The sequence below is a fragment of the Mauremys reevesii genome, linkage group 4 (assembly GCF_016161935.1).
Source record: "Mauremys reevesii isolate NIE-2019 linkage group 4, ASM1616193v1, whole genome shotgun sequence".
Classification (NCBI taxonomy): Eukaryota; Metazoa; Chordata; order Testudines; family Geoemydidae; genus Mauremys; species Mauremys reevesii.
Window position 1 is genome coordinate 131,768,106 of NC_052626.1, and position 103,695 is coordinate 131,871,800.

Genomic DNA, 103,695 nt, shown 5'->3' on the forward strand with positions numbered 1-103,695 from the left:
TCACAATTGTTCCTTGTTTATTTCATTGTATGTTAATTCAAAACCCCTCTTCTCATTTTTTAAACCAAGAGCTGTACACAGCAAGAGGGTGGTGTCTGTGTCACACAGTACTGGATTGGGTATCTGGGGTTCTGAGATTTATTTTTGGCTCTACCAGCTCACTTGCTGATGACATTGGGCAAGTTGAGGCCCCGCGTTGTGCCTCAGTTTCCCCCTCTCTAAAATAAAGTCCATAGTACTTACCTTCCTTAAGGGGTGGAGTGAGGTATAATTGTAAAGTGCTTTGAGCTCTTGTAGAAATGAATTGGAGAATATCTATCTGTAATTGAGATTGAGCTCTCGAAGGTAAAACCTGCAGGTTGAGATGTGGCCATAGTCTTGGACTACAGAGGGCGCTGCTGCCCCTAGCAACACCCTCCACCACAATTGCAAAGTGTCATAAGCCTCTGCTGGAACATAGAGTTCTCCAGCATTCATACGCCTTTATTGGCTCCAAAACAACCTGGAAGAAAGATAAAGCCGGGCTGTAGAGTGGGGGGCTGCTCTCATCTAGTACAATAGCCAACAAGCGAACAGGCCTGCTTATTTCTCATCCCCACACCTTCTACAATGCCTGTGGTCCCTGAGAAATGACATGTCCCTGCCTCGGAGAGGGATGAAGAATGGAAGGGTCTGTTTTTGACTGAGCGAGTGGCAGGCAAAAGGAATAAGGTAGAGAGAACTCTTACAATCGGGCTCTGTGTTTAGGAGGCTCCTGTTGCTTGGCTTTCCGCTCTCTTGAAGTCTGTTGTGTTTGCTTTGCAAGCTGTGTTTTTCCGTAACGTGCAAATTCCTTTCCACCGAGCAGAGGTGGGTAAAGACGCCTTCCAAGGAGGATGCATTGAGTGGTGGTAAGGTTTGTGAAATGGGCAGTTAACTCTGAGTGCTGTGGGGTTGACAGATTATTGCAGTTGAATGCCCCACTGCAGGGAGCAATTGCGATGCTACAGAGCACACAAATCTCTAGGTAGAAAAGTGCTGGTAATGGAATTTGTCAGAGAAACTTTTCTTGCCCCAACCAGAGCTCACATGCTACAAAAAAATCCAAGAGCCAACCTCAAATAACCTTCTTCCTTTGTAGAAATAGCGTTTCCAACCTTTATTTGTTGGAAGCAAACAATTCAGTGCTACGAATGTAGATGGCATAATACAGGCTAATTGAGAGGTGGTCTCTGCCCCGCCGATTTTAACATCTGAGACTACAGCATTGACTTTACAGAACAAATTACAGCCTGCTCCCTGCAAGCTGGGGTCACGTTCCCTAGCAAACAGTCGTGCTGTGTGTTTTTATTAACGATGAAGGTGGCATGGGGTTCAGTTTAAATGGGAGTGCCCTTGTTTTGACCATGGCTACAGTCCTGTGTACTGAAGTAATGAAATCAAAAGCATTCCAACCCTTCCAGTTCATGGTCTAAACTCGATTACCCTAACACAGACCCTTCCTTTAACGGGATCTTGTTTGCAAGATCTCTGCTCCCTTCTGTGATTACAGGGGCTTTGGCGCACAGACGGCATCTTCATTTAACAGACCTTCTTGTTCCCAATTTCTATTGCATTTAACCCCTTGACTCGGGAAGTTCGTTCCTTTTAGGAACGTGGTTTCTGTGGAAAGCTCTGTGGTTTTGTCTAGTAGCACTATACTTACGGTTCTTCTATTTTTAATGCTGCTTTTTTCCAAGAGACTCCACTGGGATGAATGTTTTCCTGCCCAATATAAGTCAGAATTAAATCTGTCTGCCGTGGGGGGCCGTTGTCATTTGTGTGACGGATAAGCTTTATTTTCACACAGACTCTCAGTGGGTCATTCTTTGCCTAGATGTTATTTAAAGTGAGTTTCACTGTGGCTCTTTGATATGATCCCTGGATTTGCACAGAGGCTTTCGTATGTGGCTGAAAACAAACCCACAGGCTGTTTGGATGCTAAAAATCTCATTAGTGTCAGCGGAAAGACTCAGGGTTGTTTTCTAGAGTAATTGCTTGTTGTCCATATGCTCATATTTGAAGCCAGGAAATGAATGCCGGAGCATCGTGCCAATGGGCTCTCTGGGTAAAAGTGCATGTGCTGGTGCCCTGTGCTGCTGCTTGCAGTGGGATCAACCCCAAGGTACAAGGGCAGAGGCTTTGTGTGGCGGGCTGGCTGCTTGCTGATCTTGGATTAGCTCCACCATTTACACCTACAGCCTCCTCGGGAAGAAGACTCCATTGGTTTAGAAACTGGGGCGGTGTCGGAAGGTCAGAAAGGATCCTGAAGAGTGGGGGCCAGTGCTTTGTGCAGCAGTCTGGCCTGTCCCAGCCAGTTACCTACTCACAGGAGCCACGACACAGTGAGCAACCGTAAAACGTGTTGCAGTGATGATTCCTGAAAGCCTCATGCATAAGGTCCTAGGGCCTGACTCATCCTGCTTTGCCTTGCTGCAAACCCAGAGGCCTGATTTCTGCTCCTCAGATGGGCTCGTCCCAAAGAAATGGGCAGTGGCAGTCATTTGTGTCCCCACTCTGTGGCTGAATAGACAGGGGGACCTGGAGAGGTGGGTTAAAAGAGAGAATAGGTCACTTTTTTCATCAAAATTATGGTAGATATCATGCCTGGGGAAAGTTTATTGGGGCCTTTATGACGGCCTTGGCCGCTGTTTCCACCTTTCCTTCTGTCAAGCCCCCGGCCCAAGCGCTCTGACTGCAGGATGCTAAAAGGCCAGATTCAGCAAAGTTTATTAGCATAGGCAGCCTGTCCCGAAAGATGGGCAGGATGGAAGGTGGACAGTGCAATCTCCTCCCTGTGTCATGTACTTACACATTCTTACCCACCAGACCATCATTATCCTGGCTGCGGCATTTCTTGGGAAACAAGTCAAGAGCATGTTGCTTCCTCTCCGCCACACCAGCAAGAGGAACCGCCATGCTCTGCTCCAACGCGTCATGTTCACATAAGCCCTTTGGCGCATGGATCAAATGTTAATTCACTGAGCTTCACAAGACCTGGGGGGGAGGTGGACATTAACCCTGGCTTCCAAGTGAGCCATGGAGCTACTGCGGGACTTGCCCCAAGGAGTGGTAGCAAGTCAGTGGCTGAGCCTGACTCCCAGGCCCTTTCAAGGGTGGGACTCAAACTTGGGAGACCTCAGTCGCCTGCTCTAGCCAAGAAACCTCATTCCCTCCTGCAGCTTGGGCTTGAAGTCTGGAGTCCTGCACTGATCACTCTCCCACACTACTGTGGGTGCTAACACCAGCTGATTCTTACAGCAGGGAGGCCATCTGGGCGGCAACAAAAATGGACTTCTGTGCCCACTGCAATGACCTTTCCACTCAACGTTAATGACTCCCATCTACCGGGATGCTGCGGGACAGAGATGTGGTGGACCAAAGCTAGCACAAGAGACTGCAGTGCACTCTCTTAGGCCAATCTAGCCTTTTGTACCTGTCCTTCACCGTGGTCATGGAGGAGCGCTGCCCGCTGATGCGAGCAGAGGACTCGATGCCAGACTCTTGGGTTCTAGTCCCGGTTGCACGACTGCTCGCTGTACAATGGGGCCAGAGTCTCAAAAGTACCTAGCAACAAGCAGCTGCCATGGGGACAGGTCCAGGTTTTCCAAACGCTTTGGAAAATTCTGCCCTTAACGTCTGTTCTTCAGTTCCCCAAGCGGTAAATATTTCTCTCAGCCCAGGGGCTTTCGTAACGGTTGATAAAGAACTCGGAGATCCTAGGCTGGCTAAAAGGTACCGTGAGGAGCAGTGTATTACTGTTACTTCAGCTTTGCTGCCAGCAGGTACCACATTTGCTCTGTAAATAAATCAAAGCTGTCTAGGGCGGTTCACACTGCCCCCTCTGTGCTGCACAGACCTCTCAGTTATACCTGTGCCAGGCCCCCGAGCTGCACCAGTGTCAGTGAGAAGGGAACTTTGGCTTCTCTGTAGTGTTTGCTAACTGAGATCAGTGGCTATTTAACAGTACCAAGCTGGTGCTTTGGAACAGAGCTGAGCTGTGTCCTGTTCAGATGTCTCACGGGTAGTGGTGTCGACAGAACCACTCCCGCGCTCTCCTTTCCTTCCACATGTTGGGGCTTGTCCCCTGCAGCTGCTGTACCTTGTAGCAGAGTTCTAGGCTACCCCTGCTTGCCCAGGTGCAGATGTCTGAGCGGGATTCATAAGGCATCATCGGCGGGTACCAGGCTCCTGGTGAAGATGGCCTTTTATGTCAAGGTCGCAGCAGGCACCAGCATCCGCTCGTCTTTCAAAGGCTTTGTTCTTGATTGGGGCACATCACCGCGTGTCTCAAAACACCTCCCCCCCGAACAGTGTCTCGGAGGCTTATCCCTTTATCATAAATCAGCAGCAGAGCTAATATTCATGTCTAGGAAGTGAGATCGTATCAGAGCCCCGTGCTGGGCTTCGAACTGGGTACGTGGTGAGGCATGCATGGTTTGGGGTGTGAGGGAAACGGGGGGACTGCGGCAGGAACTCTTTATCAGAGAGGAAACTGTACTGTATTTAAGCAGGAGAGAGAGTTCTGTGTGCATGCAGCACCTTTGTCACTACCATTAAAGAACAGCTGCTGCAGGACACACTCTGCCATCTCTTGTTAGTACCTAGGCAGATCTGTGTGTTGCATACATGCAAGAGTGTCAATCACATACCGGCTAGCGAACAATTAACTAATGGCTCAGATTATACTCAACTTTCAGAGGACAGGGTAATTCAAATACACCGCACCCAAAATACCAGAAGTTCTGAAGCATAAAGCTACCTGGCTGTGAACTGAAATTTCCCTTAAAAATAATTTTTTCAGCTGATACAATGATTGACTCCTATCACGCTCTTCATTCATAGATCGCAACATGCCATTAGCTCCATTTTACAGAGGGGAAAACGGAGGCACAGAACGAAAGGAAGGGATTTACCCAAGGTCACCCAATGAGTCAGTGTCAGGGTTAGAATTCAGATGTCCTCACTCTGAATTAGGGGTTTACTGATTTTCTTAGCTGAGAATGTGTTCCTTTCCTTTTAACAAACAAAACAATGTCTATTGGTGTTTGTGCACAACAAGACCTGATCCTGATGGGCACTACTATCATATAAATGCTTAATAATAATATATTAGTAGAAGTTCTGCCCAGATGTGATGGGCTGACCACGCAGAAGGTAGGGGCTTATGCTTGCTACCTGCTTTCCCAGGGAGAGAGGCCCTAATGCATATGGCTGTATGTGAACAGTGTGCATAACACAGTGGACACCACTATAAACGGGCCATTTGTCTCCAGCAGTCACTCCTAAATTGGCTTCACTCTTTGCAGAGTACCATGCTAAGTACCGAGAACAGCACGGCAAACAGAAATACTATGGCTGGAATTTTCAGAAAGATTCAGCCCCCTGGGAACACACTGAAACAAGGGGCCAGGTTTTTCAGAAGAGCTCATTCAGCACATTGGCAAATTCAGACCCAGCTGTGGGGGCTGAGCTTTTTGGAAAATCTGGCCCCAGGAAATGGTGAACAGTCACATTTTAAGGACACCCACCGGAGCTGTTTTCTTTGTTTGCAGAGTTGGATCCGGTTAGTACAGCCAGCCAGACCTGATCCCCCCCAAACTTTTTGCAACACTGAGAATGTAAGGAAACCCTACGGACACCATTTGGTTTCCAAGACCTGTATTTACTGAATCTAGACAAAGCTACAAGGCCTAGCTAGGTAAGTACACTGCTGCCCTGTTAGCTTCTGGTGGGTTTCGCAATAGAAGACAGAGGCCCACAAGAGAATCCCAAATTACCTAATGGAGGGATACTGCCCAGTTCCTCTACACTACACTAGCCCCTAGGAGAAGCCGTTCACATCCCTAAGGTTATTTTTGGGAACAAAGGTGGCAGGATTGGTCCCATGGTTCATAAACACGTCAGTTACCGCCTCCACCCTGCCAGCTCAATCAGCAGGGCCTGGAAAGTCCAACTTCCCTCCAACACCAGGGTGACCCCAGGGGCTTATTGTGTAGGGCCTTTATTGTTGTTTCCTTCACAGTGTCCTTCTGTTGGTGTCGCTAGGGGGCTTCGCTCTGCCCATGGAGCCAGCCCCAGACACCTTCTCTCCAGCAATAGGCAGGCCCAGGTGTGTGGTGGGTGGAGCAATGACGCTAGCCCCGCCTCAGGTAACTATATCGATGGGATTGCAGGCTGCGCCTCCTCCCTAAGTGGGGGCTACCTAGGCACTCCCAAACACATGCCTTCCTGTATCCAGGCTTCGTGGGAGCAGCAGCATCCGCCCCCCACCCAAGGTAAGCGCAGGGGAGAGGTCTCCCTGTGTTATCTATATCGTGATCCCAGTGCGAAGGGGCTGGTGCTGCAAGATGCAGGGTGCTGTCTGCACTCATGGAAGTTAGTGGGGATGGAAGGTGGATTACCAGGTACCTAGGCAAGCTCCAAGGAAGGAGTCCAGGACTGAGCATCTAAACGTGCAGTTCCACATCTCAGCTCGGTAGTGGGCAGCGAGCCACCGAAGAGCTGCTGTTTTGGCAGTGAGCGCATTCGGGGGGGCGGTTGGCTTTTGTTTATGGCTGTGTTACCCAGCTCCTCTAAAAGGGCCCCTTGGCTGCAGTGAGGGATGGAGCACCCTGGGGGGGGGTCTGTGTGTGCGTTACCTGGAATGCCACGTATGTTCCAAACCGAGGGGGCCTATTGTTGCCCGGAGTCTGGCTCTGAAGTGCGTGGGTGGCTGAGGGTGTAGGTTACAAGGCAAGGCAATGAGGCCATCCCAGGCTGATCAGGTTTCACGAGACCTCACGTTCCCCCTTCCCCCTCGAGTTTATAGGATCACTGCTCTGTCCCCTCATCTTGCTTCTCATCCACTGCTGAGCATCTCCCCTTCCTCTGCCGTGGTGACCAGGCTGATGGCAAAAGGGTGCCTGCAGGGAGGGCAGTTTCCTGTCACTGATTCCTAGGCCAGGAGGGACCCTGGTGATGATCAGTCCTGGGCCATCATGCTGAGGGGCTGCTGTACAGGACGAGAGGCAGTCCTCGCTCTGTCATCGGCCCCAGTCGGTTCTGTTCTGTTCAGGTTTTTGTCCTACACTCCTCACTGGAGTCCCTGAGTCCCTGGAGGGACTTCTGAGCCTTTCGGGGTGGAGACAGAAAATTGCTGCTGTGTTTATTTTCACCCCTTTGCATAGGGCTCAGGTTTTTACATAGGAGAGAACAATGCAAATAGGCCCTAAGCTGGGGGTGCTGTGCAAACAGAGGTAAGCTACCAGGACTGTTTCCTCCTTTCCCCTCCTGGGTGAGACTGGGGCTATAGATAGCCGGGCGAGGAGCCCTTTCTGGGCGGTGCTCTGGGTGGATTGGTCTTCAGCAGCTTTTGTACCGGATTAGAAGAGGCGACAGGAAAACACACAAGCAGGGCCTCTGCTCCGCTAGTGTAAGAGGACATAGATCCACTAGAGTCAATGGAGCTAGGCTGCTTTACACCTGCTGAGAATAGCCTGATGCTACCAGCAAACTCCTTCCCTGGCAGGCAGGACATAACTCCCTGTTTTCAGCCCTTCCCGGACACCGGCTCCGTGGGATAGCCCCAAGAGAGAGGCATCTGGTTTTCATGAGGGTCGCTGGGAGACCACAGTCAGACAGACCTAGTCCAGCTCCCTTCAGTGCAGCCAGTCCAGTGCTGGGCACTTCCCTGAGACAGCTGATAGTGCCACCGAGTCGCAGGTAATTGGGGGGAAGGATAGCCTTGTGGTGAAGGCACTGGGCTGGGACTCAGGAGATCTAGATGCAGCTTGCGGCTCTGCCGCAGCCTGCCAGTGTCAGCTTTAGGGTGACCAGATGTCCCGATTTTATAGGGACAGTCCCGATTTTGGGGTTTTTTTCTTATATAGGCTCCTATTACTCCCCACCCCCTGTCCCGATTTTTCACACTTGCTGTCTGGTCAACCTAGTTGGCTTGGGCAAGTCACTCTATCTCTCTGGGCCTCAGTTCCCCATCTGTAAAATGGGGATAATGATCCATTCAGCCCTTCTTTGTCTTATCTGTGTAGAGTGTAAGCCCGCCAGAGCAGGGGCTGTCTCGCACTTTGTATAGCAGGTGCTACAGCAGGGCAAAAATACTGTTATCATTTAGAGGAGGAGGGACGGAGAAGCCCACCCTACAGGGCCAGATTCTGATCCCCTTAGTTCCATGGCACGGTGCCTTAGTTCTCAATGGCACTGCTCAAGGCTAATGTGCTAAATGCCCTACATGGTAGGAGATCAAGACCTGGCCCGGGGGGGTATATTAGGGCAATCTATGTTTCTCAAACTCTCTTCCTTTAGATAATAATCAGCCTTTGTTCACTCTTGCGCCGTTCATCCTAGGGGCCCGGTGTGCTCCCCAAATGTGCTTAGTCAGCCAAGCTTCCCGTTTTACAGTGATTTGACAAAATCTCACCCCAGCCGGGAGTCCTGTCTCCCAGCCCCATTGCTTTAGTCACTAGGCTCCACTGCCTCGCAGTAAGCGTGAGAATAGCTGCTCTCTCTCTCCTCTTTCCTCCCACCTTTCCACCTGCTGTTTCTGCTGGCTCCCTCTTTGCATCCATTTGTTCTCTCCCCAGCTGGGAGCATGAAGATGCTATGGGTAAGTGCTAGGAATGACCTCCTGCTGGGATACAGCTCAGCTCAAGTGCGAGCCAGAGCCAGAGCCAGCCGGGGTTCCCCTGGATGTTCGCTCGCTCTGAGTTACTCCTTACTTCCTGGTGTGGATGGGCCTGGGCACTTCCTTCCAAGCTGTTACCCTGCTTCCTGGGGAGCAGAGGCCTGGCAGGAATCTATTCAGGGCAGGAAATGAGTCTTTTTCACAGGTCTGTTCCTTTACAGCTCATGGCCGGGGGCTCCGTGCTCTTTAGGGACTAGGTTTGGGTTGTATGCAGAGGACCAGATTCTGCTCCCGGTCACGAGGGTGTCTCCACCCCACACTGAGATCAAAGGCGTAATGGAGTGCAGAGTGCAGGCTGGACCCTCTGTTCCTTGGTGTTTCAGGAAGGTGCCCAAATCCCTTTCAGTTCCCGGAGGTCCCTTGGATACTGCCAGCCCTGCTCCTGGAAGGTTGTGGGGGAACTGAAAGTGTCTCTGTCACAGGGGAAAAAACCGAGGAGTCCTTGGGGTACTTTAGAGACTAACAAATTTATTTGGGCATTTGCTTATGCCCAAATAAATTTGTTAGTCTCTAAGATGCCCCAAGGACTCCAGTTTTTTTGCTGATACAGACTAAAACGGCTACCACTGAAATCTGTCACAGGGGTCTCCAGTCCCCTCCTTTAACAGGCCTTCAATGCAAAGGGCACCATTTGCATGTCTGTGGGTGTTTGCTTTGGTGCCTGGCCAAACTCACTGTGGTGAAGGAGGCGGGGAGCAGACCCCTGCCAGTCACCATGGGTAAGGAATAAGCAGGGGCCATTTCAAAGGGGTTTCTGCCTTCTCTTTGGTCCCCAAACTCATTGGCTGGAGTCTCCCCCGGTGGTAAAGCCATTCCCTTGCTGGGGGTTAATTTGTGAGCAGCTTTTAGGGTGTCTCACCCTTGCTAGGAAGGATTTTGCAATGCGGGGGAGGGGACATAAAAATCTTGCTCATTCAGATTGCCATGGGTTACCTGCCTTGGCACGCTTGCCCCTGCACTCTGGTGCTCTGGCACACATATGCACATGCATCCACATGTGCACACACAGTCAGATCACATTCTGGAAAACGTGCCTGCCTCCTTATTCCGCATCCCCCACACAGAGCCTGCCTGGCCCTCGGGAAAACTCCTTCCACCACGGGCTGGGCTCTGCAGCGAAAGCAAACAATGGGATCCCCAGAGACGACAATGCTCCATTGTCCTTTAAGCCACAACAATGAAACAATAGCCCACGGTCTGCTTCATTCATTCCCGGGCCCGCCCCCTGCAGCAACACCCTGTATCCCTGCTGCTGTTGTATTCAGGGGCTCATGCTGTCCCGACAGAACCTCCCAGGCTCTGATTTGTCCTGTATGCCCTGGCTGACACACATGCACCCCCGTTATAGCAGGATGTCCCTCAGAGGAGAAGGAAGCAGCCTCTAGCTGGTCTTTTATTGTAATGATTTCCCAGACACTAGAGATGGAAAAGTCCTATTAAGTCATCCCGTCCCTCCCCACCCCGGAGGACAATGGGGCGTTGTTGTCTCTGGGGTTGGCCATTGTTTGCTTTCACTGTAGCTGTGGTCCCTTGAGGTTTGCTGATGCCTCATGTTCTTGATGATGAGGCAGAGGCTGTTATAACACAGACTCTTCTCCCTCATGCCAGCCGCCCTCTGTGGTGGGGGAAGACAAGCTGGTGCTGGTGACAGAGCCACGAAGGGGCAGAGGGAACTTGGTACACAAGGGAGAGCGGGGATGGGGCGTTAGGGGGCACTGCTACAGTGCCGTGCGTGCCAAGGGAGTTTCATCATGTCAGGCAGCTGGAGCAAAAAGGGCCCGAGGACTTTAGAGCAGAAATTGTAGGGGAAAGATGCTTGCGGACTGCAAAACCCCTGGAGTCCCCCAACCCAGCACCACAGCCCCCTTACCCTGCACTGCCAGGCCATTCGTCTGGGTTGAACCTGGACAGCCCTCTTTTTCCGTGGTTTTGTCCCCTGTCCACTACTGAGACAAAAAACCAGATATGGTTTTGTCTGGGACGGCGGCCGGGGGATGCCGTTTTGAAGAGCACACAGTGCCACCCCTGCCGGTCTGACCTTGCATGCACTGGGTGTGTGGGGTCACACTGGTGGGGTGGGAGGAGAGAGACAGTTCCTGGAAGTGCCAGAGCGTCCAGTATTCCAAGGATATGGCAGTGGCCACCCTACCGTCCCCAGGAGCCAGAGCTGCAGGGAATGCCACGCTGTGATTTTTGCTTCTTTCATCGCACAGGCATGAATTCCCTTGAAACACGGGTTGCAGCTGCCTAAGGGGGTGCTAGCACTTCCCAGTGCACTGGCACAGTTGCCCCGTTGGCCCTGTCTGCGGCACCTGGGTCCGTAGCACAGCAGCAGAAATTTGAATGTGCAAATCACCTGGTATTGTTTCAGGCCCTATGGAAATGCAGAAAGAAGACGGGGATGGATGGCAAACAAACAAAATGAAAATCTGCTGCAATTTAACTAGGGCCCTGATTTTTGCTGCTGTTAAAATCCCTTCCCCACTGGGTTCTGGCGTGCACACAGAAAACTGGGGTGATTCAGACCAAGAATCCATTTATCCACAGATAAGCATGGCCTGACATCTGAGGCATCCCTGGTATCCAAGGGTCCAGGCGTCTCTGGCTGGCAACAGGGCTCAGTGGCACCATTCAGATCCAATCTCAATAAAGGGTCAAATCAAAGTCCTGGATCCAGCATGGCCCCGTGGACAGAGCACTGGGCTGGGAGTTGGACCTGGGTTCTGCTTCTGCCATTGAGCGTGGGCAAGTCTCAGTGCTCAGTTCTGCTCTCTGTAAAATGTGGGAATTGCTAGCTGTCCCCCTCTGGGGTGCTGTGCCATCAGTGGAGGGAAATGACCATCTGAGAATGTCTGTGCAGCTAAGTGACCCCTGACTGGCTAAGAACAGTGCAGACTCCTGCTGTTTTTGTCTCCTGCTTGTTCTATCCCATTGATCAGTGCTTCCCAAACAGTTGGTCCCGACCCGCCAGAGGACTGCGGGAAGGGGCTAGATGGGGCACTACTTCCAGGCGGATTAACCCATCACTCACTGGGCCCTGGCTTAGTGTAAGGGGGTTGGAGAGTGAGCCAGCCCTGCTCTCCCCCAGCAGCAGCCACTCCCGTCCTGCAGGGCTGGGCCCGGCTCCCTGCTCTGGGCCTTGTGCCCTGACGCACGGTGTCGCAGCGCTACTCAGATTTGGCCTGGCCACCCCTCCGTGTCAGTACAGCCCCTAGCACAATATGCCACCCCGTTGAATGGACAATAGCCACTACCACGTGGTAAGTGTTTAAAACTTCTCTGACTATTTATTCAGTAACTTTGACCTTTGGGATGATTTGAATCCAGCTCCGTACATACAGGATTGCTGGATCTGGGATTCTGCTGATGGTGGGGTGGGGGTAGTCAGCTCCCCTCCCCCCCATAGCTGACATCCAGGTGCCATGTTCCCCCAAAGTTTGGGAGGGTTCATATCTGCAGGAGGTGGGGCCAGGCCCCTCTCTGCTTAGTACCTATCAGCAGCCAAACCCACCTGAATAGGTAATGAATGGAGGAGAGAAAAGAGCCCTGAGTACATTGTGTTTCCAATGGGCCGAGAACAATTGCTAAATACAAATCACACAGAGAATGGAGAGAGAGAGACAAAAGAGAGAACCCCAGCACAAAGGAGAGGAATGAAATGGCAAGTAAAGTCAAACAAAAAGGAGCCAGGCTGAGACAAAGGAAGGGAACAATATCCCCGAGGCAATCGGCTCCCGAACAATAGGGGCAGTGACAGCAGCACAAAGGCACCAGTGTTTGCAAGTAGACGTTATCTCACACAGCCACTGGCAGGCCCGGCCACGGCGCTTCTATTTTCAGGGATGCTTTTGTGCGGCGCTGAACAATATTCCTTGCATGGTTGCAGATATAAAGATGAGGGGGGTTTGGGTCGCTCTTCCCTTCCTGGTGCCAGCTCGGTTATAAAAACAGGCTCAGCCCTTCTGAGGACGGGGATGGGGGGAAAACGTTCGGCTCGGCGTAGCTGGTTCCGTTTCTGTTCCAATGCTGCGGGGGGCCCAGTTTTGTCGGGTCGGGGTTTAGCATCTTTCAGTTCCTGGCCTGTTCTTTTCCTTTTGCCTGTCTGGACAGTGCTAGCGAGGCGGCTGTAGGAACACAGCTACCCACAGTCTTGAGTTCCCTGGCGGGGATGGGGAATGGGCGAGTAGGCCTTGCTTGCATGGGAGATTTCAGCCAGGGGTAGACAGCCACTGTCATAACTCTGCTGGTGGCGCTCTGTTCTGGGTCAGTTCCAAACTGATGCCTCAGCCACTATCAAACCAATGCCTAGGGGTAATGCCCTATGCCCTCAGGGGTAGGAGGCACTCATCTGAGTCATTACTGAACCAAGGCTATGGCTAATACCAACCCAATGTCTCAGTAGGGTGTTAGAGGTTGTGGTGCCGTTGAGTTTACCATCTGGAGGATACTTAAAACTGAGGCCCTGACTATTTGTGGTCATTAAAGAGTCCATGGTACTTTTTGCAAGTTTATGGGTGTTAACCACAGTGTCCTGCCCAGATGCCAAGGAAGGGGATACTTTCTGCCTTCTGAAATTCCCTTCTCCTCACCTTGCAGTTTCAGTTGGACACAGTATTATTTTTGACTTCCTGAGCTAAACCACGGTGTTCCTGTGCATTACTACTCAGCTGCTGCATCCTTTCCCAGAGGTGGCTGTCAGGCAGTGATTGGTTTAAGCAATTCAGTAGTTTCTGCTTTCTCTGTCAGTTGGTTTGGAGACTCCTTTGGAATGAAAGGTGCTGCTCTTCTTGGCTCCGCTCCCCAAGCAGCAAATTCAGCCGAGCGCAGCTGGTGGCCTGGAAAGCACACCTGGGCAAACCAGAATGATGGCTTTCAAATGTTTACATCCTCACTTGGTTGGTGCTGAAGGTTGACGCCTCCCAAGTCCTGCTGGAGTCAGCCTTGCTATCAGCAGGCTTGGAAAAACTCCCTGCCTTTGTCCCTTAACGTGCCCCCTCACCCCTCAGCTTCCTGGTCCATTACCCCTGCCCTGCACCAGTGACATTGCGGGCCCGCGCTTTGCAGCATTTCAGGCTAGGCAGGCGGTGAGATGTCCTCATGGTGCAAACGTCACTCTCTTTGCTGCTAGCGCCTCCTTCTCCTCCCTTCTCAAGGGGTTTGTTTCATCCGCCTCTTGCGATTCATCATAGGCACTAGACTGGGACTCAGGACACGTGGATTCAGTTCCCTGCTTTCCCACAAAATTGTTCTTCCATGGATTCCATAAAGCCTCCCAATTTCTGGTTCGTGGCTGTGACCCACTCTAACATGGTTACCCCCTGATACTCTACCACTGTTTGGCAACAGCCAGCTTATTTTGCTGCATGTTAGATTGCAGTAGTAAAGTTTTCTCTTCTTTTATTCAACAAACAAGTAGCCAAGTCTCCAGGGCTGAATCTGTGACTGGGTCCAGCCATCCGGGCATGAAATAACATTCCTACATACACTGCAAATCATCCACTCCCCTTCTCAGACCTCACATGGGACCTTCTTGTGTCACTTTCTGTCCCCCGTTCCACCCCCGCCCCCAGCCCCTTTTCACGATCATCCCACACTTTGAAAACCACAAGCCTTACATTGCGTGAAAATAGGCTGCCACAAACTGGGGAGGTTTCATCAAGCTACTGTACGTCATGCAGAAAAAAAGTTGCCTTGTGGAAAGAGAAGTCAGGGTGTTGAGAAGAGTGCTATAGAAGCCCCATATCAGCACCGATCTCCTAAGACACCCAGCTTTAGCAGATGGGTTTAGCTTTCACTTGAAAGGCCTTATTTCTGATATTGATCGTGTTATCTGAAGGATACATCCTGTTGCTAAATTTGGCTGTTTCCTTAGTTTAACAGCTGCTGTTGCAGTAAGCTAAATGGAGTTTCAGTGGAGGTGAGTTTTGCATACTATGAACTAAAGATGAATCCCTGATTTCACATTGCACTGGAGAACAGAGAACCAAGACTTTCTAGAGATGCTGAAGTAAGCGGTGTTGCACCATGCCACTTCCGGCCCCATTTGTTATCACAGCACGACCAGACTTAAGGACAAAATGCTTTCATGGGAAAATATTTGGGACTTTAAATCAAAACAAACTAGCAGCTGTTCTTAAAGTGGAAAGAGGCTCTCTGAAAATGACAGTGAGACATGAACATATAACGGCACAGTGCTGTCCATGCAAGGGCCTGATTATGATCTGAGCTAAACCAGTGTAAATCCAGAGTCATTCTACAGAAGTCATTAGAATCACCCCAGTGTGAAACTAGGGCATGGGGGAGGAGACCCAGGCCTATAAAACAGTAGCACTTTAATATTTTTTTCCACCTGTCAGCACTGCAAATTCCCCACTGAGAAGCAAGCTGGGTTCTTTCTGTCCTGTGCACCTGACAAGCTCTCTCACCTTCACTGTTAAATCTTTAACAAAGACATCCGTTATCTCAAAGGTTATTTGGTCAAGGAGTTGGATGGATATTAACAAAGTAAACAACCAACAAGAAGTTTTAACAAGTCTCCCCACAAATCCCTTCCCATCTCAGTTGCTCAACTTTCACTCCTGTAATGTCACTAGTTCTCTAGACCTCCACAGTGTCTTTTGGGTAAGTAAGACCTGAACGTCTAATGTAAAAAAACAAGCAGAAAGAAAGTGGTTTTCACTATCCATCACAGAGGAGGAATAAATAAATAAGAACCCATCTCTCCCCCCACCCTACACCCCCTTTTCAGTGGTTGTTTGGGACAAGGGAATATGCTTGTTGGAGATGGTTGCTTAGTTCATGTTTCAGTGGCTGTGTCAGTGTTCTGAATGGGTTTAATAAAAGATATTACCTCACCTACCTTGTCTCTCTAATATCCTGGGACCAACACGGCTACAATAACACTGCATGTATCTACATTTGCAAGTTAATTTGATCTTGTTCTACAAGCCATGGTGGTGAGAGAGAATCTGGCTGTTTCTGGTATTATTTTGCTAAGCAAGCACTCTTTGCTACAATTAGCTGGTATTTAAATCCTTCCTCAGCCTTAATATAATAATAACAATAATAATAATTAGCAATAATACTCTGCACTTCTCTAATGCCTGGCATCTAAAGAGTATGCACGCTAATTAATTAAAGCCAGGCAATCCTCATCTACCTTCCACAGTGAGGGAAAATCATTGCTAAAGAAATGCTTCAGAAAGACCACAAAGGCAGGGAAATCCAGGCACTGAAACAAGACAAATGCGGATTTAAAGACAATCGGGACCAAGACCATGTGACACGAGAAGTGGACAAGGCGGGAGAAAAGATAAAAACCCAGGCAAATGGCGGAGGCAGAAAACAATCAAAAGCTTAAAAAAAAAAAAGTGGAAAAAAAGGAACCAAGATGAAGGGAGCGACAAAGCATCAAAGAGAGGAGTACCCAGAGGCTGAACAAAGAGGTCGGAACAAAGAGCGAGCTGGCACAAAGGAGCAAAGAAGGGAGAACAAAGAATGGAGAACAAAGCGACTAAATAGAAAACAAAGACACAGGACAAGAAAAGCCCCTCAGTTAGGGCTGAGCTTTTGAAGCGGTCCCAGGACACGTGGGGCTGGGTGGGTGGGTTAGATGTGGGGGGATACACTGATTTATGTTGCGTTACTGGGTGAAAGGTTCCATGCTGTCCAGTGCAGGTTGGGGGAAGGGTTTGTTATGGGATGCATTGGGGCTAGGAGCAGAGAACCCAGGAGCATTTGATTTGCTTTTGAATCAATAGGCCCAAACCAGAGCCCTTGTGAATTTAGGGGGAAAGACAGATCTCTGTCTAGTCTCTATGGCTCTGCTTTTCTCTGGGCTCCTTTAGCTGCCTTCTAGACTGCTCCTGATGCCAGGGTGGATGACTCTGTGATCACATCCTTTGTCTGGCCCAAGCTGCTCACCAGATGTTTCCAACTATCCAAAGAGTAGGTTGGCTTGGATCTGAGTTCAGAATTTCCCCATTCTCTAGAGTAACTGTTTCCGACCAGTTCTTTCTCCCCATCTCTTCCAAGAAGATCATACCACTCTCAGATCCCAAATTGTGGTGTTTCAGCAAAGTTAATACAGCCAGCCCATCCACCCCAGTATGTTGGGATTTGTTCTTGAAAGGGGATCCCCAAGCCAGCTGTGGGTGAGAGTCCTGCCTGCACAGCCCAACTAAGCCATGGCCGGAGAATGTATGTGTTGGGGCGTTGCTGCCTGGGACACAGGAATGGCTCAGGTCTCTCTCTGGTCTAGTTAGAATCTAGAGGGATCCACAGGATTTATGGACTTACTGCAGGGGCTTACCTTGGAATGCAACAGAACAACTGGGGGCAAAATTCTGCAAGGATTTCTTTCATTTCACCCCTCCCACGGATTTTCTTTGGGGAATGCACTATCAGTCCTTGCTGTTCAGGCCATCTAGTTCAGATTGGGCTAACCTGTATTATTACCAGGTGAAAACCCATTCTTTTGCCTGGAGCTAAAGCACATTGTTATCTTTAACCTGGTGATAAAAGGGTTTAGCCTCACCCAGTGGGTCAGACCAAAACATTTATATCTTGTTTCAGCCAAAGCAGATTTTTGACAATACTTAACTCATTTCTTTGAGCTGTCCAGAGAGGGGCAAAATGCAGTCAAAATAAGAAGCATAAAGGAGCAGGGAAAGACCTGTTAGATCATCAAATCTACCTCTTTGTCATGGGAGGATCTAGTCCCCTGATGGGGGATATATCAGATATTCAAGATCTCAGGGGATCTTCTTCTAACCTGGGTTAATAATTTCATCTCTGGTTATTAAGACTAAGTCTACACTAGGAGCATCCGCAGGTATAATAACGTTGGTTAAGAGTGTGATAAAAATGACATTTTGTAATACTGGCAAAAGCCCTAGCACAGATGCAGTTGTACCAACAAAAATTGCTTTTGCCAGCATAGGTTATTTTGCTTGGAGAATCGGTATGAACTATACCATCAAAAGCCCATTTTTGTCAGTAGAAGCTGCATCTACACTAGGAGGGTTTGTCAGGGTAGCTGTACCAGCAAAACTCTTCTAGTGTAGACCTGTCATAAGGTCTGGACATACGCATAAACTCGCTAAAATCCGTGTGGCCACAGTGTCTGATCCATCCAGAGCAGCTTGCAGGATCAGGTTCCAACAGACAGAATTTCTAAAACTCCCCTTCATTTCTCCCCATTGATGCTGTTGGTCTGCTTTACCTTGGTTTGCATTCTCGGGAGAGTGAAGCCACTTTCTGAGGGCCTTTGGGGGCTAGCATGAATCTAAGGATATGGCCATTGTCTGGTTCTCCTGCACTTGCCTAGTGCTGATGTCTGGGTTCCTAACACTGTGGGAACATTTAAATTTTTAAAAAAATCTGTTGTAATTGGAAATTACAAACTAACCATGGAAACACTTCGGTTTGTAGTGGCCTGAATTTGTTCCCTATCAAGTCTAAATTTGGAACCAAATCTTGATGGCATTAGTGTAACCCAGTGGTCAGTGTGTTATGTGTCCCACTCTGTGCCTCTTCGTAGCGGATGTGAGTCTGTTTTAGCTCCTAGCCTAAAGAGCTTGGCCCTTTAGCATAAGCTCTAGAGACTCATGCCTTTAGTTCTGGAGATCGTTCATTCAGCCCCCCTCCTCTCCCGTGCCAGACAAGACGATTGCTGTCTCTTTGCCTTTAAGGAAAACTAATAGCAATGAGCTCTTCTGATGCCAATGGCACCAGGGCACATCTGAACCACTCCGCTCCATGGAAATAGGTGGAGTTACACTGGTGGCTGTGACCACAGAATCTGGCCCAGACACATTTTGGTTGCTAAGGGCCAAGATTTTCCAAAGCAACTAGTGATTTTTAGATGCTTCCCTTTCTGGGGGGTGCCCAAGCTGAGATGCTGCAAAGGGTATTTTCACAGGTCAGGTGCTTGGCACTTTCTGCAAACTGGGCTCCTTTAAAGTATCTCTAGTGGGGCCCCCAAAATGGGAGGCACCCCTAATTCCTAGTCACTTTTGAAAATCCTGCCTACAAAGCATAGGGGAGCCTCTGAGATGCATGACTTTGTCAAGAATTTGATTTTCTATGGCAATCATTTGTATGTAATGCTAAGGAAGCCTCCCTACCTCCAGGTGATGTATGGCTAAACAGTGTGGTGCTTGGTTGAAAAAGGATTATTACTTGATTGGTTCCTGCTGGTCTGACTCTGTCTGCTTACCACATGCTGTCCTGACAGCTACAGGTTACCACCACTGGCAGCAAGGAGCTCACGGGGTGACTGGAAATTACTCTTAAGTGGCATGTGCAAAATGTGTCAATGAGAGAGGAAATGATTTGCAGTGGTGTCTTGTTCACAGTGGCTTCACGTACTTCACCCATTTCACCACCGCCTGAGAGTCATATGGTGAGACCGAAACCTACTGACATGCTGTGTGGGGAACAAGATGCTCCCATTTAGACTGAATTTGTGAATTCACTTGATGCAGGGCCTTCGTAAATGGCCCTGTGCTGCCCCCATCACATACTCAAACACAGGGGACGGGCTGAGGGCATGAGAGGGTTGGTCCCATGGCATGTGGCACTAAGGAATCCTTAGCTACCCCATGGTAACTGTAAATTAGACAACCCTGGGGCTGCTTAAATTTACACCCAGGGCCATTTCTCAGCCCCCAGGGCAGCCTGGAACTGAGACAGCCCAGAGGTGGAAGAAAGCCACTTTTCCGTCTCTACCTCGAGCTGCACTTTCTAAACTGAAAGTCTCGTAAAGGTGCAGCACAGAATCGGACTTGTTACACCTGAGGAAGATGCTTCCGGGGAGATGACGCTTGTGATCTCAGGTTGGCTCCGATTGCGTTCTTTTCACGTAAAGGAACCTTTTACTCCCCCGCCCGGCAGCAGATGTGTGTTACCATTAACACATACCCAGAAAGTGCCTATAAATCACTGTTCAAATGATGGCAAAGATTAGATACAAACTCACACAAGTAAGGGAATTCTTCTTTATAACAGTTACCCTGCTTTTAATTTAATAGTCATCTTAGGACTCTGAACATGATGGGCCAAATGCATTCCTGGTGTAACTCTATTGCCTTCAGTCGGCTTGTACCAGGAATGAATGCGGACTTGTGTGGTCCTTCATACCATATGTGCTGAAAGATTTAGATACAGTCGGGTGACACTGAATTTCCAGACACTACAGTAGTGTTGTTTTACCATATTTAACATGTTACATATACGTGTTTGTGTGTGTGTGTATATACATTATTATAATCTATGATATGAATGTGTAAGTTTCCAAATGCATCACTAGAAATGTATTCACGTGGCTTTGATACGGCTCCTATCTGAGAATCTCTAAGCTCTTTACAAAGAGCCATTAACTGAACATCATAATCTCTTCCCCCCAATGAGGTAGCAAAAGAAGTATCCCATTTTACACAGGGGAAACTGAGGCAGGGCTACGTTAACAGTCATGCACTACTTTGGGGTATTTCAGTATTTGGCCTGATAGCATAGCTGAAGTCAAACGTATCTTATTTCGACTTACCTCCCGTCCTCACGGCACGGGATCAACGGCTGCGGCTCCCCCATTGACTCCACTTCCGCCTCTCGCCCTGCTGGATTTCCAGAGTCGACGGGAGAAAGTTCAGGTATCGATATATCGCGTCTAGATGAGACGCAATATATCAATCCCTGATAGATCGATCGCTACCCGCCAATTCGGTGGGTAGTCTGCACGTACCCCAAGAGGACTCAGTCTGAGACAACCAGGGTCTGATTTTCAGAGATGCTGAGTACCAGCAAACCCGGTCGAAGTCAATGGGAGCAGAGATTGCTCAGCATCTCTGCAAATCAGGCCCACGGTGTTTCCATTTGGACACCTAATAATTGAGACACCCTAAATCAGGGGCCACTTTTGAACATGTTGTCTGTAGAGACCTGTCTAAGGTCACATATACAGTCAGTGGCCAAGCTGGGAAAAGAACCCAGGAGTCCTGAATCCCAGTCCCCAATCCTACCCATGGAGCACACCTAATGCAAACCTAGATTTGGCACTGATTATTAATACTAGGCTAACTCCTGAAGACATTGCTAGCTTTTTTTATCCACTGATTTGGGTAAAGCTGCTGCTGAAGTCAGTGGGAGTTCTATAGTAATAATAGCCAGCTCTTTTCAAAGGAGGTCAGTATCATTATCCCCATTTTACAGGTGGGGAAACTGAGGCAGAGAGCAGTGAAGTGAGTTGCCCAGAAGGCAAGTCGCAGAGCTTCAAATTGAAGCCAGGTCTCCAGATTCCTAGTCCACTGTCCTATCCATGCCACACTGACTGCAGAATCTGGTCTATGCAGATTAGAAACCCATTAGATTATCAAGTCCCCAGGGGTCAGGGCAGAAGAAGCAAAGGAAGCGCTATTGGTTGCTCACGCCATCTCTTTGCACTCCCGTTTTGTTTCCAGGATTATGCGTTGAAAAAAAGGGGTCGCTAACGCAATAAACAAAATCTGTGTCAGCTGCTCCTGGTCAGGGGATTCTGCTTCTCATTCTGCAGCTTCCCTACAGTGGGTGAGGAACTAAGCACATGCCCACGTCCAAACAATGGTTCACTTCCTCACAGGAAGCGAGGTTTGAGTTCTTCTCGCCCTCTCTGACCACTGACAAAAGGGCCAGGCCATTGTCTGAACCATTCCCATGACTCAGTCAACTGTATCCTGAGAGCTGGAGGCTGGAATATTGCAGCCGGCGCAAAGGGGAGACGCACTCGTCAAGGTAGAAGGACGGTGCTAGGCTCCCTTGTGGGGGCTTGGGAAAAGGAAAGGAACTGGCTGTCTCTTTCCATCCATATCCCCTCGTCTAGAGACAGCAGGATCCTTGCCCCTGCTAAACCCCCCATCCCTCCTGATGGTCCCTGGTTCCTTCTGCTGAGTAAAACGGAACACTGTGAAATGAACCGGACTCCAGCTCAAAGCAGGGGGCCCACTCCTACCTCCTGGCTCAGGCTAGACGCCCGCTGATCCAAGAGTCAAAGACTAAGCAGAAGCTGGGTGACAGCTTCAGGCCCAGTGGTATTTCATGTAACGAAGGAAGAAAATGTTTGCTCCGTTATATCCTATCTTACTCGTGCAGACAGGTCTGCTGATTTTGGTGGGATTCCTCATCTGAGTAAGCAGAGCAGGGTTTGTCCCTGGCTTGAGGGACTACTTTGAAACAGAAGGTGGAAAAACATTCCAACAGGGAGCAGTCCTTAGCAGGGGATCAGTTCCTTTGGGACAAGCGGGGACAGTTGCTCCCTCCCCCCCCCCAGATCTTGGTGTCCCCCCTGCTAACTTTTCATAAGTCTATATGCTCCACTTTTTGCCCCTGCCCCAACTTTGCAGGCTATAACCACATATAAAGTTCTTTATGCCCTCCCTCCCATGCCCCCCGAATTTTTCTAATCATGACACCACTGGTTCTTAGTTTCACCCGTGTTTAACAATCAGAGGGCATAACAAAGACTGCAGTCTGCTGTTGAGAAGCAGAGTCAATAAGGAGAGAGACTCTTGCACAGAGAGGCTGCAACTACCTTGTAACATCAAGGACAGAGCAAAACCTAGTGCGGACATCAACTCCCACGTGGCGAGTGCCCAATCCAAAGCCTACTGGAGTCTTTCCATTGACACCAAAGGGCTTTGGATGGGGCCCATGGTGTCCAGTGGGCTTTTGCCAAACTCTGAGGAAGGTGGAGGAGAAATGAACAGCGCTAAGAGCAGGAATGTACTGCAAAATGCCTGAAAATGCCATTAGGAGGGAATCTAGTGCCAGATTCTGATCTCACTCATGCTGGCTGGCGGTGCCACTTACTGGCTTCGATGGAGTTACACTGTAGTATGGGAGTGAGGAGTCAGGTCCCTAGTGCAGAGCTGATCAGCTTCTGTTCCCTGGGGCAGGCAGGCAGACAGACTCAGTGCTGGCTACACAGAACGTCACCAAAGGCACAAATCCTGCTTTTATCTGGAGCTCCCTGGGCTGTTCTCTGTTGTCTGTTCCTCGTTCTGAGGCCTTGTCTATGCACACAGGTTGCATGGCTGTAACTGTAGCCGGATAGTTAATGCAATTAGGCTGCTGGTGAAAATATCCTTTGGGGGCACTGAGTCCCCACCCCCGTGCCTGTGCGGGGGAAGCCCGCCCTCTCAGAGTGGGGGGATGTAAGGCCCTGTTCTCTGATGTGTGTGCAGGGGGTGTCACTGTTTCTGTCCTGGCTTCGTGTGGAGGGGAGGGCCTGGGCAGGAGCGGGGTGGGAGAGTGAGCCTGCCCCTTGTATACCCTGCACCAGTGGTTTGTGTCCCTGCTGCTGGGCCCCGCTTCAGGCCATTGACTCTTGCCACGGTGCCCCACCCTGTCCCCTCCCTGGTACCGCCAGATGTGGGGCTTTACCTGCTCAGCTGGGCATATGCGTGGGCAGCAGGGTGGGACGATGGAGAGAGATTTGGAGGGGCTGATCCCTGTCTAGCTCTAGCCATGTGCCGCCTGTGGGTACAACTCTCTAGTGTGGATGTAGTTGTGTGTATCCAACTAACTAATTCTTGTGCAGGAAGGGGAATAAACCATGCTGGTATAAGGCACCTTTTTACCCATAGAACTGTGTCCACACTAGGGTAGTTCCACGCGTATAACTAGATTGGTGAAAAGAATCGCACCTCTCATTAGCATAGTTATACTGGCACAAGATCTATGAGCAGACCAGCTCTGTCCCACGCAGGGAAAGAGTCCGATCTGTGATAGCGTAAAGTCCTTCTGTAAAGTGAGTGGGAGACACCACCAGCTGAGAACGGTAGCGCTCGACACCCCTCAGGCACGAGGATCGCCATCTCTCCAGCTTTCCCAGGATCGGCCCTTTCTTGAAGTAACTGTCTCGAGAAATCTGTAAGGATGCTCAATACACGCTACCAGTTGTCTAGTCTGCCGAGCTCAGATCCCCCCGGATGTCCTGGTGTTTTGTATCTCAGAGGAGGCATCCCTCCTTCGCCAGGCTCAAGGCACAAGAGCAGTGGAGAGCCAAGCCCTCGCATCCCTCCCTCCCCCAACCCTTAGCCCCTGCTTCAGTAAAGCCAAGGGAGAGGGATTGAAGGGAAAGTGAAAGTATAGGGAGCGGACTTTGACTCCTCCCTTGGCCCTAGCTGTTGCTATGGAGACCAGAACAAAGCTTTTCTCGGCCCTCTTTTTGGATTGTCAATGGCTATTGTTCCTCTCTGGCCCCTTGGTTAACTGTTGTTTGTCCAATTTGTTCTTTTTGACTCTGGGTGAGTGTTTGACCCCCACCTCCCCCGGCTTCCCCTTTCCCAGCAAGGCAGGATCAAAGGCGTGATTGTTAAATGCTGGCCGGCCAAAGGCGATGGTGGAATTTGCAGGGCTGGCCCCTCAAAAGGTGCAGGGGACTGTTAGAAACAAAAGCCAGGGGAATATGATGGGGGAGACACCCTACAGAGAAAGGGTATTCCAGAGCCAAACATTCCCAATGCCTTTCTCTCTTGGGCTTCTTCTCCCAGCCTTGAATGCTTTTGCTTACAGCCAGCACTTGTCTGGTGACCCCCCCACTAGCACTGGGGTGGCCCCACTGATGGAACACGGTGATTAAAAGCTACAGCAGATGATCCACATGAACGCGCCTGCTGGTGGAGCTGCACCAGTGGGATAAATACAGTCCCGGAGGGATGCGGTCAAAGTTACCGCCAAAGGATCTGGCAGAAGTTGCATCTCTGCTCTTTCTCCTTCTTCATGATGGAACCAGAAGGCATGAAATGTGTGTCTGATTTTTAAGCTCAATCCCCAGGATGTGTTACCTGTCAGCTCTCTGTTCTTGGGGAACCAGGGCACAGTATCAGCCTGTCTGACTCATGGAGGAAACACTCCCGCCCAGCCTCTGCTTGAACCAAAACAGATCAGAAGAAAGACTTACAAAAAGCAATGAAAAGGCAGTGGGAGACACACCTAAGCCCTTCTGGACAAGGGTGACAGGAGTAAGGCAACTCCCCTAGCCTCATTTGCATAAAAATGGGACAGGGGAGGCATCTCTATTAGCATACAGAATGAGGAACAGATTCCAAGGCAAGAACCGCACTGAACTCTGGGACCAGAAAAGCAGGGAAGCACGGCATGATGGGGGATCTCTGCTCCAGATGTTAATAAACCCAGCAGTAGTTATCAGACCAATTCTAGTAATAAATCCTTTATTGGTATCCAAAATAGTGAAGCTGCCTAATTGCATTGGGAGCTCCCTGGAAGGAACACCGCCCGTAGCCAGGAATGATCAGTTCCTATTGTCTAACCTGAACAAAACAACTTTGGTACACTCCCTTGAGCCATCAGTTTACACACAAACAAATCTAGTGTTCTCCCTTGAACCATTGTTGTTTCTCTACAAAACCCCCCTACCCATGCTCAAGTAAGTGCTCTGATGCCTGGATCCAAAATCTGCATCAGTTTCATGGGGACTTCATCTTCTCCTGACTGCTGGGGGCTCTGCCTGTCTCCAGCACTCCGGACCCTCAGCTACCACCACCACCTGGGAACCCCAACCAGTTCAAGCTTCATGGAGTGGTGAGAACCCAACTCTCTCACTCTCTTTCTTTTCCCTACTCTAGGTATCGCTTTCTAACCCTGACTTGTGATCAGGTATAGTTTTCTAAATCTGACTTTTGTAAGCAAATTTAAGCTAGATTTAATATTGTAACTGTTTTGTTTGGTTGGTTCCCCTTGTATGGTTATTACCTGGCAATAAATAACTTTTATGGTTAAGTTGGTTGCTTCCCTCTCTCTCTCTCTCTCTTTTGTGTTTTTGGCTTCCCCGTTTGCTCTGAGGCAACGCTCCTCTTACCTAACCTTGTACTGCCCCAACATCCTGTGGGGTTTGCTCATCCAGTGGGTTGCTACCAGAACAATTTTAACGTGAAAGTGGGGATAGGGACATGCTGAACCTGTGGCATAGGAGGGTGGCAACTTGAAAGTGCTGCTCAACCCAGCCTGCCCAGGCGTACTCTATTCCGGTGCAGTGCCTGTGGCATATGAGGGTGTCAGCTTGGAAGTGCTGATTAACCTGGTCCGCTCAGACGTGCTCTGTTAATGTGGGTGTGTGAGTTCATCTGATTCTGGGGCTGGAGGAACCCAGCCCTGAGGAACCTAGGTCCCTGTCAGATAGCTCCATTGGGAGGAAATGAAAATTTTTGCAATTTCTCACAATCAAAAGTCCAGGAGAAAAAATAGGCTTGGGTCAATCAAAATGTTTTGTTTAGATAAAGTGTTTCATTCCAGTTTCAACATTTTATTTATTTATTTATTTATTTATTTATAAAACAAATTCTCAGTGAAAAGTTCTGCTCTGAAAAGGTCGAAACAGAATATTTTTGACATTAATGAGAGTTTTTTCTTGATTTGTCCCTCCCCCCCAAAATGAAATTTCATCAGCATCGACATGTTTCCGCAGTTTGCCTCCTTGTGGAAGCCGTGTTGGTTCCGCAGCATGTTTTTCTTTGGATGAATTGGCATTTTCCAGCACAAAAACGTTCAGCTGGAAAATTTCCAGCCAGCTCGACTTGATAGCTCTGGAGATGGCAATCTAGCTAGAAAACAAGCAGCAGAAGTGCAGGCTTCCCCCACAGACAGGCCTCACCCCTGACCTAGAGAGGGACCACCTCTAAGGGTCAGAGGGCAGTTCAGTCTGACCAATTTAATCCTTGGCGCCTTCGCTGAGCCTGAAAACAATAGAGCCCACTTGTGGTGGTGTGTCCTGTGATGTGGATACCTGTCTACTGCAAATGAGGCCCGTTTTGAACTGGCCACCCCACAGTCTTACAACAGTAACACAAAAGTGTTTTACAAGGTGCCACTCTTTAGCCTGTTTTATAGACTCAGTGAGCACAGTGGTCTCTGCTGGCCTTGAAATCCATCTGGCTAGGAAACAGAGTTTTGGTATCTCGCTCTAAATATACACTGCCTTTTAGCAGGAAGGCAATTCGGAGTGTTACTCTGGTTTCTAATAGACTGGACAAAGGAACTAATTAGTCACCGGGGACCTAACAGGACAGACTCAGAAAGATGGGCTGTTTCTATAACTTTAACTAGACCAGGCATGTTCCAAGGAAGTTGAGCTCTGCTTTTGGGACTCCCCAGCTACTAGAATTATAATCTCCTGGGGAAAGTGCTCCAGATTCGAAATAGCTTTTCAATCCATCTCTGGGAATGAAAACATCCTCCGTGATGCTGGTGCAGAGGGAAGGCAGATGTGATCCCTGCTTTTGCAAGTTGGCAGGATGACATATTTGTTGTCACAATAAGAAATTTAAAAATTTGGTGTTAGGACATGGGCCTGTCGACACCTGTGTGAGGGAGCCTGGCCTGAACAGCAGCCCCCCCAGCAGCAATGTGAATGGAGATTCCCTCAGCATCCTTCCCCAGTGCATCAACAGGGCAAGACTTGGCTAAGTCCTAAATTTTCAATCCCTGATTGTCCCAAATTCTAATAGTAGCTTTTGGGTGCCCAAGCAATAAAATAACACCTAGTGCCTTTCAGCCATCTCAGAGTGAGTAGCACTGCTGGGTAACATCATTCCTATTTTACGGATGGGGAAACTGAGGCACAGAGGGGGTGCGGGCCAGGACTTTTTTGAGGTCATACTGCTGTCTTTTAAGAGGTTTTTACACCATGCCAACCATCATGGGGCCTGAGAGCCTTTCCAGCAAGCCTGTGGCAGACTGGGGAATAGCACCCGGGGCGTGATGCAGAAATTATTGGTTGGGATTTTCTGGCCTGTGTTGTGCAGTCAGATGAGATGATCATATTTCATACCAGTCTCTTCTGGCCTTAAAAGCTAGGGATCTATGAACCTAGGTGTGCAGGTTCCCTGGCTGGTCTATGATCCGCAGGCTCAAGCTGATGTGCAGGATGGAGGGCCTCTTAAAGGCTCTTCTCCATCTGATTCTACCATGAAATCAAGATGGGAGGAGTAGGCAGAGATCCCCAGCTGTCTGCATGGGAGCAGCAGCTACGTACGAAACATCTGGCCCAGGCCAGCTCCTGAAGCTTTACTCCATCCCAGTGTGACCCTGGAGTGCTTTGAGATGGGCCTTGCAGTCCCTGAGGTCCTTGCGACGGAGTGGGATGTACCGATCAACTGATGAACTCTGGTGTGGTACTATGGGGCTGCCCAAGTCTAAACAGAGCAGCTTATTGCACTGCATCCCAGACAGCTGCCTAACCTGGGAGAGGGACGTGACACCTTGAAGGACGCTCATGGAGAAGCCATCAAGACCGTGATCTGGGCAAACCTGGTGGAGCCCATGTCTCACAGACAGAGCCCCTGATTAAGAGCGGGGTCCTGCTCTGTGCAGGCGCCAGCCATAGCCACATGTAAGCAGGAGATAGGAGAGAGAAGCCAGGAGGGACTCTGCCAAACCTGAAAGGCTGACAACCCACAGACAGGGTGAGCTCAGACTAGGGGAGGGGACGTGTCAGGACTTCGTTGTTTTCCAAGACCTGTAACTCTGGAGAGCTTTAAAAGTAGAGGGAGTGTGGCTAAGAGATTCCTTGGCGAAGCCTGTGTTGTGTTCCTTGCCTTCCCGACACACTAGAAGCCCAGCATGACCACAGCCTAGGTGGAGCTCTGGGGGGCATGTGAAAGTGAGCGGGAGACTGTGGGGAGGGCACAGGTGCTGATTGTAGGGTCTGGGGAGACAGCACCCCATGTCCCAAGGGAGGACATCCGCCAAGAGGCCTGAGCCAGGGAGCGTGCCCGAGAGACCCAGCGCTAGCAGCAGGGACTGGACGCTACCCAGACTCAGTTGGCTAAAGCACGTGGGACCCCCGCACCTGGGTCCCCTTGTGGCAGAGGAGTGAGGGCAGGGAGGGGCGCTGGGCGAAGTGGCTGGAGGGGGGCCGGGGACTAGGACTAGGACGAAGCCGGCTGGCTGCACTGGGGAGGTGCTAGCAGCCGGGCGCTGTCTGGAGGGGGTGAAGCAGCGTCTGGCCGGGGCAGGGGCAGCCTGGCCCGGGACTGCTCCCATTGCAAGCCCGGCCCCTGCGCTAGCCTCTGGCCCACGGCGGAGCTAGCCCGGCCCCGGTGCGTGGGAGGGGGGATCCCTCGGCAGCCTCCCTCCTCCGCGCTGGGGCAACTCCCCTCGGAGGGGAGGGGGCTGGCGCTGCACGGAGCCCGCAGCAGCCGCCGCGATCCGCACCGGCCGCAGCATCCCAGTCCGCCCGGCCCGGGGAGGGAGCCCGGCCCCAGCCGCCGCCGCCTCCGCCCCCGCCCCGCCGGCCCCGCACGGGGGCAGCCGAGAGAGGCGCCCGGCGGAGCGCAGCGCACAAGCCGCGGGCGGGGGCTGCCCGAGGACGCAGCCCGGCAGAGTAGTAAGTGCAGCCCGCTCCCCAGCGGGGACCTTGGGAACCCCGGCCCCGCTCCTCCCCCCAGCGCCGCTTCTCCCCCCTGCTGCCTGTAACCCCCCCCGGCCCCGTGCGCTGCCCCCTTCACCCCGCTTCTCCCCCCCGCCCCCGGCGCGGCCCCCATCACCCCGCTTCCCCGGCCCCGTGCTGCCCCCTTCACCCTGCTTCTCCCCGGCCCCGTGCGCTGCCCCCTTCATCCCCTGCCTCTCCCCGGCCCCGTGCGCTGCCCCTTCACCCCGCTTCCCCGGCCCCGTGCGCTGCCCCCTTCACCCCGCTTCTCCCCCGGCCCCGTGCTGCCCCTTCACCCTTCTCCCCCGGCCCCGTGCGCTGCCCCCTTCACCCCGCTTCTCCCCTGCCTCTAATCCCCGGCCCCGTGCGCTGCCCCCTTCACCCCCCCGGCCCCGTGCTGCCCCTTCACCCCTTCTCCCCGGCCCCGTGCGCTGCCCCCTTCACCCCGCTTCTCCCCCCGGCCCCTTGCGCTGCCCCCTTCACTCCGCTTCTCCCCTGCTGCCTCTACCCCGCTGCCCCCTTCACCCTTCATCCCCTGCTGCCTCCCCCGGCCCCATGCGCTGCCCCCTTCACCCCGCTTCTCCCCTGCTGCCTGTAATCCCCGGCCCCGTGTGCTGCCCCCTTCACCCCGCTTCTCCCCTGCTGCCTCTAATCCCCCGGCCCCGTGCGCTGCCCCCTTCACCCCGCTTCTTCCCCTGCTGCCTCTAATCCCCGGCCCCGTGTGCTGCCCCCTTCACCCCGCTTCTCCCCTGCTGCCTCTAATCCCCCGGCCCCGTGCGCTGCCCCCTTCACCCCGCTTCTCCCCCTGCTGCCTCTAATCCCCCGGCCCCGTGTGCTGCCCCCTTCACCCCGCTTCTCCCCTGCTGCCTCTAATCCCCCGCCCCGTGCGCTGCCCCCTTCACCTCGCTTCTCTCCCCAGCCCTGCTTCTGACCCCTGCTCCTTTAAATCCCCCGGCCCCGTGCACTGCCCCCTTCACCCCACGTCTCCCCCAACCCTGCTTCTCACTCCTGCTCCCTTTAAATCCCCCTTCACCCCCCCTTTTACCTTCTCTCTCACTCCACAGCCCTGTGCACTGCCCCTTCACCCCCATTTCCCCTGCACCCCCTTTTACCTTCTCTCACCCCCCACCCCAACAGGGCTGCCCAGAGAGGGGGGCTAGTGCAACAATTTGCCCCGGGCCCCACAGGGGCCCCCACGAGAATATATTATTCTATAGTATTACAACTTTTTTTTTATGGAAGGGGCCCCCGAAATTGCTTTGCCCCAGGCCCCCTGAATCCTCTGGGTGACCCTGCCCCCCATGGCCCCCTGCTGCACTGGGATTCCCCCCACTGAGCTCTGGAGCTCCTATGCCCTGGGGCACAAGGAGGGATTTTGCAGTTCTGACCCCTGCCCCTTTCCTTGTGGGGCTTTTATTTCCTTGTGCAAATCTTAACTTGATTCCTCCCGGCCTCTTCCCAAACCTGCCAAGTCTCCCCCGGCTTTACGGGGGGAGGGGGAGATCCACTTGTTTTGAATTAAACCTAAAACATCTTAAAAAAAGAAGTTTCTCCTTCCAGAAAGTCCACTCACTGGTTGCAAACTCCTGTTTCTCTAGTGTCCCCCAGTGTGCTCGGATCTTTAAGACACAAATAGACCCCAAACTGGGGACTACATCAGAGCACTTGTAATAGTCCCAGCAAGGAAGGTGTTAACTCCTGTATTCTCCCTGTGCTGCACCCCCCCCACCCCCTTTCATAAAACCAGACTGTCAGGTTTTCTGTTGCTTCTCACATTTTTCTGTTTAGCCTGGCCTGGCCTTTCCTGTTCCGTAACTGGACATTATAAGGGCCTTGATTATTGCCAGGCGTCACTGGATTTAGTAGGTTACTGACTTAATGGTACAGGTCAGGTGTAAGGGATTCTGTGGGATGTGGTGGGAGCCCAGGGGAAGGCTTTGTGTGGGGCTTTACATTTGGGAAAAGAAGCAGATACTTTCTCCGTTTGCTAGTCTCCCCCTCTGCCCCCATGACTTATTTATGACATTTCCTACTGAGCCGGGGCACCGTCTCGCCAGCCAGTCTGTGGGGCTCCGCAGTACAATGATTTCATAGTAAAACAGGCAATAGATTGGGTGACACTCTCTATAGACACAGGCACCAGCAGAGGTCACCATGCATGTTGTAAAATAAACAGGCAGACACATATTGGCTAAGAAGGTAAGGTGCAAGATGAGCTGGTAGCTGGAATCTCCACTTGGATGGAGTGAGTTATTTTTTGCAATTATTTTAAAACTCTAAACACCGCTTATTTCTTCCCTCCACCTTTCCAAAAAGAAATGCGATGGTGGTACATTTATGCAGCATCTTTGGGGACTGCATGTACCAGAATCCCAGTCATTGCTCCTATAGAAAGTGTAGCAGAGAGAGAGAGCCATACACAACTTGTAAATATCCCGCCTGGTCCTTTAACTTATTGTTTGTTGCTGGCTTTTTCATGATTTTTCCCCCTAGTGATCGTATCAACTCAAATGATTCCACAAAGGAAATATTTATACTGTGTGTTTAGAGGCAAGGAAGAGTGTTATGGAATCCATGCAACAAAACTTGATGGCTGCGTGATGCGCTCAGATGTTTGGCTTTGTAAATAGTTTTTTTTAAAATAACAAAATTACAATAATAGGGCTCCCAACAAAGAGGATCTTTAGTACAATAAATGCGGAGCGGTATCACTTTTGCTGGTACCTAAACAAAAACAAACCCAGCAAGTTGAATATTATGATCTTCTTTTAGTGGGAATTGTCATCAAGCCAGCATTTATGACCAGCTTGAAAGTGAGTTTCAGTACTTTAGAAGCCCAAATTCATTCCAAACCAGAAAACTCTGTGTACTGGGCAGGGACTGCAGATGAAATCCTGACCCTACTGAAAACAATGGGACCAGGATTCCCCCCATGCACACCCGCCGCCTTTGTCCTTATTCCCGTCTCTATATAGCATGCTTAGCACAACTGTTGGTGCTAGACAAATAAGACATGAATGGTGTCAGTGGTGAATTGCAATAGTGCACTGGGGTGAATTTCACGCACTTTTTGGAATTTGGAGTGGTTAGGTAACAAATTAAAACAGACAGTTACGGCCATCAGTTTTGGTGGTTAAGTATACCAAAAGTCACCTTGGATAGCATATTTCACCCATCCAGCACCCTCAAGGTGCTTTAGAGTTAAATAATTCACTAAAAAAAGTTAAAATAATAGCGGTGGGAGAGAGAAATGAAGAGATGTATGGCTAAGGGAGAGGTGAGTGACAGGTTTTCATGTGAAATGTGCAAACAATTAGAAAGCTGGCTTATTTCCACCTCAGGCTAATAGCTTCCAATATTTTATGCTAATCAGGGATGCCACCCAGGAAAAACTTGCTGACAATAGTCACTTATTGTTTAAGTCTCAGCTACATCTTATATGATACTTTAAGGATGGAAAACGTGATTTGAGATTCTAGATTTTAAGGCCAATTATATCATCTAGTCTGGCCTCTATATAACACAGGCCCGAGAATTTCATCCAGTTAACTGTGTATTGTGCCCAGCTGCTTATTCATGCAAATTCGTTTTAGTTCATTTTAATGGTTACACCCTCCATCCTTTCGACTGTCAACGTTTTTTTTTTAAACATCAAAGCTTGTGAACCCATATTCCACTTTAAAAATACAGGTGAAGTCTGGAAAATGTAAGGGAAAGCAGGAGAGAGATGTTTCTAAATGATCTTGCCCCTTACAAAGATTTTTTTTTTAACTGACCCTCCGTTTTCGATGTAGGTTTGTTTAATCTCTGTATTGACAGTAAACCTGCCATGGGTTGAGAATCCAGAATCCCTTTCTGTCATAAAAGAACTGCCCACTCCAGATCTACTTTGGGAATCTGTTCTGTCCTTCTCCATGTTAACTGGATACTCTTTGTAGATGGGTGGCAGTAGGTTTGAGAGGACCATGAAATTTTTAAAATCTCCCTCTCTGAAACAAATGTCCTAGCACAGTCTCTTAGCTTTATCCAGCCAAGTGTCTCTGTCGGCGATGCTTTCTCCTTCTATGCTTGCCAAACCAAAGCACCCAAACAACCCCCTCCAGAAAGCATTCTTGACAAGCAAAGTTTGTTCCAACCAGTGGGGGCAAAAAATAGCTTGACTTTAAATCACGCTAACTGACTGTCCATTATAAAAGGATTTACATGTGCAGCTCTGACCAGTCCGGCATTAGGTAGCTAGTTAAATTGGAGCTGGCTTTTAAAATTGTTCCTCACTTGAGAAGTTGGATTTGGTTCCTGGGGTACTGGAAAAGGCACTGCTGTGAGTGCAAAGTGCGTGGCGACGTAAGCACAGTAAATCTATTCTTTCAATGGGTTTATTTTTACATTTGCTATTTGTTCAGGAGGCCCCCAGAGCGCCTGTCTGAACTTGCCGTTTTCACACTCTGTCTGTGTGCTTCCTGGAATCAAGACTTGTTAGGCCGAGCGACAGTCACTAATATTAAAAACAGCTTGTGGGGAGAGGGGTGACTCAGGGAATTGGAAATGAGCCACAGGGATTTTTACCTCAAGGTCACAGGTTCAAGTCCAACCTGCTGACCTTCTCATGGTTGTGAACTGAGATTGTGGGTCTCAGTTTAGTTCCCTGCAGGGGTGTCACCATCACAGTTGGCTCCTTGGAGCTGGTACACAACAGAGGCCAAGGGCCCAGTGTGCCGCGGTGACTGGCCTCCTCTCAGTCCTACGTCCCCGTACCGTGGTCGAGGCCCATTAGTGTGGCAGCATGAGCCCCAAATGAGCTGGTCTTAGATGGGGGGTGTGGGGCCCTTCCTGCTAGATCACATGCACAGTGTAGACTGCTGTATTGAGACGGGAGCCCAGTCTGTAGAACCGAAGGGCTGGAGGGCCAGCGATCTGCAACGCGGAACATAGACTGCTGACTCCGGTATCTTGCGCTTGCCAGCACAAAGCGGATTGAGATCTGCTCGGTCAGACCGCCGTGAGAGCACCTTCCTCTTGGCTCTAGTTGTAAACACGCAATGTTGTTTTGGGGTTTGTGTGTATGGGTAACAGTGGATATTGAAATAGCTGCTATTACGCTGGAGACGGCATTGAACAAAAGGGTGCTGCTGGGAGCACGCACGCATTGCTTTTAGAGCTCTGGCCTAGGTTTGCGTCTTCCACCTCCGCATCCACAAACGATCAAATACATTGTTTTGGCGGGGGAGGTGTATTTGCCGCTGCATTTTCTACAAAAAATGTATTTTAAAAAACCATTCAGAGATGAGCCATACGATTGCTAACCCATTGCTCCATCCACCACTATAGAAATCGGTGTATATAAAGCTGGCATTATTCTTCTGTCGAGTGTGGAGGACAGTATGCAGAACATACATAAATTGTTACCACCCCAATCATGCAATAAATTGTCACAATGCAATAAGTTATAGCCCCATTTGCCCTTGTCCCTTCCCTTTGGGAAATATCCCCTGCGAGCTAAAGAGGCTCTCTACTGCGCACTGTAAAGCTGCCTCTGACTTCATTCAGAGCTGGCTACAAGTATTCCAGGCCAAATTTTGCCTCGCACTCTAATGAGCTTCTAATCATTGGATCCTCCTCAGGCTTGGCTGGGAATCTCTTGGGTTTGGAGTGCTGCTGTCATTTTAAAAAGGAGGGAAGTTGGCAGAGCCAGAGGCAGCCACTTTTGGAAAATTTTCTGTTATTTGGAAGCCCTCCCTCCCACTCCGCACTTAATCCACCTGCTCTAAGGCCATATGTCCGATCCTGGAACGGGTCCAGTCCTACACAATGGCCTTTGGTCTGAATGAGTTCCACCAGCTCAGTGATAAAGATGGGATACAAATGGGACTGGATTTGCCAGGCAGAATGCGGCTGCTGCATTTTGCTCTGGCTCGTGACAGAAGTGTCCCAGCCATTTGGGTGGGTCAGTAAAAAAAAATAAAAAAAAATAAAAAAGCAGGTAACGTTGTTTAATCTTGTGACTGTTGAAGTCAAGGGGTCTTAAACATGTATTTAGAGTAAAGCATGTGCTTAAACTGTGCTCAGTCAGAGCCGGAAGCCCTCCAAATGTTGAAACTAATACCCCAGACTTTGCCCAATGCTTTTGCAGTGGCCTTAAGTAAACATTTTTTTTCAAGTGGAAGCCACTTCTGTTCATCATTTGAACGTGGGCTAACTGCATTCTTTTTTGCCCCCTTTCAGTTCCTGCCACGACTGGCAGCCATATAGCTGAAGAATGCACATTGGGAGACGGATCTGAAATTCTGCCTTTCCATAATTTAATGCTCCATTACCATCTATGGTGGCTTTAGGATTGTGGCCATTACAAAAGATGCAGTCTAGTGCCTTTGGAGTCCAGGGCACCGCCCCCTTGCCACACCCCCCAGGGTCTCTTATCATAGAAATGAGCGAGGTAAAATGGCTTATAATTAAAGCACCCTTGAAAATTTGATGTGAAAATTTACTAGTCCAGGCACGAAATCTACTGGCCTGGCCTTTCTTGATGATTTAGTGGTGGTGGAAAAATCCCTAATAATACTTTACTTGTTGGAAAAGGAGAAAGCAGCTGAGTTGAATTTTGCACAAGTTTGTTAAAGGGATGGTGGGTAGTGCAGATTCTGAAAGTGGTTTCTGGGGGCTCTGATTCACCTCACTCGTACCCAGGTGAAAATGCTGAGTGATTCCATTGGGCTAATAGTAGAAGTGAGAGGAGATTCAGGTCCTGTGGGGGGTTTTGTTTGTTTGTTTTTTAAAAGGTTTTCTAAACGCTTGTGTTAATAGAAATGTTTCAAGAAATGAACAAAATCGCTCGCTGGCTTTTGTTGTTGCTGTTGCATGTTTGGATTTCTGCCCTTCCCTGAGGTTTGCTACCCAAATGGTCGCAGCCCTGTGCTAACATGCAAAAGACAGAAATCGAAACTGACTAGTAACAAGCGTCAATCTAGTTCAGTGGTTATCAAATGTTTGTACTGGTGACCCCTTTCACACACCAAGCCTCTGAGTGCAACCCCCTTTATAAATGAAAAACATTTTTTATATATTTAATACTCTTATAAATGCTGGAGGTGAAGCGGGGTTTTGGGGTGGAGGCTGACAGCTCCCGGCCCCCCTGTGGTAATAACCTCGTGACCCCCAGTTTGAGAACCCCTCATCTAGTTACTTTGGAGGATGTGGTGGTTAAAATGCCAGGGCCCAGTCTACCCTAGCCCTCCCCCTCTGGTGGGGATGGACTTTCATGACACAAAATCTAGTGTAGACAAGACTTTTCAAACCACCTTATTAACAGCAGTAGCGCCATCGTGGTCACATCTATTAATACTGAACATTTATGTCGCAGCAGTGCCTAGAGGCCCCTTGTGCTAGGGGCTGTAAAGACAGAGAGGTAGTAGCAGGCTCTGCCTAGGCTTCTAGAAGAGCAGACGTCAGCCCCTTTGCTTCTTGTTTGCTCCCCGCTTGTTCCAGATATTGGGGAGGTGAATGAATTCGCAGACTACAAACTTAGTGTTAAACAGCAAAAAAAGGCCCAAACCAACCAAACCACGCCTGGCTTGGAAACAGTGCCCTGGGACTGGCCAACTGACTGATCCTGGCTGGGGATTTGGGGGGTTTAATGATTTGCCCCCCCGTTGGAATTGGTGGAACAGAGGCTACGTCTACACTGCGAGCCTGGGATGCGATGACCCTGCTCGTGTACACACACTTGTGCTAGCTGTCCTTCAACTAGCCTGAGTATAAATAGCAGCGTAGCCACAGAAGCAGGGGTAGAAGCAGAGAAGGCACGGCTGAGCAGGGCCAAGTACAAACCTGCCTGAAGCTTGTGGGTGTGTACTCGTCATGGCTCAGCCGTGCCTCCGCTGATGCTGTCCTGTGCTACCACATCTACACTGCTATTTATACTCCGCTGACCTGAGAATGTGCACGTGTGTAGGGGACTCACACGCCTAGCTCGTGGCGTAGATATAGCCAGGAAAGTCTCCTTTGGAGTGCTGCCTCTTCTTACCAGATCCTATGCTCTTCAAGGCAGATGTTCTCTTTTTGCTATTTGTGTATGTACAGCTCCTAGCACAATGATTCCTGATCGGGGCTTTTTGGTGCTCCTGCAGTACACATTTGGATTGGACTTGGGGAGGCCTGGAATAATTTACTCTAATTCTGTGGGGTTTTGTGTGGCGTTCTCAGTGCTGCCGGTACATTAATCTTTGCTGCATATACACTTTTGAACCCCCGTTTGCAGATGGTGCTGGGATGCAGAGAGAGGTAGCAGCCTGCGGACTACAATATAAATCAGTGGTTCTCAACCAGAGGTATGCGTATCCCTGGGGGTACACAGAGATCTGGGGGTGCACATCAACTCCTTATCTAGACATTTCCCTAGTTTTACAAAAGGCTGCATAAAAAGCACTAGTGAAGTCAGGACAAACTAACATTTCATACAGACAATGACTTGTTTATCCGGCTCTATGTACTATACACTGAAATGTAAGTACAATACGTATATTCCAATTGATTTATTTTATAATTACCTGGTGAAAATGAGAAAGGCAGCCATTTTCCAGTACTAGTGGCTGTGACAGTTTTTTATTTTTATGTCTGATTTTTGTAAGCGAGTAGTTTCTAAGTGAGGTGAAACTCGGAGGTAGGCAAGACAAATCAGACTCCTGGAAGGGGGACAGTCGTCTGGAAAGGTTGAGAACCACCGATATAAATAACCAGTCAGGCTTGGTTCTGGAGCTGTGTGGCAGACCAGGAAGTGGAACATCCTGGGCCCAGTTCTTGCACCCCTCCTGTTCCATCGGATACAAATCGCTCCCACTGAAGTCTGGGGGGGTTGCTCGCATCCTGTGGTTGGCAGGGTGGGGGCAGGGGGAGAACTGAGCCAGAAAGCCCCATCCATCCTTGGCTTTGGGCACTTATTAAGCATGACCTTGACAGCAGCCAGGCCCTGCTCATCCAAAGAAGCTCTGGCACAGTGGCACATATTTGCTCGAAATAGGAGCTGGTAGGATGTCTGCCCTGTCACAGGTTACTCTGGTGACCAGAGGACCAGTCCCCCTCTCCAGGAAACAATAGAGCCATCAGTGTTGGGCAGAGATTCCATTTACTTAACAGAGTGGGACCAGCAGGGAGCCATGGGATGAGCCAGGTCTAGGAAGGAAGAGAAACATCTAGGTGTATAGGGGGAGGGGAGATGGAAGAAGCAAGAGGCCAAGGTGTGGGAAGCTAAACAAAGAGCTTTGGGGTGATAAATTGTCATGGGAGCCTCCCTTGTTCTCTCTTTTTGAGGCGTGTTTGCCCTGCCAGAGTGCTATAAAGGGGCCTTAATGTCACTGAGAATCAGGCCCCTTGAGACTTACGTTATGTTGCCAACTTGCACGATTTTATTGTCAGTCTGGTGATATTTGATGGTTTGTAAGTCCCCAGCTCCTGGAGTCATGTGATTTATGTGAGACTCTCTGCTTTAATTTATGAAATGTCATTTTCTAGCCATTGTGGAGAAAGGCTAGAAAACATGATCCCTAGAGTCTCAAAAACAAGAGGGCAAATGAATGAAACCAAGATACGTTGTTTTTTTTAAGTCAAGCTCAAGATTCTTGAATGGCCCCACTCATGATTTTTGAACGCTTGTGATTGGCAATGCAGAAACCCAGTGTTGTTCAATGGAATTCACGCTGCAATGGGATGCCAGAGTGTCTCTTTTGTTAGACTAATAGAGAGCTCTGCCCTATTATTGTACCTTGCTCTGGTGGCAGGAAAGAGAGATCCCTTGGAGCGAGAGGGTTGCACATGAGCCTGCCTTAAGGCCTTGTCTATCTACCAGCAGAAGTATACTCCTACAGTTCTACTGATGTAGTTACAGTGCTATTGGGCTGGGCTGTTGATGGAGGATAACAATTTGGACCTTTAACTAGAACCTTTCTGGTGCGGCTCTCAAACGGCTTCATGGACAATTTAGTCTCTCAGCCCCCCGTAAATAACATGCTGATTTTATGGGGTAAACTGAGGCACACGGAAGGGAAGCAACTTGCCCATGGCTGCGCTGGAAGCTTGTGACAGGACTGAGACTAGAATCCAGGTCTCCTGAGTGCCAGTCCTATGTCTTTAACCACAAGCCCATGCCCTTTCTTGCCTGTATATAAGCTCTGGAGGAGACACTGAAATGATTCTTATGGCTAGAACAGGCAAGAACACAGTGTCTTGCCTTTTATAAAGTATTACAAGAGCACTGTGGGCTCAGCCACGTCTGCTGGTCACACTTAAAGCAGCGTGTGTGTGTATCTGTGTGTGTCCGTCCCTTGAGAGTATGCTGGGGCTTTTCCTCCCGGGCCAGAGAGGGGTGTGTTTTGGGGCAGGGGGAACCCTAGAGTGATTGATTGGTGGGGACAATATGGCGTGTGATAGCGTGAGGCCATTAAAGGTTTACAGCCTCCTTGACAACTGGTGCTAACTGTCTTTTTGTTGTTACCTAGAAAATCCTTGAGCTAGGAGGGAGGGAAGGGCTGGCGTTTTCTCCGCAGCTCTTGATCTGCAGTGCTGGGATAGAGCTCTCCCCTCCCCAGGGCAAGAGAGCACTTCAGGCAAAAGGGAAAGAAACCTGGACACGGGCGTTGATTCTTCAGCCTATTGCTGACTCTCAGTGTGTAACTGAAATGGAGGTGCGGTGTGAGCGTGGAGCAGGAGGGGATGTCTCAGTGCTCTGAGCCTTGGGTTTTACATACCTCCCAGCCCTGGAAGGGCAGACCCCCATTGACTCCAGTAGGCTTTGGATCAGGCCCTTGGGGCCAGCCGAAGAAGCGCTTAACACCCAGGGCTGGGGCCAGTTTTTCAGCAGAGCACTGCACCCTGTGTGCTGAGCTCTCCTGATAACCCAGCTCCGGGTGGGCTTGCCCTGGTCCTCATTTACAGTGCGAAGCCTCGTGAAAGCCTGTGATGCCCTATGCCAAGCAGCAATGACCTAGTCAATGGAGCTGGCCCCTCTTATGGAGCTTTCAGAGTGCAGCTCTCCTGCTGCGGCCCCAATCCCTTCAGGGGGTCCCAGCTCAGTGTTCTGAGCCCTCTCTCAGGCCGGGCCATGCAGAGAACAGCAGGCGGCTTGGCAGCTGGGCGGAATTATGGCTGTAGCGGCCAAGTGCGAATTTGTCAGGCCGGTGTTAAATGCCTTCACTTGCTCTCATCCTCCCTGCTCCACCCTGGTTCCCTGCCCTCCCCCAAATAAACAACTGGTGTAAACATAGCTCTGTGTGTGTGTGTGTGTGTGTTTGTGTGGCAACTGTGCCTGCCCTCGGACTCCGCTGAGCCGGTCCCCAGGCGCATGCCAGGCTGAGGCAGGTGTAGGCAGGGGCTGCCAAGGCTCTTGGCTCAGGAGAACATGCTGCAGCACACGGGGATAAATAAGGACACACCGGGAGAATGGGGGTGGCAGAGGGAACAGGTGCTTCAGGAGCCGGAGAGACACAAAGAGCCTCTTGTCTGGTGGCCAGAAGTGGAGAACAAAGCAAACGCTTCTCCATGAGCCGGGGGACGGGCTGCTTGGAGCGGCTGCTTCTCACTTGAAAGTCTCTGCTTCTTTAGTGTTGCGCAGTAAATGAAACGAAACATCCTGGTCACCCCAACCTCCGAGGGCACTTTCCCAATTACCACTGGCAAGAGGGGGCCCAGCCGGAGCAGAGACAGATAAGGATTAAGGGTCCTGTTCTCAGCCGGGGCACTTGCTGCAACTCCATTGAAGTGGACAGAGCTATGCGGGTATGCACCAGCAGAAGAGCTGGCCTTGTTGAAATCAGTGGCAAAACTTCACACTAACTTGTATGGGGCCAGGATTTCACCCTAGGTGTTCTTTAGCTCCTCTGATGCAAGGGGGAAGGGGCTGTGTCTTAAGTGTGAATCTGCAAGATCCATGCCTGGGACAATGCTAGCATCACTGTTCCTTAAAACCCCAACACGTTTGGGTCTTTGTTACATGCTCAGATGCTTAAGTGACACCTGGGGGCTAACAAAAGACCCTTCCCCCTCTTTCCCCATCTTCTCCATGAGAGACAGTGTGAAAGTGAACAGATTCCCGCTGGGTCCGGTGCTTGCAGGGGATGGACAGGAGGCAGGAGGCCTCAGTGGGAGTTTCCTTTGGAACCATGAAAGCAAATGCCAAGAATACATTTAAAAAATGAAGGCAGAAGGGGGTGAGCTCTAAAGGGGTGAAATGCAGTGTTGGTGTTATCTGGATCCGGGTTCTTGTCATGCTGCGGTGAAGAGGAACATTGTTGTGGTGGCTTTAGCAGGCCTAGACGGGATGGTGGCATGTTCTCCCCTCCTGATGTGAGATGCAAGCCTCCCGAATACAGGGTTGGAGTCCACCTTTATTGTGGCTCACTTATCCCCACTTCAGCTCACTTTTAGAGCATCCCTGGATGGATGTGGCTGTGTCGCTGTTGCAGTGGAGCTGCAATATGTTCCTTCGCTAGGATGCACAGAGCACTAGGCTCCTTTGAAAATGTTGGCCAAAGAGGGTTAGGCTCCCAACTCCCTCTGAAATTCAGTTCCTTAGCTCTCAGCCTGGCCATGCTCTCCATGTGGATGGCTGCTCGGGTGTGGAATGCCGTGGTCCACTTGAATAATTCTCGGGCGCTACCGTCCGGCTCCTTCATGTGACAGTGGCAGGGAATTATGGAATGGTTCATAAAAACACTAAATATGACTTAATTATTTGTAGCACAGCAGCCATCACAACCTGCTAGGCACTGTACGCACCCCTAAGATAGCACAGTCCCTGTCTCAAAGAGCTTCCAATCTCGGAAGCTGACAAGCAGATCTCTGCCTCTGGAGGTGATGTGGATAGATCAGGTGGGGTGGGTTGAAGCTGGGGTGTCAACACTGGCTGGTAGATGCCTGTCAAGTTTGTAGGCAATAGCACAGACTGAGTTTGGTCTCGTGACCATTTTAAAATGAGGTTTGAGTCTGAAGGGACTTGTTTGAGCTTTTGGGCATAGGAGTGGTGAAACCGAGGTAGGGAGAGAGCACAGCCAGTGAGCATGGGCAGCTTCTGTGCAAGCCTCCCAAATACAGGGTTGGAGTCCACCTTTATTGTGGCTCACTTATCCCCACTTCAGCTCACTTTACAAGTAAGAAGGTGGGTTTTTCCAAGTACAAACCCTGGAAGAGTAACTGGGGATCTGAGAGTTAAGCTGGGTTCTTCCATTCTCCTAAATCAGCAGCAGCAATAACGATTGTGTGGGCCAAATACTCCCAACAGTTAATCCTGCCCAACCTCTACATCCGCAGATTAGGCCCCCAGTGACCCCACCAGAGTCAGTCTGGGGGACTCAGCTAATTACCTTGAATGGTGTTACAATGGTAAATGAAAGCGGGGCGTAGTGCTGCAATTGGAACTTAGGTTACTATCCTGTTAGGGCAGGAGAAGGAACACTCCAGCTTGCCCTCTACTGGGCTAGCAGGAATAAAGCGTAGTGAAAAGGTGTTTACTTTTTGGATTGTCACTTGCTCTGGCTCTGATTCCGCACGAGCGGACAGATCTGTTCCGTAGGACGGTGCCATCTTTAGACACGTTTTTCTGAGTGCAACTGCGCTTGAAGCCAATGAGTCTGGGAACTTTTGCGATAAATGCCAGGGGATCTTTGATAGCTACAAGTGGTTAGAAGGGATGTTGGTATTAAGTCTCAGCGGAAAGACGGCATATCCTACTGTACAGTGACCCACTAACACAACTCTGGAGCATTGGTTCAATACTGAATTGAAGGGAAGAGGGCCACCTTCTGAGCCATCAGCACAAGGGGCCTGATTCTCCACTCTTACCCCAGTATAAATCAGGAGTAACTCCACTGCAGTGAATGGATTGACACTCGTAACTGAGAGAGAAGTCAGGCATAGCGTTTTCTTTGGAAGCCTTTGGCAGGCTTCATTTCCTTGAGAAAAGTTAGAGATTTTAACAGCAAATTGCCAAGCCGCTCCTGTCACACCAGCTAAAATCTGTCGTTAAAATGTCACAGACCCACAGCAGCTGAGCTGCAGCATTATATCCTCCAAACTGAATTTGTGCACAGCCATCTCAGAACGGTGGCATTTTCTGCTTACGGCAACTGTCGAGGATGAGCTTGGCTTTCAGGGTCTCTGTCTCGCTGCTTGTGGGTAAGCTCTCTAACACTCTGCTTTTTGAATTGCAGTTTGGGAATGTTTCCAGAGCCCTTTAAACCTTCCAAGGTGCTTTGCAAACCTGGGTACTTCTGGGGACAGCAGTGGTCCGAGTGCCGTAAGGTAGGAAAAGTTGGAAGAGCATACAGACAAATTCTCAGATGTAGCCCCTGGTTTTTGGTGCCCAACCTGTGAAACCTTGGGTCTGGTTTTCAGAGGGTGCTCAGCTCTTGGGGAAAGTCTAGATCAAGGCGTAGGAAGTTGGGTACCCAACAAATGGAGATGTCAAAAAAATCAGTGGCCACTTCTGAAAAGAGTGGTCTTCCTGTCACATGAAATGGAAGATGTGAAATGTTGTGAAAAGGCTGTGAGGAGGTTGATGATGGAGGTCACAAACTGACTTAGCGTGGTCTCAGCTATTGTCTTGCTGGTTCATGTTTGCTGACATTGCTACCCACCACTGTGTGTGTCTCAATTGTCCAAGAAGCTCTACCTCTGCTCAAGAGGTAGAGCCAGGCATGGAAGAGGAGGTGTGGTGCAGGGCTGGGGTAGTGCATTGGCAAGAAAGGGTGTGAGCTTGTGTTCGGGAAGCTTGCACAGAAGTTTCCCATGTTCAGTGGCTGTACTTTCACCATACCTCACTTTCACCAGTCCTATGCCAAAACGCTTAAACAAGGAAAGAACAACAGAACCTTCTCTGGAGGAGAGCACTCCCCTTGAATATGACTGATTGTTGTCAATTGGTCTTGTAAGTTATCTATGGGGGGCCTGACACTGCACTCTAGACACCAGCTTAACTCCAGAGAGGAGAATCAAGCCCACTGTCTCCTGCAGTGGAGCAAGGTTGACACGGGAGTGTTGACAGAGTCCCATAGTGCACATGTCTCAGCAGTGCCGACCCCACAAACCACAGCAGCACAGGCTGCCTTTATGCTGTGAGGAAAGTGTTCTGCCAGAGAGGTGGTGCCTACTCTTTGTGGCTGCTGAAATGGCACTGGGTGTCAGGTGGTGTTCTACTGAGACCTCTCTCTGAGGTTCTCTAATGCCAGCAGCAGCAAGGAAGGAGCAGGGCTGTTTAAAGTGGCTTAAGAAGGGAATGTACAGTCTAACATGGGCTAACAGGAGGAAAGTAAGAAAAAGAAAATCTGGGCTGCCTATTCTAATAGTGAAATCTGTTGTATTGATAATAGATGTGTAGCACCTTTCATCTGAGCTTCGTTAAGGCCAGATCCCAGCTGGTGTCATCCAGTGTAGAGTAGTTCCATCAACTTCGGTGGAGTTATGCAGACTTTCAACAGCTATGGATCTCGTCCTTAGAACTTCACAGCACCCCAGTGAGGTAGGTGAATGATATCCCCTTCGGGAAAATGAGTCACAGAGAGGGGAAGTGACTGGCCCAGGGTCATGCAACAGATTAGGGGCAGAGCCGGAAATAGAACCCAGAACTGCTGTCTCTGAGTTTGCTTCAACCACTGGCCCACGATGACTTTCTATGGAAAGTCTTCCAGTAGAAATGGTGGAAGGCTCATTGCTTGAGACACTTCAAAACTAGACTGGACACGAATAGCCTTGGAAACACTCCTGCCTTGGCTTTATGGTCTGAGTGATTTTCTAGGTCTCTTCCAGTAACAATTTCTGCAATAGATTCAGGTCATTTTAGAGTGGAACTGAAATAGCAACAGAGTTTGGTTTATAGATGTGCTGCAAACTTCACCTGATGTGGTGTCCCACGCAGCCGACTACTTGCAAAAAAAGCAATTAGAAATAGCTACCCCTCTCTGTACCTTTCTGTCCTTTAAGGTATGTGGGAAGAGATGACAATCTACCCAAGATTAGTCTCTTTCCTCCAGTGCCCAGGGGAGGAGAAGGGTCTGATGTCTCGGCCCCTTTTTCAGATAGGAAAGTATTGTTTTTGAACCACTCGAGTCAAATAAGAACCTTGGTTTGTCTGGAAATGCTGAGTGTGTAGAATTGCGCACACAAAAAAATACCAAGATTGTGCTTTTAGATAAGTCTGAGGGCTGCTTTCGGGTGGGGGTACAGGAAACAGTTGACGAAAACAAGGGTGGGCAATAATAGCTTTCAATCTCCCGTTCTGCGCCTTCGTCACAGCGTGTTTCATTGTCAGAAGCCATTCACCTTTCCGGACCTTGCCGCAACTGTTAGGTAAGTTGTTTTTGTTTGTTGTTTGTCTTTTTTTCCTTCCGGTGGCCCTGACCCACTTCAATTCTGTGGGATGCGTCTGGTATTGTTCGGTGGTTTTTTTTATTTCTTTCTTATAGATGATCAGCCAACTGTAAATTGATTAAACTTTCTGAGCGATGATGCCAGGTGAAAACGTTGACAGAATTGCAGCTGGGGGAATATATAGGGAGGGAGAATTTTAAGTACATGTTAGTTTTGGGGAAGCTCAAAGGCCAGATGATGATCCCCAGATGGCGTAAGCTGCAGTCTTTAAGGCAGGGAATGTCATTTCCTGTGTGTATGTACAGTGCCTAGCACAATGGCTCTGCCTTGGCTGAGATTCCAAGTGCTACTGCAATATAAATATTCAGCAATAATTAGAGCTAGGGAATTTTTTTTCAATCTAACCATTTTTTGACCAAAAAAAGGATTTTTTTTTCAAAACCCCCAAAATTGTGTGGATTTTTTTAAACAAAAACATTGCCAGAGAAAAAAGAAAGCTGTGTCGCTGGCTATGTATTTTCAGTTTTCCCCTCTCCTCTTCATTTTCCTTGTAACTCCCCCGCGCGCACACATTTTCCTGTTTTGCACTGAGGCTGGGAATGGGGCCAGGAGGAGGACGGACATAGTGATGTGGGTTTTGAAAATTTAAAAATGCGTTTATTTTTTTTTTCATGAAAATGTCAAATTTTTTCACACAAACTTTCAAGAACACTAACTCCCTCCCCACAAAAAACCAAACCATTTCTGAACAGGTCTAGTTATAATCATTGACGGGAAGGGAGCTATGCCAGTTTACACAAGCTGAGCATCTGTCCCAAGGCTTTGAAAAGAATGAGGGGCTGGGAGAGAGAATTTTACAATTACACAGGTAGAATAGATTATTCATCTATCCGGTCACATTGTAGATTGTATTATTTACTTCAATTTTTAAATATCTTCTCATTTAATAATTTCTCCTTCCTCTCAATTTTCCCCTCTCCACTTCCCAAGATTTTTCAGCTATGTTTGATCATGACCCTCTTTCCTTTCTGTAATTTTTTCATCATGGGGTGGGGAGAAAAAGACAGACTCTAGAGTTACATTCCCCGATTAGCTCTTTAGCATAGGGCTTGGCAATCCCTCTAGAATTCATCCGTAGCATTTTGGGGTTTTCAATTGACAATTCTTTTTGGAAGAGCATACCTAGATTTGGTGCATTCTTCCCCTTCCCCCTCAAAGATTTATGGTGTTTCCACTAAATACAGCTAACACCGTGTCCCTAAAAACTAATGCAATCTGCGCTAATGAAAGGTTAGCTTTACTATATGGCAAGGTCACTCTTATAATAAAGGGTTACTAAACAATTAATAGGTGTTATAAACATGTTACAGACATGGGTAGTAAGTGTTACAGCTGGTTATATCAGTTGCGGGTATTACAGGTAGTTATCCATAGCTATAAGCAAACCATTGATCTGTTGGACGCTAGCAACTGAATAACCATATATTACAACATCCTTATTCATGAACTAACTCTGCATAGATATACCCTTAATATAAAGAGTTATCTCTTGCCACAAAAAAAAAGTTGTACTTTTTTACATAGCCTTCTCTTGGTAAAACATCGCTGGACATTTACTAAATCCAAAGTTGTCACTTGACCGATATGAGCGACGTCTTAAGTTCTTGTCGTTACGAAGGCATCTTCATGGCCAAAAGAAACAAGCTGATTGTTTAATCATAAAGCTAGGAGTTGGAAAAGACCAATTAGTTCACCTCACTATATGTAGAGTCAGCACAGGGCTGTTCCTTGTGGTGTATTCCTCAGGGCATTGTCCAGTTTTCAATGACTCCAGTGGTGGAGCGTCATCACTTTCCTTATGAGATCATTCCACAGTTGAATGTATCTTAGTGTCAGGGAGCTTTGCCTAATGTTAAGCCTAAATTTTCTCTTCTTAAAACCGGTCCATCACTCAGTCCCAGTAAAGGAAAGTCTGGGTCCCACCCCTTAAGTCAGTGGAGCTGCGCCAGTTTACACCAGTTGAGGGATCTGTGTGGATTTGCTTGAATTCTTCAGACAAATTTTATAAAAACATTGCCCAAGTGGGACACCAAAAATAGCTTGCATTGTGTTTGTTGTCTTACGGCTCTTTTGTACAGGGAAACCTCTTGCAGCAAAGTCATTCTTGGCTACCCAGGGAAGTTAGTGCGCAATAGCTAGGGTGTGAATTTAAAGCACAATAGATATTCCTCACCACCCTCCATGTGGATGATTTTATTCTGCGCTGAGGGCTTGATTACACAGGTCACTCAGGAAAATTAATCCGAATTAAATAGAGATGTGAATTTAAAGTGGATTCATTAAACTGCATTAAACCCCTGTGTTGGTGCTCTTATTCAGCATTGAAGTGACCTTAATTCATTTAGCTTAATTCATTTTTTAAATGAATTAAACATTCCTGAGGTTCCCTGTGTAGACAAGCCCTTATTCTAAGCAGGGCCTTCCATCTTTAAATAGCATCGCAGTTTCTGTATTGCCAACCCCGAACATTCAAAAATCATGAGATTGGCTTAAACATTGTGAGATTTTTAAAAATAATAAATAATGGGCTCTTCTTATTTGCCTTCTGTTTTTTTCAGCCTTTAGGTCACACTTGCTTCATGTTTTCTAGCTTTTCTTTGCAACTGCAAGGGCTAGAAACTTATTAAAAAAAAAAAAAGAAAGAAGGATGAGATTCTTATGCAATGCCTTGATTCCAGCAGCTGGGGCTTTGAGGAAAAACATTGAAAATTGCAAAGAGTTGCTGACACTGCAGTCACTAGATCTGAGTTCTGTGTAACTGGATCCCAATGTAAGTGAAATTTACATGCTTTACAGTCGAAGATACCTTGACAGTACACAGATTGTAAAACAGTCACATGTGCTGTGTCAAGGTCTGTTTTTACTGCAATGAAAATCTGCGTGGAGATGTTGGCTTTGGAAAGAATCTTGATTGTTACCACCACCTAGGACCCCAATACGTCGTCCTGCTGAATGCTGGTAAAGAGCACGTGGAGTGTAAAATGGATTCTGGTTTGCATTGGCCAGCAATCTCCTCATTTAGGGTCCAATCTGTAACATGCTGAGAGTGAAATCCCAGCCCCATTGAAATCAGTGACAAAACTCCCATTGACTTAAATGGGGCCAGGAGTCACCCTAAACATGCTGGGTATCCTCCATTGCCACTGGAAGTAGTTTCACTCTGCAGAAGGCACTCAGCACTGGGGATGCTTGAAAATGGCAGATATTTTCCTGGTTCGTTCAAAATTTTTTCGAGGATTTTTTTTGAGAAATGACATTTTTTGCTTTGTTGTAACTTTCAATTTTGGGGGTTTTTCTCCCCTTCTCTGTGAGGGAAAAAGGGAGAGGGGGAAAGTTGCAAAGAATGAAATGCAACACCACTTTTTCAAGTCAAAACAGAATAAAAATGTTCAAATTGAATCATTTGTTGAAAATTGGGAGGAAAAATATGTTCATGAAAATGTTAATTTCCTTCAAAGTTTTACAACAAAAGAATGCATTTCGCCAAAAAAATAATTTCCTTTTCACTGAAAAAATTTTGTCAATTTTTTTTTCAATCCGATCTTAGCACCTTCCTGGAACCAGGCTTCTAAATTAGTAAATGGTGGCTTTCCAGAGGTGAAAGCAGGTACAGAGCATATGAAGGAAAAATGCCATTTATTCTAATTTTTCTTTGTTTAAACCCTAGTTTGTGGAATTTGTGTCCTTAAAAAGAACCTTAAATGAGCTTGAAATGGATTGTGCGTGTCCACAGGTTACTGTCATTAGAAGTTTTTAAGAATAGGTTAGACAAATATCAGTCATGGATGGTCTAGGGTGTACTTAATCCTGTCTCAATGTAGGCGGATGGAGCAGATGACCTCTTGAGGTCCCTTCCAACTCTGGATTTCTGTGTTTCCCACCCTTCTCTTTATTTACTATTTTCTTTGTTTAAAAAAAAATAGGACTCATCCTTTTACTGAAGAAGGAATAGATTCAGTGTCCCATAGACAGGTGCGCGGCAGGTTGAAAAATGGTATTTCCCACAAACCAAAAAAAAAAAAAGCAGAATTTTTCAATGAAATGAGTGAAAGTGAAAATTTTGTTTCAAACTGAAAATTTTCCTATCGACTCAAATTGGAAGTGTGAGGGTTGCCTCATCTGTTCTTTCCCTTTTCTCCTTCTCCCTCCGCCCCCGGCTCAGTGTAGGAAATGGAAAGGAAATTAAATAGACAAGGTGGGTTAGATAATAACTTGTATTGGACCAACTTCTGTTGGCGAGAGAGACAAGTTTATTCCACATTGCACCACAGAGTGGGGGAGGAAAGGTGGGCGCAAACACTATTTTATGTTTGAATTTGAGTAGGTAAGAGTGAGATAAAATATTCCACACACCTGTTAGAAAAATAGGGCTTGCATATTCTAAGACATTAATTCTTCTCTTTAAGGGCCAGATTCTGCAGTATCAGAATGGTGCAAATCCAAGGGAAAAATTCTGAGCTGGTGTAAGCGATCTTAGCTCCGTGCACCTATGACAATTTATACCATGGAACTGGGTGAATTTACAGCAGCTGAGGATCTGCCCAGGAGATTTCAGCGGAGTTAGTCTGGATTTACACTGGAGTAAGCGAGAGCAGTATTTGGCGCTAAATACGTAGTGATGCTGATGATGGTACAGAAACTGCCACTGAGGGTATGTCTGCCCTGCAATATAAAATTGCTGTGTAGACGTTGGGGATCGGGCTGGATCCTGGGCTCCGAGACCCATCCCCATTGTGGGGTTTTAGAATCCAAACTCCAGCCCAAGTCCAAACATTGATGCTGCAATTTTTAGCCCCGCAAGCCCTAGTCAGCTGACCGGGTCAGCCGGGGCGATGCCAAGCGGATCTTTTATTGCAGTGCAGACATATGCTAAAGCTTATTGGTCAGTCTTCCCCCAGCTTCTCCCAGCTCCTTTACCTCACATCTGTAGAAACCCCATAATTAATTTTTCTTCCTATCCTGCAAACGCTTAATTTAACTTAGTGACTGACCTGGTTTTTTCCCCTCCCCAGGTCTGCGGCATTGATTAGGTCCCACCTCTGAATTATTTAATTGTTTCGATGTTGGCGTTGGCCAAGAAGGCGTGTGTTGTCTTAGAAATACTAGATAGATCTGAGGGGAATATTTTATACCTCAAATGTGAAAGTCGCTGCTTTAGCTTACCCGGAGTGTTGACCAATCTCCCGATGCTGTCTCGTGACAGAAACCCTTTGTTTCTATTTTCCAGTGTTTCAGCCTTGGCCTCTTAATGAATGGGTGGGGGAAACCATGCTCTTTTCCAAAGTGCATTCAAACATGCCACTGACTAAGTGATGGAAACAACACCTCCTCCCCCTTGAGAAGAGGCCAAGAGACTATTCCTTCCCATCAACGTTTGTGACCCGTTTCCTCCTCATTGGGAGGAAGTACGTGGGCAAATAGGGGAAAGAGATCGACGCTGGGTGAATAAAGGGGTACACGGCAATGGACTAGAAATGCAGATTCCTCCCCAAGTGATTCTTAGAAAAGTTCATTAGAGAGGGGTAGGTGCTCACGGAAGACTTGAGAGACCGGGGTAGAGTTCTCTGCTCTACCACAGATTTCCTGTGTGACTGTGAGGATGTCACTTAGTCTAGCTGTGCCTTGGTTCCCCATCTGTGAAAGGGGGATACTGGTAGTGCCTTTCCTTACAGCTGTGTCATGAGGCCCAATACACTGAAGGCTGTAAGCCAGTCAGATACTGCAGTAATAGGGGCCATGCAAGTACCTAGGACAGATAGGCTATTCTGTAGTATGGCCACTTCTCAGGAGAGGGCAGGAATGGCAGGGATCTGTTGGAGGGAAGGTCCCTGAATACAGTCAGTGCATCTTACTTAGTCTGTTTTCCCTTGAGTCTCGGTGACATTTGCACTGCAGCAAAGCATGGCTGTTTCCATCTGACCCTGTCGGAAAATTTTAGCAGGTGCATGGGGGTGGTTGAAAGGGGACTCGTTGCTAACACGTTTTGGGATGATTCTGTTTCACCGGACTGGAGAAGGGAGCCTGTTGCATTCAGGGAGTGAGGCCAGGGGGATAGCTCAGGCTGGAAATATGCAGGCTCGCTGGAACCACGGGTTCGTATTCTGGCAGAGTTTCCCCTTCTTGGGGAGATAACTGGCGCTCCGTGCAGTTGGTGAAGGTTTGGGAAGAGACCTGTCTGTTCTGTGTGGTCCTTCCCAAGAGTCAGGTCCCAACCAAAACTGCTCTTCCTTCCCCTGCACGGGCTGCTGCACACAATCCCATTCACACCGTTGTGGGGTACACTCCCCCCCCCACCCCCCCGCCACAGGCTGCTGCCTGTCATTGCTGCTGTATCCACTGGAGCTGGGCTGCTGAAGTCCTCAGGATACTCACGTGCTTGAAGCCAAGCATGCTGGATCGGGGCCCGAGTGCTCAGCCCCTGGCAGGATCAGGCCTATATCTGTAAAGTAGTGTGGGATTTTTCAGGGTGGGAGGTTTTATGCAAAGAACAGCAGGTTTCCTAAAAGGGCCTTGGAGCTGTGCTCCGGCTCTGCTCCAGCTCCAGGTAAAAACCTGCTGCTCCAGGCTCTGCTCCAAAGCCGTGTTTCCTAAGGCAAGTGCAGGCAGAGAGCTCCCTAAAGTGCCAGCTGAGAAGAGACATGGATGCAGATCCCGAGCTGTAGGACAGTCCTGGGGGGTCTTTTGAGCTAGGCAGCAGAATAACAAGTGGCTAATGTTGGAGCTGGCAGTGAATATTTGCTCACTTGCCATTTTGGGGAGGGGCCTGCCAAATTCTGATTTGCCCTGGGCACCATCTTGCCAAAGGCAGGGCCTAGCTGGCTGCGAAGACACAGTTGTTGCCATACGTGCTGGAACGCTACCATCGCTTCCCTACCTTCCTTCTTCACGGTGCTGAATTTGCAACATCTCCAGCAACCTCTTTACCTGGCGGCTTTTCATGAAAGCAAATGGGGTGGTTTTCCCTTCTGGATCACGGGTGCCCGTGTAAGGTTTTAAATGCAAGGCGTCTGTGTGTGTTTTAAGGCTGACTGGTTCACTGCAGTGAAGAGTTCAGTCCCAGGTAAATAAATGCAATCGCTTCTATTGCTCTAATACCCAGGGTTATGAAGATGATACGTGAGCATATGAGAGATTGCATTCGGCACAGAGAATAAAAGCCCTATCGACAGCGGGTAGAGCTTTTCCCTTCCAGTGGTGGAGGCCTGTGCTCTTGGAGTTGTAGGTTGGTTCTGTTCCTGATGTGTGTGGATTAGCTGGCACGTGTGACCTGTGTGTCTACTGTTTTGTTACAGAATCGGTTTAGCATCTTTTTGAAGGTGGATGGGGGACTTCCATCCTGGGCGTGCAGGAAGAATGGGGCTGTATGCTTTAATAGACTGTCTCCTGCTGCTTTAATCAAATGTACACATGGTACAATATGGGAGTCCTCCAATAGCCAAAGCCCTGTTTGTAAATTGCCATAGATGCAAACCAAAGGCTGTGGCCAGTTGTCTGAAGTCCTTGTGTCTCATTGTTGGTGCTGTGAACTGGAGTGGGTCCAAAAAAAAAAAAATCTTTTGTGGATTTTTTTTGGTGAAATGTGTCCCCTTTTTTCCATTTCAAATTTCACATTTCATTGAATGGCCCTACTGGAAATGCAACCCTGCTTCAGCAACCAATTCAGACTGTGTTACGACTCCGGGGGTAGCCTTGCACCACGACCTGGCTAAGGAATTGTGCTCAGCTTTGCTGAGGTTTGGCTTGTGGGAGAGGGGAAATGATTCCATGAGGTTGTTGCTACTTTGGGCCAAAATTTTGCAAAGCCAGCTGATGAGATTGCCTAAAGCTATTTTGGATGGGTTAGCCCCACATCATCTTCTCAGCCGTCTCTGGTTACAGTTCCCCATCTATGCAGTGTTTCTGTTCTCTCCCCATCCAACTCCCACCTTCCATCTTTGGATCACTGCAGTGACCCATGGAATGTGCTCTCCATTGTTTGGAGCTAACCTGCTTCCCTAGATTCCAGGGGCTGGCTGCAGACCAATGCTGGAGGCAGCTAGCTCTGTCTGCGCTCTGTGTGTGTGTTGTGAGAGACAGCAGCCTCTGCCCAGTCACAGGTGGATGGCCACAATCTGCTCTCTACAGAACACAGATTTGTCCAGTCTGCCACCTATGACTTTTCTCAGAGTCTCCTGTTGATTGAAAATTAACCCCTGAGCATGCTTAGGAGTGGTTGATGCATATTTCTGAATGGGCCTATCTATGTAATGTGCTACCAGGGTCCATAATTCAGTCTTACAAGATCTCAGGTCTATAAAAAACAGAAGCCTGCTTACTAAGTCTTTGAGGTCTCTGCTGTTTTCACCAAAGATTATAATTTATTCTAACCTTGCTAGAGATAGAAGTACCATACAGATAGATGAGCCTGTTCCAGGGAGTCTAAAATCAGAACTCAGAATTGCCAATCCCAAGTGTTCAAAAATCAGGAGGTCACGCTCCCTGAAATCACGAGATTTTTGTAAACATCATGAGATTTAATATGTATATAAACTTTGAGTTATTTTTATTTGCCTTCTGCTGTTGGAGCATGTCTCTGCTAGAAACTTCCTTTTCCTTTAAATGAAAGTAATCACATGACTCCAGCAGCTGGGGATTGAAGCAAAACATTGCAAGACTTGCAATAAAATGATGGGTACTTTTCCAGAGTCCGGGGATGTTATATCCCGTCTGTGGGTGTGAGGAATGGGTGTCAGAGGGAAGCTGTCTATTCTTTTGCTTATTAAGCTACGCTGGGTGGAAATGGTTGGAAAATGCCCTGAAAGGACATTCCAAGTCTAGCAGGAAAGCAATATGTTTGCCTGGCAGGATATGTGCTATTGTCTCCCCTTGTGGCCAGCAGGGATTCCTCGAGTTGTGTTTGGAAGAAGAAATGTATATGTGTTCTTATTTTTTCCTCTCTCTCCCCCGTCTCGAGGGTGCATGCAGCCTGTCGCTTTTGCAGCCTGGAATGTGCAAAGACCGCTGGTATTTTATAGCCACCCCGTGGCGCTTAGTGTTAACTGTGCAGTGTGCAGATGGGGAGATGGGTGTTATGCAACATGGGAGGGTGAGGGAGACTGACACTTAGGTTTTTACTGCCTGTGGCGACTGCAGTCCTGGTTTTCCATGGTAGGAGTTGCTGCTGGAGGGAGGATCCTGCAGCTACTGTGTTTATAACCTGGTTGTCAGGATTGGGGGTGGGCTCATGTGGGGAGCTCACCAGGTACCCTGCTCAAATGCAGGAATATATTTGTATTTCTCTCTGCCTTGACACGTGGTAGCAAAAGCACCTTGCAAAAAAGTTCCTCCTACAGGAGAGCCAAGGTGCTTTTGCTGGGCTATAGCAGGGACTGCAGGCAGGATGTCCATGGTAGCAGTTCCCCAGCTGTAGAGTTTGCTCCTGGGGCTTTTTGATTTCCAAGGGCTCATCCTTGTGCCTGAGGGTTTCCCCAGCAGGGCCCTCTCTAGAGCTGTGTGCGCAGGAGGTCAGACTAGATGATCATAGTGGTCCCTTCTGACCTTAAAGTCTATGAGTCTATGATTTCCCCCAGTGCTCTGCTACACCAAACCGGGATTTCAGTTCTGGCCTGTCTCCAAGTGGAGGAGAGTCTAGCTCTCTCAGGATGAACGCTGCAGCTCTGGGAAGGATCTGATAGATGTATTTTCCATCAGGAACTGGCACTTCCAAGCTGAGTAGTTTCAGGAATCAGAGGTCATAGGGGTATCTAATCATTCATCATTTTCAATGCAAACCTGGGCTGGATTTGACCCGGTGTCCGGAGGTAAGAAGTGCCTTTTCCCTATGCCAATGCCAATCCCCAGAGCCACCCGATTCCCTGCCTGCTGGCGGTTGTTATGTATGGGGAACAATTGCTATCACCTGGAACGGGCTTTATCTAGGAATGACTGACTGCCCTTCTCCTGAAAGTGTTGCTGCATGGAGGAGCAACGGGCAAGACTAGGTAACTCTTCTGGTCCACTGGTTCTGGCGACTGCGGCCTTTCAGAGGAGAGTAAATAGAGAACAGAGCAGAGTGAACGCATCCAAGGCCTGATGCATGAGTCTGTTGAATTCTCAAGGGCTGGTCTAAAACCCAGTGGAGTCAAAGGCTGTGTCTACATGCCCCTCAGTTTGGACTACAGGGGTTGAAACCGGACTACGTTAATGTGAACGAGGTACCTTTTAGGTCACCCCAGCAGCGTCCACACGGGGCAATTAAAACACAGCACATCAACTCACACTGTGGTTCACACCCCGTAGGCCGTGCAATGTCTACATGGCCCTGTCAGCCGTGTGGCGGGGCCATGTAGGTGTAGCTTTTGACTCCATTGGGTTTTGGAGCAGGCTCTTAGACCTTTTTAATAAATAACGTGCTCTAAAGAGGATTCTCCCACACAGCTCCGCTCCCCTTCCCAGCTCTTGCTTTGAACCTTTTTTTTTGGCTCCCCCCCCCCTTTTTTTTTTGGTATAATATTTTGCATGGTTAACCCCTTCCGTCCCAGTCTCTTGAAGCGTGAATGACCAGCTTCTTTGCAGCGGTAGGTAAGTAGTATCCCTGTCATTTGACATCAGAAGAACGTGGCTCCCTTTTGGGCACCCGAATAAGAAGACCGGTGTACACTTGATGCTGAACTCTTCTGAAAATCTGGCCCCAGTTGCGGGTGCTGAATTGGCAAATTAGGCCCTGAGCTCTTTTAAAAACCAGGCTTCACATGATTGACCGAGGGGAGCTAGCATCACATGCTGACTCCCGCGGTGCCTTCACTGTTCAGACGCTCTCCCCATCTTCGGCTGTTGCAAGAGCCCTTTCAAATCAAGTCCCCTTGGTGTAGGTTTAGCACCTAGTTGAGAGCATTACAGTTGCCAGAGAAGGGATTTATTTTTAACCTCAAACAATACTGGAACCAGTTGGCATAGGAGAGTACTTACTTGTCCTCTCTTTCTGAGACAAGGAGGGCTGGAATTGCCAGGGTAACAAATAGCTGTGATTGCCTCTAATTGGACCCTTTTTATTGCTCATCCTGTGCTTTGGCTGTTTGAGAGGGTTTGCTTGGATGTGGCTTTCTTCCCCCTCCTGACTCCCCCCATTTTTTTTTTTTTTTTTTTTAAAGCTGGGTTTCAAAAGGCCCAATTAGGCTCAGGGAGCGTGATGCATTCCCTTCTGAGTTAGCTGCAGGAACTCCTTTGCATGGTTGGGGAAGCTGGACATTGCTGGAATGTATTGTCCTGTCTCGGAGATTGCGTGTGTGTGTGTGCATGCGCCATTCTCTCTATGCACGCTGCAGCCAGAACCATGTTCGCTGCAGCAGGACTCAAACAAGCGCTTTGGAGCATATCCTCTCTGCTGCAGGGAGTGGAAGAGCCCAGCTGCTCTGAGATGCCTTGCTAGACTATGTCCTTCATTCCGTCCCACCCCATAGCACTTGATGCAGGTGCGTAGTTGCCTCGTCTGACCTCTCCTCAAACACATTTGGTTTGGAAGCTCCTCAGATGTTTCTGTGTGTGCTGCCAAAGCACACAGCTTCTCCACGGAACATCCTCTTGGCAAGACCACGTCGGACCTACCAGGGCTGGATGCTCAAAGGCCCGTTTCTTTCATTGCCAGTTGTTTTTCCTGTGGGATAAATAATTTGACCCATTTTACGAGTTAAGAGCAGCATTTGTCCCCGTGGTTCGATGCTGTTGTATTGCCACTGTAAGGCACTCCTTGGGCAGCACACGGGATCTGTTGCACTTGGGGACCCTTCAGTGGAAAGGTGCAATAGGCATGGAAGTATCCACTGAAGTTCTGTTATTACATTGTCCCACCCAATCCTGCTTCTCCTCCTCCTCAACGGGTTTTATTTTATGTCACTTCGGGAGGACACAGCTTAACTCCCTGCAATCACAGGAAACTGATGATGCGTGGGACACAGTCTCCCTGGTCTTATCACATGGTTCAGTGCCTCAGCTGGAGTGAGGCTGGAACTCACCCTCCCGTCTCTGCCTAGGTGTCTGGGACAGAAATCTGGAGATTTCTATTCACCACGCTGGTTTCATCATGTGCCTGTGAACAGGAATAAGAGAGTCTTGTAGCCAGCACTCGTGTCAGCAGCGCATGTCACACCAGGCAATCAGCAAGAGTGTGTTTTACCCAGGGGATGAAGAAGAAGGGCAGCAATCATGCAGCACCCTCGTTTCCCTGCTAGAACAAGAACATCCTGGGCCTACTTCTAACCAGGTCTGTCCGAGGCCCCGTCCTGTGTAGCTGAGCCAAGCCAGTCTTAATGCAAGCAAGTTAACATTTGCTGACCAGTAACTACAGAGAGAAACTCCATATATGGCCACAGAGTAGCTTTGGTGAAGGCCCTGGACCCAGTGATTGCTACTCCCTGAATACGAGGCCTCCAAAAGTTCATGTGGTGCTAGTCCAGGGGTGGATATTGTTAAAGAGTCTGCCCTGGCATTTTGAGCCATCCTGTTACAGAATAAACAGGAGAGATAGGATCAAGTTTTAGCCAGGAAGGGTGGCACAACCCAGGGGGAGAATTGCAGGATGTGCCATATAGAAATAATAATTCAGAAAGAAAAGCCGCACAGCTACTGTTGGGAAATGTTGTCACCATCCCAAGATCTCTCAGTCCTTGGTCGTATGGAGCCAGCTCCTCAGCCTACTCCACTGACGTCAACAAGCATACAGCCTGAAGGGGAGAAATTCCCTAGGGAGTCGACGCTGCAGAGCGATTGGCAGTCATTGGGGGTCTCCCAAAGCTCTCCCATCACGGAGTTGCTCAGATCGTCCCTAGGGAGGGTGTGGTGCTGTCATTGCAAGCGAGGGCTGCATGAGCTGATGTGAAGCACCCGCTCTAGCCCTCTGCACAGAGCAGGAGTGAGTCACAAGGCCCAGCCACGTGTCTGAGCTGACATGGGATTAAGCGTGATCCTCATCATGCTAAGGAGGGGTTTAGCTGCACACTCCCCGCCTAGGCCTCCTCCCTGCAATGAGGCAGCGTGGTTATACCAGCAGAGGATCTGGCCCCATACATTGCTAGTGGACAAGGGAGGGATAGCTCAGTGGTTTGAGCATTGGCCTGCTAAACCCAGGGTTGTGAGTTCAATCCTTGAGAGGGCCATTTAGGGAACTGGGGTAAAAATCTGTCTGGGGATTGGTCCTGTTTTGAGCAGGGGGTTGGACTAGATGACCTCCTGAGGTCCCTTCCAACCCTGATATTCTGTGATTCTATGATTAAGTGTCCACATCACCCAAACAAACTCAGCCTTGGGACAGCTCTTGTTAGGATTCTCAGCAGGGTATCCAAGAACTACAGGCCCTGTAGACCAAACTCTCCTCTACCCATCAGAGGTCATTCCTCCTAGGCCAAGCACCAAGAAAGCCATGGTTCTGGACCTGCCGTTGGGAGTGGAAGACTTCAGTCTCAGACTGGCATCTTTCCCTGATACTAAGTTCACTCCCCTCCCCACCACAAAAGAGGAATCATTAAAGGAGAAGATCTGTTACATGAAGACATTTTCCATGTGCCAAGCCAATTGTTCCTGTTCCCATTGTCTGCTGAACAGAAGAGCCTCTTGAGCAGAGTAGCTGAGACTGTTAGAAGAGGCCTGTTAGTGGAACAAGCCCTGTAACAAGATAACTGGTTTTCTTTTCTTTTTTTTTTCCTCCTGTTCGGCAAACTGTATAATAAAAATACAATGAGGCCCTTTTCAAACAGACACTTATCAAAGTAACAAGCCCATTTTAAGAGTAAACTTCCAGTGGCTCCGAAAGGTTAAGTACAATGGAAATCTGACCTGCTGGCGGAATGGAACTTTCCTTTTGTGTGCTCTTTAAAAATGAATACATTTTCACTGCGCCACAGACCGATTGTTCCTGGTTCCTCCATTGTCCAGGCGACAAGGCAGCCCTCTTACAGGGCTACATACCAGGGAGAAGGAGAGAGACCTGTGACAAGAACAGGCTAGCCTTTATCTCCCCTCTCCCCTGCACAATGGGGTTGTGCATGGAGCAGGGTTGGGGTTTTTTTTTTGCTGTTGTTTTTTTTTTTTGCAGTAATAAGAGCTAGAATGTATCAGAGGGGTAGCCGTGTTAGTCTGGATCTGTAAAAGCAGCAAAGAGTCCTGTGGCACCTTATAGACTGACAGACGTATTGGAGCATGAGCTTTCGTGGGTGAATACCCACTTCGTCGGATATTCACCCACAAAAGCTCATGCTCCAATATGTTAGTCGATAAGGTGCCACAGGACTCTTTGCTGCTTTTAAAGAGCTAGAATGAGACCCTGAATATTTTTTTTTCCCCCTTGCTCAGTTAATTTCCATTCCTGATCTCTTGTGAATCCGCAGGGCAGGTTGCCTAGATGGTCCCATCCCAGTTCTCTCAGGCCGATCTTTGTAGGTTAGTTAAGAGCTTCTGAAAATGAATTATAGTCTGTGTGTGCACGCGCACAGGAGAATGTCATGGGGGTGGGGGGATCGATGCTGGATTGACAGCCCTGGGGGTGGAATCTCTTTCTCAGCTGGACTGCGGCATCATGGGCCCTGGCAAAGCAAGGATCCACTGCCAGTGCAGCTCCTGCCTGAGCCTAGGGGGCCCCCTCAGGAACTTCTCCAAGCTTGGGAAAGTTTCCACTTCTATCAGTCTAAGGTGCAAATGGCCTCCATTATCCAGGCATCTCAGAGTGTGTGTGTTTGGTGTGTTTATCCTCAACCCCCTGCCCCCCCGGGCTATTATACCCATCCATGCTACTGCTGGGGAACTGAGGCACAAGGAGACTACGTTACTTGCCCAAGGGCACACAGGAAGTCCGTTGCAGCACAGGGCATTGAACCCAGCTCTCCCAAGTCCCAGCTTAGCCCCCTAACCAAAGACCCGTCCATCCTCCCATGCAAGAGATGGCTTGCAGTTTAGCTGCAAGTGAACCCAAGGAGCACTACAGGAAACGTGATTGAGTCGCAGGCTTCCATCAGGGTTGAGTGTGCCCGTGCGGTGTAGATCCGCCAGAGACACAGTGGGGGTCATTAGTCTCAAAGTATATCGTTCTTTCCTGTGTGGCCTTCAGGATGTTGTAATCTGAGTTTCTTTCTCTAGCTAAAAGGCTAAAGAAGCAGGTCATGCACCGCACTAAATACCCTCTGACGGATGGACGGGGGCCTCAGGTTCTCACTGAAACACTCGCTTGCCCCGTGCTAGGAGATGCTGGCTTGGCACTTAGTGCCGATGTAAGGTAACCTGACTGGACCAGTGCATTGACCATGCATGAGCAGAAAGCAAGGAAACTCCAGAGTTTGGATTCCTTTACCCATCCCTGGAATGCTCTCAGAGGCAGGGAGCAGTTAGGGTGGCTAGTGGTTAGAGTAGGGATGGCGAGTTGGACTCCTGGCTTTTATTCCCTCATCCTTGCTGTGTGAACTTGGGCAAGTTGCTTAAATGCCCACACTCCTCTGCCTTTGTTTTCCTATCTGTAAAACAGGACTAATAATAACCACAGCATGGGAGGTGGACAGAGGATTTGAGGCTTAATTGACCTGCTCTGAGAGCTGAAGAAGAAAGGAGCTAACTAATAATGTGCATTTAAATTGTACCTTTCTCCTCAAGGACTCCAGATTGTCACAGAGTGACAGCTCAGTTGGAATGAAGCCCCCTCTGGGGTAGAAACCAACAGATGCCCATTGTGCTGCACCACTGGGAGATGGGGAGAATTTTCACCTGGAACACTGGGGCCGATCCCTACTCTCAGAAAATGCCATGGGATCGTTAATGGCCACCGATGAGCAAGTCTAACCTGAAAGACCCCAATCCTAGTCAGTTGCAGGGAAGTCAACGTAACTAACTTGTGGAAGGCTAAGAGCAAAGAGATGGTGTGGTCATGAGGAGTCTAGAGATTACCCAACCTGTGTAAGCCAACACCTGTGAACGTGATCCAAAGTGGCTCAGACAGGTAGAGACCCTCTCTCATCAAGAATGGTCTAGATGGGGCTTACCAAAGGCTAAAATCCTCCTCCGTTGAGCTGTCCTCAGACACATTCAGTTTTGCCATGGCTGAAGTCTAGCGAATGCAATTGATGTATTTTATCAGGGGTCTCTGTGTGGGGGCACTTGATCAGTCTTTCAGGACCTTCCTCTCCAACACCCGGGGGATGAGTCTGTTCAGCCTCTGGGGATGGGATGGGGTAGGAGAGCTGTGGGGCCAGAGAGAAGCAGGACTGTGCTACGGATAAGAATTAAAAGACGTAGGTCTCCGACTGGAGTTACTGTACAAGCCAAAAGGAAACCCAATAGCCTGGAAAGTGCAATGATTTGTTCAGAGAAGGGCAGGGAACTGAGATAAAAAAGCCCTGCTAAGATCAGAAACTCTGGCGCGCACAGTGCCCCATTGTTGAGCTGTCACACTTCCCTTTACTTTATTGCTTTTGTCCAACACCCTATTGTTCCACTTCCTTTTGTCCCCTATTCAGAGCACTGGCTTTTCATTACCCAGCCGGCCTTGTTGTTTTCGTTTCTTTTGTTTGAAGTTCCTGAGAGGAAGGTTTTATTTTCAGCGGTTTGATTAATTCACAGCTTGAGCTGGGCTTTGTTTGTTATGTAATTGCTGCCCTGCGCATTTCCAGAGCTCCCAGAGCCTCGGCGCAGCCGCTGCTCTGGCCTCACTCCCCTCCTCCTTTGGCTTGAAATGGCCTGGAGTGTGCAGCATCGTTCCAGGTGCGTGTTCTTTCTATGGGGTCTTTGGGGGTCTCCATCAAGTCACATTTTAGAACGTAAGAATTGCCACTTCAGAGCATAACTAGCCGTTTGTCCAGCCCAGTGTCCTGCTGCCTGCTGCGCCACAACAGACCCAACGGTCCGTCTAGTCTGGTATCCTTCCGCCTGCCACACCACAACAGACCCAATGGTCTGTCTGGTCTGGTATCTCTCCGCCTGCTGCACCACAACAGACCCAACGGTCCGTCTAGTCTGGTATCCTTCCGCCTGCCGCACCACAACAGACCCAACGGTCTGTCTGGTCTGGTATCTCTCCGCCTGCTGCACCACAACAGACCCAACGGTCCGTCTAGTCTGGTATCCTTCCGCCTGCTGCACCACAACAGACCCAACGGTCTGTCTGGTCTGGTATCTCTCCGCCTGCTGCACCACAACAGACCCAACGGTCCGTCTAGTCTGGTATCCTTCCGCCTGCTGCACCACAACAGACCCAACGGCCGATCTGGTCTGGTATCCTTCCGCCTGCCGCACCACGACAGACCCAACGGTCCATCTGGTCTGGTATCCCTGCACCCGCCGCACCACAACTGACCCAACAGTCTGTCTGGTCTGGTATTCCTTCACCTGCTGTGGCACAACAGACCCAATGGTCTGTCTACTCTGGTATCCCACCGCCTACCGCACCACAACAGACTCAACTGTCTGTCTGGTCTGGTATCCCTCCGCCTGCCGTGGCACAACAGACCCATGAGTCCGTCTACTCTGGTATCTCTCTACCTGCTGCTCCACAACAGACCTTAATGGTCCATTTAGTCCATCATTCTTGCTCCTGTGGCACAAGACCCAGTGATCTGTCTAGCCTGGGATCCTGTCTCCAACAGTGGCCAATGTCAGATATTTCAGGGAGAGTGTAAATCCCCTCCTTAATGCCCCTATATTTTCATTATTTCCCTCTGGAAGGAGGAGTGAGGGAAGGGGTAATTTTTTTGCTGGTCCCCTGCTGCTGACCAATTCATGCTCTGGGGCATCAGGGCTGGTGGCCCTTATAAGACAAATCCCTGCTAGAGCAGTTGTAGATGATCTCTTTCCCCATAGACGTGTCTAATCCTTTTTGGGACTCTGCCTCGGTAGAATGAGTGAGCACTGGGTTCATACCTGGCTTGTGAGACCAGCAGCGGTGATATCCTGGATTGTCATATATTCACGTGGAAGTATTGACTCTGTGGCCTGTGGCACCACAAGCAGGTGTTGCAGCGCAAATGGGATTCTTTTTTAAAATCCCATATAATATTTTGTCGTTATTTCTGCTTCCTGACCCCCTAAGCAGAGCACCTGCAGAGAGTTCTGGCGTTCTGCTTGCCAAGTGTTCCTCTGGAGAATCTGACCTTTTATAGTAAACTTGGATGAAGGGTGGGGGTTAGCCTGGCTCCAGCTAAACTTCAGCTGATGGAAATTAGGAAAAAATTTCCTTATTGGGCGGGCTGCTCTTAAACTTTACTCTGAAGCAGCTGGCACTGGCTAGTGGCAAAGACAGGAGACTGGGTTCGAGGGACCCTGGTCTGGGGACTCCTGAGAGAGAGAGGGAGAGAGACTCTTGTGGTAAAAGAAGCTTCTTCTAATTAATCTGGTTGAAATCCTGGCCTTGTTGATGTCAATGGGAGCTTTGCCGTTGACTTGAGTAGGACTGGTGTTTTACCTTCCCTTTTCAACAGGAAACATGTCTGACTTTGGTGTGTTGGGGACTTTTCTTGGTGCAGCCGTCTGGTAGTTGGGAGCCCCTTCTGTAGATGTACAGGCTGGTCTGGCCACAAGACCAGGAGCTAGGAGTTCCTCAGGTCTCCTGCAGGTTCAACATATCCTTAGGCATGTCACCTTGGGCCCAGTTCTTCAAAGGAGCTGAGTCCCTGCAGCTCCCGTTGACTTCCGCTGGGCACCCAGCACCTTTTGAAAAGTCAGGGCAATGACCTGTCCAAGCCTCATCTGAAACGTGGGGATAGGAACACTTGCCTGCTTCCTGGGGGTGTACATGTGGAAGGTAATGAGTGAATCTTCGTAGAGCATGTTGAAGTATTCTCATGTACAGCTGTGGGGAAAGCGACTCTCTATATAACTGCGGGCAGCTCAGCGGTAGAGCTTGGGTGCAGAGCCGGGTCTCCTGACTCCTTGTATCCTGTCCTCTGACCCATACTGAATAGAAGCCAGAGCTCCTGGGCTCTGTTTTCAGCTTTGTCAATGACTTGTTGCACCTCAGATTGCTCATCTATGCAGTGGGTACCGCTATTCTTCTCACCCATGCTCTGGTGGGTTGTGAGACTTCATAAAGTGGTGCTGGATCCTTTCCAGAAAGTGGCTAGGTAAATGCAAAGTACAGTTGTTTCTTCAGGAGTTCACACGCTTGTTTTGGCCCCAAATCCCATGACTTTGTGTGTTTTGGTTTTTACTAGACCAACATCACTGCATGGCATCACACTCAGGATGGGGGTTGGGTTTGTTCTCCTGGGAGCTTCTGGTCTCTGGAGCCAGTACCCGCAGCAGGGAACATTGAGGAAACTACAAACAATAGGGTCTGCAAACGGCAGCAAAACTCAAGACCATTGTCCCACTCCTGGTGGCACAGCAAACCAGCCAGACAGAGTGAAACCAGTGGGTTCCCGTGCTTGCTCCAGGCCGATGACTATGCTGCAGGGCTGTTGGAGGAATTGGGAGCAAAAGGGTGCTGCAGTGCAGTCTGTTAGGAGCCAGAGGGAAGGAGTAATAGCTGTTACACAGTTACATAGATGTCCCTCTGTGGGGACAAGCTTCCTGCCAACAGTGCTGAACGTGCATTTAAACTGTGTAGAGACCCAAGCTCTTGGGATGTACAGGCTGGGAGGACGGGGGCACTGATTGATTTATTCCTGGGCGGTTCCCTCTTGAAACATGCTCCTGGCAGTTCTGCGTCCAGAACTTGGGTACCGTTGCTGTATGGCCAGCGCAACCACTCTGGCCCTGTCATCATGTTGACCTCTCTCTCCTCCCCTAGGATGTCCATGAGGAACCCTGTTTCTCCCCACCTGGAACTTGATGGAGCCGGGAACATGGTGAACTGCACCATCAAGACGGAAGAGAAGACAGATAGCTGCCATGAGTCCCCCCAGGGAGCACCCACTGGCTCCGATCCCCACTCCAGCGATTTGCATGGAGTGCCACTGTCTTTGAGAGAGAGTGCTGACCCCCGGACTCTTCCACAGGTGGGGCTAAGTCTCCTGGGTCCCTTCTCTCCTCATTGCCTACAGGCTTGGGCTCTCCCACTTCCCACCCAACTCACAGGGCCCAATCCCAGCCTGGTGTAAGCAGGTGCAGTTCCATAGAGCCAAATTTGGTGCTGATTTATGAAGTCAATGGGATTCCATGTGGTATAAGTCTGTGCCTTGAATGCAGTTGCACCTGCTGACCCCAGGTCTGGCTATTTAATTCTTCTGTCTAACCCAGGAATCTCTAATGCACTCATCACTCTGGTAACCAAGCTCCTTTGGCCTACCAAGTTTTCAAGCATACTAAGGGTATGTCAGAGGTGTGACTGCCTCCTGGGTTCCTGGCTAGCACCCTAACCACTAAACCATCTTTCTTCCCACCTTTCTGCGCTTTCCGGCACTATGAGGATTACCCTTTCCTGCCTGTCCTCCTAGACTTGAGAGGGTAATGCCACATTTCAACCTAGACTCCTGGGCCATGCAGCAGTGTAGTCAGTAGGCAAGAGAAAATGGTTGTTACCCTGTCCACTGCCTGCATTTACTCCTCATCCATAGGAAATAAAGCTGAAATTTGAGGCTCCCCCAGGCTTTCTGTCCATTGCTGATATTATCGAGTCAGTCTTGGGATTTGAACAATGGCCTTCAGAACAGAGCCAGCAGCCCCACTGTAGCAGCACACAGATGTGCTGCCTTAGAAGCTGCTCCGGTTCCTCTGGGGAAACCTGTAGCTATGCTTTCATTTTCCCTTTTTAATTGCTCTTGGGTTTTCCCCCTGCTGAGCCACTCCCGCTTGCATAGCCTCAGACCCTGCTGCTTTCAATTCCTGCCTCCCCGGAGGTGGTCGCATTGGCAGAGAGGCATAGCAGCCTAAAGAAATAATTGAAAACTATTGCAAACAAGCGTTTGCAGCATGAAAAAAAAGAAGTCGCCTTCAGTGCATTAGAGGCTCAAGGGGCTGGGGTTGGTCAGGAGTAGGGAGTCTCCAGTTGAGAAGTGCTGTCTAGTGGTCAGAGCTCAGAGGCAGGCTGCGCTTTTCAAAGGAGCCCAGAGAAGTTAGGCACCCAATTCCCATTGACTTCTCCTTGGAAATGCCATCCAGCACTCCTAGGCTCTGTTCCTACCTCTCCTACTCTCCCAGGACCTGTTCAATAGCCCATTAAGGACAATGGGAGTCCTTATATTGTCTCAGGTTCTTCCCTAGAGACTGGATAAGTTACTCAACCTCTCCCATGGTTTCTCCATCTGTGAGTAGCCTGCCTTTTGGAAAGGTTGTGAAACTGCTTCTTTGTAAAGTGCTTTGAGATCCTCTGAGAGGGTCTATGTTAGGAGTGCGCAGGGATATTTCTTGGAGAGCAGAGCTCGGGGTAGTATTTTATACCCTTCCGTGTATTTTCTCTCCTCCCTGCTTCACCCCATCACAGGAGCTACTGCATGTGGTTCTCTGGCCTGTATTACATAGGAGATTAGATGTTTGTGGTGGTCCAGTCTGTCCTTAGAGCCTGTGAATCTTCCCCCTTTGGAGGTTTGTGGTGATAGGTGGGAAACTGAGAGTCACTTTTTGTACATTGCAGGAATCCCGGTCTCCTGTGAGCAATGCGTTAGATTCCAGGAGGTCTGCGTTTGAGCCTGCTGTCAGCAGCCAGGAAAAGTTAGATTTCAACAGAAACTTGAAAGAGGGTAAGAAGGGTTTCTGAACATCCATCTCCATTGAAATCCCCCTGATCTATGGACAACTTTATCCTGGTCCCATATTTTGAGGGTATCTTTTATTTTTCTAAAGTTTTGAAAGAGGCTGCCGGTATGCAAATAAGCGTACTTTGAACAAGATCCTGAACTGGTGCTAAGCAATGTAGCCTCATAGATAGGGCCCTATCAAATGCACGGTCCATTTTGGTCAATGTTATGGTCATAGGATTTAAAAAATCGTAAATTTCATGATTTCAGCTATTTAAATCTGAAATGTCATGGTGTTGTAACTGTAGGGGTCCTGACACAAAGGGTGGGGGAGGTCACAAGTTTGTTGTAGGGGGGTTGTGGTATTGCCATCCTTACTTATGCGCTGATGCTGGCAGGGCTCTGCCTTTAGATCTGGGCACCTGTCCGGTAGCCGCCACTTTCTGGCCACCCAGCTCTGAAGGCAGCACAGAAGTAAGGGTGGCAATACCGCAACCCCTCCCCCCTAAAATAACCTTGTGACACCCCCCTCCCACAACCCCCTTTTGGGTTGTGACCCCATATTTGAGAAATGCTGGTCTCCCCTGTGAAATCTGTATTGTAGGATAAAAATAACATGAAAGATAAGATTTCATGGGAGACGCCAGATTGCACGGTCCGTGAATTTGGTAGGGCCGTACTCATAGACAGTGATGACAATCAGTGGCCATAACTAAAATTGTTTCTCCTACTTCTCTCTTTCTGTCTCTCTCCAATCTCTCTGGCCTCACCTTGTACACTCCTGTGGTGACAGTTATGCCAACCATTGAGAAGTTACTCTCCAGTGACTGGAAAGAGAGGCTTCTGGGTAGAAACACCATGGAATCCAAAGAGGTGAAAGGTGAGCGGCAGAGTAACTACCATCCCCTCCTGTATCCTTACCTTCCCATCTGCCCCCTGCCCTTTTTCTCCTTTGTCTTGTACGTATGAAAAGGGGGTGTGAATGGGGGGTGAGCTGTGCATACATCCTCCCTCCCCTGTTTTTGGTTTTGCTCAAAATTGGAAATGCCAGTAGCAATTTTCATTGGAATTTGGAGGAAAAGATCTGACCAGTCCTGGTGACTATTCATCTGGTCAGAACTCGACTATGTGAGTCTCTAGAGTGTATGCTAAAGGGATGAAATACAAAGCAACCCCGCCAATAAAGCATCTAGAGAATTTGTGTTCAAGTCCCAGCTAAGCTCTCTGCTGGCTCTAAGGCAGGAGTTCTCAAACGTCATTGCACTGCGATCCCCTTCTGACGACAAAAATTACATGACCCCAGGAGAGGGGGGGCCAAAGCCCTGATGGGGGTGAGGGGAGGGGCAAAGCCAAATAGTGAGGCTTCAGCCCCAGGCAGGGGGCCTATAGCTTGAGCTCCACAACCCAGGGCTGAAGCACTCAAGTTTCGGCCCTGGGTGGTGGGGCTTGGGCTCTGGCTCCAGGCTTTAGCCCTGGCCCCAGCAAGTCTAACGCCAGCCCTGGCGACCCCATTGAAACAGGGTCGCGACTCACTTTGGAGTCCCAACCCCCAGTTTGAGAACCGCTGCTCTAAGGGTACGTCTGTGCTGCACTCAGAGGTGTGACTGCAGCATGTATTGACCCCAGCTAGCTGTGATTAACCATAGCAGTGAAGCCGTGACAGCATGGCCTAGCCACTGAAGTACATATCCAGGGTCCTGGGTGGGACTGTACGTCTGGTGCTCCCCCAGGTACCCAAGGTAGCCAGCTCACAGCTACCTCAAGTATGTCTGCATGTGCTGATGTCACACCTCTGACACCAGGGTAGACGTACCCTAAGCCTTGTAGAATAATTGGGGTATCATCTATTAAGCCGCCAGCCCTTGTTTACCCACCCTCTGCTGTTTGGTTGCTTGCTTGGCCCAGGAACCCAGGAGAGCTTAGCGGAGAAGGAGCTGCAGTTGCTTGTCATGATCAATCAGCTCTCCACCTTGCGGGACCAGCTTCTGACGGCCCATTCGGAGCAGAAGAACATGGCAGCCATGCTGTTTGAGAAGCAGCAGCAGCAGATGGAGCTGGCTCGGCAGCAGCAGGAGCAGGTATTCGGCCAGTGCTCCGGGGTATCTGCCCTGTCTCCCATTCCTAGGGGCGAGTTTCAGAACCAGGGAAGGTAGCCCAGCAGGCACACATTGGTCTGGCTGCCCACTGTCTTGGCTCCACCTGAGCCGCACCTCAGAACCGGGTGGAGCATGAGAACCGAGCAAGGAATAAAATATAAAGCCGGGGGAATATCGGATTTTGGCAATTCCGAGGGGGATTGCGTCGGGACACGTAACATGTTTTGTTTCCATTGCGACCATTTTAAAGCTTTCAAAATGAAATTGTTTTTTTAATAAGCTTAAAAGAAATTTGGGAATGGAAAGTCATTTCCAAACTGAAAATCGAAATGTTTACAAAACAAGGAAATGTTTTGACTTTTTCCGAGTTAAGGCTAAATGAAGCACCCAGGGGCTAGTGCAACAGTTAGTACCAGGTCTGCGGCGCTTGATCCATTCCAGGGCATGAAGCCACAGTGTTTCATGTTTTATGAAATTACATAAAAGCTAATTTCAGATGGAAACTTGGCACATGTGCTAGGAAGGACGGTTTTGTGGGTAAGTCCTGGCTCTGCCACAGACTCCCTGCCTAACCTTGCATGGGTCACTGCATCTCTCCGTGCCTCAGTTTCCCAATCTGTAAATGGGGTGAATAATCCTTCCTTTATCCCAGCTGTTGTCTCTCTTTTGATACTATTTCCTCCAGAGGGAAGTTCAAATGTAACTTTTAAATGGCTGAAGGCTCCTTTTTATGTTTTCGCATGATTTAAAAAAAACAAAAACATATTGCCATAGTTCTGTCCTTTCAAGCTGGGATCATCTTGGCCCAGGGAGTCTTCTCAGATGGAAGGTAGGGGACAATTTTTAGGCTACCCCTAGGTACCAAAGAGCTTGCTCCTGGATTTGGCTGCTGGTTGCCTTGTTCAGGTGATACAGGGCTTCTGGGGTAGCGAGGCAGGCTGCGTCTATCAGGCAGGACGGAGAGCTTGCTGGGGTGACAGAGGGGATGTTTCTCTTTCACTGTGGAAGGATCCTGACCATCATCTTGGTCATCACTGGTTCCTTCAGCTCTAAACCTGAGTCGCTACAGCTTGAGCTAAAGGCCCAAGGCCTTGTCTCCACACTGACGTACCCCGATTGAGGTAAACTGGTTTGAATCCCTGTGTGGACCCTCGCAGTGCAGTTTAAGAGCAGTGCGTTTTAGCTTGGTTTAAACCTGCTCGACGTAAGCTGCCCAAACGAGAGCATCCACGCAGCCGGTTGCACTGGTACAGCATCGTTATGCCTTGAGTTGGATGGACGCAGCCCCCTGGGGCCCCTTGCCAGCGGCTGCAGCTTTACCCCACCTCTGTGGATCACACACCGAGGGGATGGGGGATACATTCTAAGCGGTGGGATGCTGCCAGTCCTAGGTGTATCCTCTCGTGAACCCGCCCGTCAGAGACCCCGAGCCCTTCGTTGCCCTTGTGTCTTTGGCGTCTCCGCAGCCCAGTTGTGTTTGTGGCGTGTTTTGCTAGGGCTCGGCGCTTTGCGCCCCTCCTGTAGCTCCCTCAGAGGCGAGCCAGGCTAATGGCCCTTGGAAGGCTCGGTTAGCCGGCGTTTTCCAGCCACCGTGTCATTGCTGTTTCCCCCCTCTGACAGATTGCCAAGCAGCAGCAGCAGCTCATTCAGCAGCAGCACAAGATTAACCTGCTGCAGCAACAGATCCAGGTAAGGGAGAGTTTTCCCACCCGGCCCCTTGCGCAGTCCATACTCTGGTCCCCCTTCGAAGGGCTAACACCCCCCCTTCCTCTTCACCGCACAACCTTGGCTCTTGCCTGCATGGGAAACTCCTTTACCATTGTGAGTGGGGATTAGCCCCCCGCAGCCTAGCCGCTCTGTTCTGCAAAGATGATTTGGTGTCTCTCTCTCCAGCAGGTCAATATGCCCTATGTCATGATTCCAGCCTTTCCTCCCAGCCACCAGCCTCTCCCCGTGACCCCAGACTCCCAGCTTGCGCTTCCCATCCAGCCCATCCCTTGCAAACCAGGTAAGGGAGGCAGAGGGGTACAGTATTGCAGGGATGAGCAGAAAGGGGGAGAGGTGTGGGTGGGAGCGTGGACTCCCCTCAGAAATACCCTCTACATAATCCGGGCATTCTCCCTTTCCTGCTGTTCCTCGGGCTGCGATCTCAGGGTTTGGAAACTCAGGGAGAGCCGAGGAAAGTTGTCTAAAAAAGCTGAGATTGGGGAGGAGAGGGGAGAAACTGACCTTTCTTGGCCGGCAGTGGGGAGGCAAATCGCTTTCCCTGTCAGGTGTCTGATGATCTGACTGAGGTCACCTTGGCCCATCTCTGGCCGGCCATCTGAGTGGGAGTGAAACCGCTCCTGAAAGCCCAGGCGGTGTGAGCCAGCTTTCCTGTTGTCATTGAATCTGGCTGCAGAGTCCCTGGTTCTGTGTGAGCCGACAGCTGAGTGCAGAATGGCTGCTGGATTAGCTGGTCCAGCCACCTTGCTGCCGGCACGCTGTGGTGCCACTCTGGCGGTGTGGTGGCATGCAGAGTGTGGAACTCGCCCCGCCGCTTCCCTTCCCCTCTCTAGGTCAGTTGGGACCTCTAGGTGCGACCGTAATAGAAATAATAGTAATATACTTGAATCCTTGCCATGCCATGGGGCTCTAGCCCCTGGTCTGCACTTGGGACCAGCCCCGATGGCAGGCTGGTTTCTGGCAGGGGTTAGCTCCCCCAGTGCACATCTCTCGTGCAGTGCCACTGTGCTGGGCTGGAAATCAGGGCCGGTTCCAGGCACAGAGAAGGCCTAAGTAGATCCCACCTGCCCTTTGCTTCTGGCAGCAGGCTGCGTGCGAAGCACCTGTTGTGACCTCATTCGCCAACTTCCCTCTCGCTGTCCTCTCTGCAGTGGAGTACCCCATGCAGCTGCTGCACAGCCCTCCCCCTCCGACGCTGAAGAGACCCGCCGGCTCAGGCCACCTCCAGATGCAGGTACCGTCCCGAATCTGCCGTCCTCCTGGGGACCCAGCGTAACCCAGGGATGTGCCTCACTCTTCCCTTCTCCGTGTCTTTCCTCCCCACCAGGAGTCTTCACAGCCACTGAACCTAACAGCCAAACCCAAAAGCTCTGAGCTCTCCAGTGCCTCCAGCTCACCCAGCCTGAAGATGAGCAGCTGCCGATCCCTCACTCCTAACCACGGGGTCACGAGAGACCTTCAGTCCAGCCCTCCCAGTCTGCCTCTGGGTAGGTACCCTCAGACTTCATCCCCAGCCTGCTTTGTCGTTCGGGTGTGTCGCTTAGAGAGGAAACATGATCCTGGCAGTTCTCTCCCCGTTGGGAGGAGGGAGATGGAGAATCTCTCCCTAATTCATGGGAGCTGGTCCATTGTTCAGGGACTTGCCTGCTCTGATGTTCAGGACGGTTCTGGGGAAAGCAAGATGGGTGACTCCCTTTGGGAGAAACCGAGAGTCTGTGCTGGTGCTGGGAGATGGAAGGGTCCCTAGGCAGCCTTCTCAAACCCCACCCACCCAAAGAGAGATCCAGGTTGGAAGAAGAAATGTGCTCCCCACCCAGGGGAAGAAGAAAACCACCTACCGGGAAGAAACATTGCTGTGAGGGGAAGGCTGGAGGGCTCCCTGGACTCCTGGGTGGTGCGGATGGAATAGTGGGAGACCAAGCTTTCTGATTTGAACCCTCTGCTTCCCTTGCTCGATGCTAATAGGGAATGTGTCAGCAATAAGAAACTAGAGGCTCTAGATGTCTCTTAGCTAGATGCATGGCTCCTACGGCTGGGAGTAACCCCTTCTTTCTTGCGGGTACGGGGCCTATGCAAGGACAAGTTGCTGGCTGTGACGTATTCTGCACTGGGTGGTTTATCCTCAGGATTTCTGGGAGAGGGGGACGCCATCACTAAAGCGCTCCAGGATGCACGGCAGCTCCTGCACTGCCACAGCGGGGCGACGGAGAGCTCTCTCAATAATCCCTACCGGAAGGTGAGCGACATTGGGACTGGGAGTGCCGAGGGGCTGGTCCCTGATCGAATGGGGAGAACTGAGAGGAGCCAGAGAGCGCAGAGACCAAGGATTATCAGGGGGAGGGTGTGAATGGATATAAAGGGGGGGGGGCCTTAGGGGAAGAGTCCTATAGAATGTAATAGAAAATCCTTTTTCTATAGGTTCCTTCAGACCATCTTATAGAATTGAATGGAGAATTGCCTCCGGGCTGTAGCATTCTGTAGGTTGGTTGAGAAACACCCTATGGAGAAAGGACCTCATCCCTTATGAAACCCTATTGAGGTTCCAAGGCGTTTCTGCAGAGTGCTATTGGTTGTCTCTCTTCTATACTGTATAGGTCCCTTTTCCATAAGGGCACTGGGGGTTTGGGAGTGGATTGCATCCTCCCCAGGTAGATGATGCTGAGTGTGGTGTATACTGGAGACCCAGGGAGTGGATCTCAGGGACTGTCTACCACACACTAGAACCCAGGCAGTCCTGTCTGAAACTCGTCCCTGTGTTGTGCACATGGCTGAAATCCTTGCCTGACAGTTACCCAGCCAAGAGCTGCTAGCTAGATTGCCTGCCCATGAGACGAGGAAGTGCTGGAAGCCCGTGGGGGATGGTTCATTGCCGGTCACTCTGCCACCAGTGACCTGACTTGTGTTGGTAACTGGCCATAACTTCTGCTCTCTGCGGGCTTGCAGGACCAAATGGGCTTGGATTCCTCGCCCACGAAGGAGCGGATGGAGGAGACGTGCATGCACAGACTGGACGAGTCCATGTTAACCTGCGATATGGATGGTAAGGACACATTCTCTGTGTGAGGCTTTCTCCAAAGTCAACTCTGGGCCTGATCCTGAGAGGTGCTAAGCACTTTGGGCACCCATTGCAGTGGGGATTCCCTGGGGCTGGGCTGAATGGGAGAAAATGCATCACTTTTCCTTCTTCTCTTTTCTTCTGTTCTTATTTTTCCCTTTTCCAGTCTTCCCCCACCCCTTCTTCTTTCTTGACCTGGCTACCTAGCCCCGTGTCTCTCTTTGGGTTGCACTACATGACTTGAAATAAACCGCCAGAAGAGAATAGCAAACACTTAATATAAGGGAAGTGCTTCTTTGAGATGGGTGGGAATTTCATTTGTGGTCACTCAGTTGACTTCCTGCAGCCCTGCTCTGCTGTTCTCCCCAGCTGATGGGAACGCTCAGTGTTATAACTAAATTAGCACTTTCTGTATTTAAATGGCACTGTCGATACAGAGTGAACATGTGATGCTCCAGGGCGTGGGAAGCTATGAGGAGAGGAAGCAGGCAACCAGGGAAGGCCACACTAACCACTTGTGGCTGAGCCATCCCCCAGAGGGCTCAGAAGGGGCAGTAGAAATGTGGCATCTTGCACCATTGGGTAGTTCACTTAATTCTACTTTATTTTGCTTGGTTTCATCTTTTTTTTAAAAAAAAAAGTCAATTTGTGATCCTTTTGGTCAAAGCCTATTAGTTACTATGGAGACAATGATGTCCTGGAGGTGGGTGGAGCTGGGTGTCATCCACAAGGGTGGCATAAAGTCTGTGAGAAAAAGCTAGATTGAGGCGGGGGCCATCAGGGAGCGGGTTATGGCTCCTTGATTCTGGGGGTGGTCTGCACCACGGGATCTCTATGCCAACAGAGAATGAAAGGAGCATAGCTGCACCCTAACGCGGCCAGCATGGCCCCTATGCCCATCGGTGCGGGAGCTGCTGCTGATGGGCTTATGATAGACAGGAGCCAGTCCCTGCTGTTCTCCTCAGTTGGCCAGGTACAGCCAAATCCTGGCTCTTGATTGGTCCAAAAGAGCCAGTGGGAGGGAAGGTGGCCTGAGGTATGGGCCACAGCTTGGGAAGCCGGCGTTTGAAGGTCTCTGGCCCCACAGATGGGGTGGCCGAGTGCCTGTGCGTGGACTGAGTTTGACTAATGCAAGTGATGGACTAAAAGTCCTGGCACGAGACGTACATAGTACAGACGGGCTGTTCACGCTGTTCTCATCTCCACCTCTGCAGCGGTACCTCCGTCTGGACAGGCAGCTCCCCTTTGCTCATTTTAGTCTGGGCCCCCTCCCTCAGTGCAGCTGAGGTCCCTCGGTGTCGATGCTGAGCCTTTCCTAAAGATAAAGGGGCTACACATCGACTAGGGACTGAGCTGAGACCCAGCCAGTTCCCTTAGGCCAGACTTTCCCAAAGTGTCCGTTAGCTTTGCATGCCCCAGCTTCTGAGTGCCTGACAGGAGATACCCAGGACCTGCTTCTCAGAAGTGTTGAGCACCTGCAACTCCAGGGAAAGCTAAGGGGAGCTGCAAGTGCTCAGCACCCCTGAAAAATCAGGCTCCTAGAGACAGGAGATTTATTTTTTCAGAGGGTCTGAGAACCCACAACCTGGAAGCAACCGGTTCCTTGTGCCTTTGAAAACCAAGCCCAGGATTTGTCCAGTTGGGTTGCTAAAAATGGAGGCTCCCAAGGATTTGAGCCTCAGTTTCTATGGTGAGAATCTAGTGCAGCATATCCCTACGCCATCAAGTCCCCCTTATTCTTATGTGGAAAACCCCCTTGCAGGGGAGACTCTTATCACCTTGGTCACCGTTTTGTATCTTGTGTTTGGTCCTCCCTTTCCCTGTCTTTTAACTGGCTCTTCCTTGCTGTGCCCCTAACAGGCTCACGACACTTCCCCGAGTCCAGGAACAACAACCACATAAAGCGGCCCATGAATGCTTTCATGGTGTGGGCCAAGGACGAGAGGCGGAAGATTTTGCAGGCCTTCCCGGATATGCACAACTCCAGTATCAGCAAGATCCTGGGTGAGTGTCCCGCAAGCACGCGAGGGTGGGGTGGGCTTGCCCTGCTGTGCTATTCCCGATGATATGGAATCTGCCAAGCTGTTTTGCTGACTCGTGCAGCCGCTCTGATCTAAGATGAAATGACAGAAGCAACACCCTCCTCTCTCCGGGGACAGCTTGTTGCAAGAGTCTGGATCCTCCAAACTGGTACATGGATGCGCTGACCGGCAAAGCAGCAGGGCCATAAAAACAAACCATTCTGCACCAAGAGGAGGAAGGAAAGGCTGGTGCTGAATATCACTTCACTGGCCACAAGTGGCTAGGACTGCGCTTTTGTGTGTCTCTCCCCAAAGTCGGCCTCTCCAGCAGCACAGTGCCCCTTGATGCCACACTGGGTCATGGGGCTGTGCCTTGTTTCGGGGAGGAGGGGGGTGGAGAGCATCACATGCTGCACCATTTTCTGCAGCACTTGGTACTTTCCCTTGATGCCAACCATCAACCAGGCCTAAATGTGCTTAGCGTGTGAGCTCTGAGGTTCAGAGCCCAGGTTCCTGGCTATGGAAAGAGGGTTGGTAGTGAGGAGATAGCCTTGTCTTTTGAAGATTATCTGTCCATCCTTATCTAATCTTTTCTGAGCTTATCTAAGCATGTCTCAGCTGTGGTGCTAGGGAGATAAGACACCAATGAGCTGCACTGGTATCTGGTGTGATTTGACTCGTGGAGAAGCATTAGAGCTGTGGGAATGAGCTAATACTGCACAGGAGAAAGCTTCCCTGGTGGAGAGGTCAGTGGTGGGACATGATGGCAAGTGGCAGGCTTTTATTTCCCTGTGTCCGAGCTGGAATCAGAATGGCAGGTGTTGGCCAGCTAGGGTCTAGCTCACTTTGACAATGATCCACGGTGAAGGATAGCCCAGGATGTTTCTCATACCAACTGGGCTTTCCCCCAGCCTGGTTCGTTGATGGATTGTAATCTCAGCTCCGCAGCTCGAATGTTCCCTCCAGGCCGTAGATTTGATTTAAATCATGATTTAAATCACTAGTCAGGAAGATTCGATTTAATCATGGATTTCTACATAAAAGTGCATTCTTGTTGGTTGTTATAACCTTAATACATATTCTTCACAACTCAGAGATAGATGTAGGTTTCATTTTTAGAAGGTACACACTATACATTTTTAACGTCATTTATTTTGAAAACTTTTCAGATTAGTTTTACAGCTATATCAGAAAATGAATGATTGTTTGGTTATTTCATTTACCAAAGGTAATTGAAGCAGATATTTATGAAGTCATTGGGAGGTGAACTATCTCCAATTCAACAGGTTAATCATTAATATTTGGAGGATTTTCTTGCCATGCTGTATTAGGAGGGGACAGGGCTGCCCAGAGGGGGGGGCAAGAGGGGCAATTTGCCCTGGGCCCCACAGGGGCCCCCATGAGAGTTTTTCGGGGGCCCTGGAGCGGGGTCCTTCACTCGCTCCCGGGGGGGCCGGAAAACTCTTGCGGGGCCGGGCCCAGGAGCTTCTTTCGCTCCCGGTCTTCACCGGCGGGGGGTCCTTCCGCTCCAGGGCGGAAGGACCCCCCGCCGGCGAATTACTGCCGAAGCGGGACCCGCCGCCAAAGTTCAGCTCGGTCTTCGGCGGTAATTCGGCGGCGGGGGGCCCTTTCGTTCCGGGACCCGCCGCCGAAGTGTCCCGAAGACCCACGGTGGGGGCCACCCCGTGGGTCTTCGGGGCACCTCGGCGGCGGGTCCCGGAACGGAAGGGCCCCCCGCTGCCGAAGAACCCAGGCCCCCGGAATCCTCTGAGCGGCCCTGGGAGGGGAACATCACCAGACAGACATTTAAATTGTTTTATTTAACTAAAACAACAACGTTATGTATTTTGGATTCTTTTCTTCAACAGCAAACATATAATATCTTAACAAAACAAGCATATGAATTTTTGAATTTAATTAAACATTCAAGTTTTTTAAAATCAGGTTTGTTTTTGTTAAAATTGTTTTTAACTAAAATAGTTAAATGAAATATTTAAAAAAAAATTAAATCTACTATGTCAGCCAGGTCAACATGAGAATCTTAAAATATTGGCTTCTACAGCTAACTCAGTCATCTTCACCTTCATTTTCCTGTTTGTTCATAATCTGGAAAAGAAAAACAAGCTTTCCTGCTTTTTCAGGTCCCAAACAGTTTCTCAATTTGAAATGAATTAGTCCAAAAGAAGAAAATATTCTTTCTACACTGGCAGATGAAGCTACTGCTGTTAAAAGTGAGATTATCACTTCAACGGTCTCTGAATCCAAGTGCTTATATGACTTCCACCAGTTTACTGGTGTGACTTTCTTTAAAACATCATCAGCAAACATATATTTCTTGAATGGTTCCTATCCCCAAACTGGGTCTCTTTTATGGCCTGCTGCATTATAGGTTTTCCTTTCTAGTGAGAGACAGGGCCACCCAGAGGATTCGGGGGGCCAGGGGCAAAGTGGGGGAGCTGTGGTGCTTGTACTTACCTGGCGGCGGTCCGGTTCTTGGGCGGCATTTTGGAGGCGAGGGGCCCTTCAGTCGCTCCGCATCTTCGGCAGCACTGAAGGGCCCCCCGCTGCTGAAATGCCGCCAAAGACCCGGAGCGCCACCAGGCCAGGGCTCACGGGACATTTTGGCGGCAGGGGGCCCTTCAGTCACTCCGCGTCTTTGGCAGCACTGAAGGGCCCCCCGCCACTGAAATGCCAGCCGAAGACCCAGACCGCTGCCGGGTCAGGGCTCGCGGGGTCCCCTGTGGGGCCTGGGGAAAATTGCCCCACTTGCCTCCCCTCCGTCCCCCCCGCCCCAGGCGGCCCTGGTGAGAGAATGCTATGGTAGATCTCAAATCAATGAAGGCTACACTCAGAAAGACCTCAAGACTTCTGGAATACGCTGCTCAAACAATTTTACTTTTGTTTCTACTGCCTGTCCCTCCCTTCTCACATTTCTCTCCAGACTTCTTCTCCTTGTCCAGATCTATTCTGCCCCCAACAATCTTCTATTCATTGAACTTTTTGAAATTTTGCACTTTTAGAGAGAGGTGCAGGATTGACTCTGTGTACACAAATTTGCAGAGGGACAGTAGGGTTGAGGTCTGTTATTTCTCACCTCTGTGTGTGTATTTATTTATTTATTTAAAACATTTTTGCTGTTAACACACATGTTATCTCTGGAAACACAAATCCACAATTTAAGAACTGCAAAACTAAGCATCTCTGATGGTATCTTCTAAACTGAGCACTGAGTCCCATGGGGTAGATAGAAAGATTAACCTAAATAATCTATACAGAAGCCCCTGGAGCTCCATATCTAATCCATGACCTATTGGAACTCGTTTACAAAACTGTTCTTAAACATTACATGAATATATTGTCTCATACTATAGAAATAGAATTTATTATCTCTATTCCATGATGCGATATCTTTGAGCTATAATGTATCTTAATTAAAATGATCTTTAGATAGGTTTTTTCCTCAAAAGGCATTTTATCCACCCTGGTTCCCTCCTTCCCCCACTCTTCTTTCAGATGATCCTCTGTGTCGCAGGCTAGAAACCAGAACCCAGATCAAATCCTGGCTCTAGTCAGATGGGAGGCCAGGGGTCAGAGAACTGGCCATGCAAATGCAGCTGTAAAAGGAAGCTTCCTCCCTGGTGGTCTATGGCTTGGGGCTCATGAAAGTGATGGGCTAATAGCACAAGCAAACTTCCCCCACCCAGCTCTGCCCATGTACCTAATTCCCGATCTGCTCCAACCCTGCTAGTCCAGTCCTGAGTCCCCCAACCGCTCTGCCAGTGCATCTCCTTCCAGGCCAGCCAGACACCTGCTCCCTGCCAATGCACCTGAACCCTAGCCAGTCATTCCCCTGCTGTGAAGCTGCAGAATGTTCCCTGGACTGAGACAAACAGGGACAATTCTTGTGAGGTGCGTGTGGGAAATGTCCATGAGAGCGTAGTCTGATACCACCAAATTCATCGCACTTGTGGCATAAGCATGATGTGACCCTCCCCAGCAAATCCAGAGGTGAAGGGCAGGCCTGCTTACACCTGGCACTGTGCGCTTCAGTTTTAATTAAAATCATATTTTGCAGTTATAGCTCCTTTCATTGCAACATCTGAAAGCGCTTTACAATGCATTAAGCCTTACCGTGTTCCACAGAGGGGCTGGGTGCTGCTGTCTGATCCCGCTGAAGTTAGAGGGATCTCAGAGCAGTCAGCCCCTAAGTGATCTCCCCAAGGTCATAACACTGTCAGAGCTGGGAAATAGAACCCAGGAGTCCTGATGCTCAGTGCCCTGCTCTGAACCACACTCTCTTCCCAGAGCTGGTAACAGAACCCAGGAGTCCTGACTCCCAGAGCCAGTCACCAACCAAGAGGTGACAGCAATAAGATCTTACCTTCCTAGAATATTGCAATGACTCTCTCTTCATTAGGGTTCAATCCTGAGCTTTTCCTGTCACTGTGTCTTGTTTTACAATTTTAAGTGTTGGGTGTAAATATTTCATATAAATTTTATATCACATGGGTGTCTGTCAGACCCTCATACCCTTTCTTCTGCTCCGTGTATCAACCCCCCTGGACTATAGCATTCTGCAAAGGCCTCCAACTCACCTCACCATGCTCCCCGTGCCGTGGTCTCATGCTGAATTGCTCTGTCCTAGCTTCGGTAGGCTTGCTATTTAAAGACTCTGGTGTGGTCTGTGAGGAGTCCATCCAGACTGCTAGTAACCAGTGCGCATTAGCACAATGCAGGGGTTTGTGGGTTACCCTCAGTGCGTGCTTTTAATTTGGTCTCTTGCACCTTTTAGCAGCTCTGCAATGAACAAAGCTTCTCCCTCTGAAGAATCACTATGTTAGGACCTGATCTGTTACTTATGGCAACCCACAGCGTTTGGGGGGGTGTCAGGAACGGCCACGTTGTGGTGTGCTGGCTGCTAATGTAATTATGTAGCTTTAAATAACTGGTGAGGTTCTTGTTTTGGCAGCCTGTATTCATTTCTGAACATTTAGCAGAGGTGGAAAAGACTAGTGGTGGGTATCTTTGTAACCAGAGGCATGGAGCTGGTACTTGCGCAAGCTTTGGTTGTCCATGTGTATCTTCCAGATGCATGGCTGGTCCTGGCGATCTATGCATAAGATACTTCTATGGGAGTGTTGCCCTGTTGGCTAGAACAGAGGAGTGGGAGTCGCGACTCCTAGGTTCTATTCCAGCTCAGGCTCTGAATTGCTGTATGACCCGGGGCAAGTCTGTTAACACCCCCGTGCCTCTGTTTCCCATTGGTATAATATTTCCCTACTGCACAGGGGTGTTGTCAGGTTGAAGTGCTTTGAGAGCTTTGGGTAAAACGTTCCATGCAATTGGTTGGTAATCTGAACAAACGTGACATGCGTTTGCAGGCGTTTTACCCTAATATACGGAGTGACAGACCATCAGTGCTATGCTGTTTGCACAACTAGGGGCTACTCCCAAAACACTTGTTCTCCTGCATATCTGATCTATGCTGGATTCTCCCTTGCCCTATGCCTTGTACCATCATTTGCACCAGTACAAAGGACTTGGATTGGAAAGCCCCTAGTGTGCACTTGTGTAAATGACTCTACAAGCAACAGAGATCTGGACCCATCCTTTTTTAACCCTACTGCTGCTTTTTGACATAAAATGTAAGAGCAGAGGCAGAGGCAGAGATGGTTTGAGTGTTTTCCAGCTGGCGGGTGTGTTGCTCCATCCACCGAGTGGGACAGACTGGGGTTGTGGAGCCATAGAACCTGGGTTCTATCTCCTGTGAGTGGCTTAGCTGTCAGCTGTTTTTCACTGCCTTGCAGCTGTGGATTGGTTAGACCGGACACACAGTAGTCTTCCAGGACAGTGTGAGGTTCATATGGCTGTACTGGAAGGGAGAGTTTCCCGCTCCCCCAATCCCTGGCAGTTGTGGGAATAGGGAGAGCTGGGTGGAGTGTAAAAGGCCTGCTTACTTCCTGTGATTGAAGGCGGTGCCCTGGGCTCCTGGGGCAGGAGAGAAAGGACAAGTCTGAGACTGTACTTTGCCGGGAGCGTGGAACCCCTACGCTGACCTTGTTCTTCAGACTTGGTCGCGGTGCGGCAGGTGAGCTCTAAGCTCCTGTGCAGGCTAGCTGTGCATGTCTGTGTATTCATAGCATCCGTGGCACGATGGACATGAAAGCATCTGGGACAAAGGGGAGGGAGAAAGAAGAGGCATCAGATGTAAGGTTTGACTTTGTCTAGCTCTGAGCAGGGGTCCGTCTTTGCTCAAGTGGGTCTTGCTGAACTGACCCACTTTTACCCTGAGGCCTGATCCAATTTTCTGGGGAGCAGGCCCCGTTCCCCTGACAAAAGTGAGGTTTTTCTCTCCTCCTGCTCCGTCCCCAGACTTGCTGGTTGAGCGTGACCTTCCTTTTCTGTCCGGCCTGCATTCTGTGCACCACTCCCCTCTTTTCCCCGCCTGCTCTGGACCTTGGCAGGGATGACAATAAAGGTCAGCAAGCCCGGGGAATTTGAGTCACATGGCAGGACTGTCTATTTTAGCTGCAGCACCTGCTTGCCATACCTTTTGTGAGGAAAAAGAATCAAAAGCGCAGGACGGAGAGGTGACACGGAAAGGTCAGCAGCGGGGAAGGGCGGGGGGAGGCGTTCTCTTTCACGACAGGTGGACTGGCTGTTAACAATGGCCTGGATAATCACATTTAAATGGGAGCAGGCTCCGTGGAATAGCCCTGCATTCCTCTGTGCCCTTGATATCCTGTGTCCCCTGTGACTGCATTGTCCCGTTGAGGCTTGGCACACCTCTCAGCTCCTGCCAGTCAAGGACAATGACCTGCACAAGTCACTTGAGTTGGGTGGCTCCTCTTGTTTTCAGATGTTGTTGTAGGCAAATGACATTTTCTTCCCCTGCCTCCATAACGTCTATTGGATTGTTAGCACAGTAACTCCTAGAGACCCTGACTGAGGCCTTGTCTACATAAGAAAATTGCGTCAGTTTAATTTAAATGGATTGTTACACTGGTGCAAAGTCCTGTGTGGATTCTCTTATTTTGGTTTAACTCAAGCTAGTTAGGAATGGGTTTAAGCTAAATGGAAAAACCCACTCTTATACCGGAATATGTGTCCACTTGGGAGTTAGACTGGTATAACCACAGTATACTGGTATAAGCAGCAAAACTTTCCCACATAGACAAGACCTAAGTGATGTGCCCACGGTCACAGGTGGAGGCTGTTGCAGAGCCAGGAATTGAACCCCCATCTCCTGAGTCTCCATCCAGTGCCTTATCCCTAATGGCAGCCTTCTCCAAAGAAGGGTTTATTTATTTAATTTAGTTGGTTATCTAAACTCGGAACTTCCCAGGAAAGCGGAGATGCTTTATTATAGACTGTTAACTTTACAGAGCCAGCAGTGTGCGAGGTACCTCTCAGATGGGAAGTGCTGTGTGCAAAGTATTCTCTCCATTTTACAGATGCAGAAACTGAGGCAGTGGAAAATTATGACTTGTCTAAGGCTCTAGAGGGATTTGGGAATAGAACCCTGGGCTGCCTTGCTCCCAGACTGCTGCTTGGACCACTAGCCGTGGTGTTTTGAAGGAAAGGACTGATACTGTGGCAGGCTAAAGCACTGTGGCTCCTGGATTCTTTTCCAAGCTCTGACACAGACTCACTGTGCAGCCTTGGGCAAATCACTTTCCCCCAAAGCTCTGTGCCTCACTTTCCCCATCTGTAAAATGGGGGATATGGACCTACCTTTGAAGAGGATTGAGAGGTTCATTAATGTTTGTGAAGCATTGAGAGCACTCCTGGAGTATCGCTTATCCTGTGAGGCACTTTGTTGTTGCTCAAGCCCAGAGGTGGAGAGAAGAAATATCCCTGCTGCTCCTGTGGACGCTCTGGGAGTTTGGGGAAGATTGTGAGAGTCCTTATCTATTGCCTTCCTCCCTCCACCTGGCCTGTGCGGCTTCAGGAGAGAGGGCTTTAAAGGTGTAACACACTGTGCTGCAAAATCTGTGCTGCATCAAGTGGCATGTCACTTGAGTGGATAACAGCCTACTACCCCTACTAGCTAATGTGGTTATTCTTCCAGGTCAAATGTTAGAAGCCCATGCTATGGCATTGGAGGACCTGGGTTTTGTCCCTAGTGATGGCCACAGATGGTGGGGAGTTTCAAAAGGCAAACATAACAGCTCTGTGACTCTCTCTGCCTTGTGTTCTCTCTTCCTAGGGTCCCGGTGGAAATCGATGACGAACCAAGAGAAGCAGCCCTATTATGAGGAGCAGGCGCGGCTGAGCCGGCAGCACCTGGAGAAGTATCCCGACTACAAATACAAGCCGCGGCCAAAGCGCACCTGCATCGTGGAGGGGAAGCGGCTGCGCGTGGGCGAGTACAAGGCGCTGATGAGGAACAGACGGCAAGACACCAGGCAGGGCTACTTGATAGCGTGAGGCTCCCATCTCTTTTGGTCCCTGTATGCCTTCTTTCCCGCCCCGCCCCCCAAAAAAAGTGCCTTTGTCTGTAGCTGCCAGCTGCTGAATTGCAATGAACACTGGGGTAGAATACAGGGCATAGCAGAAGTTTAGGACAGGAAGTGAAGAGCAATACTGCATCCTGTTGAAATCGCAGTGGGGGTTAGATCATCAGGACATGATTAGCAGTGTCAGTATATGTCCAGGGCATGGGGATCCTTGGGATCTCCCAGTAGTCATTGTATTACATACCTTGGCCACTAAGAACTTATTTTGGGTGTAGTGTGAGGATGGAACCCCACATCCTCATGCCCTAGAAGCACCACTGATTGGAAAGGAGACTCTTCATTAGCTGTTAGCAGTTACGGGTTCTATGACACACAGCTGAGCCTATCCAGTAGAGGGTAGTGGGGCACAGACATGCTAGCCAGTTCATTGCACTGTATCTATCAGTATATACGGTAGCTGAGAGAAAGGCGGTTATTCAAAGGGACTGGAGGCCAGAAAGACCAAAAGGAAGAGAGAATTCCCAGTAAGGCTGGTCAGTAATTTCCCCTTAAAGCTGTTTTTAATGGAAAATAAGAGTTTTCAATTACATGACATTTTTTACTAAAAGTTTTTGCTTTCTGAGAAAAGTTTTGGATTTTTCGTCAAAAAACAGAACACTTGAAAACTGACATATTTTGGTTCAAAAATGCCACTGTGGTGCCTCATGGGAGATGTAGTTCAGTTTCCCTTATGAGCTGGGCTCCTCAGCCGGACTACATCTCCCATGAGGCAATTGCCTCCTTCACCATGAGGAGAGACCAGGGTGCATCATGGCAGATGTTGCCCAAACAGGGAGCCCAACCTATAGAAGAAAATGGGGTCATGAGACACCAGAACTACAACTCCCATGAGACACCATGGCAGCCTTTCCTAATGGAAATATTTCTGTGTTTGGCCGAAGTATTTCTGTTTTGGGTTTTTCCACTGAAAACTCTAATCTTCTGGTGAAAATTTCAACAAGCCTAATTGTTTTAATTTTCATCGGAATTTTCCAAGGGAGGGTGGGAGTCCATTTCCCAACCAGCTCTAATGCCCAGGGACAGTGACTGTGATCTCCTGCTTTGCAGGCCCCAGAGCAGTCAGATGCAAGCCTCTTCATCGGACGTCCTGTACCAGAGGCCGGTGGGCATGCAGCTGGCTCCACCGCTGGTGGAGCACTACCTGCCCCGCAGCATGGACCCCAACATGCCCGTCATCGTCAACACGCGCAGCCTCAAGTCGCAAGAGGGTGACGGCGGGGAGGACGGGCACTCGGTGGCGGATGGCGAGATGTACCGGTACAGCGAGGACGAGGACTCCGAGGGCGAGGACAAGAGCGACGGGGAGCTGGTGGTGCTCACGGACTGAGCAGACTGCGGGGGCAGGGTGGGGCGCACGTGTGTGAAGTGGGGAGCAGCAGCAGATTTTGCTGCGTTCCCCCGCGTGGGGCTGGAACTGAAGACCTGACTGAATGGGGAGGAGGTGGGAATGGGGGCTTGGGGAGAACTGCCATCACAGCACGGCTCCCTGATCTAGGAAGTGACTAGACTCAGGGGGTCGCTGGCGAACCCCTCTGCATGCAGAGCTCTTTGCAGCAGGGCCGCCCTGGCCCCCCGAATGGCCTGGCATGCAGGGCTGTGCTGGATGGGTATAGTGGTGTCCAGGGGACAATGGGAAGTGTGCGTGCCAACGCACACGGCATGGGGGCAGCCCCTGTCTCATTCGCACGCCCAGAAGGAAGAGGTGCCGGCTCCGCTGTGCAATGCATCTACTCAAGCAGCAACGGGGATGCTGCTTGGCATGAGTGGGTCCTGGCCACCCAGCTGACATCTGGATATTTCCTTGTGGCACAGAGGTGGGAGGTGCCTGGCCCCTCAGCATGGGGGCAGAGCAATCCCAAGGCTGAGTGAAAGCCAGCTAAAGGGGAAGAGGATGCAGATCTAGGATGGTGGGGCTGTGAACGTGGGGGGAGTGGGGAGCTACTGTTCTGCGGATCCGGAAGCTGCCCCCTGTGGAATCCAGCTTTCTCCCTCCGGAGGTTGCAGTGGCATGGGTTACTGGCTCCCTCCCGTGCAGTCCTCTCGCCAGCATGAGCGACAGGGGGTTTCAAGATTGGCTTGTGGGAGAGGTGCTGCATGGTTAGTTGGATGTGGAGGAGCCCAACTCCCCTCGGTGGAGCCGTGTTGAGCACGGAGAGCCAGGCCTGTGGGGAAAGGTGGGGGAGAAATCACCGCACAGAGGACATGCAGGTAGGGGTGGGCTTCCCCCCACTCCCTCTTATCCTTAGCCACCAAGGTCCACCGGGAGTCCCCCACTGCGGTGGGGATGGGCGCCACCTCCTGCTGGCTCCCTGCTGGCTAGGGAACAAACCCGCTTCATGGGAGCCCTCTCTCTAGGGCTGCAGATCCAGGCCCGCTTGGGGCGTGGAGCAGTTTGGTGGAGGGTCCCAAGTGAGCTACAAACAGCCCATATGGGAAACGCCTGCCGAGACTCTCCTGCCGTTGAGCTAACAGGACATGTGGGGATGGGGGGAAAAGGGCTGGAAAACGTAACCCACCCCCCACCCCAGTATTACAAATGCATTTGCCTCTGGGCAGCCCCGGCTCTGCGGGGGTTAAATAAGGAAAGACCCCAGCGGCTGGACAGACCTTTGTCCCTTGTCCCCCCCCCCCCCATCCCGGCCCTGTTGTGCAGCCAGCTGAGGAGAATCCTCACCTGTTCGGGGCCCTGCCAGCTGCAGGGGCTGCAGCAGCAGCAACACAGTCGCCACCATTCAGCCAGGCTCTCTGGGGCCTTTTCATTTCTCCGAAGCGAATGTCTGGGTGGAACACTTGTTCCTCATTCAGTCCGTGTGCCAGCCCATCCCGCCCTCGCACCCCCCCCCCCCTTCGCTCGGGCCTTTCTTTCTCTCATGCCCCCCCTTGCTCGCTGAACCCTGCCAGTAAATTCCCATGGAGCCATTTTTAGCTCTTGACTAGCATGAGTAAGAGCCAAGGTCTCCGAGGAGCCTTTTATCCCCCTGACAGCTCTGGCCAAGTTTGTAAATAAAGCTGCTGCCCGTTTCCTTGCGGCGGCGTGGTGGGGCATTCTGCTGCAGAGGGCTCAGCTCCCGGCATGGGACGGGCACGGAGCCCCGGCCTGGCCCAGCAGCACGGCATTGGCTACCGGTGCCTGTACCAGACGGGGACCCTTGGGTTGGGATTCCCCTGCGGCTTTGCAAATCCATTTGAGCCAACAGACTTTGCCAGCCACTGTCGCAACCGAACGTGCCAGCTGTGCTCCCTTCACCTCCCCAAGCAAATCCTCCTGGGTGGAGTGTGCATGGTACAGGCTAGGCCTCAGGGCTGGAAACCAGGTCCCAGCATGGGACTTTGGCTCTCCCTGGTGGCAGGAGCTGAAACGGCATCCAGAACAAGCCAGAAGCCCCCAGGCAGGGAGCTAGTCCTGGCTTGCAGGAAGGAGAGGTCCATTCTGACAGTTGGGATCCTCCTCGCCTTCAGATTCCTTTCCCTAGCATGGCTCAGGCTGCAGTGGGAGTGAAGCCCCCCAGCAGCTCAGGTGGCTGCTAACAGCGAGAGCTGCTGGGCGTCCCCCGGCCTGTGCTGGGGACAGCGGCGAGGGGAGGTGGTCCTCTGCAGGTGCTTACGTTCTCCACCCTCTCCCTGATCTGGCCTTAGTGCTGCTGTGCAAAGATTCCCCCTCAGGTTGTCCAGATCGTGTTACTGGAGCGGGGTTTTGCTTTGCGTACAAACCTCCGGACACTGGCGCCCCAGCTGGTGGCTGCTAGAGGAGTGCATCCTGGGGGCTTGAGCGGGAACACGCGGCTGGTGGAGAAGAGCTGCCCAGGTCGGCAATGCTGGGAGGAAGAAGGCTTCTCTAGAGCTCTGTCTAGTAACGCTCTGTATTGAGACGGGGTCCCAGCACCCTGAGGTAGGCGCAGCACGGGTTGCTGTGTCAGAAATTGGTGCGTGTGTAGGCGAGACAGAGTGAATAGTGGTCCCCAGCTTAGGGGCAAAAATGAACGGTTGGGAACTGAGGGGACGTGTGTGCGCGTGTAGGCTGAACCTCAGGATACCCTCAAAGGCTCAGTGGCATATCTGCCCTACCCCCTATAGCCCCTTCAGCACCCACCCAGCCGGTGCTGGCTTTTCCATGGCAGGGCTCCGCACCTGTAAGGGTTCCTTTCTCTGTTATTTATTACCCCTGTCCCTCCTGTGGTGTCCTTGACAAGCCCCTGGGGTCCGGGTTAGTGGGGCTAGGGGGGAAGGGATGGGAGGAAGGGGACTGTACAGGCAGGAATGCGTTGGAAGTAGGAATCACCCCTCGATTTGTAAATCTGCCCCAGATGTGCCCAGGCGACCAGCTGTTTTTTTTTATGACTGTAAATATAGATAGAGCTTTATTTTGTTAATAAGACACCGAGTAACTTAACCTGTATATTTCACATACTTGTTTACAACGGTGGGGTTTTTGTTTTTGTTTTTCCCCTCTTGGCACAATAAAGAGGATGTTTTGGAGCAGAGATCTGGGCTCTTCTGCTTTGGGGAACAGATCACAGTCGGGGAGAGGGACGCAGATTCTCTTCCTCCCTGCCGGCCCCCCCCCACCCCATCCTCCTTCACTTTCGTCCTTCCCAATGCTTTTTCTGTCCTGCTGTGGCTTCGCTTGTCTTACTTTCAGCACTCTCCTCACTGTGCCCTTCCACCCCTTGTCTAGATTGGTCGTCAGCACCGGGATCAACCCCACGATCTTTGGCTCCCTGAGCCATAGCTGACATTGGCTGGTAAATATCGACATGATCCGGGACAGAGAGACTCGTGGGTCAGCACAGGTGACATCATGGCGAAGTCCTGTCTGCAGTCTGTCTGTCTCCTAGCTTTTCCCACCTCTGGCCTGCCTACCTCATTTTCCTTTTCTCCCCACCTGTCACCCTCCTATCAAGTCTCTGCCTGCAGGGTCACCGCAGGTCGCCGGCTGAGAAATTCGTGTCCTACTGCCCCCTTGGGTGGCAGTGGGTTTCCGAGGCTGCCCTTGTGCTGACGAATCTCAGAGGGATCTGCTCCAAATGTCACCGGCCTGCCCAGCATCCGGATGCGATGGCCCCATCTGGGGAGCTTCCGTCCCCTGCAGCAGATGCCTGATGCGGTGGAGCCGAGGAACCCAAACATCTTGTGCTGTGGCCCCCTTCGGAAATTCATGTTGCTGCTCACCGAGAGGTTGTTAATAAACGGAATCGGTCCTCACGCTCTGCCCACACCGGGGTGTGCCCCACAGTTTGAAACCCAGGGCTGAGTGTGCAAGCCAAACGTTATGGCCCTCTGCCCTCTAGTGGCAGTGGGGGGAACTGCTGCAGTTTACTAATTTTCACTTGTTTCTGCTTGTGTGTGTGTGTGACTGAAACACAAGCTGGGTCTGAAAAATGAAAGTGAATGATGAGGAGGGGTGTCTGGGGGGGGGAGGCGTTACCCAGTGTTTAATTCCCTTGGGCACAGGGGCTTGTGTTTCTCTTGGTTTTTACATCATCACACCGTGGGCAATTAATCCAGCTGCTTCTCAGCCTGATTTCTTTAAAAGTCTTTCTTGCGGGGTTGAGAGAGTGGGGACTGGTCTCCTTTTGGACGCGTGAGCCACATGGCCTAGAAGACGCAGCAGCTGAAGAGAAGTCGGTGTGGAATAACAGCGAGGAAAGGGGGGCAGGCACGGAGACCCTGGCAAGGAGGGAGAGAATGCAGGACCCTGGTATAGGGAGGAGGGGGAATGGGGTCTCACATAATCCCGGGCAAGGGAGGGAACCCTGGTATGGGAGAAAAGGGGTGTAGGGGCACACACAGCCCGTGGCTTGGCTGGGAGGTTGATGGGGAAGCACAGAGCCTCTGGTATGAGAGGGAGAATGGAGGGGTTTGGCATGGGTGAAGAGGGCAGCGGAGGCATGAAGAACCTCTGCTAGGGAGGGTGTAGAGAGGTGGGGGGTTGTGGAGATGTAGGGAGGTGGCAGGGACGTAGGGAACTGGCAAGGGAGACTGGCAGCCCTAGTACACGCAATGCACTAGCCCTAGCCTGTGTGAGCCCCAGAGGAGGTGTCAGTGTGAAACAATCTTCGTATTAAAGCTTTTTACGTGGATGTAAATGTGGGTGGAAATTCTGGTCCCCTGGCAGAGTGGAACTGAGTCACTCCAGGGTCTTTGCTCTCATTGCTGCTGCTGCTGGCCTATGAACTGGGCTCAGCAGGTCTTTATTTGGAAAGAAAGTAATTTGCGGAAAGGTGATCCCTGCTCCTCACCCAGCCCCAAAAGCCAGGGTGGCATTCCCGCCTCTTCCTAAGTAATATCTGCTGTTCTCAGTGGGGCCAAATTCAGCACTGCCCCCTCTCACAACTGTGGCCTGAGGCTCGCTTCCTCTTTCTGCCGCTGGCCTGCTGGGTGACCTTGCACAAGATTCACAAAGGGGACTTGTGAATTCCCCAGCTCTGAGTGCCCCCGCCCGTCCCCGGCCATGAAGAGAGAGAGAGCGGTATTCACAGAAAGCAGCAAGCTGCGCAGGGAGCCCCTGAGCTAAGCCTGCAGGAAACAGGGAGGAGGGGGGCAGGTGCCTAACGCTGGCCCAAGGAGAGCCACTGCCAGCCACCAGGGGCTGTCAGCTAGGAACGGGCTCCTGGAGTCCTGTGACTGACCCAGCCTGTGCCCTAGGAGTAGCGAGAGGCCCACCTTGCTATGGCCACCTGCCCAGTGGTTAGGCCACTTGCATGAGAGGTGGGAGACCTGTTTTCCAGTGCCTGCTCTGGCTGATTTCCAGCAGGGATTTTGAACCTAGATTTCCCGCTTCTCAGGAGAATGCCCTAGCCCCCCGGTGAGAGGGTATCAGGGTAGGCCTCTCCTGGGGAAACTGTTCCCCTTTTTATAAATAATAAAAGATCTATTGGGCCAGAGCGAGAGAGAGGGCGGCTCTAGCCCAGTGGTTCAGGCACTCTCGGGGGGCTCTGAAGGAGTCAGCTTTCATTCCTTGCCCCAGTTCCCAGCTCCAAACCAGGGATTTGGGGGTGGGTGTCCCGCATTGGAGGAAAGGGGCCTAGCTGCTGGGATGGGGGGTGGAGCTGCCTACACAAGAATTCAAACATCCAGCTAGATTCTGGGCATGGTAGATGTGCTCTGAACACCTAGCGTGAGACCCCCGGCACCAAGAAGCTCGGTGGGATCAGGAAGGCGGCTTGACGCACCCTTAGCAGTAGGGCTAGGGAGGTAGTTAATCTCTCCGGCCCAACACGTTACCTTGTTAAAGCTGTTCCACTGTCTATTAAACCGGTGAGATCGAGGGACGGAGAATATCCTGAAGGTTGATGGCTAGTACATGGCCCTAGTATCAGGGATTCAGAAGTGGGGTTTCCATCCTCCCAGGTGAGTGTCCTGAAGCGTGGGGTGGAGAGATGTGTGTGCATTAAAAACTCCTACTCTCAGCTCCATGCACTCACCTACATGGTGGGCCCCACCGGCAAACAGCGAACTCAAGAGTCCTGGGGCGCTCGGCCAGGAGCTCGGCACCATCAAGACCTGGGTGGCTTCACACGTCCCTAGGCAAGGACTTGACCCTGACTCAGGTACCTCACAGCTCAGAGGCCCCCGCTACTGGGCTACAGAGTCAAACTGTTTCTCATGTTCTCTGTGTGTGTGTGTGTGTGTGTGTGTGTGTGTGTGTGTAAGATACCAAGTGGAACACATTCAACGAGAGGGACTGAGGGGGCCTTGCTCTGGGTTACCCTGGAGCCTTGTACTTAGAGCTCTGTGCTGAAAGGTGGAGGACCTGGCTTCAAGTCCCTGGTCCAAAGCAGGAATATAAACGTAGGCTTCCTACAGCTCAGGGGAGGGACCTGACTGCAAAAAGTCTAATGTCTCTTTTCACCAGGCAGAAAAGCTCTGTGCACACACGTACACACCTAGCATGAGAGTCCTGCCGGCCCTGGGCACCACACAGCAGGCTGCAGGCAGCACTGCACACTCCTACATGTGGACATTTAAGGAGGGACCTGCACCTGAGTGGAGGAGGGGCTGAGCTGTGGGCCACAAAAAACGCTAACCTGCAGCTGTATTATGTGCAGGGCAGACACACTCTGAACACACACCTTACGGTGAGAGCCTCACTAGGGCTTCAACCCAGAGCAACTTGGCACAATCAGGACACACAACGAAACACGGGGCGGGACCTGAAGTGGTCAGATCAATCTCACAGGCAAGGCAAGCACCTAGCCCAGTGCATGGTCCATTACACAGTGGACCAGGAGCAGTTGCTGCACCCTGGGGGAGACCCTAGCCCACCCTGTGGGTAGTGTAGGAGGAGCACAGCTGCTTTCTGTTGCCTCAGGCGTATCTAATTATTTACACACAAAGTGGCACTGCTTTGCAAGGAATGTGGCTGCCCCTGTAGGCTCGTGGGTAGGCTTTGCAGTGTGGGTGTGGGGGCCCAGAGTGAAGCCCGGCTCCAAATTAGGGGTGTGCAGGTGGGCGTTCCCCAGCCAAGGCAAGTGTCCCATCCCTGGAGCTGTTTCATAGAGGAGCAGGGCTGGCTGCTGCCAAAAGCTCTAATGGGGGCAGAAAAAGCTCTGCAATGCCTCCGAAGCTTGACAGTCCTGCCAGGGTTCTGACACCAAGGTCTAATGGGGAAGCATCACACATGCCAGGAACGGAACACCAGGACTGGAACCCAAGACTTAACTAGCCTATTTGAACATGCTGACCACTGGCCTAGAGCATGACCTGCTTGTGTACTCTCTCTGGCCCAACACATGGTTAACGATGGCTACTAAGTGCAACAGCACCGATTGAGCAACAGCACTCAGTGAGAGCTCTAGCTTGTGGGTTAAGGCCCAGCCCTGGATTGTAGGAGCATGGCTGGTTCAAATCCCTCCCGTTGACATAGGAGGGTGCTTTCCTCCCAGGCTGTAAAAGTGGCAACTGTGCCAGCTACCAAAGTATTTTTACCAGACAACTAGATTTTGGGCACAGCAGCCCCACTCTGAATCCACCTACCTCATTTGAGAGCCTCACCAAGTCCTGGCACTGGGCAACGCAGCACCAGTAGGACACACACACGGAGCCATACTGGTTTGGGCAGGTCACATCAACCTCTCCGTGCTTCAGCTTGCCCCTGTGTAAGCTGGAAATAATCATGTTCACAGAGGGGTTGTGAGGCTTCGTTATCAAATGTACTTGGCTTCAAGAGGCTGTGGCAGAGTGGCGCAGTGACGCAGTGGGAAAGAGCCGTGGCACCCTGCTTCCCTAAGTCCCTGAGCCAGCGTCTCTGCTGGCGTCAGTCAGCAGCATCCCAGTGCCATTAACATTGGCATTGACCCTAGCCGAGGAGCTGACCTGGTCCCTGTACGGTCACTTGCACGTGACATTCTCCTTCAATTCACTCCCTGCCCGGTGCTGCTGTGTTTCCTTGCTGGGTGCTGGGTGTCAGTCAGACGACCAGGGCAGGCTGCTCCCTCACAGGGGGTGGCTGTATTTCTGCAGCAGTGCGGTCGGTCCAGTGTACAGGGGCTGACCCTGCTCTTGCTGGAGTCCTCTGCAAAACTCCCACTGACGTTACTGAGCTGATCAGCAGGGCCAAAATAAGGGCTGAGGCTAAACTGAGGCCGTGTGCACCAGGGCCCTGCAGCATGGACGTTACATCAGCCTGGCGTCAGCAAAGAGCTGCCATGAGACAGTGTTACCCTCCCTTACACACACTCACTTGCCCTGGTGTCTCTTGCCTTCACCCCTTACCCAACGCCACTGAACTTGGCACTCAGCCTTTCATGCACTTTGGCAGCCATGGCGAGGAAAGGCGCCATATGAATGCGAGACATGCCTGGTATTGCTGCTGCATGGAGCATGCCATGGCTAGGAACCCTCTGTTACCTAGTGCAGCTGGTGACGGGGTCTTCAGAGGAGCCTAAGAGAGTTAGGTGCATTTCAATGGGATCCAGAGCCAGCCTTAGGATTTATGGGGGGGGGGGGGGCTATGAAGTAGTATTAAACTGGTGCCCCTAGGCCCGATGACAGACCGGGCTCGCATGTGTATTTTAAATAAGGGTGGGCTTTTGAAGGCTTTATTTAACAAAAAAAAACCCAATATGTCTGGAGATCCAAGCATTTAAGGCTAAAGATGAATGCTCAGCTTGTGCATCTAAAAAGCTATGCAAGGATTTTTGTTTTTAGCCATGTGGGGTTTTTTTTGTTTTTGTTTTTTGTTTTTAATAATCTTCAGCAACAGGTGACCGAAATAGTGCTACAGCAAATTTTAAACTAAGGGCCTGTAAACTATGATGTTCTGAGTAAATATTCCAGTAACACACAAACGGTTTGTGTCAGTAACTGACAGTCTATACCTGGGGGTTGGCAAATGCCTGTTAAATGGCTTCATTACCACTTGACTGGCTCTTTAACAGTTTCAGTGTTGACCTAATAGGGCTGGCGGGCTGGCAGGCTTTTTCACTTCAGAGTGGTAGCTCCCCTCCGGAGGAAGACTCACCAGGCTGCAGCAGCCAGCTGTGGTGGGAGCCTGCAGGAAGGGTCAGAACAGGGATAGAAAGCGGTTGTGGGGGAGAGGGGAGTAGCCCCTAAGCGTGCCCCAAATTTTCCGGTGCCCTATGCAGCTGTGTATGCTTAAGAACAGCCCTGATTGGGTGCCTGCCTATCCTAGACACTGCCTATTTCAGGTCTAGCCTTGCTGTAGCTCTCTGACTTGCCTTCTGCCTGCCTGCTGAGTAGCATGTAAGGGCATCGCTGCGGGGAAGAGCCAGGCCGGGACAAGGCTGCATCTCGCACCCACGGCCCCACCCATCACACCCAACAGAGCCTGGCGCGGAATCAGGGAGCCAAAAGCAGCCCGTTCCCAGGAGGGTGGATGGGAGCGCATATCCCTGCTCTGCAACAACGCTGCTCTTTGTTAAAGTCCTGGTACAGCAAGTCCTGGTCAGCTCTAGGAACTGAGGGGGGGGCCAAGAACTTGCTGCTTGTAACACCGTAATGTGGCAGGGCTCAGAGCTGTTGGAGATGAAAGATCCCGGTTAGGGTGAGTGCAGGACTGTGCGATGAGTGCCAAGCCAGGTGCTCCTGTTTACAGCACGTCATTCCCTTCCATGTTTGTTTGAACTCAGAATTTGGGGGTGGCAGTTTTGTACCACAAGGTTAAAACCCAGAGAAAACAGTCATTCCCTTCATGCCCCGTGAAGCAAACTCGCTGGGTTTTGCCCAGCTCTGGAGATCTCCTAGTGGGTCCCTCTAGTGGCAGGTTGGTGGTGTTGCACAATCCTTCCTCCTTGGCTGGCTGGAATAGGAGCCCTGTAGCTTTAAAATCCCTTCTCCCGTGCAGGAAGGAATTGCAGCTGGTGATAGTCAGTGGAATGCACCCTGCCAAGGCAGATGGAGCCTTGAGATTGCAGGACTAGCTAGAGAACTGTGAGCTGGGGCTTGCAGAGGCTCTCAACACAGTAGGTGCATGTTTGGGGGCTGGGCTCTGTTAAAATGGGACCTGCTGGGTGCTGTGCATATTTGAAAACCTTTCTCTGATTTAGGCCCTTAAATGGATGCTGAGCTCCTCTGGAAACCTGTCCCTGAGAGGGGATGCCAAGGTCTTGAAAATCTGGTCCTTGGAGGAATAATAATAACAAAGATGTAAATGTATTTCACTTTTCTATTGGAGCTGCATCCAGCCACCATAGTCAGGATATTGGCCTGTTGTGTTAGATGCTAGATTAGGCTTGGCTGGTGTAGACTGGCATCGTTTCATTGAGTTCAATGGAGCTGTGTTCATTTACACCAGCGGAGGACCCGGTTCATTCTAGTTCTGTTTGCTGGAGTGCTGGCTTTTTCTCCTAGGGCTCTGGCCAGGCCTAGCCCCTAATTGTTGCTCAGCACCGTTGTGAGCGATGGCAGGGGTTTGTGAAGGTGAAATCTCTCCCCTCCCCTCCATCAGAGAAGCTGAAGTGAATAGACCTGACTAGCAACTTCATCTCCTGGGTGGACGAGGACTCCTTCCGGCTGCTGAGCACCCTGCAAGAGCTCATCCTCGCTGAGAACAGGCTGACGGCGCTGCCCGCATTGCCCAGCAGCATCGTGCGGCTCGATGCCCGGCTCAACAGGATCCAGAGCTCCGGTGTCAGACCTGAAGCCTTCAGGGTGAGTCTGTGCCCAACGGCCGGTGGCTGCCCCAAGATTCCAAAAGGGGTCCCTACATGTCACAGCTTCTGTTCCACCCAGGGTCTGTTAACTTGAGTTCTATAACCCTGGGCTTATTCTGCAGTGTAGACATACCCTTGGCCAATCCAAACTGTCCTTTCCCTCCTGCACAGTGCCAAAAGGTGCTGCTGGCTACATTCTGGTGTGAACCCTGGCAGAAATCTGGGAGGGGCATGTGACCCTGCATACCCCCCCCCCACGTGTTACCTCGGGAAGACAAGGTACCAGGAGAGGTGGGTCCATCCTGGGGGCCCAGCCAGGCATGGAGGGCAGAGAGTGCTAGGCAGGGAGGGGAGGGTTGGTCAGTCACCCCCCCACCCCCCATGTGAGAGAGGTGTACGGGAGTGCATGTGTGACACCTCTGTGTGTGTGTGTGTGTGAGAGTGAGCGGATGTAGGGTGTGTGTGTGTCACCCCTCCCCATGTGACCTCTAAAGCCTTAAAGCGAAGGTAAATAAAAATAATCCAACTACGCAGTATTTCTTTTTAACTGGGGCTCAGTCAGCTTGATGTTAATTTGAACATTTGTACGCTTGATTGCTGTTGAACTCACTTGAATAAGAGTAATTTTACCAGGTGTCCCATATTCAGCATCGGGAAATATGGTCACCCTACAAAGGGCTGAATAGAGGGGCCAGTTAGGCTCAGATCCAGCAAAGATGGAACCATCCATCTTTAGCTGTATTTTCGCCTGCGTTCACTTTCACCCCACTAGAGGGTGCAACAGAATGTGTCAAAACCCACCCATCCCTGTGAATTGCTCGCCTAATCTCTGCTCCTTGTCTCCCTTCTGCTTTGCCTTATCATTTAAACCCATTGTCTACATCAGGGGTAGGCCACCTATGGCACGTGTGCTGCAGGCTGCATGCAAGCTGGTTTTCAGTGGCACTCACGCTGCCCAGGTCCTGGCCACCGGTCCGGGGGGCTCTGCATTTTAATTTAATTTTAAATGAAGCTTCTTAAACATTTTAAAAACCTTATTTACTTTACATACAACAATAGTTTAGTTATATATTATAGACTTATAGAAAGAGATCTTCTAAAATGTTAAAATGTGTTACTGGCACACGAAACCTTAAATTAGAGTGACTAAATGAAGACTCGGCACAGCACTTCTGAAAGGTTGCCGACCCCTGGTCTACATAAATGAGATTGATGCAATTTCTCTTTCCTAATAAAGAGAGTGGACTTGACCAGGCAGCTCAGCCGATGCCTCCTGTTAAAGTTGTTCTACTTTAATTAAACATTAATTGGACCAAAAGAAAAGTAGCCTCCAGAAGTTCTTGATACTCTTAGTAGTTCAAGTGCTCTGTGGGGAGCCTGATGAGTTTGGTGCAATTCCAATGTCTACCCCCTGCGAAGAGGGATTTCCATAAGGCGCTCACTGAAACTTTTCATGTTGAAGCAGTGATACTTTAATTCAATGGTAATTGGGCCAAACGAAAAGTATCACATAAGAAGTCCTTTATAGCCTAATGGTGAGGGTGCTCTGCTGGGATGCTGGAGTCCTTGGTTCTAGTCACTCCTTAGGCTGCTGAGAGAACTACCCAGTTGGGAGGGTGCTCAGTTTTCCTCTTGAAGCTGTTCCACTTTAATTCCATAGTAATTGGGTCAAACGAAGACTCCAGAGCAAGGTACCCTCTGTAGCCTAGTGGTGAGGGTGCTCTGCTGGGATGCTGGAGTCCTTGGTTCAATTCTTCTTCAGGGTCTGAGATGGAAGACATCTTTGAAGAAGGCTCTGCTGTCTGAGTAGTGGCTTTTACTTAAATTTTTAGTGTCTCTCCTTCCCCCCCCCCCCCCCCAAAGCAAAAACTGAATCACTCTTTCGCCCCCACTGGTCAGACAACCACCCAGGCTGTAGGAGATCCCAGTTCCAATCCCTTCTCTGTGAAGGGACTGGAACAAGGACCTCCTACATCCCAGGGACCACCCCTCCTCCCTCCACCCCTCCCACCCCACCAACCCCCCTCCCCGCCCCACCCAACCACCCCACCAACCCCCCTCCCCTCCAACCCCCTAAGAGGTGAGAGACGCCTGTTCAAGCCTCCTCCTTTTGCCTGGAAGACAAGGGCCTCCTGCAAAGGAGAGGGGACTTAAACAGGAATTTCTCACCTCACTGGTCACCTGGGAGATAGGACAGCCTCATTCCAACCCCTTCTTAAAGGGCAGAGGCAGGATTTGAACCAGCAATTTCAGGGATCTCCCACTTCCTGAGCAAGCACCCAACCACTGGACTACAGAGTGATCCTAGATCTCAAGCTGCCCCAATGAATAGTTAAGTAAAGTGGACCAGTTTCAACAGGAAAGCTTAAGGGTGCTCCCTTTTCAAAGGGCACCACCACATTTACCAGCTGCTTGAAGGGCTTGAACCCAGGTCACCTACATGCCTGGTAGGCAACCTAACCACTTGACTAGACACAGCTTCTGGTTTTCTATTTGGCCCAGCTAATAGTTAAGTAAAGTGGAATAGTTTCAACAGGCAAACTAGAGGGCATGCCCTTTTCAAAGAGTAACTCAGCACCCATGGGATGCATGCAGCCACACAAGGTGGGATTTGAACCTACCTCACAAACATCCCAGGCCAACACCCAAGCCACCAGGCTAGCAAGGGACTCAAACACTAGCCTTGTTGGCTATCTCTAGTCCCAGACATAGTCAATTAACGATGCCTATACAGTGGAACAGCTTCAACAGGAGAGCTTGAGAGGTTTTAATTAGTGGTGTCTTTGTAGCCTTGTGGTTAGGCTATGGACCTAAGAGTGTGGTAAACGCTAGTTTGAGACTGAGCTGACCTCAGAGATATGGTGGTGGTCTACCCTGGTCAGGATGGTGCTGCCTACTGTGGAACAGTCTAAGGCCTAATCCCTTTTTGTGTCAGGAAGAAAAGCTCTAAACACACAACCCAGAGGTGAGAGCACTGCCCAGCCTCCCGGAAGCCTCAACAACCTCTCATACACCCACCAGCAGTTAACAAGGCACAGACTTGAACCTGACACTCAGCCAGACCCAGCAGAGTCCTCATACCACAGAACTAGAGGGGGCTCTCTGGCCCAACCCATCATTAACTATGGCTACTAAGTGCAACAGCTTCAGCAGATGAGATTGAGAGGCTCTGCTTAGAAAACAGACCCAATAATGGGATGAGGGTAGAGCCTGATTCAAGTCCCTGTTCCCTTCTCAAGGGGTTCAGAGGTTGGGGGTCTGCCCCTGTTGTCTGACTGATGGAGTGTGCTGCTGTCTACAACGTTTCTACTATGTGACCATAGTTTGTGCACAGCAAATATTCTCTAAAGATACCTAACTAGTTTGAAAAGCTCACTAGCTACTCAGCACCAGCAAGACAAGCGCACCTTTAGCACTGGAAACCTATGATAGGAACTGAACTCCCCCTCCCCAAAACACCGGACTACAGCTGCACTCAAACACACCTCATTTTTTTCATGCTCTGGCCCAATACATATTTAATTATTTCAATACAAAGTGCAACAACTTCACAAGGAGTGGTTGAGACCGTCCAGCTGTGGTTGGCTGTGCACCTGGAGTGCAGGAAGCCCAGGTTTGAGGTGCTGCTCACCAACCAGCATTTGCTGGTGGTCTTCCTCACAGTGTGGCCAGTTGCTGGAGGTCTGGCAGCGCTTGCTGTGGAAAGTCAAATGCACCATCTATTTTGTACTGGGCCAGAAAAGCTTTGCAGAGACATTCCTAGCTTGAGAATCCTGGCAGCTCTGGTACTAAGGCCACAGGCAGCTTTCAGCAGAAACCAAGACAGAAACGTGAACCTGATACTCGTACAGCTCAGCTGAATGCTTAGACCATAGGGTTAGAGTAATCTACTTAGACTGGCTGTCTGGCCCCACACATAGTTAACGATGGCTACACGATGGTGCAGCTTCAGCAGAAGAGATTGAGAGCCCTTAGACTCTCTCGAGTGTTGGTTAAGGCCCATGCATGGGGTGTGAGAAAACCTAGTTCAAGTCTATGCTCGGAAGGATACTGTGGGGGGGCTTGTCCCTAACCAGGCAGGGTGGCGTGTGTTAGCTGGTGGAGTGTAAGGGTGACAGAAGTACTGTACACTAAAATATTCTTAATAACCTGAAACTCTATTTTAGGCACAGCAGATCCCCTTAGAGAACACAGCCACCAACATAGGAAGGATTAGAGCCTGTTTCACTGACCCCCCAGGCAAACACCCCCACCAGGGGGCTCGAAAGGCACTCAAGCAGCTCTCCTTTTGTTCTCTCTCTAGCCCCCTGCATAGTTAATTAGTCAAAAATATGAAGTGGAACAGCTTCAACAGGAGAGACTGAGCGCCCCTACCTGTGGGTTCCACTGTAGCGGGGTGGTTAAGCTATGCACCCGAGGAGGGGGGAAGATCCAGTTTTGAGGCTCTGATATGATGGTGGTGTTGCTAGATCACAGAATCATAGGACTGGAAGGGACCTTGAGAGGTCATCTAGTCCAGCCCCCTGCACTCATAGCAGGACTAAGTATTATCTAGACCATCCCTGGCAGGTGTTTGTCTGACCTGCTCTTAAAAATCTCCAATAATGGAGATTCACAACCTCCCTAGGAAATTTGTTCCACTGCTTAACCCCCATGACAGTTAGGAAGTTATTCCTAATGTCCAACCTAAACCTCCTTTGCTGCAATTTAAGCCCATTTCTTCTAGTCCTGTCCTCAGAGGTTAAGAACAACAATTTTTCTCCCTCCTCCTTGTAACAACCTTTTATATACTTGAAAACTGTTACGTCCCCTGTCAGTCTTCTCTTCTCCAGACTGAAAAAACTGGGTTTGTTTAATCTTCCCTCCTAGGTCATGTTTTCTAGACCTTTAATCATGTTTGTTGCTCTTCTCTGGACTTTCTCCAATTTGTCCACATCTTTCCTGAAATGTGGTGCCCAGAACTGGACCCAGTATTCCAGTTGAGGCCTAATCAGCGTAGAGTAGAGCAGAACAATTACTTCTTGTGTCTTGCTTACAATACTCCTGCTAATGCATCCCAGACTGATGTTTAGTTTTTCTGCAACAGTGTTACACTTTTGACTCATATTTAGCCACTATGAGCCCCAGATCCCGTTCCGCAGTACTCCTCCCTAGGCATCATTTCCCATTTTGTATGTGTGCAACTGATTGTTCCTTCCTAAGTGGAGTACTTTGCATTTGTCCTTATTGAATCTCATCCTATTTACTTCAGACCATTTCTCGAATTTGTCCAGATCATTTTGAATTTTAATCCTATCCTCCAAAGCACTTGCAACCCCTCCCAGCTTGGTATCGCCTGCAAACTTTATAATTGTTCTCTCTATGCCAGGGGTGGCCAACCTGAGCCTGAGAAGGAGCCAGAATTTACCAAGGTACATTGCCAAAGAGCCACAGTAATATGTCAGCAGCCCCCCATACTGCTCCCAGCACCTCCCACCCACCGGCAGCCCTGCCTTTCAGGGTCTCCCCCTCCCTCCCCGCACTCATGATCAGCTGTTTCATGGCATGCAGGAGGCTCTGAGGGGGAGGGAGAGCAGCAGGCTGAGGGGAGGGTGTGGAAAGGGGTGGAGTGGGGGCAGGGCCTGTGGCAGAGCCAGGGGTTGAGTGGTGAGCACCCCCCGGCACATTGGAAAGTTGGCACCTGTAGCTCCAGCCCTGCAGTCAGCGCCCGTGCAAGGAGCCGCATATTAACTTCTGAAGAGCCGCATGTGGCTCCGGAGCCCCAGGTTGGTCACCCCTGCTTTATGCTGTTATCTAAATCATTGATGAAGATATTGAACAGAACTGGACCCAGAACCGATCCCTGTGGGACCCCACTCATTATGTCCTTCCAGCATGACTGTGAACCACTGATAACTACTCTCAGGAACGATTTTCCAACCAGCTATGCAACCACCTTATAGTAGCTCCATCTAGGTTGTATTTCCCTAGCTTGTTTATGAGACGATCATGTGAGACAGTATCAAAAGCCTCACTAAAGTCAAGATATACCACATCCACCGCTTCCCCCCAGTCCACAAGGCTTGTTACCCTGTCAAAGCAAGCTATCAGCTTGGGCTGACACGATTTGTTCTTGACAAATCCATGCTGACTGTTATTTAGCACCTTATTATCTTCTAGGTGTTTGCAAATTGATTTCCTAATTAGTTGCTCCATTCTCTTTCGGGGTACAGAAGTTAAGCTGATTTAGATGAGCATCCCAGCCTCTGGAAAGGGTGGTGCTGAAAAAAGTCTAAGGGTGACAGAAGAAGCTCTGTATCAGAGGGGTAGCCGTGTTAGTCTGGATCTGTAAAAGCAACAAAGAATCCTGTGGCACCTTATGTGAATACCCACTTCTTCAGATGCAAGTGGTGGAGTGGCTCTGCACACACATACTGAGCCTAGAGCACTGCCAGGGGTTCAGCACCAAGGCCTCCCCAGGCTGCAGGCAACATTGTGTACGTGCGTGCGCACACACACACACCCCCACCAAGAGAGTCAACTGCTCAGGCTTGCCCACTGTCCCAACACAGTTAACGCCAGTTACTAAGTGCAACAGCTTCAACTGAAAGAGATGGAGAGGCTCTGCTTAGAAAAGATTCTCTAGTCTGTTGGTTAAGGCCCATGCGTGGGCTGCGATAGAGACTGGTACAAATTCCTACTCCCGGAGCAGCGGGCTTACGGTGTGGTTTGAGTGCCCTGGGCTGGCTGGTGGAGCAGCTGTGTCATTGGCCAAAAATGTTTTCAAGACACAACTCTGTCTTGTGCAGGGCACACATGGCCTGACCACACTTACTTACCTAGTGTGAGCAGCTCAATAGGTTTTCAGCTACTCAGCACCATCCCAACACACACAGGAAAGGATTTGAACTTGTTTCCCCATCATCCCAAGTGAACATCCAAACCACTACAACATCGACATCCTCTTTGTAAACCGACCCCCTCCCAGGCCTCACTGTCGGCAAACAGGAGGCCCTCTGCTGCCCTGTAATTCCCGT

At 50.2% G+C, this 103,695-nt stretch overlaps 1 protein-coding gene across 9 annotated transcripts; it reads left to right on the forward strand.

Annotated features, from left to right (window-relative positions):
- The first annotated feature begins 5,697 nt into the window (after positions 1–5,697).
- Positions 5,698–87,483, forward strand: SOX13 (SRY-box transcription factor 13). 9 transcript variants are annotated; one of them, XM_039538101.1, is made up of 17 exons: positions 29,033–29,081; positions 43,316–43,406; positions 44,474–44,622; positions 45,396–45,449; positions 65,266–65,473; positions 67,048–67,153; positions 67,944–68,030; positions 69,056–69,228; positions 70,867–70,935; positions 71,140–71,254; positions 72,123–72,205; positions 72,299–72,458; positions 73,098–73,207; positions 73,915–74,011; positions 75,887–76,030; positions 84,257–84,473; positions 85,614–87,483. In XM_039538101.1, exons 5-17 carry the CDS (start codon positions 65,267–65,269, stop codon positions 85,891–85,893), a joined length of 1,848 nt encoding a protein of 615 aa, XP_039394035.1. In that variant the 5' UTR covers positions 29,033–29,081; positions 43,316–43,406; positions 44,474–44,622; positions 45,396–45,449; position 65,266; the 3' UTR covers positions 85,894–87,483. The 9 variants fall into 9 exon arrangements, with proteins under 9 accessions (XP_039394038.1, XP_039394037.1, XP_039394035.1 ...); XM_039538102.1 differs by lacking the exon at positions 45,396–45,449; XM_039538104.1 differs by lacking the exons at positions 29,033–29,081; positions 43,316–43,406; positions 44,474–44,622; positions 45,396–45,449 and adding an exon at positions 5,698–5,719.
- The last annotated feature ends 16,212 nt before the right edge of the window (positions 87,484–103,695 follow it).

Bases quoted from the DNA above. Each gene is read 5' to 3' on its own strand.
- SOX13 (XM_039538100.1), top strand. The intron at 73,208-73,914 runs GTGAGCGACATT...GCGGGCTTGCAG, and splicing joins TCAATAATCCCTACCGGAAG to GACCAAATGGGCTTGGATTC. The intron at 74,012-75,886 runs GTAAGGACACAT...TGCCCCTAACAG, and splicing joins GTTAACCTGCGATATGGATG to GCTCACGACACTTCCCCGAG.